Source organism: Chiloscyllium plagiosum, unplaced genomic scaffold (genome assembly GCF_037043375.1).
Source record: "Chiloscyllium plagiosum isolate Xiang-an unplaced genomic scaffold, Cpla_swu_hap1 HiC_scaffold_5, whole genome shotgun sequence".
In the NCBI taxonomy this organism is placed as follows: domain Eukaryota; kingdom Metazoa; phylum Chordata; class Chondrichthyes; order Orectolobiformes; family Hemiscylliidae; genus Chiloscyllium; species Chiloscyllium plagiosum.
The window spans coordinates 40,086,582-40,230,760 of record NW_028270143.1 but is presented as its reverse complement, the minus strand read 5'-3'; the positions used below and the strand labels follow the sequence as shown (position 1 = coordinate 40,230,760).

The following is a 144,179-nucleotide window of genomic DNA, read 5'->3' as shown; positions in this document are numbered from 1 at the left end:
TCCCCATTTTTACAGCCAAGATAAACATTTCATATTGCTGTACATGAAATCTCATAAGTCATGTGCCTGAAAATGTGTTGCTGGAAAAGCGCAGCAGGTCAGGCAGCATCCAAGGAGTAGGAGAATCGACGTTTCGGGCATGCGCCCTTCTTCAGGAAATCATGTGCCTGCCTATTCCACCAATCCGTACACATCCTTATGAAGTTTATATCCAACCATCTGATTGTTCACAATGTTTTCCAAGTTTGTGTCAACTGCAAATTTTGATATTATGTGTTTTACACTCAGGTATCCTGGTTATTAATATTGTGCCCTAATACTAATCGTTGGGAAATCATTATGCAGATTTCTCCATTTGGGAGAACAGTATTCGCTATTTCCCAGGCTTTTCTATCACTCTACTCAATTTACATCCATGCAACCTTTGACCCTTTTATTTTATGGTCATTAAGTTTGCTGACACTTTATAAAATATCTTTTGGAAAGTTCATGCATACACCCACATTAACCACATTATTCTAAACAAACATTTATGTTACCTCACCAAATGACTGAAGTAAGTTAGTTAAATGTAGCTTCCCTTTAGTAAATCCATATTGGCTTTTTAAATTAATTCACATTTATCCAAGTGACTGTTAATTTTTTTCCAAAGTACCACATTAAAATACTTCAGTCCAGCAAGGTTAAACTGACTTGCATGTTGTTGCTCAGTTTACCTTCAGGCCGTCTTTGTGAACAATTATATAATGTTTGCCATTCTTCAGTCTTCTGGCACTACCCTGTTTCGAAAGACAATTAGAACATTATGGCCAGTGTCTCCACTGATTTAATGTTTAACTTTCTCAGTGCTGTATCCTGTTCTGGCAAATTATGTACATTAAGTTCAGCAATCTTACTCGAACCTTCTCTTTATCATGTTTAACCCATCCAACGACTCAACTGCCTTTTCTTTCATGGTGACTTTGGACAGCATCTTCTCTTCTGGGAAAGACACGTAAGACGTAGTCATTTATGAGCTGGAAATGTGTTGCTGGAAAAGCGCAGCAGGTCAGGCAGCATCCAGGGAACAGGAGAATCGACGTTTCGGGCATAAGCCCTTCTTCAGGAATGAGGAAAGTTTGTCCAGCAGGCTAAGATAAAAGGTAGGGAGGAGGGACTTGGGGGAGGGGCGTCGGAAATGTGATAGGTGGAAAGAGGTCAAGGTGAGGGTGATAGGTCAGACTGGGGTGGGGGCGGAGAGGTCGGGAAGAAGATTGCAGGTTAGGAAGGCGGTGCTGAATTTGATGGATTTGACTGAGACAGGGTGGGGGGAGGGGAAATGAGGAAACTGGTGAAATCCGAGTTCATCCCATGTGGTTGGAGGGTTCCTAGGCGGAAGATGAGGCGTTCTTCCTCCAACCGTCGTTTTGTTGTGGTCTGACGATGGAGGAGTCCAAAGACCTGCATATCCTTGGTGGAGTGGGAGGGGGAATTGAAATGTTGAGCTACAGGGTGGTTGGGTTGGTTGGTCCGGGTGTCCCAGAGGTGTTCTCTGAAACGCTCCGCAAGTAGCCGGCCTGTCTCCCCAATATAGAGGAGGCCACATCGGGTGCAGAGGATGCAATAGATGATATGTGTGGAGGTGCAGGTGAATTTGTGGGGGATATGGAAGTTTCCTTTGGGGCCTTGGAGGGAGGTGAGGGGGGAGGTGTGGGCACAAGTCTTGCACCTCCTGCGGTTGCAGGGGAAGGTGCCGGGAGTGGAGGTTGGGTTGGTGGGGTGTGTGGATCTGACGAGGGAGTCACGGAGGGAGTGGTCTTTACGGAATGCTGATAGGGGAGGGGAGGGAAATATATCCTTGGTGGTGGGGTCCGTTTGGAGGTAGCGGAAATGACGGCGGATGATGTGCTGTACATGGAGATTGGTGGGGTGGTAAGTGAGGACCAGTGGGGTTCTGTCCTGGTGGCGGTTGGAGGGGCGGGGTTCAAGGGCGGAGGAGCGGGAAGTGGAAGTGGGCACCCACATGGGCCCCAGGTATGCCTGCCTCTTCGTAGGATATGTGGAACAATCCATCTTCCGCAACTACACTGGCCCCACCCCCCACCTTTTCCTCCGCTACATCGATGACTGTATCGGTGCCGCCTCATGCTCCCACGAGGAGGTTGAACAGTTCATCCACTTCACCAACACCTTCCACCCCGACCTCAAATTCACCTGGACAGTCTCAGATTCCTCCCTCCCCTTCCTCGACCTTTCTATTTCTATCTCAGGCGACCGAATCAACACGGACATCTACTACAAACCGACCGACTCCCACAGCTACCTGGACTACACCTCCTCCCATCCTGCCCCCTGTAAAAACGCCATCCCATTCTCCCAATTCCTTCGACTCCGCCGCATCTGCTCCCAGGAGGACCAGTTACAAAAACGCACAACCCAGATGGCCTCCTTCTTCAAGGATTGCAATTTCCCCCCCGACGTGGTCGACGATGCCCTCCACCGCATCTCTTCCACTTCCCGCTCCTCCGCCCTTGAACCCCACCCCTCCAACCGCCACCAGGACAGAACCCCACTGGTCCTCACCTACCACCCCACCAATCTCCATGTACAGCACATCATCCGCCGTCATTTCCGCTACCTCCAAACGGACCCCACCACCAAGGATATATTTCCCTCCCCTCCCCTATCAGCATTCCGTAAAGACCACTCCCTCCGTGACTCCCTCGTCAGATCCACACCCCCCACCAACCCAACCTCCACTCCCGGCACCTTCCCCTGCAACCGCAGGAGGTGCAAGACTTGCGCCCGCACCTCCCCCCTCACCTCCCTCCAAGGCCCCAAAGGAAACTTCAATATCCGCCACAGATTCACCTGCACCTCCACACATATCATCTATTGCATCCTCTGCACCTGATGTGGCCTCCTCTATATTGGGGAGACAGGCCGGCTACTTGCGGAGCGTTTCAGAGAACACCTCTGGGACACCCGGACCAACCAACCCAACCACCCTGTAGCTCAACATTTCAATTCCCCCTCCCACTCCACCAAGGATATGCAGGTCTTTGGACTCCTCCATCGTCAGACCACAACAAAACGACGGTTGGAGGAAGAACGCCTCATCTTCCGCCTAGGAACCCTCCAACCACATGGGATGAACTCGGATTTCACCAGTTTCCTCATTTCCCCTCCCCCCACCCTGTCTCAGTCAAATCCATCAAATTCAGCACCGCCTTCCTAACCTGCAATCTTCTTCCCGACCTCTCCGCCCCCACCCCAGTCTGACCTATCACCCTCACCTTGACCTCTTTCCACCTATCACATTTCCGAAGCCCCTCCCCCAAGTCCCTCCTCCCTACCTTTTATCTTAGCCTGCTGGACAAACTTTCCTCATTCCTGAAGAAGGGCTTATGCCCGAAACGTCGATTCTCCTGTTCCCTGGATGCTGCCTGACCTGCTGCGCTTTTCCAGCAACACATTTCCAGCTCTGATCTCCAGCATCTGCAGACCTCACTTTCTCCTCAAAGTTGTCATTTATGACCTGAGTTTCTGCATCCCTGGATAAATGTCCTTTTCAGGTCATTATTGGCCCAACTCCCCCTTCCAAGATCAAAAGATCATAAGAAATATTGACAGGAGTGAGCCACTTGGTCTCTCTCGAGCTTGGCGCACCATTTAATAGCATCATGGCTGACCTGACCATCCTCACATTCACTTTCCTGCTTTTCCCCTGTAAACCTTGATTCCCCTACTGATCAAAAATCTATCTATCTATCTATCTATCTATCTATCTATCTATCTATCTATCTATATCTATCTATCTATCTATCTATCTATCTATCTATCTATCTATCTATCTGTCTATCCCCGTCTTAAATAGACACAAGGACCATGTCCCCACAGCTGTCTGTGCTGCATAACAGCTCCAGGGACCAGGTTTGATTCCAGCCTTGGGTGGCTGTGTGGTGTTTGTATGTTTCCCTGCGTCTGTGTGTGTTTCTGTCGGGTGCTCCGGTTGCCTCCCTCAAGATGTGTAGGCTAGATGGATTGGCCATGCTAAAGGGCCCCATAGTGTCCAGAGGATGTGTATGCCAGGTTGATTGCCCATGGAAAATGCAGGGCAGATTGGGTTAAAATATAAAGTAGGGGCTGGCTCTGGTGAGACACTCTTCAGAAGGTCGGTGCAGACTCGATGGGCCAAATGGCCTCTTTCTGCCCTGGAGGAATTCTGTGATTCTATATTCCATTCACTTTCCTGATTACCAGTTTCACCGGTGTGCTTTCATAAGCTTTGATTATTTATGTGCCTGTGGAAAACCTTTTAATGTATTTGTACTTTAGTTTATAGTCTCTTCCTATCCTTCCCATTTGCTTCTCTTCTTCTAAAACCCCCCTTTGAACCTTCCATATGCAGTTTGGGTCACAATTGTACAATCTGTCTGAAATCTATCCTATGTACATTTTCTGTTTCTTATCTTACTTTTTTTTATCATCCAGGGAGTTCTAGATCAGCTTGTCCCATCGTTTCTTTGTGGGAATGCACCTAAACTGTACCCAAACCATCTTCTCTTTAAAGTCAGCACATCTTGAGATACTGCTTCTAAAAACTGCTCAAAATGAACAAAAGTATGCTTTTTGATCACTCCTGGTAAATTCCCTTTGCTTGCTGCTGGATGTCCAGGGTACACTTTCATTATGTTTTGGTATATTTAATTGCTTATGTAATTGTCAGTTTTTATTATTGAAATTGTTTGCAAATTGCTTCAGTTCAGTAATGCTCATGCAGTGTGACTGTTAAACGACAGGAAATAGGTCCACAGATGGAATTGCACACGAAAAAAAAGGAAATTAAGAATACAGAATGCAATAACAAATTTAGCAAATGAATATCCTGGTTTCAATTAACAATAGGATTTTAATGATCTGATCTGGATGTAAAATGCTGCAAAATTACAATATAACAGATTTTCCTATCCAAGAAAATGCACACCTACAATTGGTTCCATCAGTATGCAATTTTCATCCAATTTGCTTTTAAAATGAAATCGAGATGGGGAAGTTATTACAAGTACTAAATATGTCTTCTTGTTGTTTCTAAATTCTGGAAATAAATGAGAATATGATCGAAATTTCTGTGCTGTACTATGTAAACTTTGGCAAGAATGATTCACTCAGCAGTGTGTGCAGTCTTCTGATGATTCGTAACTATATGTTTGATTAACCAAATAGCCTTAATTAAGAAAAGCAAGGAGCTAAGGAAAAGTGCTCTGTTGGTGTACTGGTAGCCTCCTTAGCTTGAGGCTGGAAATCTTGGGTTCAAGTTCTGACAGTTTCAGACATATTACCATAATATATCTGAACACGTTGATTAAAAAAAAATCTACCATTTGTCAAAAACAAACTGACTTTGGCAAGTGATAATTTAATGCAAAAAATTAACTATTGGATAATGTAAATTAAGAACTTTGAGCTGATAATTATGAAAATAATTAATTATAAGACCTTACACAACTAAAGATCAGTTTGTTTGTTGTGACTGTGCTAATGCTTTAAAAGAACTGTCTCATTTAGTCACTGTTTCTCTCCACAACTCTGAAGTCAGTCATTTTCAAATTAATCTATTCACTGAAAGTTCCAAAGGTGGATGATTTCACCACCCTTTCAGGCATTGTGTTCCAAATCTTAGTAAGATTTGTTGAAAATGTATCTGCTCATTTCCACATAGGTGGGAAGGCCTTGAATATTGAGGACATGAGTAAATGCCGCTTTTCATCTTGAAAGGACAACGTGAAGAAACTTATGGAGAGGCGGCATAGAGTGTGGAATCTATTGCACTAAAGGTGAAATGAGAACAGAGGGGCAAAGGATGGCTGGGCAAAAAGGAATCTCTCCCGAGCCTGCAGGCAAGCCACCAGAAAGTGGTCATCCCTCTCTCCTGCCACTTTTGTTGTGGATAAAACACCAATGACAGTGGAAAGAGGCCCTTAGTTGATCACTAAGCTCAACAGATCTAAGGTAAGCTATCTACCCACCATGTGTCCTGTTGCTGGCAAAATACCAGCAGAGGCGATTAGTTGATGTGCATGGCACCGTCTGCCATTCTACCCAATTTTATGCCTTCTCAACTATGTCTCAGCCCACTGCAAAATTGAGCAGTCAGGAGGGGTGAATACATTTTAGGTCAGATGTCTCTGAGTTATCAGATTCTTAATTGACGTCTTGGTCTGGATAAACAGAAATTTCCTCCAAGCAAATACTGGGACTATCAAATCTATTGTCTATGGTTCCTGCTACAAACTGAGCTCCCCAGCCACAATGCTTTGTCCAGCTTCAGGTCTGGTCAGACCATTCTTGAACCTTGGTCTTATGTTCAAACCTTAGTCGAGTCTCTGACCACATGTTTGCTCTATCACTCATGTCTCCTTTTTTCTCCATAATGTTAGCCAACCTGCCTGCTTTAATGCAATTGCTGCTGCAATTGCATTAACGTCTTTGCTCCCCCTAAGTCTGACTGTTCCAAATGGTGTAAAGTTGGAGTCAGCCAAAATTCTGCTGTGAATATCTGTACTCAGTTCCACTCACACATTATCCTTGTGTTCACCGATACAATTTAAAAGGGGCAATTCTTTTCACACAGAGCGTGATGCGCATTTGGAATGAGCTGCCAGAGAAAGTGGTAGAGTACAATTAAACATTTAAAAGACATTTGGACAGATACATTACTAGGAGAGGTTTAGAAGGATATGGGCCAAATGCAGAAAAATGGGACCAGTTCAGTTTAGGAAACTCAGTCTGCATGGACAGGTTAGGCCAGAGGGTCGGTTTCTCTTTGTGCTGTGTGACTCTTTGACACTATGACTCCCAGTAAAACAAAATCCCCATTTTCAAATCCGTCCAATACCCTCCTATTTTCTCTATTGCTGCTCTGATTTTGTTCAACAAAAATATTTGCAGCCAGCAAGGCCCAGGACAAAACAAATAATTTGCATAGTCTCATTTCTAACTGTTCTTTCCTATCCTCTTCTACACCAATATTCTCATATTAAACATTATTTTTAAAACCTGGTGCCAGACATTGTTAAATATTTACTTACCATGTCAGCCATGCCATCATTCCTCACAGTCCATAACTAATCTTAGCCACTCTTTGACCATTCTTATATGTTTTATATTTTGTCATAGCCTTATTCTTATTTTATATTGTCACACTCAGTACAGTCATAATATGCACTTGCAGTCAATACATTTTCAAAAAATGGCTATTAAGATGGCTGCTGCAAATCATGTGACTTTTGGCATTTGCATTACAGATGATATCAAGTCTCAGACAATCCTTTAATTTACTACAGGCATAGGTGATTGTACCTTGTATTCATTTTGGAACACCTCATTAAGGATAAATCAACGTCTAAAGACAGTGAAGCTTCCAGACTAACTTTAACACCTCTTGTCATTTTAATTCCTGGACACAGGGAAGGTTGAAACTCAAAGGCATCTATTGTATTGCGATGGCCTTTAATATCTAAACTAGACTCCGTAAGGCCCAGAAGTTAAATCACCGTGGTTATGTCGATGACACTGTTTCAGGGACACTTGCCTGCACTACCTCCAATATCATTAATCATTAGAAAAAATATTAATTTATGCCTTGAACATGCTTAATGATTAAGCTACCACAGCTCTCTGAAGTACAAAATTCCAAAGAGTCATTACCTTCTAAGTGAAGGAATTCCCCCTCATCTCAGTCTTAATTGGCCTACATGTGACCTAGGCTGATGGTAATACTGGAAAAGCCAATTTGCAGAATGAAACCTGCTTTGATAACTATAATTGCATTTTTGCAATTTGGTTACCAATGTACCTTTAACAAAAGACAAAGTGTGCCACATAAAGTTTGGGGGAAGCAAAGCTATATATCTCAGACCTTTGGGAAAGATCTTATCATGGTGGGCGGCACGGTGGCACAGTGGTGGAGTTTGCACGTTCTCCCCGTGTCTGCGTGGGTTTCCTCCGGGTGCTCCGGTTTCCTCCCACAGTCCACAGATGTGCAGGTCAGGTGAATTGGCCATGCTAAATTGCCCGTAGTGTTAGGTAAGGGGTAAATGTAGGGGTATGGGTGGGTTGCGCTTCGGCGGGGCGGTGTGGACTTGTTGGGCCAAAGGGCCTGTTTCCACACTGTAAGTAATCTAATCTAATCTAATCTAATAAACTACAAAAAGAATGATTCAGCTATCTTACCCAACAATATCTTTTATAGACACTCAACCCCAGTAAAGTATTACTCTTACCCTCACTTTAAAGTTTCTTACTCAACTTCCAAATGCAAATGTTTACTGTTCGTAATTTCTACATATTCACCAGATGTCATTTTTCCTGTTATTGTCTTTCCCTGAGACACCCAGACACCGATTAACTCATTGACTTTATCCACATTGATAGCCAAGTAAAGCTCAGGGTTATTTTCACCCATATATCATTGGAGACATGAAACATTTTAAGACTTCTATCCAGCTCTAAAGGACAGCAGACTGCCAAAACCAAGCTTCCCTTCTACTGGCATGATTTTTTTTTCTTCTGAACTGAGGCCTGCTTCTAACCTCAGGTAACTTGCACAGTTATTTACTTCAAGCGTCATGATTTCTTGTTTTACTTGACATAAACAAAACGTTCCTAAATCTTTAAGAAAAAAACACCTTCACAGAATTAAAACACAGAAACCACATGTCTCTTCTTCAATATGTTATAAACCTTCTGTACACAATTCCATATTTGCAATTATCCTCTGATTCTACAGGCACCAGGCAGGGGCTACATCCCATCTACTTCCATGGGGACAAAGTAAAATAAATCCGTTCATCACTTCTGAAGAAAGGTCACTGGACCCAAAACGTAAACTCTGCTTTATTTCTACAGATGCTGCCAGACTTCTGAGACTTCCCAGAATTTTTTTTTGTGTGTTTCTGATTTCTGGCATCCATAGTTCTTTTTTTTCCCCTATCTACATCCACTTTGTCACCCAATGTACAAATTTTAACAGTTTCATTTAGATCACCTCTCATTCTTTGAAATTTTAGGCAGTTTCTTCAACCTCTCCTTATAAAACAATCCCAGGGATTAATCTGGTGAATTTCAGTTGAAATCCTCCTATGGCAAGTATATTCTTTCCTAGTTCAGGCAACCAATACTGTGAACAACCTTCAAGGGGAGGTCTATAGGCTCTATACACTTACAGCAAGATATCTTTACTTCATATTAGGGCAGCACAGTGGCTCAGTGGTTAGCGCTGCTGCCTCACAGCACCAAGGTCCCAGGTTCAATTCCAGCCTCGGGCAACTGTCTGTGTGGAGTTTGCACATTCTCCCCATGTCTGTGTGGGTTTGCTCCGGTTTCCTCCCACAGTCCAAATATGTGCAGGTCAGGTGAATTGGCCATGCTACATTGCCCATAGTGTTAGGTGCATTAGGGAAATGGGTCTGGGTGGGTTACTCGTCGGTGTGGACTGGTTGGGCTGAACGGCCTGTTTCCACACTGTACGGAATCTAATCTAATTCCCTCAGCATGAAAGCTAACACATCATTAACCTTCCTAATTGCTTGCTGCACCTGCATATTAACGTTTAGTGACTCATGGTCAAGGCCATCTGGATCTCTTCCCAACCTCTCACCATGTAAGAAAATATTGAGTGGAAAGTAGGCAGGAAGGAAACATTTGCATCAGTACCATTTCAACCTTATAGATGAGCAATCAGCCTGTAAGCAAAATCTCAACATTTCACTAAATACAATAAAATATCATGTTTGTTTTCTACCTGCCCTCCTGCACCTTACACCTCAGCGTTCATAGATTCAGATGCATTACTTTGAATATTTCTTACAGCACAAGTTGTAATACCAATAATTTATTGTGTGCACACAATAAACCCAGATATCATCCCCTCTTTAAGGAACAACAGCTGCCTTTTAAGAGCTGCTGGCTGGATGGACTTTGTGGCTGGTGTCCAGCAGCATCTCTGCTCATTTTTTCATGTATCCAGGGACTTTATTCAAATGAAGGGAGTGATTTTCTAAGTTCTGGCATGATGAACCAATCTGACTGCTGTATACTGCCAATTCTTTCAAGGTATGGAGACTGGGGATTGATTTTATCCATCTTGGAAACCTAGGACTTATCTGTTGCAATGCAAATATGCTTGAACTCTGAAAAGAAAGGCAGAAGTGAATGTTTTTTTTTAAATGCCTTTGCCAACCTCTTTAAAAGGCCAAATTGGCTATTAGTTGTGTTGTATTACAGGAAGATTCTACACAGTCCAGCAGAAATATTTTAGAAGTTACTCACATCTCTTATTTTGAGCTGACCTTAAAGACACTAACTGAATATTCATGAGAGGAAATGAATTCTGGGCAATTGTTACGATCAGGCAGTAGGCTAAGGAGAGCTGAGTTGGCACCACTACAGAGAAACAATATAACATGAACAGACAGAACAATAAGGATACTGACGCTACTTGCATGGTTTGTCTTTCAGCCCACTAAAGCAAGAAAGTAACTATGTGTAAAGGGCTCCTCAGGAAGCCTGAATCATAGATTGATCACTCAGATTTCAGGAAATCTGGCAGCTAAAAGAAGGCAAGGACTGTTGCACAGAACAGGTACATGCTTTATCAACTGTGCCGTCCTAATATGAAGTAAAGATGTCTTGCTGTAAGTGCATAGAGCCTATAGGCCTCTCCTTGAAGGTTGTTCACAGTTTTGGTTGCCTGGACTAGGAAAATTGCTTCCTCCTTTACCCACTAAGCAATTCCATTAATCCCTCCAGAAATCCCAGGTTCCAACTACATGGGAACCAGTGTCTTTCATGATTTGGAGATGCCGGTGTTGGACTGGGATGTACAAAGTTAAAAATCACACAACACCAGGTTATAGTCCAACAGGTTTAATTGGAAGCAAACTAGCCTTCAGAGCGCAACAATCACCTAATGAAGAAGCGATGCTCTGAAAGCTAGTGTGCTTCCAATTAAACCTGTTGGACTATAACCTGGTGTTGTGTGATTTTTAACAATGTCCTCCACAGCCATCCTGCAATTAGCACCAGCCTTCACCTCCATCTCTCTGGTTTCCTGTGATCATCTTCCATAATGTCTAGAACCTTCAGGGACATTTGTCTTTAACCTTTCATTAAATCACCCGTATTTTTGATTCAATGACCAATTTTCATACAAAGCCCATCGGGAGCAGTGGAATGGTAACAAAAGATTTTTAAAAAGTAGGGGAAGACGGAGGGGGCCAGAAACTTGCCTTTAGTTGATTTTGTTAATGCCGTTCCAGTGAAACAAGCCAGTGAGACCCTTATGTTCAGACTCCTGACTTAATAATATACTCAACAGTAAGTACTTGAAGTATTCAGAAAGCAAACTTCTGTGAAATGTTCCTATGGTGAGTCAGATAAATTAGGATTAAAGTGTATTAGCAAGGGGTGTAGCCCCCCAAAACTATTATGTCAGCAAAAGTTGGGGCTGGAGCAAAGGCACAGGTTTGTGTGTGCGCGTGTGTGTGTGTATAGCTTTAAGGAGACTTGGTGGGGCAGGGAAGAGATATTCAGTAATGCTTAAAAGTATCTCTCGATATGAAGCAAAAAAACCCCAAAAAAATGTAAAAAAGGCAAGTATCTGAAGTACATTTCATGGGTGAATAGAAATTTTCTGATGTACGATGAGAACAGTGTTAGAAGAAATGAAAGGTTTGAGTTTTTAATTTGTTTGCTACCTGTGTTTGAAAATATCTTCACAAGTGTACTTCAGATACTTGTCTTTTTTACCTTTTTGGGGTTTTTCTTGCTTTACATCGAGAGATGCTTTTACGTATCACTGAACATTTTTTGCCATCACCAAATCAATCATGTTACATTTGCAAGATGGACTTGTGAAGATATTTTCAAACACAGATAGTAAGCAGGAAAAATTGAAGAATTGCTGAACCACAGTGAATGAAGCTTTATTGTTCAATAAGTAAATGTGATCAATGGACCAACAGGTTTATTTTGAAGCACTAGCTTTCAGAGCGCTGTTCCTTCATCAGGTGTTTGTGGAGATACACTCCCACACAAACCCTCACACAGACTTAAACTCCTTTACACTCACACTCACACACGTACACACACCCTCTCACAGGCACTCATAACCCACCGAAACCGCCCCCTCCTCAATCCCGCCTCCCCCGACCCCCACCCCCCCACACACACACACACACACACACACACACAAGTTTGTGGGGTGAATTTGTATTTGCAGAATTTTACATTTTACTTTGCTCAAAAAGTGCATGAATCCAGGTAAGATTCTGTAAATCCGTGTTTTAGATTAGAATCAGTCTGACCATTGTGGCACAGACAGCCTCACAGGGAGTTAACACCTACAGTACCTTATCTGGGCCAACATGACACTAATTGTTAAAGTGCACTTGAGAATGTAACTTTTAAAGAAGGTTTTGCGATTTGCATATGAAAGAACTGACACCAACATGGTCATTCTAAAAGATGAGAGACTTAATAAGCAATCCAGGTCTTTTTCAATATATAATTTCAGTTACATCACACTGGAAACTTTTGCTATAAATTTTGTGTCTTATAATCTTATTCTCCACAATCACCTGACGAAGGAGCAGAGCTCCAAAAGCTAGTGCTTCCAAATAAACCTGTTGGACTATAACCTGGTGTTGTGTGATTTTTAACTTTGTACACCCCAGTCCAACACCGGCATCTCCAAATCATGATCAATGAAGATTAACTTCAAGTACCAAAGCGAAAAGCTAAATGTTATTGTTTTCTTACTTACCCTCATTTAATCAATTCTCTTTATTCAGAGCTGATCTACTGTCCTGGAGGTGACGCATTTCACATATGGCCACAACCCCTCTGGAGAGATTTCCAGCAAAGCAGCAGGAACTCTCCCTTCAGGCAGATTTCTTAACAGGGCTATCTATAAATCCACGTCTGAAAACCACTTCTGTCATCACTTTTCCAATTCCCTCACTGTGATCCAGTACGTGTGATGTGGAAGCCTTGAGAAGCCTCCGTGGAAATCTTCAGCAAGAAATTGCCCCTTAATCTTTTTGTAATATTCTCAGCTAAGGCTAGTTCAGCAATAAATTATTAAGAGAGGCATATTGTACCAAAGAAAGAACTGCAATTATGCAGTGCTTTTCACAACCACCTGATCTTAAAAAAACATCACAGAGCATTACATAATACAAAGTGCTCTTTAAGTATAACCACTGTTGTAATGTACAAAATGCAGCAACTATAAGACCATAAGACCATACGATATAGGAGCAGAATCACTTCATTTGGCCTATTGAGTTTACACTACCATTCAATCATGGCTGATATGTTTCTCCATGCCATTCTACTGCCTTATCTGCAAAACCCTTATTCCCCTTACTAACTAAGAACCTATCTATCTCCGTCATGAATACATTCAATAACTTGGCCTCCACAGCCTTCTGTGGCAATGAGCTCCACAGATTAACCAGCCTCTGGCTGAAGAAATTCCTCTTCATTTCAGTTCTAAAGGGCTGTCTCTTCACTATGAGACTTTAACTCAGGTCCTAGTTTCTCCTATTACTGGAAACATCTTTTCCATGCCCAGGCCTCTCAGTATCCTGTAAGTTGCAATCAGATTTCCCTTCAACCTTCTAAAATCCATTGGGTACAGATCCAGAGTCCTCAACCATTCCGCATATGACAAGACCCTCATGCCCAGATCATTCCTGTAAACTTCCTCTTGACCCACTCTCATACCAGCACATCCTTCCTTAGATACAGGGCCTAAAACTGCTCACAATACTCCAGCGGTAGTCTGAGCAGAGCCTTATACAGCCTCAGCAGCATCTTTGATCTTGTATTCTAGCCTCCTTGAAATCAATACTGACATTGATTTCCTAACTGCTAACTGAGACTGCATAATGATGTTAAATGTATCCTGAACTAGGATTCCTAAGTCAGTTTGTGTTTCAGATTTCTGAAGCTCTTCCCCATTTAGAAAATAGTCTAAGCCTTTATTCTACGAACCAAAGTGCACAATCTCACACTTTCCCACATTCTATCCCATCTGCTATTCCTTTGCCCACTCTCCTAGCCTGTTCAAATCCTTCTGTAGCCTCCCCTCTTCTCAATATTGGCTGTCCCTCCACCTATCTTTGTGTCATCTACAAATTTAGCAGAAATACTCTCTGTTCCTTCATCCAGATGGTTAATGTATGACATGAATAGTTGTGGACCCAACATTGATTCCCGTGGAACTCCACTATTCACCAGCTACCATCCTGAAAAAGTCCCCCATATCCCCACTCTCTATCTTCTGCCAATCAGCTAATCTCTAACCATGCCAGTGCCTTGACCCAACATGATGGGTTAATATCTTATTCAGCAGCCTCCTATGTGGCATTTTGTCAAAAGCCTTCTAATTTCTGCAAGTCAAACTCACACAAGTGGAAATGTGAAAAAATGATCATGTATCCCGATGATTACGATGCAAATTGAGGGATAAATATTAGACAGTAATCCAGGACACAGTGTTCTTATTCAAATGATGCCATGGGAATGTTTATGCCACTTGAAAGGGCACATAAGGTTTCTGTTTATTGTTTGATTTGAAATATGGCACTTCCAACAGTGCAGCCCACTTTCAATATTGAACTACAGCATCAGTCTAAATTTTTTTGTGCTCAAGTCTTGGAGGAATCTTAAACCCACAACTTTGTGACTCAAAGGCAAGTTTACCATCAGAGCTGCAGCCATCAAAAGCAGATCTTTCCAAACCTTTATAAGGTTTAATTGATCATTGACTTCAGAAAGAAAGGAGGATAACACACCTCCCCATCCACATCAATGGAGCAGAGGTTGACAGGGTTGAGAGCACCAAGTTCTTAGGAGTGATTATAACAGACAACCTGTCCTGAATTTCCCACATAGATGTGACAGTCAAGAAGGCACAACAATGCCTCTTCTTGCTCAGGCAGCTCAGGAAATTTGGCATGTTCATAAGGACCCACACCAACTTTTACAGATGTACCACTGAAAGCATATCGTCTAGGTACATAATGGCCTGGTATGGAATTGTAAGAAACTACAGAAGGTTGTGTGCATAGCCCAGACCATCGCGGAAGCCAACCTCACATCCACAGACTCCATTTATATGGATCGTTGCCATGGAAAGGCTGCCAACATCATCAAAAACCCATCAGACCTTGGTAATGCTTTACAACAACCTCTTCCACTATGCAGAAGGTGCAGAAGCATAAACGCACACAGGTTCAAGAACAGCTGCTTCCCTACCATTAATAAACAGATGAATAGATTCTCTAAATTCATATAATGCTGATGTTGCTAATGTTAATCGTGCCTAGTGTAGGCGATGTAACCTGAATGCCTTTGTCCAAGATTGTTTCACCCCCTATGATCTCTATGTCCTTGTTGACTATGATCTGCCTGTATTGCTTGCAAACAAAGCCTTTCACTATACTTAAGTACATGTGAAAATAAATTAAATCTAAATCTAATCTAATTTGTTACGACACTTTAGGAAAGATTTCAAGACCTTAGAGAGGGTGAAAAAGAGATTTACTTGAATGTACCATTCATTCAGGATTTCAGTGATGTGAAGAAGCTGGAAAAGCGGGGATTCTTCCCACTTGAAAAGAGAATGTTGAAACAAATTTGATAGTTATCAAAGATATGAAGAACTTTAATAATGTAGTTGAGGAATAGTCTACAGGTGATCTTGTGACACAGTGGTAGTGTCCAAAGCCAGAAGCCTAGATTCAAGTCCCATCCCTCCATAGACATGTCTGAACAGGTTGACCTTTAGTGAATGGCTGGCAACTCAAGATGATAGATTTAAGATGGTTGAGAAAAGAACTTTAGGCAAACTGAGTTGTTACCATTTTGAATGCATTGCTCAAAAGGGTCGTGGAAGCAGATTCAATAACTAATCCAAAAGGAATTGATAAATTTGGAGAAGAAGAAAAGAAATACCCCAAGACCAGCAATAGAAGAAACTGGATAGTTCTTCCTAAGTGTAAGTATAGATATATTTGGCCAAATGGCCTCCTTCAATGTTGCATTATTTTATGATTCAATATTTTTATAAAGAATGAAGATGGATTATTCAATGCTCAATCTAACTGAAAAACAGACAATGCAAGGATTAAAGTAATGTCTAAAGAAGAAGTTTATAACAAATGTCAGGGACAGACTATATTAGAAAACAAGGCAGAGAACAGAGTACTGGGTAAAATTAAAGAAAGGATCTAAGATGGACAAAAGTAGAGCATGAGAGGAAATTCTGGAAAACATAGAAGAGATCCAAAAATCTTTCAGGATGTAAGGTTAGTTAGAGGAATCGCTGGACAATTTAGGGCCCTAAAACATAATTTTGTGAAGGTAGGGGGCATGATTGAGGCAATGCACTTGCTTTCACAATGGAAGGTGAGGCAAACTTTACAATGAAGGAAAAGTAGTAAAGGTACCGGACAGGAGGATAAAAATAGATGCGGGGGGGCATAATAAATCTATTCATATCACTCAAAGGCAATGAATTACCCAGTACACATTGGATTTATCTTCGATTGATCAAGCTAAGCTAGAAATAGAAAAACCCTGAATCTAACTATTCCACTTCCTTTGGATGGAGATTGATGTCAGAAAAGCTGGAGTTTTGTGAATATTAAATCCATGTTTAAAAATCTGGTAACAACACACTAATGAGTTGAAAGTTTGGGATGAGAAAAGTTCTGTCAGGGCCAGAAGGAATTCTCACTGGTGGAAACATTGATTAATACGAGCCAACTAGTGTAGATTTCTTAAAGATAAATCAAGCCTGATTGAACTGATTGGATGCCTTGATAATGTAACAGAGAGGAATTAAGAAAGTTAGTGAAGTAGCTGCTATATGTATTGACCTTCAACAGACTTTTCATAAAACAAATGTATGTGAAATTAATGAGGAATGAGACATGTAATTGGCTTACGGAAGCAATGCAGCATGTAATGATGAATAGATGTTTTACTTACAGGATAGAAGTATGTAGTTGAATGTCTGAGTGTTAGTAAGTAAGTACTAAGACCATTTTGAGTTTTTGAAAAGACTTGTAGCTTGGATTGTGGATGAGGTAGTGGATTCATTTGCATAGCTGGCATGTTTTTCTGCAAACATTTCGTCACCTCACTAGGTGACATCATCAGTGCATCTTCAATAAGGTATTGGTGGTCTGTCCTTCCTGGCATTTATGTGTCTCTGTTTTATTTAAAACTTCTGGTTCTGTATCTGAGTGGTTTGTATGTGGGATCCAGTTCAATGTGTTTATTGACTGAGTTCCAGTTGGAGTGCCAGGCTTCAAAAGCACATCCAACAGCATGAATGTTATCTACAAGATACTTTGCAAAGACTGTGAAAAACATCACATAGGACAAACACGAAGAAAACTGACCATATGAGTGCACAAACATCAGTTCGCCACTGCTACACATGACCAGCACTCTCTCACTTCCAACCACACAGACAATGAAGGACACAAATTCAACTGGGACAATGTAACCATCCAAGCACAGGTGAAACAGAGACACGTAAGAGAATTCCTTGAAGCCTGGCACTCCAAGCGGAACTCAATCAATAAACACATTGAACTGGACGCCATATACAAGTCACTCAGACGCAGAACCGGAAGTACCCCAAAACAGAGACACATAAATACCAGGTGGGACAGACCACCAACACCTTATCGAAGACACGCTGATGGTGTCACCTAGCGAGGCAATGAAACATTTGCAGAAAAACACACCAGCCCGGTGAACAAATCTACAACCTCATTACAACCATTGTTTTTCGTGTTATACATACACAAGCTGAATGATGATCAGGGGATTATGGTTTTATCACCTACAACTGTTTCAATGTAGTAAACAGCAGCCATAGGGGGATGTAGGAAGGCTGGTGAAATAGACAGATAATTTCATGTGTATTAGTGTGAAATTATGCAGTTGAGAGGAACAACATGGGGAGGCAATAGAATTGAAACAGTGCCAATGATTCAGGTTAATAACCTTTCAACAGCTGATGAAAAGTTAACTCTACTTTCCTCCCTCCACCAGATATGCTGGCCTGCATTTACTCTATTTGGTGCAGGTGCCCCAACATCTAGTATATTCCATGCATATAAGGTTGGGGGTGGGGGTGCAGGTACACAGCAGTAGGACCTGTGGCTGCGTTTTCCAAATCTTTGAAAGCAGTAAATATGTTGATAAGATGATTAAGAGATGTTTGGAAGAGTCGATTTTGTAAATATTGAATACAAAACCAAGGAAATCGTGGAAAATCTTTCTAAACCATTGATTCAGCCTCAGTTGGAATATTGCATATTCTTCAGAGTGCCACAATTTAGAAGAGATTTCAACCATTTAGCAAGGGTGCACAGGTGTTTTATCACAATGTCACATGAAATGTGGAAGTATTTTTTGAGATTGGGTTGGAGAAAACTTCAGCTGAAAGATTCAAGGTAAATTGGATTATTATCTGAAGATAAAACAAAAATATAAAGGCTTCTCAGAAAAGGTCGCTGAGTGGGACTAGCTGAAATGCACTTCCAGAGAGTGAGCAAGGACATGACAAGGCAATTAACCCCTCTCCTGTAATTATTTCATGATTCTATGTTCCTGTGTTTTCATACATTTATGCAATTAATATGTCTTATTATATTAAAACAAATTGGTTTCACTTCTATTAATGATACAAAGCACAAATTGACGTCTGAAGATCTTTGGTGAATTTCTATAGTGCATCTTGTAGATGGTACACACTGCTGCTACTGAGCGTGATAGAAGGAGGGGCTTGCTTGTGGATGTTGTGCCAATCAAGCGGGTTGCTTTGTCCTGGATAGTGTCAATGTGAAAGAGGAAATGGTGTTGAAATTTCTTAATCCCACCTATTTACAGGTATGACCATATTGATGTATTATAATCCTGTGTTTTTCTAAATTATAATATATTGAGGTGGATCTTTCATAATTTCCATAACAGTAATGAGACAGTAAGGGGGACTAATTATACTTTTCTGTTACTGATATGCATTGGCTTTTCTTCCTCATTCTCATGACAAAGAGGGAGCACTTTCTTTTCTGTACTCCAATTAGCCAAACCAATTCCTTTATCAATGTGAGCTTGTCTCAAGTTGATGTTGAAGAACTAACATTAACCTACCATTATTTTCATTGGTTTATCATTAATCTTAGATCCCGGCACCTCGGTATCATCTAGGTCTATAACTGGAGCCATTTAATTTTCACCCGCTCAAATGCCAACTCCCTGAGCTAACATTCATTTGTTCTGGTCAAATCTCCACACCTCATGCCAATTAGAACAACTGGTCATATCACTGTTCAAAATTTGTGGTTTTCATGTTCATTGTTTGAATTGTGGATCCTCATCTGCATACTCAATAGGGTTCCTGACTTGTGGCTCAAATCAAAATACTTAAATCAATTTACTCAATTGTGGGATGTAGGCGTCGCTAGCTAGCCAGTATTGATTGGCTTTCCCCAGCTGCCCATGAGAAGGTGGTGGTGAGCTGCCATCTTCAACTGCTGCAGTCCATCTGCTGTGGGTTAATTCACAACACCATTAGAGAGGGAATTCCAGGATTTTGACCCACTGACAGTGAAGGAACAACGATAGATTTCCAAGGCAGGATGGTGACTATTTTGGAGGGGAACTTGAAGGTGGTGGTGTTCCCAAAAATCTGCTGGTCCTTGTCCTTCTAGATGGAAGAGGTCACAGGTTTAGAAGGTGCTGTCTGAAGCTCTTTGGTGAATTTCTACAGTGCTTCTTGTAGATGGTGCACACTGCTGCTACTAAGCGTCAGTGATATAGGGAGGGGATGCTTGTGGATGTTGTGCCAATCAAGCGGGCTGCTTTGTCCTGGATAGTGTCAAGCTTCTTGAGTGTTGTTGGGGCTGCATTCATCCAGGGGAGTGGGGGAGGGGGGCAGCACACTCGCCTCTAACATAGTTTGTAAGGTTTGAAATGCAGAATTTTGTGCATGGAGCAGAAAGATTTTGTTTTACTTTATATCATATAATGTAATTTATGTGTGATATTACCAATATCAAACTTGGGCAAATGATAAGGCATCAACTTTACATAAAGTTGTCTTTCCACTTGTTTGACCTTTCCACTGAAAATGAGAAGATTGAGAAGTCTGCAAGAATAGATAAATTTGCTAAATTAATTAAAAAAAGCTTCTGTCATCTTCTCACAAATGTTCCTTTATACATTTCTAAGAATTATGAAGCATATAAGGTGACTGAGCATAACAGATTCTGCTCTGTCTGCATAATGCAAAATTCACCATCTACAAATATAGTCAGGCTGCTGAAATAGATTAGATTTCCTACATTGTGGAAACAGGCCTTTCGGCCCAGCCAGTCCACAGTGACCCTCCGAAGAGCAACTCACCCAGATCCATTTCCCTCTGCCTAATGCACCTAAAACTGTGGGCAATTTAGCATGGCCAATTCACCTGACCAATTCATCTTTGGACTGTGGGAGGAAACCCACGCAGACACAGGAAGAATGTGCAAACTTCACACAGATAGTCGCTTAAGGCTGGAATCAAACCTATGACCCTGCTGCTGTGAGGCAGTAGTGCTAACCACTGAGTCACCGCACCACCCCAGACATGCTAATGATTATTTATCGAGGAAGCCAGGTCTCAGCTTAACTTTTTATCAAAGATTTACCATCAGTTTAGGCCAAGATGTGACTCATGCACAAATTTGACACAGCAAAGCTGTTTTACATTAATAAACTATGTATTTGCACTTACCTTAACAACCTCAAAATAGCATGCATGCAAACTGCTGAATGAATGAACTAATCTTTTCTTGCCAAGTCAACAAACAAGTCTCAAAACAAGTCATGCACAAATGATTGTTTGCTAATTTCAAAACAGGATCAGCATCAACTAAATTTATTTTTTTACCAAGTACATACAATAAGTTACATACCGGATTGGCGAGCAAGTCTATAAAGGCAGTGGTAACACAGCAATTCAGCAATAAGCAGGTTTACGTTTATGAATATTGAGTCAAATTTGGTTTTTGAGATGAAATCAGTGACATTAATTTGCATTAAAACTCCTTCAACCGCTGACAACAGTGCAATCAAATATAAATATAATCCCTGCAATGATTTTGTGGCACATGACTGTCAAGATAGTAACTTTCTTTGATGGCTTTACTCTGTACCTAGTTAAATGCAGTACAATAGTATTCAAATCAACTGGCCTTAAACCTATCGCCCACCAGAGCCGGCTGTCTTGGTAAATGGTATGAAGTTAAATCTAGATGGCATGAAGTTACATACAATGGATTTGAGGATTCAGGTGTGACCAGGTGCAGAAAATCATCAATAAAGCTAATGGACTGCTGGCTTTTATATCTAGAGGTCTGGAGTGTAAGGATACAAATGTTAGGCTGCAGTTATACAAAACCTTGGTTAGCCCCCATTTAGGGGACTGTGAGCAGATCTGGGCACCGAACCTTAGGAAGGGTATATTGACCTTGGACAGATTATAACATGTTTCCAAGAATGATACCTGGACTAGAAGGGGTAAATTATGAGGAGAGATTATACAAATTAAAACTGTTTTCGCTAGAGTTTAGAAGGTTAAGGAATGATCTGATCAAAGTCTTCAAGATATTAACAGGAAAAGTCAGAATATATAAAGATGAGCTATTTCCACTGGTTGGAGATTCTATAAGTTAGAAGAAGTAACCTAAACATTAGGGCCAGGCCATTCAGCAGAAATATTAGGAAGCACTTCTACACACAAAGTGTGGTAGATGTTTCAAACTCTCTTCCACAAATGGAAGTTAATGCAAAATCTGTTGTAAATTTTAAATCTGAGATAGGTAAACTTTTGTTTAGCAAGGGTATTAAGAGATCTGGGCAAAGGGAGCATATATGGAGTTAGGCTACCTATCAGCCATGATCTCACTGAATGGGAGAGAACATTTGAGGGGCTGAATAGCTTATTCCTGCTCCTATTTGCACCACATCCACAAACATTCACTCCCTTCACCACCAACACTCAGTCAGAGCAGTGTGTATGGTTTGCAAGAGGTACTGCTCCTTAGACAATACGTTCCAACCCAGGACCACAATCATGTCTGGAAAGTCAATGCAAATTACACAAGAACACCTCCAACTTCCTGTTACTTTCCAAGCCACTTGCCATCTTGTCTTAGAATACATTGGTGTTCCTTCAGTGTTGCTACGTCACATTCCTGGAACTCCCTCACTAGTGACATTGTGGAGATATCTGAACTAAACAGACTGCAACAATTCAAGAAGGCAGCATACCATCACCTTCTTCAGGGCAGTTACGGATGGGCAATAAATGCTGGTCCAGCCAGCAAAAAAGCTACATCCTCTGAATGGAAGAAAAGGGTGTTTGTAAAGTACCCATCAGCACTATTCCAGCAAGGCAGACACAATTAAAAGCTGACAGAGAGAAAGAAAGAGATTTTTTTAAAAAAGCTAAAGAGTTATCTTTTAATATCTGTCCCTCAGAGAAAAACTCAAAATCATGGATACATCCTACTAGCTGAAGGTTCTCTTTCTGTAGCATGCTACAGGTTGTGTTTTCTGGGATGTGGTCACATCCATTCAAGCCTGGGCCTGGTGGGAGGAAGGTGTAAAGCTTGCCAACTGTGGTTGGAAATATCGCAAGAGGTTTCATCATATGACCTCTGAGTCCAAACTGAGTCAAGCAGGCTTCTTTTTTTCTCGGCCCATTTAAAAGAATAGAACTAATAGATGCAATAGTCAATAAAGGTAACAAATAAAACATTTTTATGTGATTCTGTGGCTACTCACACATATCATTAACTTGTTAATCAGACCTGAGTTGGGGAGTTGGCAAGGTGGGGAGTATTCTGCCATGGATTCTCTGCACTTGGTTACATCGGCTTACATTCTGTAGGACAGTATCTGAAGCAGCCATCCACTCTTTTCTATTTCGCCCAGAAATCGAGTGGAATATTGTACTTATACTGCCTTCATGCCCACTGCAAAGCTCTGCTCCAGGTTGTTTAGTGTTTTGAAAGTGCAAGTGGCATTTATCTGTTTTGTCAAAACATTAAGATAGATATGGTGCACTTTGGACAACATTGTTAATCTGACTTGATGTTACCCTGGGGCCACCAGTTGTGTACCCCTTGGGATTAAGGCAGACCCTCCCAGGGGACCTGCCACAGCTGCCAGCCTTGAAGTTACATGGGAGCTGACTCTGGAGTTATGAGCATCTTTTCAGCTGAATACCCAGAGGAAAGGTCTTGGTGCAACAGTGTCCTAAAATAGAGTTTATGTAGAACATACTGCACACAAACAAGTCATTCCGCCCAATTCATCTGTGTCCTTGTTTGTTTTGCACACGAACCTGAATCCCCTCATTGTCACCCTGACTGCATATTCTCAGATCTGGGAAAAAAAAGCCACAGAATTCGGGAGGAAAGTTGTTTCAGAAAAGTTTGTCAAACTTGACTCCAACGCTGGTGACTCGGACTGTGTGACAGTTTCCCGAGGAGGTGAAGGTGCTAACTGGGGGCGATGGCTCCCAGTGAAGGTTCCTCAAATAATTACAGACACTCTTTATTCCTCAGCAATCCAGTTCCGTATTCCACAAACCCTGACATCACTGTAGCTCTCACACGCCCCCTCGTTGCTTTTTTAAAAGTCAGCCTGCCGAGTCGCCGAGGGTTTGGCAGCAAAGTTTTTCGTTTGGTTTTGCTCAGTCTGAGAGAGATTTCAATCGTTGCCGGCTCCCCGCCTCAGCAGCCCCCCCGGAGAGAGAAGCATGGTGCTGTACCACAAAGAGTTTGAAAATGCTGGGAAGAAGGAAGGGGTCCAGGTCTGGAGAGTGGAGCATATGGAGCTAGTGCCAGTTTTACCAAGTTTGCACGGCAGTTTCTATGTCGGAGACGCTTACCTAGTGATGCAAACCAGAACGAGGGGAAATAACTTCACTTACAATCTACATTACTGGTTAGGTGAGACTGAGTTGCACTGTATGGGGTGTGTGTGTGTGTGGGGCGGGGGGGGGGTGTTAGCGGGGATCTCATATTTTGTTCTGAAATTCGGCGCTATTAATGTGCTTGATCTTCCCTTTAGGCAAGGAATGCTCTCAGGATGAAAGTGGCGCCGCTGCGATTTTTGCAGTGCAGATGGATGACTATCTGGGAGGGAATCCCGTTCAATTCCGAGAGCAGCAAGGTTACGAGTCGAATACTTTTGTTAGTTATTTCAAGGGCGGACTTAAGTACCAGGTAAATAAAACTAAAGGCGACTGCTCCCAACTACACCGGGCATGAGTACAGCACATTCATTTGTTTTGTCGTTCATTTTTCAACCTTTAACCACTTTGTGCTAAAACTACAGGGAGTGAGGTTTTTTTTTATTTGTCGTGCGCCATAAAATCACTTAAACAAAACATACAAGTCATGATAAGACAAGTTAAGGGTGGACAGCTAGAAATTGTTGTCAGTTCCATAAGGTTAGCTCAGCAGCGTAAAGTGTTCATGTCCATTTCCTCCCACTGCACCTACATCTCCTTCCGATGTGTGGTCAATTTTCATATCTCTTGGACAGTTACTTGATTGGCTATTTGTCCGGACAGCAAACCTAAGCATCTATCTCTCTCATATCCAAAGGCATTGTGATTTTTATATAAGTTAGAGTAATAAGTAGTAAGAACAACCGGAATCACAAACATTTGAATCAATTTGTCTTTTAATATTGGAATATAAACATTTAACAGATAGCAATAGTTATAACCCCAATTAGTACTGCAACTCAAAAATCAGAATTGACCAGTTTATCTGAATGGTGAGGCTGATAGGTTAATAACACGTCAACATCTTTGAGCTGTGCTTCAAGAAATTTCTCATTAGTCTTGTGGACAGCCTCCAGTCAATCTGCTGGACAGTCTGCGAGTGAGTCAGTCTCTTTGACAGTGTCAACTCAGTCTTCTGCTCTCTAATTTTAACTGTTGTTCCAATCTCATTCAACTCCCTCGATAGGTGACTTATTCAGGATTCCAACCAATCCTTCAGTTTTCATAAAGCTGGAATTTTCATAATCCTCTCAGTATCTCCAAACTAACATGACTGGATAATGAACGATAAAAAGATGGATGCCCGTCTGATTAATTCCACTCCGCACTCTAGGAACGAGATGAGCAAATGCAGAGCCCACACTGATTCCTGACTGTTGATGAACTAGCTCGGCGTAGAGTAGGGCATGTAGAGCCTGCTTTGTGCAGCTACTTCTAACCAGCTTTGTACATTAATTTAGCATTTCTTTTCATTTATTTTTAATAAGATAAACTTTTATTTCAGAAGCATTGACATTGTATTTGGCAACCTTTGCCATGGATGAATACAATTTGCATCAAAATGCATCAGCATCAATGTCACAATATTGCCAATATATAATTGCTTAGAGGCAAAAGAAAATTACAGATGCTGGAATCCAAAATAGACAGACAGGAGGCTGGAAGAACACAGCAGGCCAGGCAGCATCAGGAGATGGAGAAGTTGACGTTTCGGGTGTAACCCTTCCTCTGGACTGGGGGACCATGTAATTGCTTAACATATATGGGGAGAAGCTGGCGTACTGGTCATGTCATTGGACTAGTAATTTAAAGGCATTAAACTAATTCCCCAGAGAATTCTGATTTTTGAGTTGCAATACTAATTCCAATGACCTGACAACAATGGTGGAGTTTAAATGCAATCAAGTTACAAATCTGAAATTGTCCCAATAATGGTGGCCACGACAACTATCATCAGTCACTGTAAAAACCCATGAGGTTTACAAATGTCCTTTATGTGAGGAAACCTAACATTCCAGATGGCCTACATGTGACTCCAGGCACGCAGCAACATTGTTATTTCTTATCTATCCTCAGATTATACAGTTCAATTAGTAACAAATGCGCATGTCCCATTAAAGAATAAAGAACATGTGTTGAAGCTATTGGTTGCTCTTCCTCCATTTACTTCAATTTACAATTGAGTCAGAATGGCTATTTTGACCTCAAAATATTGAACAGAAAGTATTAGTCACTAATTTGTATGCAGCAAGCAATTTAGAAAGCAATGATATGTTAGCCTTTATCACAAGAGGATTTGAGTACAAGAGCAAAGAAGTGTTGCCTCAATTGTATTGAACACTTATGAGATGGTACCTGGAATATTGTGCACAGTTCTGGTTCCTTGTCTAAGGAAAGATATACTTTCTGGAGAAGGAGCATAGTGAATGTCCACCATACTGATTCCTGGAAAGGAGGGACTGCCCTATGAAGGGAAATTGAATACTGGGCCAGTATTCTCTGGGGGTTTAGAAGAATGAGAGGTGATTTCAAGAAATTTACAAATTTCCTAAAGGATTATGCAAAGTAGATGCAAAGAATCTTTCTTGGGTGGGGGTGGAGGTGTCCAGAACCAAAGGATAAAGTCTCAAAATAAAAATCAAACCATTTTGGACTGAGATGAGGAGGACCGTTTTCATTCAAAGCCTTGAATTTTGTAGTCATAAAATCAATAATTACTCATTTCAAGAAAGACGTTGATAACTTTCTAGATTTTTTTTATATTCACAAGAGGGAGGTGGGCATCACTGGCTAGCCAGTGACACTGAAGGAAAAGCTATATATTTCCAAATCAGGATGGTCAGTAACTTGGAGGGGAACTAGCCGGGGGGTGGTATTCACATGTATCTGCTGTCCTTGTCCTTCCAGATAGAAGTGGCCATAGGTTTGGAAGGTGCTGTCAAAGGATCTTTGGTGAATTTCTGCGATGCATCTTGTAGATAGCATACGCAGCTGCTACTGAGCATTAGTGGTGGAGTGAGTGGATGATTGTGGATGTGCTGCCATCAATTAGGCAGCTTTTTCCTGGATGGTGCCAAGCTCCTTGAGTTTTGTTGGAGATGCAACCATCCAGGCAAGTGGGGAGTATTCCATCACATACCTGACTTATGCCTTGTAGTTGATGGACAGGCTTTTGGGAGTCAGGAGGTGAGTTACTCACCACAATATTCCTAGCCTCTGACCAGCTCTTGTAGCCATTGTCTTTAGGTGGTGAGTCCAGTTGAGTTTCTGGTCAATTGTAACCACCAAGATGTTGATAATACAGAACTCAGTGATGGTATCACCATTGAATGTCAAGGGGTGGTGGTTAGATTGTCTGTTATTGGAAATGGTCTTGCCTGGCATATGTACTTGCCACTTGTCAGCCAAGCCTGGATATAGTCCAGGTCTTGTTGCGTTTGGACACGGACTGCTTCGGTATCTGAGGAGACACGAATGGTGCTGAACGTTGCACAATTGTCAGTGAACATCCCCACTTCTGACTTTATGATGGAGGGAAGATTATCGATGAATTAGCTGAAGATGGCTAGGGTGAAGATGCTACCCTGAGAAACTCCTGCAGAGATGTCCTGGAGCTGAGATGACTGACCTCCAACCAACCACAACCATCTTCCTATGTGCCAGGTATGACTCCAACCAGTGGTTGGTGTGATAATGACAACAAGGATTATGCAGTCATTTGGGAATGAAGCATTGAGGTAGATGAATAGTCATAATCAAGAATGGTGGAACAGGGCTGAATGGCCTGTTGCTGTTTCATGTCATCCCCATTACTCACCTTTTAAGTTAATGCTTGTTATGTTTTTTGACACTTCAGATTTCTTGAAACCCCCTGGCCTTGATAATCAGAGTGATGTGTATTTGGAGTGAGGAGTCTGTGGTTCACAATTGATTTTCAGTTTTTAACTGCAGAATAAGCTTTAAGATTTGTTTCCTCTAGGTTCCCAATTTGGCAATCTGTCAGGCAGGAAAACCTTCAGAACAAGGATGCAACAAAGGAACAGCTAAGGAGAGTTCAAGGGTCCTATCTGCAGGACAAAGTGGGAGATGTCTTGCTGGGTATAGGTGCTAGTTTGGGGAAGAGAGGATGCAAAAGATAGTCAGGGAGCGCGTGGACTGACCTCCTGACTGATCTCAGTTAAAACTAGAAGTTGGTGGGTACAGAACTGCAGAAACCTTTATACCCAGGCTACTGAAACCACCATTCAGTGAGAAACAATGTATATCTGTGTTGGGTTAGGAGAGCAGTATAAGTATAATTATAGTTCCTCATGAGTGGTACTGGTCAGGGAGCTAGTTAGCTTAACTGTAGACCACCCAACATAAGCTCCCTGCTGTGTGCTGATAATGGTTGGGAGGTCATTAAAAGGTGACCTGCAAAAGACTGACAGAAACCTCAAATGGTAGGCAAGGACTGAATAATGAACATTGCTGTCTGTCATCGAACACCAAGATGGTGTCTTTGGAAGGTTTTCACTCAGTTCTTCCTCAGCTTTCAGGATGCATGTGTCATATTACATGATATTTTCCTTTTCTGATACATCTTCCATCCCTGACAGCACTAAAGTCACTATAGTTGATGGGAATAATATTTCTGATAATGAAACATAGCTTCAAGTCATTGCAGCATCAAGCTAATAGATATAGACAACTCTGGAATCCTGGTGGTGAATCCACCGAGTGGAATAATTATGCCAAACAAACCTAAACAGGGTAGTGGTGACATTATTTGTGTGCCAGAAACCTTGGTCAGCTGCCCCAATAAAATTTGCAACAGGCTTAAATTTTTTTGCAGTCAGTTGAAAGCATACCATCTATTGTTATAATCTGCAATGATCCAGAATTTCCTCCAACCGTAGCTGTTTTTCTAACTGCTGGGGTTATACTGTAGTTGAAAAATCTATTTCTAATACATAGAGATCAAAACATGCTACCAAACAATGCATTTATTGAATATTGCTCAGATAAATTTGGTTGTAAATACCGATAAGTTTGCATACTATTGAAGACTAAAGCAAAGGACAAAATCCGAAGTGACACTTTCACTATATGACACATTACTTGGCTAGTAATCATTTACAATATCTTCAATGTGGACATCTTTCTACCCTACATCTGGCCCTGTCAGGATATTCACCAGCAAACCATTGCCATAAGGTATAGAACAAATTGAGACTCAACACCAAAGTGCCCTTCAACAGCATAGGTCTGACTGTTGACATAGCATAACTCTGAGCATTGAACAGTAACATTTGGAAGGATATGAATATGCCCCTAGATCTTGATGGAGGGCATAATAGTGGTGGAGTTTGAAACATGCTGATCACATTGCCTTGTTAATTGTACCTGAGTGGTATAAGTTTGTCCTTTTAACAAAAATGAAGTTTCAAAGACATAAATTTCAATGTTAAGCTTTATATCACTATTGAGATAGTGTCTGGCTGCAGTGTAAACTTGTTTTAGTGATAAATACTGCAAGGTTGTGGGATAACAGAGCATTCAAAGTAGTTTGCTTGTGTGGTTACAGACTATAAGCCAATGATTATTTTTAACTGGAGCAATACTTTATAATCAATGTATTTGTAAAGTAATTGTGTGACCAGTAAATGCAAATGAATATGTTATAGATTATGAACTGTTCTGTTAACAATAAACAATAATGCATGCTTATTTTATTACTTAATGATCCAAAGTATATCAAATAATCTCATAACAGAATCAAATAATATTTATGACTCAAGCAGCAATTTGACCCATCATAGTTTTGGTGACCAGCGAAGAGAAATGCTGCCTAATAATCCCATTCACATTGTCAATTACAACATAGAACTGTGTATCCAAGTTTTTAAGCTCCAGACTCCTATCACCCCAGGTGAAAATTTCACCTTAATACGCCTCCAAACCTTCTATGATTAATTTAAATTTGGATCTATTGATCTCCCTGTTAAAGGTAATTTTAGCGATATACTTGATCTAGATCCCTCATAATTTTGTACAACTCAGTTTAATTTGCCGTCATCTTCATCTGTTACATAGAAAAGAAAACTTTTGTTTATCTACTCTTTCCTCTAAACTGAAGTTTTCTTGCTGTTCAACATAATTTTAATCTCTTCTGTAATCTTTCAAAACCGGTCGCATCCTTCCTGTGTTGCGGTGACCAGAATGGCAGACAGAACTCTAGCTTTCAGCATTCTCCTTTTTATTCCCTTGTTTATCTTCCCCAAGGCATTACCTCGCACTTCTCTGATTGTACTCCATTTCCCAGTTCCTGCTCACTTGAACAGTCCATTGATATTTTCCTGGACTCTACAATTTCTTTGTTACAGTCAATGACAGCCATTTCATCAGGAAATGTTTTGCTCCTGTTTCTTGTGTTTAGACATAAGTCATTGATAAATGCCACAGACAGCAAGAGCCCTAGCACATGGCTTCAAGGAGTGCACTGAAGACAGCCATCCAAACATGAGGCAACTGTTATCTGTCACTTGCTGCCACAAGTCAGATTTGGATTCAAGGTACCAGTTGGCCTTGGATCCTATTGGCGCTTACTTTTCTGACTGGACAGCCCTGTGGAAGCGTGTCAAAAAAGCCTTGTTGAAATCCATGTGGACTGCATCAAAAATATAATCTCTCATTGATCTTCCTTTTATCTTTCCTCAAAATCCCAACAAGTTACTCAGGCATTGCTTTCCCTTCTCAAATCCATGCCGACTTTCCGAATGAATCCAGGTCATTAATAAATAATGACTAAAACTTTTGAATAGCTTGGCTAGCATCAAGATGAAACAGAATGGCCTCAATTGTCATTTTACCACTTCTCAGTCAAGAATATAACATTAATAGTTCTCCAACAGCACACCTATAGTTTTGGATGACTGGAAAATGATAATTAGGGTTTCTGCAATTTCCTTCCTTCCTTCCCTCCCTTTATACTTTAGGATATGGGGGAGGCATTCCCTGAGTTGTATTATGCTGATAATAATGTGTAGTGTTGGAAAAAGCACAGCAGATCAGGATCTACAAAAGCTGCAGTTTTTGCATTTTTCTGTGAAAAAAGATGCATGAGAAATGGATAGGGAACTGAAGGCTGTGGGTACATAGTGGCTAAGCCATTCCTTCCTCCTGAGGAACTTTCTAGTGGTGGCTGGTTAAGAAAGTTGACAGCCTGCTCCAATAAGATGAGCAACCTACTTTAAAGCCCAATTGGGGTGGATTTTCTGAGGGAGCTTGGAACTTCACACAGCGTGCAGAACCCACCAACTGTCTGCACCCTCCTAGTGGCAGGGTGTCCCCGGGAAGGAGTTGGCAACATGGAGACAAAATAGTCAGAAAAATAAACCGGTGGAGACATGTCTCCACCACACTGATGGCCCTGCATGCTGTAGGCCACTTCAGTCTAATATCTGCAGAGTGCAAGATTATATCCATGTTAATGTTGTTATGGACTAGGCCAGACCGCTCAAAACATTCTTAAGAAGGCAGCCCAGACTGTAACTTTGCTATTTGTTTCAGTAAGTGTACAGTGAAAATTACCCAGAGTAAGTTAGCTCGGTTGACAAAAAATTATTCACAGAATTATGGAATTAAACACAAAGAACGGAATATAGAATACCCACAGAACTCAGTCTGCCCAAACTAGACTTAATTATGCTGTTCTGAAAATATACAACAGTCCCAATAAGCAAACTCCTTTAAGACAGAGTAAAAATGAAACAGAGGCTTACAAGTCGAGATTAGAAGGGCAGAAGGAGAAAGAGTGAGAGAGAGAGAGAGGCTTCCAGCTTTCTTCCATACACACCATTGCTGAACTGACCCAAAACTTCAGCTGCCAGACTGGCCACACCCCTTTCAGTATACAGCCTACTTCTAAAACATGTGGCCTGAAGTCTCTTTTGTTTACATATAAACAAAAGGCCTCTCAGTAAACACTTTCATTTCTGTACCAAACCAGCCAAATCGGAGCCTGGGCTGTTTTATGACCTCTCTGAAAAAAAACAAACACACAGTATCCCCGAGGAAAAGGAACAGCTTTCTATCAGTGTTCTGAGATGACTTCCTACCTACCCCAGCAGCAGCCACCTCTGCTGGTGGAGCCATCATCTATCCAGAGCTGCAGATTCTCCTATTGGACCTTCCACGTAAGGAGCCCATCAGTCAGCCATATTGGATAACTCCTGGAAGATTCCTTCTGCCAGCACACAACTGACTCATGTTGGTTGGGACCCAGAATGGTGCTAACATTGGAACCATTCAGGAAAACACAACCCAAATTGTTAATTAAGAGCCATTCACGTGTCTTTTACTATTGCATATAGGTTACCTCTTAATCCACAATGGCCCTTTTCTTCCCTCACCTTGTTTCTTGCGCTTTATTTATTTGTAAAGGGTCTTTGGGTGTTTGGGTTTTCTTTGATTCTACTTGCTAGTATTTTCTCATGTATTTGCTTTCATTTCCTAGTTTCCTTTTTAATTTCGACTCTGCACTTCCAAAATTCCATTAGGTTTTATCCTCGTTTTTGGTATCTGATACAAGCTGGCCTTTTTGTCTCATCCTACTCTGTGTGTTCTTTGATAACCACTGGTCTAGATTCAGAAGTCTCCCTCCTTCTCTTGTGCTATCATATTTATTATGAAGCCTATTTCTCTTTTCCATGAATGTTTCTCACTGTTTTGACAATGGTTTTCCCTCAAGTAGCCTTTTCCCGTTTAGTTTCCATTGAGTCACATATCCACTTAGCATAATGGGCCTTTCCCGAATTAAGAATTTTTCTACAGGTCTATTTTTGTCACTTTTCATAACTATATTAAATCTAACTCGATGATGAAAAATGCAAACAAATTGCTTCCCTCCTGAAACTTTTATCATTCCTTCAAAGTTTGTAGAAATGTTTTTGTTTTCTTGTTGGACATTTAAATATACTTTAAAACTCTGCACTCCACAAATTTTACAGTTAATGGTAAAGTAGTTGAAAACCATCCAAGTACTATAAAAGCAAAATATTGCAGATGTTGGAAATCTGGAATAAAAATAGAAAGTGCTGGAGAACCTTTGCAGCACTGGCAACATCTGTAGACAGAGAACTAGTGTTAATGTTTGGAGTCCAAAATTACACTTCGTCAGAACTAAAAGGCTCTGAAAGTGGTGGTTTTAAGCTTTTGACAGAGGTATAAAAGAGCCAGTGAAATGGATTGTGCAAGTGTTTACAGCAAAGACAAAGCAGTAGGGAGTGATAGCGATGTAAAATATGTGTAAATGTTAGCGGTGAGAAGAAGATAATATATCTGCTGTGCTGAGAGCAAAGCGAGCAAGTCACAAATAAGACATGGTCGGGGCTGGTGGGGGGTGAGGTGGGGTGTGTAAGAAAAAAGGAGGACAGAAATCAAAGGCTGAAATTGTGGAACTCAACATTGATTCCTAGAGGTTGTAAAGTACCTAAGTGCAAAATAATGTTCCTCCAGCTTGCATTGAGCTTCATTGGAAAAATATAGCAGGCGCAGAATGAAAATGTTACCGTGGGATCAAGGTGGTTTATTAAAAGGACAAGCACCTGGAAGGTTGGAGTAACTCTTGATAGACAGACAATGGTATTCTGCAAAACAGTTAGCCTCTGCATTTGGTCATGTCAGTGTAGATTCTAGTTGATTGGATGGAAGTACAAGTAAAACACTACTTTATTAGAAGGATTGTTTGGGGCCTTGGGTGGAGAAGAAGGAAGAAGTGAAAGAGCAAGAGTTACACCTTCTGCATCAGTATGGGAACATGCCACAGGAGAGTGAGGAAGTATTTGGAGTGGTGGAGGCATGGAGCAGGGTGACAGGAGGGAACAGTCCTTGCAGAATGCTGAAAATGAAGGTGAAGGGAAGATGTACTCATCCTAATGAGGTGTCAGAATTGGCAGAGGATGCTCCTTTGGATGCAGAGACTGATGGCGTGGAAAGTGAGGACAGAAGGAACACTATCATTGCTCTGGAAGGGTGAGGGCAGAAGTGTTGAGGGATAGGTTAGGCACAGTTGAGGACTGTGTCAATGGGGAGGATCTTTGATTGTAGAGAAAGAAAGACATGTCAGAAACACGACTGTGGAAGATGCAACAGATGGAAAAAATGGTCAAATTGAATGGAATCCTTGCAGGAACTGGGGCTGAGGAAGTGCAGTAGAGGGAACTGTGGCAATTGGGTCAGTTTGTAATGAATATTAGTTGACAGTCTATTCTCAGAAAAGGAAATTGTGAAATCAAGAAATAGAAGAGAAGTCAGAAATGGACCAAATGATAGTGAGAGGATGGAAATTGGAAGCAAAACTGATTAATGTTTCTAAGTCCAGACAAGAGCAGGAAGCCACATTGATTACATCATTGATGTATTGAAGAGTTTTGTGTGAAGGATCAAAATAGAATTGGAATAAGGAATGTTCCACTACCCCACTAAGAGACAGGTCTAAGTGGGACCCATGTGACTACCCATAGCTATACCTTTGACTTGGAGACAGACGAATGAAAGGAGAAATTGTTCAAAGTGACACAGTACAAAGACACAATTGAGAAGATACTCCATGAAAGCCAGAGGAGAAGGCTTTCACTCTTAACTTATTTGGATCCTTCAGGCATTCCAAATTGAAGAGCAAGGAACTCTATTCAGTCCTTTCAGGCATCCTGCACTGGCTGCTATTCTGGCCATGTGTGTTCATTGATCTTATTAAAATATTTTGTATCTGCAGTCAGTTTGTTCCACCATAACCTTCAGATGTTGTCATTGTCTGATGAACGATATGTGAAAGTACTACATTGAAGATGTAAGTTTCAGCAAAAGCAGAAGATTTTGTAACAACTGGCAAATTAGGCATAAATGAAACATATATGCCTGAAGTACCTTTTCAGTAACATTGTGTCTTATTGGAATGCAAACTTCCACCAAGGACAAACATGCAAGTCTAGGAGTTCTGTTCTCACTGTTCTGTGAGCAAAGCTTAGCTGATACATAAACCGGGCAAAAATGTGTTGACGTTTACAGACAAGCATTAAAAATGATCATTTTTACTAATGCTTGTAGTTTTTAATACATTTATTTCCTAAATAGGTTTCTTTTTAATATCTCCTCATATTTGCATAGCCAATGGAAAATAAAAAATGCATGATTGTTTATTTCTTTTGCTACCTTAGGCCGGTGGTGTCGCTTCTGGTTTTACACACGTCATTACAAATGACCTCTCTGCAAAGAGATTGCTGCATATTAAAGGCAGGAGGATTATCAGAGCAACAGAAGTTCCTCTCAGCTGGGCCAGCTTTAATAAAGGAGATTGTTTCATCATAGATCTGGGAAAGGTAAGTTGAAAGGAAATTTTATTTTATAAATACAATTCACAATGATGATCTCTTCTGGTCTACCTGATGTCTTTCACCTCCTCTGTGTCTTTCACTGTTTACTGTTGCTTACTGGAGGATTAAACATACAACAGTGCTTGAGATTGAATACTTATAATATCTGAACATTAGATCCTGAGTGTGACTTTTTGACATTGCTTAATGCCACTATTTTACTCAGGATAAACTATATAACGTAATTTTGTAGTGAAACGCATTCCAAAGAAAGTTGAATGCAATTTCTTTTTAAAAATACAAGGGTAGTTGACAATGTAGCAACATTAGAAGGTCTGCTCATTATGAAAGTGCATTTGCACAAATCAATATAAATGTAGAATTATACCTAAGAAACAAAGCTGGCATGTCAAATTTCATGCATGGTGCATTCTGATGTGATTTGCTATTGTGTGATTTTTAATTTTGCAAACAGCCCTTTTATTGTAAATATAATCTCATCATCTCCCTACAAAAACTATGTCTTTTGACTTTTAACTGATTGAATTCCCAAGAAGAAATTTTAGGATGCAATGAATAAGGTGAGAGTATTTCTGTCAGCAAGACATGCAAAGGAAACACGATGTTACTAATGTTATTTTGCTTTGGGCCTTTGGCAAAGGCCAATCTGATCTCAAGTTGTCAATTGTGCTATTGATCTCCATTCACTTTGCTGTAAGTTGTTAGGAAGACAGTTTTGTATTTGTCATTGAATGTTAGGTGTGTTATAGTAGCAAACAGTATCATACTTACAGATCTAATCATTAGATTTTATGTCTTATTCCCACACTAAAGCAATAGCTGCTCCTTTTTTTGAGGTATTGTAGGTGTTGGAGGTGATTTCCTCAAATTCCAGGAGCAGCAATTACTGTTTTATATGCTGTTGCATTGTTTTGGAACTTTGGAGAAAAAGAAGGTCAAAACAACAACAGTTTTAAAAGGGAGAAGAACAGACAAAGGAAGCAGATGGTGAGGTAAGTGCAGGAGAGAGAGAGAGAGAGAGAAAGAACCCACAGAGCTAACTGACAGAGTTAGCAGTTACTGCCTTTACTGTTCAATTCATGTATCGCTGGATATCGGAGTGTGTCTGGGAAAATCAAAAAACAGTGGAATTCACAACTGACCTTGGAGGAACCTGTTTGGAAAAGGTCACAGCACAGAAGCAGAGAAGTGGATTTAAGGCGTGGCCTTAAAATAAGGCTGCAGTAGTGAGTTGAGTGCATTCTTTCTTGATTATATATTTTATTGAGCCATGTCTCTTGATTAAAGTTAAAATATAAGCCATAAGTATTAATTTAAACTGGAGAAGTGTTTTGTAGAGGAATAAGACAGTGCTATTTTCTGGGTCTGTAGATTGAAAGAAGCAAAAATGGCCCTTAGTAGAGTGATATGCTCTTCTTGTCGGATGTGGATGTTTAGGGAGGGTTTATGGGTTACTGAGGATTATATCTGCAATAAATGCCATTGGTTGCGAATCCTATCAGATCAAGTGGATCAATTGGAGAGGCAGGTAGAGGCAATAAGGAATTTACAAGAGCAAGGGGATGTAATAGATGGCAATTATAGGAAGGGGGGAAAGTCTCAGATACAGTCTCAGATACAGTGCTACGAGCTAATGAGGCCAGGATTAGGAGAATAGAGCAGATGAATGCATGGCTGAGGAGCTGGTGTATGGGAGAAGGATTCACATTTTTAGATAATTGGAAGCTGTTTTGGGGTAGAAGTGACCTGGAGAAGAAGGTTGGATTGCACCTAAATTGGAAGGGGACTAATATACCGGCAGAGAGATTTGCTAGAGTTGCTCGGGTAGATTTAAACTAGTAAGGTGGTAGGAGATACAGTCACACAGATGGGTTAACTCCAGGAAAGGTAAGAGAGGTAGGCAGGGAGTGCAGCAGTCTTCTGTGGCTATCCCCATTAAATACAAGTATTCTGTTTTGGAAAATGTAGGGGATGATGGACACTCAGGGGTATGTAGCACGAACGTCGAAGTTTCTGGTATTGAGACTGGCTGTAATGTAATGAAAGGTACATCGGGTTCCAAGCAATCGATTGTGTTAGGGGATTCTCTAGTCCGAGGTATAGACAGATGTTTCTGTGGCCAGCAGCGAAAAAGCAGAATGGTGTTTTACTTCCCTGGTGTCAGGATCAAGGATGTCTCAGAGAGGGTGCAGAATGTTCTCAAAGGGGAGAGGGACTAGCTGGAGGTCATTGTCCACATTGGAACCAACAATATAGGAAGGGAAAAGGTTGAGATTCTGAAGGTAGGTTACAGAGAGTTAGGCAGGAATGTAAAAAGGAGGTCCTCGAGAGTAGTAATATCTGGATTACTCCCAGTGCTATGAGCTAATGAGGCCAGGATTAGGAGAATAGAGCAGATGAATGCATGGCTGAGGAGCTGGTGCATGGGAGAAGGATTCACATTTTTAGATCATTGGAAGCTGTTTTGGGGTAGAAGTGACCTGGAGAAGAAGGTTGGATTGCACCTAAATTGGAAGGGGACTAATATACCGGCAGAGAGATTTGCTAGAGCTGCTCGGGTAGATTTAAACTGGTAAGGTGGGGGCTGGGACCCAGGGAGATAGTGAGGAAAGATTTCAATCTGAGACTGGTACAGTTGAGAACAAAGGCGAGTCAAACAGTCAGGGCACGCAGCGGCAAAGCAGAGAACAAGGTAGGACTGATAAACTGCATTTATTTCAATGCAAGAGGCCTAACAGGGAAGGCAGATTGAACTCAAGGCATGGTTAGGAACATGGGACTGGAATATCATAGCAATTACAGAAACGTGGCTCAGCGATGGACAGGACTGGCAGCTTAATGCTCCAAGATACAAATGCTGCAGGAAGGAGAGAAGGGGAGGCAAAAGAGGAGGGGAAGTGGCGTTTTTGATAAGGGATAGCATGACAGCTGTACTAAAGGAGGATATTCCCGGAAATACGTGCAGGAAAGTTATTTATATGGAACTGAGAAATAAGAAAGGGATGATCACCTTAAAGGGATTTTATTATAGACCCCCTAACAATCAGAGGGAAATTGAGAAACAGATTTTCAAGGAGAGCTCAGCTATCTGTAAGAATAATAGGGTGGTTACGGTAGGGGATTTTAACTTTCCAAACATAGACTGGGACTGCCATAGTGTTAAGGGTTTAGATGGAGAGGAATTTGTTAAGTGTATAGAAGAAAAATTTCTGATTCAGTATGTGGATGTACCTACGAGAGAAGGTGCGAAACTTGACCTACTCTTGGGAAATAAGGCAGGGTAGGTGACTGAGTTGTCAGTGGCGGAGCACTTTGGGGCCAGCAACCATAATTTATCAGTTTTAAAATATTGGTGGAAAAGGATAGACCAGATCTAAAAGTTGAAGTTCTAAATTGGAGGAAGGCCAATTTTGACAGTATTAGGCAAGAACTTTCAAAAGCTGATTGGGTGCAGATGTTCGCAGGTAAAGGGACGGCTGGAAAATGGGAAGCCTTCAGTAATGAGATAACGAGAGTCCAAAGACAGTATATTCCTGTCAGGGTAAAAGGGAAGGCTGGTAGGCATAGGGAATGCTGGATGACAGAAGAAATTGAGGTTTTGGTTATGAAAAAGAAGGAAGCGTATGTCAGGTATAGAGAGGATAGATCAAGTGAATCCTTAGAAGAGTATAGAGGCAGTAGGAGTATACTTAAGAAAGAAATCAGGAGGGCATAAAGGGGACATGAGATAGCTTTGGAAAATAGAGTTAAGGAGAATCCAAATGGATTTTACAAATACATTGGGCAAAAGGGTAACTAGGAAGAGAATAGGGCCCCTCAAAGACCAGCAAGGCGGCCTTTGTGTGGAGCCACAGAAAATGGGGGAGATACTAAATGAATATTTTGCATCAGTATTTACTGAGGAAAAGGAAATGGAAGATATAGAATGTAGGGAAAAAATTGTGACATCTTGAAAAATGTCAGTATTACAGAGGAGGAAGTGCTGGATGTCTTGAAACGCATAAACATGGATAAATTCCGAGGACCTGATCAGATGTACCCTAGAACTCTGTGGGAAGCTAGAGAAGTGATTGCTGGGCCTCTTGCTGAGATATTTGTATCATTGATAGTCACAGATGAGGTGCCAGAAGACTAGAGGTTGGTTAACGTGGTGCCACTGTTTAAGAAAGGTGGTAAGGACAAGCCAGGGAACTATAGACCAGTGAGCCTGATGTCGGTGGTGGGCAAGTTGTTGGAGAGAATCCTGAAGGACAGGATGTACATGCATTTGGAAAGGCAAGGACTGATTCGGGATATCGACGTTTCGGGCATGAGCCCTTCTTCAGTGCAGAACTAGAGGGCATAGGTTTCGGGTGAGAGGGGATAGATATAGAAGAGACCTAAGAGGCAACGTTTTCGCTCAGAGGGTGGTATGAGTTTGGAATGAGCTGCCAGAGGAAGTGGTGGAGGCTGGTACAATTGCAACATTTAAAAGGCATCTGGATGGGTACATGAATAGGAAGTGTTTGGAGGGATATTGTCCAAGTGCTGGCAGGTGGGACTAGATTGGATTGGGATATCTGGTCGGCATGGACAAGTTGGACCGAAGGGTCTGTTTCCATACTGTACATCTCTGTGACTGTATGACTCAAACCTAAAATCAATATGTAAACAATTTAAAGGTTGACCATCTGCTAGCTCAACAAGTAATTGACTATGCAAATGCGCCATCCAGATTGTAAAAGAAAAACCCAGACTTTGGTTGATTCATGAAGGAGAATTTTGATTCAAACAATTCTGGTAATTTCATGAATCAGAAAGGCCAATTTCAGACTCACATTGGAATCATGCTCTTGATGTTTTCACTCACATATTAATTTTGTAGCAGACATTGAATTTTTGGGGTAGTGGCAATCTCGCCCAAACTACCACCCTGGCCGTGTTTTTTTTGACAAGGGAAAGGAACTCTGTATTCCTGAGAGAAGATTGTGCTCAGGCCTTCCTCAGTAATGTGGAGCTGTACTTGCATGCTGACAGTTCAATTCACACGAGTCAGCTGTGGCGAACAATCAAAGACCCAGCCACATAAGGAAATATGATGTTAGTGTGCTGGGAGGGTAATGTGTCAGACCAGTAGAGGGGACAGGTAAGTAATGTGGAGAAAAGTAGGACATGTCCTCAGAATGTCTGCTGGTAATGCCAACTTTGGGAGAGGGGGTAGTGTGCCAAGGGTAGTATGCAAGATGGGTATGGCATGGGTGAGTAGGTTGCCAGCTGGGTCAAGTGCTAGGCAGGTAGGTCAAGTGGCTGGGGTGCTAAGGTGCCAAGGTACAAAGTGGCACGATAATTGATGTCGCATTTAGGCTATGCCAGGCTGAGTAGGCAGAGGGGAAGGGGATGTTGTGTCCAGTACAGTTCAATGGTAGGGGTTACATCCAGGAGTTTGGGTTTGGTCAAGTCCAGCAGAGGCATTAGTGCCAGATCAGGTCATATCCAGAAGGGGGTGGGTTTCAGGTCCAGTCCAGGGGAGGGTCAGGTCCCTGAATAGTGTTGGGTCCAGTTCTGCGAGGTGTAAGAGGTGTAGGGAATGTAGTTGGAGTTGTATAAGGTATGTATGAATTAGTACTGTTGAATTGTTACTCAGGTGTTAAATCGTACATTAGTTGTCTAAGTTTTCCTGTGTAATTGTTTTACTTAATTTCTTCAGAACCCTCCACAGTTTCAAACTTAAATGGAAAATTTCAGAGAGATCCAGGCATAGAATAGGTTATTTAAATTCCCAGGCGACTTCCATGGAGTCTGTTATGATGGGGATACAGACCATTATGTATACTGCATGTGTGTCCAATATCAATGATCATCTGCTCTATTAGAGCACAGTGTAAATTCCTTCTGCTAAAAGTATTGTGTAATGCCATTATGCTGCTCCAGAGACTGCACTCTGATGATGTGAACACTGAAAAAAAATTATAGCATGACATAATTGCAACTAAGTATTAATTTGATTCAGTTGATAACATATTACATCGGAGTCAGAAAATTACAGTTGTGTTACACACTCCCTAAATTAAGTAGATAATTCAAGTTGATGTTTTAATACCAAAAGCTACATTTACATTGGTTTCATACTTCAAATGATATGTTGAATTCAGGTCTTGTCTATCTATTCAGTTAGACATAACAGATCCCATGGCATATTTCAAAGAAAATGTAGACTTCTTCTGTTGTCCTGTCAACAATACCACCCAAAATCACTACTACCGAAAACAGACTAATTGGCTCTGTGCCTCATTTACTGAGAAATGCCTGCCTTACTTTCCTAAATTACAGGAATTATAACTTTGGAAGCAATTATTTGGATGTGTGATCTTGGGGACATGACAAGTAACTAAGGCTGGTCTATAAACTGCAGTTTCATAGGAAATGAAAATCTAACCAGGTGGGAAACTAACTATTATTACCCATTTTACACTTCCATCCTAGTCATAAGTTGTAGTCCCTTATAAAATGATGACCCCTTTCTTTAGTTTATCAGCTGGTAATGTTTTGATTAGCAGATACACAAGGGCTTTTTATTTTCACCAAAGTTACACTCCCAGCACAAACCTTTATCTACTAAGACTGCATGTGACAAATCAGAGGGCAGGATGCTCAACAGGTTTCATCTAATGGAAATTTCTCCTAATTTAGGTTGGAACTAAAATCTGCCTCCAGTTCAGTGTCACTAATTTTAAACTGAGGTTGCCAGGTTATTTCACATATTTCAACAAGTAAGGAAATCCAACACTTTAAAATATCATGGTTGTGCGAGGCCTAATGTATATTGGCTACGTGAGGCCTTTTCAAGATTTTAGGGAGATGAAATGGATGGCTATTTTTGTAGTGAATATCCCAGTCATTACTGAAATAGTTCATTTAGCATTCAAGCACACTGTACCAGACATAATCTAACACAATCCATTAGAGGGCATATTTGGTTATATGTGCAGGTAATATCGAACACAATCATTAACATGTGACATTTCTTTCAAACTATCTTCATAGTTCTCACTTGGGTGGTCAAAAAAATCTATTTTTAAAACTTTTATGCTTGTCACAATGGTGAATCAGTCATTTACAGGAGTAAAACCAGAATGATTATAGCTTGAATGCAAACCACAACCATGCAAAGTGTAAGCTGTGCATGAAAACTTTGCAGCGAAAACAAAATTGACGTGTAGAATTTAATTCAGTCTGGGAGTCATGAAGGTTGGAGCTCAGGCAGATGGAATAAACTTCAGACTGTAGTGATTGCATTGAGGGCAGCCAGGTGGACCTCATAGAATATGAGTTCTCTGATTGTAGCTGTAAATCTGGTCCAATCAAGGAGTTCTGGCTGACAGATATAAACCTCCTGTTCACTCTGAGAGCCTGCTCTGAGCAAACTGGATTAATGTCAAGGACTCTCCACATGTGAAAAAAGGTGACTTGGTGACAGGATACCAGCCTCTGTGGAATTACTTCAGTAGCAACAAGAGTGGGATTAATGATGTAACCATGCAAAAGCACCTAATAGTTGAAGTGCAGCTGGACTTCAAACAGTCACTACAACTGACTTTGTCATGGGAAGAATGTGCTAAGTGGAGCATATGAGTTGCAGAGTATTTTGATGAAAGTGGACACCCTCACCAGTCCAACTGAGCTTGAGAATACCACTGCTAATTCTGCCTGATCATTGAATGATGAATGGTATGGAGCTGCAGTCCAAACTTTGAAGGCAAGCTTAAAGAAACAGCCTAAAGCTTCACTAGCTACCACACTGTCCTATTTCCTATTTGTTTATAAGACCACCTTTAATGCAATTACAAGGATAACTCCAGCAGAGTTCCTAATAGGGAGAAGACTCCTCATCAGGTTAAGTCTGATTTTCCCAAACCAAGGCGGGGAGGCTGAATGGTATCAGGAATACCAGTGCCAGACACAAGACTTCACTAAGTGAGAGAGACTATTTACTTCAGGGGACAAAGTTTGGGGTAGGAACCATGGGAATGGCCCTGCATGGGTAAGAGGCACATTCGATGCAAAGTCAGCTCCAGTGATGTATAAGGTTTGGGTAGGTGTGACTGACTTGGACAAGCACATGGACCGTATAAATATTGCAAATGGTGTGGGAGCAAAATGTGCCCAGCTCCTTCATTGCTTTGCTGGCTGGAACAGAACCTGTGAATTCTCCCTTCTTCGTCAAGCGTTGAAGCTGCCTCACATTTTGCGATGGACACGGCTGATGTCGCCTTTGTTGCCTGAAGAGGAGAATGAATTTTGTTCTGTGTTACTTTGGGTGCAAGAGGCAAGTTACTGTGTATTACATGCAACCAATATCAAAGGTGGAGTTAGAGGAACCTGACCTGTTGCTAAAACAATCCAGGAGGAGCTACAAAAATAACAACCAGTTTATGCCCTTGGACTCAGAGGGGGAGAGAGGTAGTGATTGTGACAAAGTCAGCTAGTTGGACCTTATAGAATCTGGTCCAGTCAGGGAGTCCTGGCTGACAGATAGAAGCAGGAGTGTCAGAGATTCAGTTCACTGTGAGAGCTGGCTGTCAGGAAGCAGGATCAGTGTCAAGAGCTCTCCACGTGTAAATAAAAGGTGACTCGGTGATGGGATACCATCCTCTGTGGAGCTGTTTCACAGACCTCAGAAACAAACTTCAGATGCACAGGCTCCAATGGTCTTCTGCTTGAACACAACTGGAAGAGGCAGCATGTTAGTGTGGGCAAGTGCAAGGAGTTCATTCAACCAAGGACAGAAAGGAATGGCCCAGTGGTTCACAGTGATTTGACAGTGGAGGCATGGGGAGGGATACTGTGGACAGCCTTATACAGGGAAGAGATTGGAAAATGTGGGCCAGGGGCTGGAAGGTCTAAACAGCCTTTGTAAGCCCATTCCTGTTGAAGAAAATTGAGATGGTGTTTAATATAGGAGAACGTGAGGACTGCAGATGGTGGAGATCAGAGTCGAAACGTGTGGTGCTGGAAAAGCACAACTGGTCAGACAGCATCAAAGGAGCAGGAGAGTCGACATTTCGAGCATAAAGTCTTCATGAGGAATTGAGTATTTAACTAACCTTTTGTACTTTCTTTTCCCTTTCCCTTTTCCTTTTTCCCTCAATTCTGTTCATATCCCTCCCAATTACAGGCTGCTTAGTAGATGAATACTCAGCCCGCAGCTGAGTACTGGATTATATAAACCTGAAAGTTTCAATATCTCATAATTCTTATGACAGTCCAGATGCCCAAAGCAGTCATAATCCTTATAATTTTCATCAACCATAAAGGTAAACTGACTTCATAAATGTCAGCAGCCTAAGCAGGGACTTATAATCTTTATTAAAAACATGTTGTCATCTTCTGAGTAAAACCCGATAGAGTTGTAACTGTTATCTTTTTTATGCTTGATGTTGCCATTGGCTCAGGAGTCTTAAATTGAAGCATTCAGAAACTAATTGGTTTCACATAGCAACAAACTTTGTGCCAACTTTCCTAAACTGCAAAAAAAAACGGGGATAACAACATTTGTGAAAAAGGAAGAAAGAATGTAATCAAAAAATGTTTTCTCACTTTCTGGTTGAATGGGCTGTTTGATAGTGTTTGATTTTGTGCAATAGTTTAAAACCAGCAACAATGAATGAGTAAGCAATTTTACATCACTCTCAATTGTCTATTTGCATTGAAGTCTTCATTGAACTTACTGAACTTCATTAAGTTAAATGGTGAAGAGTAATGTTAAACAAGTAGATCACTCATCACTACCAACTTACCAACTTCCACTACCACACAAAGTCAAAATCTAACCCATTGGCTGAGAAAAATAGAGGTTCATTCCACAACTTTTAATGCACAATTCTTCGACACAAGGAATTCTACCTAGTTACTTCAGTCTTGAAGCTGTGCAAATTGTTCTTGTATTTGTCAAATGTATTTGTTGTAATTTTATTTGGTGGATACTTTTGAGCATAAATCATCAACATCCATGCCTCATGGCAGGACAGATTGAACAGAGATGATGTCACAGTGCTATATAGTCGGGAGGGAGTTGCTCTCAGAGTCCTCAAAATTGACATTGGATCTCATAAAGTCTCATGATGTCAGGTCAAAAATGGGTAAGGAAACCTTCTGCTGATTGCCATCTTCTGCCTCCTGATCAGCTGATGAATCTATGATGGACTGAACACCACTTGAAGGAAGCACTGAGGGCAGAAAAGACATAGAATGTACTCTGGGTAGGGGATTTCAGTGTCCACAACCAAGAGTAGGTTGGCAGCGCCTCTACTGGCTGATCTGGCTAAGGTCTAAAGATCATAGCTGCTGTACTGAATCTGCAGTAGATAGTGATGGAACCAATGATAGGGAAAAATATATTTGACCTTATTGTCATCAATCTGCCTGCTATAGACGCATCTGTCCATGATTGTATCTGAGATTGTCCACTGCACAGTCATTGTGGAGACAAAGTCCTATCTTTACATTGAGAATACTCTCCATAGAGTTGTTTAGCATTACCACTGTGCTGCAAGAGATAGACTTTCAAACAGATTGAAGAACTCATATTGGGCATCCATGAGGCACTGTGAGCTATCAGCAGCAGCAGCAGAACTGTACTCAAACACAACCTGCAGCCTGAAAGCCTAAAATATCCCGTAATCAATCGTTACTATCAAGCCAAGGGATCAGTTCAATGAAAAATGGAGACGGCATACCAAGAGCAGTAGCAGACATACCTAAAAATTAGGTGTCATCCTGGAGAAACTACAAAACATGATTCCCCAAACAGCCTAAGCAGCAAATGCTAGACGGGGCTAAGTGATTCCATAACCGAAGGATCAGATCTAAGTTCTGTAGTTAGCTGCAGATAAACAACACGTTGAAGGAAGAGGCTGCACAAACACCCCATCCTCAATGGGGGAGCCAAGCACATCCGTTCAAAATATAATACTGAAGCGTTCACAAATGTCTTCAACAAGAGGTGCTTAGTGGATGATCCATCTCAATTACCTCTGAAGGCCCCAACATCCAGATATCAGTCTGCAGCCAATTTGTTTCAATCCACATGTTATCAAGAAACAGACGAGGACTATGGGTACTGACAATGTTCTGGCATAGTATTAAAGACTCGTGTTTCAGAATTAGCTATGCCCCTAGCAAAACTGTTCTGTTAAGTACAACACTGGCATCTACCTGACAAAGCTGAAATTAAGCCCAGGTATATCCCTTTTGCAAAAGCAGGATAAATCCAATCCAACCAGGCTACTGTTGATCATCAGTAATGCAATAGAAAAGGTCACAACCAGTGCTATCAAGTAACACTTGCTTCACAGTAACCTGCTCACTAATGCTGAGTTTAGTCCACTAAGAACACTCAGCTCTTTATATCATTATAGCTTTAGTCCAAACATGGGGGTGGGGGGGGGGGGAATGACTATCTTTGACATCAAGGCACATTTGACCAAATGTGCCATCAAGGAATTCTTGCAAAATTACGGTCAATGGGAATCAAGAAAAAAAACTGTCTGCTGTTTGGACCTGGCACAAATAAAGATGGTCGAAGCTGCTGAAGGTCAATTATCTCAGCTCCAGGACATCTCTGCAGGAGTTCCTTAGGATAGTGTCCTTGGCCCAGCCATCTTCAGCTACTTAATTAGTATCCTTCCCTCAATCATAAAATCAGAAGTAGGGATGCTAGCTGATGATTGCACAATTTTCAGTACCCTTTGTAATTCTGCATATACTGAAACAGCCCATGTCCAAATACAGCACGATCTAGATTATATTAAGACTTGGACTGACATGTGTGACAGATAATTGCTAGACAATGACCATCTCCAATAAAAAGAATCAAAGTATTGCTTCTTCACATTCAATAATATTGCCATAGTTGAATCTTGTATTTTTAACATGCTGAAGGTTAACATTAACCAGAAACTAGACATATAAATACTGTAGCTCCAAGAGCAGGTCACAGGATAGGAGTCTTGCAGTGTGTAATTCACCTATTGACTCCCAAACCCTGTTCACCATCTACAAGGCACAAGTCTGGGGTATGATGGAATTCTGTCCACTTGGATGACTGCAGCAGCAACAACATTCCAAAAGCTTGACATCATGCAGTACAAAGTAGCCGCTTGATTGGCATCACATCCTCAAATATCCACTCTGTCTACCATTGATGCACAGTAGCAGCAGTGCTTGCCATCTGCATGTTGCACTGCAGAAATTCACCAAGGCTCTTTAGACAGCATCTTCCAAACTCTTGACCTCTACCATCTAGAAGGACAAGGACAGCAGATACATGGGAACACCACCACATGTACGTTCCCCTCCAAGCCTCTCACCATCCTGACTTGGAACTATATTGCAATTCCTTCACTGCCACTGGGTCAAAGTCCTGGAATTTCCACCCTACGGGGACAGTGATGGCAGTGGATCAAAGAGGAAGTTCACTTTTTTAAGAGCAACTACATATGCCCACATCCCCTGGATGAATAATAAAAATAAATCTTCTGTGCCTGAAGCCAGGCTTGACCCATTGCCCTGAGACCTCCACCATGGATAAGGCAAGGGTACAAGTCCGAATCTACTCCAGCTAGAAAAATTGAAACACGTTATCGTCATCAATCTGATCCCCAATGGATTCTGAATTGTTGTGATAGCATACAATTTTACATGCATGTTGCATCCTGAAGTTATGAATCTGAGTCTTAAAGTTTCCAATTCTGTTTCCATCATATGGCTGGCTGTTTGAGAAGCTGCCTTATTTTTACTGAGCCCCATTTAAACGATTTGCACATTAATATTTACCCTCTTTGGCCATATTATGAACCGCCTTACTTGGTCATCAAATTCTGGAATGGAACTGGAGCACGGAGCTTCCAGTTCAGAGACATGGGCACTACCCATTGCCCCATAAGACTTCCTAGAAATATTCTTACCATCCAAAAATACTAAGAAGCCATTGAAGGCAAGTATATCCAAGTTCAGTGCAACTAGTGGAATGTATTTCCCCTTTGGAAAGCAATGAAAATGTTTTTAGAATACTCTGTCTCAAAAGCATGGATTTGGAGATAAGATTGAGAATAGATGTGCATTGTTGCATTTCTAGACTGAAATTCGGAGTACTCTACCTCAGACTCTCACAGATTATTTACAGTACAGCAGTAGTTGTAGTTTCAAAGCCTTTGTACAACTTTTGGGCACATGCCTGAGAAATGATGATCATGTTCCTTGCAAAGTAAATTTATTTTATAGCTTCAAATGGTTTGCAACCTTTGAGCTGAACTCTTCTTAACAGCAGTCATTGCAGCTTCAGACAAACTTTGCATACTCGCCGAAAGTTGTTTATTAATGTAGGAAGTGAATACAGCTATGCGTTAATCATTATCACATTCAAAACTACATTACTGGAAGATACACTAAATTATGACAGTCTCAGGGCATAACCTTTGAAACTTAAGCACAATTATTAACTCCATATCTGATGTCTCAGTTGTGAAGTTCACAGCCATGTTATGCACTTGTCTTGTGATAAACAACAAAGCTAAGTAACAGCCTCTAATATTCTCAGGTCAAAGGGAATCACCTCATCATCCAGCTCTGACTTATTCTCTGCAAATAAAAACTGGTTTATTGTATCAAGGTTACTCTGAAAAAAACCCCATTAAAACTGCCCAAATTCTAAAAGAATATGTTCTGTCATTTTGACACATCTAATCACACATTCCTTACCATATGCAGTGCAATATTGCATGCTTAGCTCAAAGATTAGGTAAATAGGATTTTGATTTCTGGATTTCCTTCTTCATTGCCATTACAAGGATTTGCATAACTTGACACATCAGAGTCAACAACTGCATCATTGACCTCAAAGCATTACAGCACTACCTGCATGCATTGAATTAAGCAATTTATTTTCTCATAATATGACTATCACACAACAATGTTAGAACACTAAACAAACGTTATTCAGCCCAAACAAAAAAAGCCATTTCTTGAAAGTTAATTCAAAATGAAAATGAATAGGATTATATTTGATGAAACACATGAAATACATTTTCTGAGACAGGAACACTAATTTTAAAGATATATGCACATTTCATTTTCCAACATACACAGAATAAGTCAATGACTCAAAGCTAAAATTTAAATGCTGTTGACCCAATTTTATTAGTAATGTTTATATGTAGACACAAACTTGTATTCTCTTAAATTTGTTTGGGAAGATTAGCTCTTTCTCCAAGATTTCTGATATAGATTTATAGATCTCCACTGGCAATGCTTATAATTGGTCAGAGGATTTGCTGTGTGAGAATGATAGCAGCATTATACATTGTTAGAATTAACTCCTTCAGTCTCAAAAGTAACATTTGTGTTACTCGAATTGATTGACTTTCAGGCCTAGAAATTAGTCACAGTCTGCTGAAAAACATGGCAGTGGTGTGCAGAATAGTATCATCATCCAAATCCCTTGAAAATCAGAAGTCCCAATACCCATCAGTTTTGGACATTATTTACACTATTTGGGATGAGTTGCTTGTGCCTTTTGCTAATTGTGATGTTGATTTTTGCCTTCAGTCAGGTATATTACCTGATGTGACAATGATAATTTTATCACTCATAAAAGAAAAAATTAAGTGATTAACAAATTTGACATGTTTCTTCCAGATCATTATTATGTGCGCAAGCATAGAAGTGCCTGGCCTAGTAGTAAGTGACAAGGAGCTACAAGGATCAGCACACTTTTGACATTTTTATGCTTCAGTGACCTGTGATAAGATGGAATCTGAAACATTTATATCATCAGTTCACATGTTATGATGTAGTGAAGATACCATGAGCATATCTTTTACAGGTATACTCATCATGAGATATGCAACATTCCATTGTTTCCAGAGATAAAAATGTCTCTGACAGATGTGCTGTGCATAGGCACAAGTTGTTGATTCAATAATTGTATAAACAGGCAAAATAGATTTTATAAGTTTAATATTTCAAATTTCAACTAATCTTTGGAGATTTGATAACTTATCTATTGCTTCAAAGTTGTGCTACAGAAATAACGGAAGACACTTAAAAGAATTGACTCTACATTTCATAAAGAAAGAAAGATTTGCATTTAAATAGCCCTTTTCATTGTATCCCAAAATGCATTGCTGCCAATTAAATACATTTGATACATACAGTCAAGGTTAAGATGTAGGAAATGCAGCAATCAATTTGTGGACAACAAGGTGGTCGTAATCAGATTTTCTTTTCGTCACGCTTTTTGAGAGATTAGTACAAATTATGGAGAAATCCCAAGCTTTATTCTGTGTATGTTGGCATTCCAAACTTCACTCAATCAATTGCCAATTCAGAACCGTAACTGTTTAATAAGGACCTGTCCTATCTCCATTAGGATTTTAACACAACATCAGATGGGTTTGTCAACAGGCAACAAGCACAAGTAGAAAATGTTAGCAGGTTGCTTTCAGTTGCAAAAGGTGGTGGGGCACTCAATGTCAGACATCCAGCAACTGATCAAGGAGCTCCAATAACAGAAAGGGGCCAAGGAGGAGTTGCAGCTTTCGATCAAACCCCTCCTCAACCTTGTCTTATTGTCCTGTGTCACTTACCTGTTGGCGTGGGATTCAGCGCTGATCCCAGAACCATCAGCAGCCACTACACCACCTCCTTAGCACTGTTGCTGTGCCTCTTCTTGACACCACATGAGATAGTGGGCTTTCTCCAAGAGACAATGTAGGACTTTCATTAGCTCAGCAGCCCCCAGATGAGACCTCCATTAAATACCACCTGTGGTATTACATTACCAGATATATCACTATTCAGGTGGAATTTGAAACTGCAACTGTGCCTGCCTTCTCAGGTGGACATAAAAATCCCATGCATCAATTCTGAAGAATAGACAATAGACAATAGGTGAAGGAGTAGGCCATTCTGCCATCTGATGTTGCATTAAAATCCTAATGGAGATAGGACAGGTTCTTATTAAACAGTTACGGTTCTGAATTGGCAATTGATTGAGTGAAGTTTGGAATGCCAGATTTGAGAGTAGAGTTCTTGTGACATAATGTTAGTGTCCCTACCTTTGTCAGCCAGAAGGCTTTGGTTCAAGTCCTAGCTGCTCTGGAATACCAAATCTGAGCAGTTTGATTCAAAAATATTATTTAAATCTTGGAAGTGACACAGTGCTCACCTGCTACCTTCCTGTCTGAGTTAATTCACTCACTGTCACCCAACTGACCCGAGGGAGGGAGGTCAGTGCTATGCCACATTATTGTAGTGTCAGCTTGGATTTCGTGCTCAGACTTTGAGGTTTGAACCCACAAGCTTCTGACTCAGAAATGTTAGTGAACCACAACTCACGCCAAATGTGAATGCAAGTGTGGCATGTGATTGTTAAGTGGAAGTTCCACTTCTGGGCACAGCGTGGTCATGTTAGGGCTCTATGCATATTTGGAGTCATTATATTGCTGCTGCACAGTGTCTTCACATCTGAAAAATTAAGAGCATACTTCACAATTAAATGTGTGTTGGATGAATGAAATTCAAACTGATACTTGCACTTGACTGTGTTTTCTTTAGAAACTAAACATCAGTTAATTTTGTAGGCAATGAAATGTCGTGCCAGTCTGTTACTTTTCCTGGCACTGCTGTTCAAGGTTGGAATACTTTAAATAATGCTGCAGTCTCTGAGTTTAAACCATGGGGCTGATTGTACCAAAAAGACTGAGTTACATACCCAACCTGATTGATGTCCATAAAAGTCCATAGAAAGGGAGCTGGAATGGAATTTACTGAATGACTGATCTGCAAGGTTCACTTTACTGCCAGTTTGTAGAAGTTAAAATTAGTCCATGATAATCTAAAACTTCATTTTTATGAAGTAGGAACAAATTTAGCAATTTTAAAACAAGGTAGCTTATATTAGAGACCATGATAACAAAAGAAGCTTTCATAGTGGCCTCATTGGACGTGGATTGTGGTTTTGACACACATCAGAGACATTTTGTGCATGTTTTTATTTCTGTGCTGCAAGGAAGTAAAACGCAGCTGCCTATGAATAGCTGTATTGGTGATAAATAACCACAATGTTTTGCAATTATCACATGGTCCATTTAAGAAGGTTAGTGTATTTTTGTGATATAATCTGTATTTCTTAGTTTTATACAGCAGCTATTTTCTCCACAACTGAATGTTAATCGTATGCATTTTTGGATCATGCATTCAATAGTGTCACCAATCCGGCAGTAGAAAATATAAAAAGATGGCTGCGACTCAGTACTTTGAGCTGTGAAAGTCCTGGCCAAAGAGTCTGCAACAAGACATAGATGGGTTAAGTGAGTGAGTAAAATATTGGCAGATACAGCAAGATGATAATGTAAAGTTCTTGTGGAAGAAATAATAGAAAGGTGGGGTCATTATTTGATTGCAGAGAGACTGCAGAAACCTGTTGCACAGAGATTTGAGTGTCCCAGTACATGATTCTCAAAAAGCTTTCATGCAGGTATAGGAAGTGATTGGGAAAGCAAATGGAATGTTAGACTTTATTGCAAAGAGAACAGAAAGTAAAAGTATTGACATAATGACACCTATAGAGTGTTCAAGTTTCATGTCAGCCGTTTGAACCTTATTTCAATTGTTTGATTAAATTACTCTGTTATCATTTCCTCTATTATCTATTCCAAATGTTTTAGCTTACCAATTTTATTAGAGTAATAAAGATCAAAGAGTAACATTAATTTATAGATTAAACCATCAATTTGCCTTGCAAAAAACTGAATGTAACTCACGGTAAGTTACTAAATGATGTATTTTCAACAGTTCTGCAGCTCCATGCTGAATTCAATAGCTGTAGCCATTAAGTTAGACCCTTCTCACCTATTTATAAAGCTCCTACAATCACCTTTGCAACTTTTTGCAATGTATTTGCTTTTTCCTCACTCTGATCTTTGTTTGGTATCATCCTCTGCTTCTTCTTATCCTTGTAACTGAAATTGAAGTGTTTTTTTAGATTTAAAATTTTACTTTTGGAAAAACTGCTTTGTATTCAGCTGGAGAGACAAATATGTAATCACTTCATCCTCTTCAGGTTGTATAATTTGAACCTGTAACTTGCCTTTTATGTTGGAATAAAGTTGTATTTTAGGAACTTCCTGACACCTGTGAAATACTATTTAGTGTTGATAATAATTATAGTAAGAATATGTTAGTTTCCCTTGGTGTCACTGCCAGCATTGCTTAAGGAAGAAACAGATGAAAGAATATTCACTCATTAGCTGACATATCATAGAAAAACAGAGACTCTTTACATTGTGAAAGATCATTTAACTAACAGAGCCAATGGAACATGCTTCATCTTGTGCAGAAACATTGCAGAAGCTGCATACTTTTGAAATCATCAAGTTCCTAATTACAACTTTTTCATTTCTGTATTCTTGCCACAGATTTAATCCTTTTGTTCAGCAGCTTTAAGGCAAGTTAAAAGTTAACAATTATTCTATTCCTCCTAAAATATTAACATATGATATTCATTACACCAGCCGGTAGCTTAAAGATCTTTAAAAAAATGTTCTTCCAAATTGCTATGTCAGAAATGACCTCTTAACTTCGAAAATAGTCTTTTTGATCTTTCATATGTGACCTAAATGAACAAAGTTAAGAACTTGGGTATAATACTGAAGTATTTATTTGCAGTAGCAAATTTGTAACTTTCCTCTTCTTGATATATATATTAAATTGGTAAACCATCAAAGCTATCGGATCCACCAGTCTCCTGGATTTGATATCCTGCACTGAAGTGTGTAAAAAGAAGTAGAACCAAATTGATTGTCATGTTTTAAAACTCTCTGGATTCTGAAAATATCCAAGCAGATTGGAAAATTGCAATTGTAGCGTGCATATTCAAAACCAGATGGAGGATTGGTTAGATAACTGAAGGTGAAAAGCCACAACAGCTTATTTTATGGTGAGCAAATTATACCCAGTACCACCAGGATTAGTGCTGGAGCTGTAACTAATTACAATCTATATTAATGATTTGGATAAACTTACTGAGATTATGATAACAAAATTTGCTGATAACATAAAAATAAGTAGAAAATCAAGTTGCGATGTGGATGCAAAGTGGTGAACTTGCAGGTCAGGAGAGCAGAATTAGAGTGCATCCCATCTTTATGAAACTGACCTGAGAGAGAGTACTTCAGAATTTTCAGTGCATGGTGGCTTGGTTTTCTGGAAGTCAGGCGTGGTGACCCTGGAATGAGTAGAGAGTCTGCCAGGTGCAGAGGCAACCTAAGAAGAAGACCTGTCTCAGTAGTCCAGAACAGTATTGATGCTTAATTGAAAAATAGAATGAAATATAAACTGCCCTTACCGCTCTTCATCCCCACCTCTCCTCATGCCCCATCCATGCCAACCCATAAAATTCCATCATTTCCCATATCCTTATGTGCTCTCTCATCCTATTCAACCCATGACACTTCATAACACCAATGTCAAAATTATTTTGCAACTCAGTCCATGTCTCTTTTTTGCCTTTGTACTAACCCAGGCCTCCACATATCACCGCTTAGTTTATACCTACCATTACAATTCAAATCTCAGAATAATGCTGAAATGAAATAATGTGAAGTTCTGTGTTTATTGGAGATGTGATTTTTACCACTAATAGAAAAGGTCACTACATTAAACTTTCTTCAACTTAATAATCTATTATAGTTGTAAATATTTAATTCAAGTCCATAATATTTTATAAAACAAATATTTGAATTCATGGAATTCATAGAACCTGAACACCTTCTTCCATGTCCGTTACCCACCCCACACCCTAGGCTTTGTCATAACCTGGGCTGCTTTCAGCACACCAACCCATTTTCACCTGTTTATGGTTCTCGCCAACAGTTTTCTTTCTTCCTGGCATATTATCATCCATCTCTTTGTCTCCCTAACTATCACTTTCAATCTCTCTCTCTCTCTGGGTTCTATTATCGATCATCCATGCACCCCCTTCTCCCGCTTTCTTCAGGATATTTGCCATTTTTTCCTAGCTACTATCAGTTCTGTAGAAGGGTCACTGGATGCAAAACGTTAATTCTGCTTTCGCTCCAGATACTGCCAGGCCAGCTGAGTTTCTCCAGCAATTTTCATTTTTAATATTGGGATTCATGACCCCAATTCAATGTATCTAGTAGCATTTTGAGTTGTGAAAATCTTAGTCAGAGTCTGCAGCAAGATGTAGAGAAGAGACATGAGTGGGTAAACCCTTGGCAGATTAGATTAGATTTCATATAGTGTGGAAACAGGCCCTTCGGCCCAACCAGTCCACACTGACCCTCTGAAGAGTACCCGACCCAGATCTATTTCCCTCTGACTAATGCACCTAACACTGTGGACAATTTAGCACAGCCAATTCACCTGACTTTCACAACTTTGGATTGTGGGTGGAAACCAGAACACCCAGAGGAAACCCACACAGACACAGAGAGAACTTGCAAACTCCACACAGACAGTCGCCCGAGGCTGGAATTGAACCTGGGTCCCTGGCTCTGTGAGGCAACAGTGCTAACCACTGAGCCGCTGTGCCACCCTCAAGGGTGGGGTGAGTGTGAGGCAAGTGTGAGATTGTCTATTTTAGAAGGAAGAATAGGAAACCAAGTTATTATTTAAATAGAGAGAGATTATAAAACTCTGTTGAACAAAGAAATTTGAGTGTCCCAGTTTATGAATCAGAAAAAGGCTATTATTCAGGTCTAGCAAGTGATTGGGAAAGCAAATAGAGTGTTAGCCTTTATTGCAAAGAGAATGAAAAGAGAAAGTCGTACCCATTACAATGTTAGTGGCTGATTAGAATCTGCTCAGAGAAAGCTCACTCAGCTGAGTCTCAGGATGAAGAGATTGTCATAGCAGGAAGGGTTGAGCAGGTTAGACCTGTACTAACTGAGGTTACCATTTAAGAATTTTGGAGACCTGACAGGGTGGATGCAAGGAGGATGTTTCTCCTTGCAGGGGAAGCTAGAACTACAGGAGCACAGTTTCAAAATAAGGGGTCTTCTATTTAAGATGGAGATGAAATGGATTTTTTTCCTCTTACAGGATTGTTAAGCTTTGAAATTCTCTTCCCCAGTGGAGGCATGCTGTGCTGAGTTGGATCCATTTTTGAGCAATGGGAAAGTCAAGGATTGTGGGAACTGGCAATAAAATGGAATTAAGGCCATAATGGGGTCAGCCATGATCTTATTGAATGGTGGTGCCTGGCTGGAGGGACTAACGACCAACCCCTTTTTGTATTTCTTAAAATATTTCAATAGTTTAAATTCCAGTATTTTAATAGTAAAAATTATTCTTCCAGACTCTTTAGTTTGCAATGAGTAAAAGAATATTGCAAAATATTTTATAAACAATGGCAGTTTTCCTTGGCCCTGAGTAAATGTTGTAAAGTAGGAAGCGTGACAGTTACAATATCTTGCAAATGACATGACAATAATGAGATTATTTACTTCTGTTTGTGATGTTGACCAGAGGATAAATATCAGTCAGGACAATGGGGAGACCTTTGCTGCTCTTCCTCAAATTGTACAATGGGACCTTTTACTCCTGCCTTAGTAACTAGCTGCATGAGAGACCGCAAATACTCTGCTGAGGAAGTTCTGATGTCTCTTTTTTGCAGAGTTGGTGGAACTATTCTGTACTGTTACGAAGGAGCTGACAGGAGTGTGAGTCAGAAGGGAAACTTTGGAATGGGTTGTGTGGTAAATAGTTGCAGATCCCCTTATCCTGCAGCATGACATGGACATAGAAACAGGTGCCTCTGAAGAAAGAAGACAAATGCAGAGAAAAGAGAATCAGCTGAATGTCTTTTATTTTCCAGCTGGAGATTTTTTGACCTGAGGTCTCTTGACAGTGCTTCTCTTACTAGCACTGTAATGTCTATACTTTATCTAGGAAGTGTTTACAGAACTGTATCACCTCCTTAAACTGGACCTGCAGGCATTGAGCAGGGTGAGGATGCCATTACCAATGTCCATCACACGCTACCTAAGGATTGTTCCAGGCTACAACTGTTGACGTTGCCATCCTGTCTCAGTTTGTGACCATCATTGCATTGAGTAGAGTACAAAGACCTGTTATGTTTTGTGAGGGGTTTCATAGTCTTGTAGCTAAGAAGGGAAGAGCAAGAGGAATGGGCATGTCACTTCGCCAATATAATGGCCTTCCCAATGGTTCGTGGAGTCATTGGCTGTAAACACATGGCTGTGGAAATGGGTAAATGTAACGCAACCTTAAAGAGTTCCATTCAATGAAATATATTGGTGATAGTCCAATAGGTTTAATTGGAAGCACTAGTTTTCAGAGCACCGCTCCTTCTTCAGGTGGTTGTGAACCATCAGAAGAAGAAGGAGCAGCTCTCCGAAAGCTAGTGCTTCCAATTAAACCTGTTGGATTATAACCTGGTGTTGTGTGATTTTTAACTTTGTACACCCCAGTCCAACACCGGCATCTCCAAATCATGACTACATTGGTGATGTTTTTCTCCTGCTTGTCAGCTGTTCCTGCTATATTTGGACGAGAGGTGGCCACTCAGCAATAAAGGCTACCTGCTGCACACGTGGCTAATGGTTCCTCTGGATGGACCACTCAGACCACTTATGTTGTCTACTGTGTCTTCCACACTCTCCCAGCAAGATTATATACTGGGAGATCTTACAATTATTTACATTAGCATTGTATTTACAGTTTAAATACACAGCAGGTTTCTGTGAACTGTGTATAATAGGACGTTGGGCACCTTATGCTTCACAACTCAATTTATCCAGAGGCGATTCGGAGTAAATATTTACTTTCTGCAGGATTGCACTTCACTGTAACTTCACAAGAAATGAGTAATTACAGAAGAGGCATCAGAGGTTAGGTTTGATAGCAACAACAAACAAGTACACAATGTTTTTATCATCACATGCTCATTGACTATATTACAAACAGCTTACCAACTTTGTGCTGTCCACTCATTTCAGTGTTTTCAATTTACTGCTAGGTGTGCTAGATGTTGTAAGAGGCTTGCTGCACTTCGTGCCTGAACTTCTTAAAGCTGACCCACATCTTTAAAAGGTGAGGGGCATTGCAGCTAGAACAGTTGTTTTCAGGAACTGAATCTGGCCTTGGAAACAAGGAAGTTCAGTAACATATGGGTGGGATAAAGCTCTCAATCTTGGAAACTACAGATTTTGAGACATTGTACAGTAAACTTTGTTGGTGAAGGTGAAATGCAGAGAAATGTCCTGTGCCTGGAGAGGGCCAGGAGGCTTTCCACACACATGTTCAGAAGTGAATGAGAAAAAAATAAACATTGCTGTTAGAATCAATGTCAAGGGTCAAATGCTGACAAACTGAATGCAGTATTGGAAGATGTTTAGTGACCCCACATCAGTAGTCAAGATCACGGAATACATCTTCAAATACCAAAATGCTATGAATTACTATAAACCTAAGACATTGTTACACAACATCCTCCAATCACTCCCTTACCCATTCTCTCTACTAATGACGATTTATGCTCTCATGCGTCAGGGAGGAGAAAGTGAAGGATTCAAAAGTTCCTGATGAAAGGCTTATGCCCGAAACATTGATTCTCCTGCTCCTCGCATGTTGCCTGACCTGCTGTGTTTTTCCAGCATCAGACTCTCGACACTGCTGTCATGCGTCATGTCATTTTACTTGTACATTTAGAACCACTGCAAGCCTCACAGCTATAGTTCAAGCTGGCATTCACTGTCAAACACCTGGTCACATAGTTCCCAATTGATGCAGTGCAAGTTAGTGCATAATTGGAGAACTCTTAAACATGTACTTGACCAGGGCTGGGATTTAAGCCCAATTTGGTAGTTGCAACACCTGTCAGATCTGAAGGGTATTTGAATTTATTACACAGGGGATGGACTCCCATTGATCCAGGTAGTCACTGACTACCCAAATGAGGTAAGTAAATGGCTTTGAATGTTCATTAATTAGAAAAGATTTAAGTCATTTAATATTCAAAGAATATGTCACCATCAGAAGATTATTATGCAAAATACCTGCCATGGTGCCTTCTTCGACACCAAACTTATCTCCGACAGGCCTTCATACCTCGAGGCAGAATCAGTGGATGACCTGTTGGAGGTAAGGAACATCCTGTAAGGAAGTGGCAAATTAAATATGTGAGGCACTCAACTGTTAGAATACTGACAAGGTACAATTGGAGCCACAGAAGAATGAAGTCATTCATTGAATAAATTAATCAGCTTGCTGAAGATGTCCTTTGTTTGCCTGGACATATCTGATGATATCCTTCAGTTTTTAACCAGCAAGACTTTACTCCTGCCCCTAATTTGGATATTCATGTATTCAGAAGGAACAAGGAAGTGCAGTTGAGGCTGTAATGAAATCAGCCATATTTCAAATGGTAAAGTAAGGTCAAAGGGCTTATACAGAAAATGTCTAATCATTCATGGTTAACTAAAGGGGTTAAGGAAAACAACAAATGTAAAGAAAAAAAGCTTACAACTTCACAAAGATGAGTGGAAAGCCAAATAATTGGTCAAAATATAAAGAACATCAGAGAAAAAAAAATGACTGAAAGGTTAATCAGGAGGGAGAATTTAGTCCATGAGAGGAAGCATAACTAGGAATATGAAACCATATTTTAAGAATTTCTACAGATATTTGCAAAAGATAAGATTAAGTAAAGTGAGTATTGTTCCTTTGGAGAATGAGTTGTTGGTTAATAGGAGAGAATAAAGAAATAATGGATCAAGTGAACAAATATTTTGATTCTGGCTTCACTATGAAAAAACAAACAAACATTCAATTAATACAACTAATAGCTGTCTGTAACAGGAGATAGAAGAGAGAGAGGAACTTGGTGAAATTACAATCATGTGGCAAGTGAAACTAAGTAAACTGAAGGACCTGTGGATTGACAAGACTGTGTGTCTAGACAGATTTCATCATGGGATCTTATAAGAAGTTGCTAATGATGTATAAGTGTGTTGTTAGTGTGTTAAAACTTCCAAGATTCAGAAAAGCTTTCATTGGATTGCCACACAACGATGTGTGTGTGAGAAATAGGCTATATGAAGAGGAGAGAAGGGCAGCATTTGTAGAAGATGAATGTGTGGTAATAATATGAGATGGAACGAGATGAGGGTGAATATAAGTTTTGGCTGTATAGATGGGGATGGGAGAAATACCAGTGGAGAAAGGAATGAGTGAAGCTGCAATGTTTGTTAGTTTGAGGAGTGTTATATGGAAGACTGGTAGGAAGATTAGATTGCAGGGATTGGTTCATTTTAATGGCTTCCCAGTTGTGCAAGTTTCCCTCAGTTCTGTGTTAATATTATATGGTTAAGTCATGGGAGTGGGCCTTGAAGCCGTGACCTTTTCTAAAAAAAACTAGTCAGAAAGAAAAATGATGCCCAACTTCTTGAAATACGTGTTGCTGTTAAATTATACAAAATCCATTGAACTCTGCTGTTTGTGTTTTTGTTTAGTTGGTTCCCTTGTGTTGGATAAATATGTTTCAGAGTTTTCACAACATGCTACCTGTTTGTGTTGGAGGTATAGAAAAAAACATAAATGAGAAACTCTTTGAACCAAGAATAGCTTGGTAAATAGTGATAACTGTGGCACTAATTCACATGTTAAAGTAATATGATGTGCAGTAACAGCCAATATTAGAGAAGATGGGTTGATTCTCCTGTTTTATTCCCATGCTTTGGACGCTACATTGGCACTTTTCCCTCGAGTGCTGCTCCTTTGGGTACCAAATCATGCTGTACAAAGCCCACCACTTTGTCTAGATGTAACTGTAGAATTGTATGTTCCGACTTGTTCTGCTGCAACAGGAGAACGGTCATCATAATGCCATAATCATGGTTCAGGAATTGAACCCACATTGTTGGCATTACCCTGCATTCAAACCAGTTGACCAGCCAACTGAGCTAACCAAACTCCTGTCCTAGTGTAATACTTTAAGAGTACAAATGAAAGAAAAATAACTGTCAAGATTAAGTATTCATGTTTTTGTTTGCTTTCCTTGTGAGTGCAAACTAATTGTAGAAATCATTTCGTAAATGTATTATCCCATGCAGTTTATTCATATAAACACACTCTTGTAAAATTTCATCTTAATATCTCTATTTCATTCTGTCATATGAATCTCATAGAATAATATTGTCTTAATGACGGCGCTGACTTATATTTATTTAGACCTCTAACTTATCCTTTGGCCCATTGTCATAATGTGACTCATAGGTTTGCATGATTGTACATAATGCCACAGATTTTATAGATAAGGAAGCTGTGTGCACAACTTTGTCAAACAGGTTGTGTATCAGCTTATAAATCCTCCCAACAAATGCCAAAGGCAAGCAGCAAGAGTGGGAATGAATCCTGGTCAGCCAGGTGATGGAAAGAAATTGGAGATTCAATCCCCATCCATAGCTCTAATCTACAATATGTTTCTCCAGGTCAAAACTATGTGACTGCATAAATTCAAATAACCAGGAGCCTGCATGAATACTTGTCACCTGAATTACCTGCTGAGTACAGCAAACTGGATGGAAATTTCAATAGTTTGAACAATTCTGATAGCAAGTGCAGCATTTATTGAACTAACTGAGCAGACAGCGATAGCAAATATTAACCTGATACCTTTACGATCTGCTCAACAGGCTATTTATCAGTGGTGTGGCTCCAACTGCAATAAATACGAGCGTATAAAAGCTGCCCAGGTTGCTGCCAATATTCGGGATAATGAAAGGAATGGAAGAGCACAACTTACTGTGGTTGATGAAGGTCAGGAACCACCCGATATTATTGAGGTAAGGGCTTTATTGCTGCTCATATAAATTGGCTTATTAGCTAAATAACAATACAATGTATGCTGGGCGTTGTCATTGGAACCCAAATACCTACATGCTTCATTTCAGGGTGGCAACTACAGGTTTAGCAACATGTTTCAATCATGAACACTTGCTGTTAACTTTGTGGAACCTGAACACATGGGGGAATAGCCTACCAACCTAATAGCCCAGGTCTTCCAGTCACTGGATAGTTGGAGACTGGATATACCTCCTTTTATGTCCCAATTCTGTGTAAATTGCCTGGAAAGTTTAACTTATGATGCTCAATCCCGTGATTAAACTTATTGTTCTCAGAGTCCAGGACAATCTAGAAATGTCTCCAATTTTGATTTAAAGACACACACTTCCCAGGGTTCCTACTTACTTACCTTGGTAGTTATCTAGAAAATGTTAGACTGATTAAAACCAACGGTGGTTCCTATGTTCTCCAAGACAACTGCATCTATCCCCATTAGTGACCCTGCTCCCACTGATCCTCTGACAATTTCTCAACCCTCCGCCAACCCTGCTGACTCGAGATTCTAACCCAAATGAATTGTCACTACTCTACCCACCCTCACCCTTCAACCGGTCACTCTGTCCAGCTGGTGTGTTGCCAGCCTTCAATCCAGCTATCCTTGTCAGCTAGCACCCTACTCCTTCCCATTTGCCGAGAGGTGCGAGGGAGGAGCGAAGGACTTCTGGGAAGGTGAGTCTAACTGTTTAAAAACCTTACTTCAGGCGCGGGGCCTCCATTTGCCGAGAGGTGCAAGGGAGGAGCGAAGGAATTCTGGGAAGTCACATATTTGGTTGCGTTACCCGAAACACTACTCGGGTAGTGTCTCCCACCCATCCTCCTCCTCTAACCAAAAAAAAAGTTCTGTGCGCCAGATTGGTAAGGTAACGAGTTTATTTTTTATTCCTTATATTTCAACAGTCTCTTTGGGAATTTAGAATAGTGAGAATGGAGGTTAGGGCAGTTGAATGTTCCTCCTGAAGAATGTGGGAGGTAAGGGTCACCACTAGTGTCCCTGCTGACTACATCTGCGGGAAGTGCACCCAATTCCAGCTCCTCGAAAACCACGTTAGGGAACTAGAGCTAGAGCTGGATGAACTTCGGATCATTCGGGAGGCAGAGGGGGTTATCGAGAGGAGTTACAGCGAAGTAGTCACTCCTAAGGTACAAGAGAAAGGCAGATGGGTTACAGTCAGGGGACGGAATGGGAACTGGCAGACAGTGCAGGGATCCCCTGTGGCCATTCCCCTCAACAATAAGTATACTGTTTTGGATACTGTTGGGGGGGGACTTACCAGGAGAAAGAAGTGGGGCACAGGATTCTGGCACAGAGTCTGTCCCTGCTGCTCAGAAGGGAAAGGGGAATAGGAGCAGAGCAGTAGTCATGGGGGACTCCATAGTTAGGGGGAGAGATAGGAGGTTCTGTGGGGACGAGAGAGACTCATGGTTGGTGTGTTGCCTCCCAGGTGCCAGGGTTTGTGGTGTCTCTGATCATGTTTTTGGGATCTTTAAGGGGGAGGGGGAGCAGCCCAAGTCATGGTCCACATAGGCATCAAAGACATAGGTAGGAAGAGAGATGGGGATTTAAGGCAGGAATTCAGGGAGCTGGGATGGAAGCTTAGAGCTAGGACGAACAGAGTAGTTGTCTCTGGTTTGTTGCCCATGCCACGTGCTAGTGAGGCGAGGAACATGTGCCTACAGGAATGGTGCAGAAAGGAGGGTTTTGGATTCTTGGATAATTGGGGCTCTTTCTGGGGTAGGTGGGACCTCTACAAGCAGGATGGTCTTCATCTGAACCAGAAGGATACCAATATCCTGGGGGGGGGGAGATTCGCTAAGGCTATTGGGGTGGGTTTAAACTAATCCAGCAGGGGGATAGGAACCAAAATTGTAGTTCGAGTATAGAAAAGGTTGAGAGTAGGGAGTTCCAAAATCAAGTTTCAGGGAAGAAAGATGACACCGGCAAGGAAGAAGTTGGTTTGAAGTGTGTCTACTTCAATGCCACCTTAAAAGGTGGGTGAACTTGCAGCATGGGTTGGTACCTGGGACTTCGATGTTGTGGCCATTTCAGAGACATGGATAGAGCAGGATCAGGAATGGTTGTTGCAGGTTCTAGGATTTAGATGCTTCAGTAAGAACAGAGAAGATGGTAAAAGAGGGGGAGGTGTGGCATTGTTGGTCAGGGACATTATAACAGTTGCAGAAAAGATGTTTGGGGACTCGTCAACTGAGGTAGTATGGGCTGAGGATAGAAACAGGAAAGGAGAGGTCACCCTGTTGGGAGTTTTCTATCGGCCTCCGAATAGTTCCAGAGATGTAGAGGAAAGGATAGCAAAGATAATTCTGGATAGGAGCAAGAGTAACAGGGTAGTTGCTATTGGGGGACTTTAACTTTACAAATATAGACTGGGAATACTATAGTATGAGTACTATAGATGGGTCTGTTTTTGTCCAGTGTGTGCAGGAGGGCTTCCTGACACAGTATGTAGACAGAGCTGAAAATGTGTTGCTGGAACAGCGCAGCAGGTCAGGCAGCATGCAGGGAACAGGAGAATTGACGTTTCGGGCATAAGCCCTTCTTCAGGAATGAGGAAAGTGTGTCCAGCAGGCTAAGATAAAAGGTAGGAAGGAGGGACTTGGGGGAGGGGCGTTGGAAATGCGATAGGTGGAAAGAGGTCGAAGTGAGGGTGATAGGTCAGACTGGGGTGGGGGCGGAGAGGTCAGGAAGAAGATTGCAGGTTAGGAAGGCGGTGCTGAGTTCGATGGATTTGACTGAGACAAGGTGGGGAGAGAGGAAATGAGGAAACTGGTGAAATCCGAGTTCATCCCTTGTGGTTGGAGGGTTCCTAGGCGGAAGATGAGGCGCTCTTCCTCCAACCGTCGTGTTGTTGTGGTCTGGCGATGGAGGAGTCCAAAGACCTGCATATCCTTGGTGGAGTGGGAGGGGGAGTTGAAGTGTTGAGCCACAGGGTGGCAGAGGAAAAGGTCGATGTAGCGGAGGAAAAGGTGGGGGATGGGGCCAATGTAGTTGCGGAAGATGGACTGTTCCACATATCCTGCGAAGAGGCAGGCATAGCTGGGGCCCGTGCGGGTGAAGTGTTGAGCCACAGGGTGGTTGGGTTGGTTGGTCCGGGTGTCCCAGAGGTGTTCTCTGAAATGCTCCGCAAGTAGCCGGCCTGTCTCCCCAATATAGAGGAGGCCACATCGGGTGCAGAGGATGCAATAGATGATGTGTGTGGAGGTGCAGGTGAATCTGTGGCGGATATGGAAGTTTTCTTTGGGGCCTTGGAGGGAGGTGAGGGGGGAGGTGTGGGCACAAGTCTTGCACCTCCTGCGGTTGCAGGGGAAGGTGCCGGCAGTGGAGGTTGGGTTGGTGGGGGGTGTGGATCTGACGAGGGAGTCACGGAGGGAGTGGTCTTTACGGAATGCTGATGGGGGAGGGGAGGGAAATATATCCTTGATGGTGGGGTCCGTTTGGAGGTGGCGGAAATGACGGCGGATGATATGCTGTACATGGAGATTGGTGGGGTGGGTAGGTGAGGACCAGTGCGGTTCTGTCCTGGTGGCGGTTGGAGGGGCGGGGCTCAAGGGCGGAGGAGCAGGAAGTGGAAGAGATGCGGTGGAGAGCATCGTCAACCACTTCGGGGGGGAAATTGCGGTTCTTGAAAAAGGAGGCCATCTGGGTTGTACGTTTTTGTAACTGGTCCTCCTGGGAGCAGATGCGGCGGAGACGAAGGAATTGGGAGAATGGGATGGCGTTTTTACAGGGGGCAGGGTGGGAGGAGGTGTAGTCCAGGTAGCTGTGGGTGTCGGTCGGTTTGTAGTAGATGTCCGTGTTGATTCGGTCGCCTGAGATAGAAATAGAAAGGTCGAGGAAGGGGAGGGAGGAATCTGAGACTGTCCAGGTGAATTTGAGGTCAGGGTGGAAGGTGTTGGTGAAGTGGATGAACTGTTCAACCTCCTCGTGGGAGCATGAGGCGGCGTCGATACAGTCATCGATGTAGCGGAGGAAAAGGTCGATGTAGCGGAGGAAAAGGTGGGGGATGGGGCCAATGTAGTTGCGGAAGATGGACTGTTCCATATATCCTACGAAGAGGCAGGCATAGCTGGGGCCCGTGCGGGTGCACGTGGCTACCCTGCCCTTGACCTCTTCATAGCCAACTGCCGCCGCGATATTAACCGCCAACTGAACTCCCCCATCCCTCTCACCCACTCCAACCTCTCACTCTCGGAACGTGCAGCCCTCCACTCCCTCCGTTGCAACCCCAACCTCACTATCAAACCAGCAGACAAGGGAGGCGCGGTAGTAGTTTGGCGCACTAACCTTTACACCGCTGAGGCCAAACGCCAGCTAGCAGTTACCTCCTCCTACTGCCCCCTTGACCATGACCCCACACCCCACCACCAAACCATCATCTCCCAGACCATCCATAACCTCATCACCTCGGGGGATCTCCCATCCACCGCCTCCAACCTCATAGTCCAACAACCCCGCACCGCCCGCTTCTACTTCCTGCCCAAAATCCACCTTTTCCTTCGCTACATCGATGACTGTATCGGCGCCGCCTCGTGCTCCCACGAGGAGGTTGAACAGTTCATCCACTTCACCAACACCTTCCACCCCGACCTCAATTCACCTGGACAGTCTCAGATTCCTCCCTCCCCTTCCTCAACCTTTCTATTTCTATCTCAGGCGACCGAATCAACACGGACATCTACTACAAACCGACCGACTCCCACAGCTACCTGGACTACACCTCCTCTCACCCTGCCCCCTGTAAAAACGCCATCCCATTCTCCCAATTCCTTTGTCTCCGCCGCATCTGCTCCCAGGAGGACCAGTTCCAAAAACGTACAACCCAGATGGCCTCCTTTTTCAAGGACCGCAATTTCCCCCCCGACGTGGTCGACGATGCCCTCCACCGCATCTCTTCCACTTCCCGCTCCTCCGCCCTTGAGCCCCGCCCCTCCAATCGCCACCAGGACAGAACCGCACTGGTCCTCACCTACCACCCCACCAATCTCCATGTACAGTGTATCATCCGCCGTCATTTCCGCCACCTCCAAACGGACCCCACCACCAAGGATATATTTCCCTCCCCTCCCCTATCAGCATTCCATAAAGACCACTCCCTCTGTGACTCCCTCGTCAGATCCACACCCCCCACCAACCCAACCTCCACTGCCGGCACCTTCCCCTGCAACCGCAGGAGGTGCAAGACTTGCGCCCACACCTCCCCCCTCACCTCCCTCCAAGGCCCCAAAGGAAACTTCCATATCCGCCACAAATTCACCTGCAACTCCACACACATCATCTATTGCATCCTCTGCACCCGATGTGGCCTCCTCTATATTGGGGAGACAGGCCGCCTACTTGCGGAGCGTTTCAGAGAACACCTCTGGGACACCCGGACCAACCAACCCAACCACCCCGTGGCTCAACACTTCAACTCCCCCTCCCACTGCACCAAGGATATGCAGGTCTTTGGACTCCTCCATCGCCAGACCACAACGACATGACGGTTGGAGGAAGAGCGCCTCATCTTCCGCCTAGGAACCCTCCAACCACAAGGGATGAACTCGGATTTCACCAGTTTCCTCATTTCCCCTCTCCCCACCTTGTCTCAGTCAAATCCATCGAACTCAGCACCGCCTTCCTAACCTGCAATCTTCTTCTTGACCTCTCTGCCCCCACCCCAGTCTGACCTATCACCCTCACCTTGACCTCTTTCCACCTATCGCATTTCCAACACCCCTCCCCCAAGTCCCTCCTCCCTACCTTTTATCTTAGCCTACTGGACACACTTTCCTCATTCCTGAAGAGCTTATGCCCGAAACGTCGATTCTCCTGTTCCCTGGATGCTGCCTGACCTGCTGCGCTGTTCCAGCAACACATTTTCAGCTCTGATCTCCAGCATCTGCAGACCTCACTTTCTCCTCACAGTATGTAGACAGGCCAACAAGGGGCGAAGCCACATTAGATTTGGTACTGGGTAATGAGCCCAGCCAGGTGTTAGACTTGGAAGTAGGTGAGCACTTTGGTGATAGCGATCACAATTCTGTTATGTTTACTTTAGTGATAGAAAGGAATAGGTGTATACCACTGGGCAAGGAAGGTATTTGATACACTTGCCTTTATTGGTCAGCAGGTTGAGTATAGGATTGAGATGTCATGCTGCGGCTGTGTAGGATATTGGTGAGGCCACTTTTGAAAGACTGCATTCAATTCTGGTCTCCCTCCTCTAAGAAAGCTGATGTTAAACTTGAAAGCGTTCAGAAAAGATTTACAAGGATATTGCAAGGCTTGAAGGATTTGAGCTTTAGGGAGAGATTCAATAGGCTGGGGCTATTTTCCCTGGAGCATTGGATGCTGAAGCATTACGTTAAAGAGGTTTATAAACTCAAGAGGAGTTTAGATAGGGTGAATAGACAAGGGGTCTTTTTCCCAGGGTAAGGGAGTCCAAAACTGGAGAGCCTATCTTTGAGGTGAGAGAGGCAAGATTTAAAAGGCACCCAAGGGGCAACCTTGCCATGCAGAGGGAATGCATATAGGGAATGAGCTACCAGAGAAAGTGGTGGAGGCTGGTACAATTACAACGTTCTAAAGTCATCTGGATGGGTACATGCATCAGAAAGGTTTACAGGGTTATGGAACAAATGCTGGCAAATGGGACTAGATTAATTAAGGATATCTGGTTGGCATGGACATATTGGACCAAAGGTCATTTTTCCGTGTTGTATAACTCTATGACTCTATAAACCTGCTCCATCACTATAGAGTTGCATTTTTCCATTTGTGCATGTACATAGTGTTTCGCCATTTGCAATAGTGAGAGAGAGAGAGAGATAGATGCATTCATCAGAAAAACACTAAATGACCTGAGTAACCTTGCCTTGCCAATTTACAGTTTTAAAAAATGTCTTACTCTTTTGTGGCCTTCACCCATGGACACAAGCAATTTTATTGACGCAAATTAGATACCTCATCCTTAGCATTTTAAACTGCACAACAGAAAATGCTCAAAAAAATCAACTAACATCTGTAGATATAACTTAACATTCCAACTTTGGATTTGCCATCAGAACTACACCCAAAAATAACAAATTGCTAGTCAACTTAAAATACTATCTCCCAAAGCATGCCCAGAGCTTCACCTTAGTTGACATTAGATATTAATGGCCTCTTGCATATGCTCTCCTCAGCCATTTGGGGAGGCTGGAAAGAGTTGCTTACCACACAAAGTAGCTGTTAAAGGGTTTGGTTTTGTTAGTTTTCATTTATAACTTGTTTTCATGCTTTATTTTGATAAAGAAAAGGAATATTTCTCTGGAAATGAAATTAAGCAAATGTCAACATAAAAATCATTAGCAGGTGAACTGTCCTTGAAGGATTTTGAAGAGTTAATTGGAACAGAAGGGTTTATTAAAGATAAGCAGATTGAAAGAACTCTTGAGGTGCAAACTGACACTCTTCCCTTGGTCATGAGGTGGCCTTTCACTGCTGTTTCTTCAATCCAACGTTTGTACCACTCCAATTTTCTCCTCACCAGCTGGTACTCCTTCATCAGATACCATCTTCTGAAGCTCGCTAATACCATTCTTAGGGTTGTGTAGGGTTGTGCTGATGTTTGCAAATATTACTAAGGGCAGAGTTACTTGTGACGCTTATCTTCTGGAAGATAGGTGGTAGTGGCAGGTTACACAATAAAAGGCGGGTTGACATCTGTTCAGGTTGTTGAAATAGATGCACCAACTAGTATCTTAACCAGTGTGTCTTGTGCTTCACTTCCAGCTCTTAACATATTGCTCCTGCCCCAGTTGTTTTTTGCCTGGCAACTAAAAGGCAGGATACTGCCAAATGTCTGGGCTATAGTTCCATGTGTGATCGGACGCAGGAAGAGTGAGAGGCCATTCAGCCTGTCAAGTCTATTCAACCATTCAGTTAGATACAATTACATTAAAAAGATTAGATAATTGATGTGTATATCAACTCTCTTTAAAAACATTGTTAATCGTCCTTTGAAAAGTCTGTCTCCATTTTAAAATTTACAACTGATTTAAAATCGGAAGTGTCTGGGGGAAGAAAGTTCCACGTTTACACTGCTTGCTGAAATCAGTTCGGGATAGTGTAGCCTTAATTTGATTATGCTCATTTGTTCTGAACTTTCTCACCAGAGAAAATAGTTTCTCTCCTTCACTGCTGTCATATTTGTTAATTATTTCAAACTCCTCAGTTCATGCACCACTCTGTTTTCTGAGTAAAGAATGGTCAAGTGAGTGCAAACCGTCACCGTGCAATAACTTTAGATTAGATTACTTTTTTTTAGATTAAATTACTTACTTACAGTGTGGAAACAGTCCCTTCGGCCCAACAGGTCCACACCGACGCGCAACCCACCCAGACCCATTCCCCTACATTTACCCCTTCACCTAACCTGGACATCTTTTGGACTTGTGGGAGGAAACCGGAGCACCCGGAGGAAACCCACGCAGGCACGGGGAGAATGTGCAAAATCCATACAGTCAGTCACCTGAGACGGGCATTGAACCTGGGTCTTTGGCGTTGTGAGGCAGCAGTGCTAACCACTGTGCCACCCATGTTAAATAACTACAGCCCATTAAATTCAGACTGCATTAGTGCTGCTAATTTGTAGGATGTTTGGCCTTGTTCTCCATCCTTACTTTAGGTGCTTACTGTAAGAGCTGATCATGAAGACAAGCTCAATTTCGAGCACATTGGTTTATGCAACGTGAACAGCAGGATCGATAACAACTAAAAGTTTTTCTTGTTTTACTCACTCAGCCTTTTCCATGATATTGAATAATCGGGACAAAGTTAGTTTGAGAAATAATGCAAAGTTTTTGTTGCCAAATTATAGACTTCAAAAAGGGCCTCATGTAAATACAATTGCAAAAAAAATTTAAAAACATAAATTAAAAGGCAAACAAAACTAACGTGCCCTCCAAATTCTAGATGAAGGCTGCAGTTTCAGCTCTAACTTTGGGTTTCCAGTAAACCAGCAACTCTGGTTCTCAGCAGGTTTATAAATAAAAACCTTCAATGAAAGGTGTACCCAATGTTGACAGCTGGCTAATTCCATATAAGTCATTCCTGATGAAGGGCTTATGGCCAAAACTTTGATTCTCCTGTTCCTTGGATGCTGCCTGACCTGCTGTGTTTTTCCAGCACCACATTCTTGACTCTGATCTCCATCATTTGCATTCCTCACTTTCTCCTAATTCCAAATAACGCCTGTTTGACAATTTAAAATTCTACTATATATTTAATTCAGGACTCTCACCCAAACATATGCCAAAATATACTGAACCAGGCATCAGTTTGGAACGAATCACCCTTGGGCCAGAGAAACAGCCCTGCCTTAAAGCATTTCTTAACAGGGTGAGACAATAAGAGGCACACTTAAACAAACTATGTTTCCATGGGAGCTTGTGTCTAGATCTGTTAAAATCAAGTAACTTATTCAACACTCAATTTTGGGATGTGCAAAAACCTAATTTGCAGTTTATCTGTCTCAGAAAAAAAACTCAACATAATAATTAGCAATTTACATTTTATGGTGTGCCTTATAAGGAGTTGGAAAAAGCAAAGCAAAAGAGAGAGGGATTAAGAGAGAGATAAAGCAAAAGCACAGACTATGGCCTGGATTTTTACCTGTGAGTTGGGTGTGGAGATGGGAGAATTCCCAGCTCTGTGAATGCTGTGAAATTTAAAATGGCCACCAGGCCGACAGATTTCTATGCTGAGTGGGCTGACTCCATGAGAGCGATGATCCTGCATTAAGTGGACATGGAGGTGGGTTGTGCAGAAGGCCTGCCTTTGTGTATCAGCACTGTATTTCAATTTATAAACCAAAAGATTAGAACATAACATACTTCTCCAGCTCTCACCCTTCATTTCCCCTTTCACCTGTCAAACTCCCTGTAGCAATCCCATTACCTGACAAACACCCATGCCAACTCATGCTCTGCATCAACTGTCCCAATTGCCTGTGGTCCTTCATATCCACATGCCGAGATATGTCTCTCCACCTCTTAAGGCTGTCTATGGCCCTTATGCCAACTTAGTGTGAATTCATATCAACCAATGTTACCCCACACACCATCCTTTGCCCATATATCTACTATGCTGACTCACCTGAATTCCATTATATACAAGATCAGAGATAGATCTTTCATTTATAAAATGTTATTTAATTCTCTGTTGCAAAATTCACTATATTCAAAATGTAATTCATGAAAACCAGTTTATTGCATTTATATTCTTTCAATAACGTAATTCATCAGAACAACAAACATTCTATTCAAGTGCACAGTACCCAATTTGAGCAAGAATTGGAATGTATTTATATTCCTACTTCAAAAAGGAGTAAATATCACCAATGATTTATCCTGTCCATTCGAGTCAAGAATGCTATAGTCAAGAAAGCACACCAATGCTTCTACTTGCTCAGAAGGCTAAGGAAATTCAGCATGTCCACAGTGACTCTCACCAATTTATATAGATGCACCATAGAAAGCATTCTATCCAGGTGAATCACAGCTTGGTATGGAAATGCTCTGCGCAAGATTGCAAGAAATTACAGAGAGTTGTGAATGCAGTCCAGTCTATCACAAAACCCAGCTTTTCTTCCATTGACTCTGTCTACATGTCCCACTGCCTCAGGAAAGCAGCCAACATAATCAAAGACCTTCTCTGAAACTGTAACACTATATTCTGCATTCTGTTCTATTGCTCTGATCTACTTAAGTAAGCTATGATTTATCTGGTTAGAATGTAATGCAACATTTTTCGTTGTATTTCTCAGTTCATGTGACAATAATAAATCAAATCAAATCAAATCAAAGGTCTATAACCACTTGGAGCTGTCAATCAAAGTGGGAAGTGGTAGGCACTCCATTGTGATGATGGATAGTTATGAAATTATTCATACAGCAATAACCACTAATGGAAACCCTAAAGCTTAAATGAAGTGAAATGACAAGAAATTGGTTTTTTTTAAAACACTGCATGGGTGAATCACAACTCAGTACCATTCCTACCCTTACAAAAATGAGAAATGTCCAGTTCTGTGATAGGACATATATTTTCTGGACAGTGTCTCCATTATGATTGTGTAGAACACACTGCAGAATCTAGGATCTTTGTTGTCAGAATAGGTCAGTGATGCACAGACTGAGGTATTCAGCTAGTAATACATTAATTTGGAATTCAAAGGATAATGTATACCATTAAAGAACTACTTTTAGGATTGTGGATCCAAACATATTGAATAATTATTTGTCGGTTTTTATTAAACCTTTACAGTAACTATAAATTGTAAATGGACCCGGCTTTAATACCACAAAAAGACTATCAATTCTTGCTTATCATATTTTTTCTCCAAAGTGCTTGCATCCTGTTAAATTGTATACAGGAGTAATACTATGATGACTAAAATACATAGGACATGATTACAACAATTAGTTTTGAAGCTTCTTTAGACAACTTATAAATAAATGCCAAAAAGCAGCTTTAATTCCACTTTATTAATTGCCAACAGCTAAAAAGATACTGGGAATGCCTGGAAATGCAAATAAACCTGTGTTTTATTATCTATTGACTTTCAGAATATGATGTGGGGACTGACAAACCCATTTTTGTTCATTTTAACCCCAAAGACATGAATAAGAGTGCTGCTGTATTGCCCAAAAGGAGATGTGGATAGAGTGCAGTGGATTGTGAAATTCTGTAAAGAAACTTTTGTGAAGCTTTGACTGTCATGAGCTGCAGTGGTGTGTTTTTTCCTCTTCAAAAATAAACAACTTTCAATGAAATACAGAAATAGCAATAGAGAACATTTCCTAGAATTACCCATCTGGTAACCAGGCAACCAGATTCACTGGGGACTATGAATTTGGCAGCAGTTCACTTATTAACTATACTAATACAAAGATAAGTATACTTGGAGATATTTTTTGATTACGTTTTGACATTTGAGTAGTCTTAAGTCTCCATGCCAATTATTTCTATCCTCAGTACTGTCAGTTTCCTAATTATTATCTGAAAGGTATCTGCTACCTGATGTGCTTGGAAGAAGAGGAGGATGTATCAAAAAAAAAGGCAGGTTACAGGCTTATTTTTGACAGACAACAGATGTTGGTGGGCACTCCTCTTCCCATAATGAATATAGGAAAGCTGATAGAAAGATATTATGAAGTTTCGAATAAACTGTGATTGAGGTGCTGTCAGTGATGGTGAATGTAAGGAAGCATGCCAGGGTGAGAAATGCCACCCAATTAGTCTCAATCTTCAGAAAGTATTCAGAGCCTTAAGGTTGTGAAAGTGACACAGGTAAGCTCGGAGTCAGGGTCCTCTATAAGAACAACTGTATCAGTCACTGGACTTGAATATCCAATAATCATCAGGGTCAATTCTATCCTAGAAAGGCACTTACTTCCTTGAAGTCATCTATGCAGCAATATTGTCACTTCTGCAGCTGCTATGAAAGAGGTCAGATAATGTCCATCTTGTTAGATTCATGCCTGTGATCTGGTATTCCTCCTCCTTCATTTGTGTTCACCCACATTTTAATTCCCTGCCTTTTCAGTCCAAGCAAAGGCTGATAATGGAATGTTAATTGGTCTTGCCTCTAAGTTCCTGAAGGTACTGGAAACTGCAAACAGCATTAGTAAAGAAGACTTGTGCTGCAGAACGTGCTGCACCTTTAGCCAAGCTGTTCCAGTACAGCTACAACATTGGCATCTGCCTGACAATGTGGAAGGTTACGCAGATGTGTCAAATGTGTTCACAAAAAGTGGGATAAATCTGACCTGGCAAATTGCCAAACTATCAGTGTGCTCTCAATCATCAGGTTGAGGAATTAATTGACAGTACTAAGAAGCAGCACTTTCCTGACTTCTTTACAGTCTTGGTCCAAACACAAACGAAAGAACTGAACTTCAGAGATGAGGTAAGAGTGACTGCCCTTGACTTTGAAGCCACACTTGATGGAATATGACCTCAAGGAGCTCAAGCAAAACTGGAATCGGGGAGGGAGCTCTTTGCTGATTGAAGCGACTGAGTACAAAGGGAGATGGTTGTGATTGATGAAGGTCAGTCATCTCAGGTGAAAGACATCCCTGCAGGGTACTATTCTAGGGCCATTCACCTTCAGCTACTTCATCAATGACCTTCTCTCCATCATAAGGTCAGGAGTGGTGATGTTCACCAATGATTGTACGATGTTCAGCTCCATTCATGATGCCTCAGGTACCGAAGCAGCCCATGCCCAAAACAGCAAGATCTGGACAACATCTAGGATTGGATAGATAAGTGGAAAGTAACATGCATACTACACAAGTATCAGACAATGTCCATGTGCCAAAAGTGAAAGACTTTCCTTGATGTCCAGCAATTATAATTGCTGAAATCCCTACACCCTAACTACTAATGTTCTGGTAGTCATCATTGGTCCACTCCAATTTTTGGTCAATCATACAAATATTTTCACTGCAAAAGTAGGTCAGAGGTTAGGAATTCTAAAGCAAATAATTCACCACTGGTCTCGCCAAAGCCTCCCGACTATCTACAAGGTACAAGTCAGGAGTGTGATGGAATACTCCCCTCTGTTTCACCTGTGCTCGGATGGCTACATCGTCCCAATTGAACTTGTGCCCTTCGTTGTCTTTGTGGTTGGAAATGAGAGAGTGCTGGTCGTGTCTAGCAGTGGCGAGCTGATGTTCATAACTCATATGGTCAGTTTTCTTCCTGTTTGCCCTATGTGGTATTTTTCACAGTCTTCGCAGGGTATCTTGTAGATATGTTGGATGTGGGTATTGGGTCTTTAACATTTGTGAGGAGTTGATGGAAGGTGTTTACTGGTTTGTGGGCCACTAAGATTCCCAGGGGTCTGAGTAATTAGATGGTTATCTCTGCTATGTCTTTGATGCATGGTATGGTTCCTATCGTGTCTGGTCGTGTAGTGTTTGCTTCTTTGAGTTTGTCCCATAAATATCGGAGGGTAGTCCTCTAGGAGTACCTGTTTTGTTTAAATCCTTTGAATAGGTGTTGCTGTTTTGCCTCCAGAACTCCTGAAGACAGAACAGGGACGCCTATTCTCTCATTTCCAACCACACAGACAACAATGGAGACGAATTCAACTGGGACAATGTAACCATCCTAGCGCAGGCAACACAGAGACACTCCAGAGCATTTCTTGAAGCCTGGTACTCCAACAGGAACTCAATCAATAGATACATTGGACTGGACCCCATATACAAATCACTCAGACACAGAACCGGAAGTACCAACAAACAGAGACACATAAATACCAGACAGGACAGAGCACCAACACCTTATCAAAGACGTATTAATGATGTCACCTAGCAAGGCAACAAAGTGTTTGCAGAATAACTCATTGGCTCGACAAACGAACCCATGATTTCACAGTATAACATATTCAGCTCTTCTTCTGTCCTGGCCTGCTATCTATCATCTCCTTGTTTACCGACCCCTTTTCTATCTCTGTCTTTCTCTCTGGGCTCCGTTTCCACCTATCAGCTCACCTCTCCCCGTCTTCCCCCTTACTTCAGCTTCAGCATAGAAAACTTTTTTTCCCAACTGCTAACGTTTCTGATAAAGAGTCACCAGACTTGAAACATTAACTCTGCTTTCTTCCCACAAATGCTACCACAGCTATAGAGTTTCAAATGCAATTTCTTTTTTTGTGCATTAGTAATGGTAAATTGTTACTTTTCTTAAGATGGGTTTTGTATTTTGAATATTTCCCTACTGAAGGTGTATATGTGCCTTATTATGTGTCACCTCTCTCCCTTATCCCGCCAGTAAGTAGTATTGGTGGGTACTACAAGACGCTTTAGATGTTAAAGAAAATCTGATGCATTATTTGTCATGAACTGTGCTTGGACCTTGTATGTAAAAAGTCTCTGTTTATTCAATTGCTACAGACTCCCCTTGGGGCACATGATGGGACAGAAATGTCACTGCTATCTGTATCAATCAGTTGTTCCCATATAGTTCCTATTGATAACATTTATCTCATTATCATGTGTGGATTGCCTACCAATATCTGCCTGCTTAAGGTAGTGTCTGTGCTTGTGTGTTTAGGGGTATTGGTTCTTTATTAGGTCCTGGTTCTATAACTCTCCCATGTGTACCTCTCCCCAATAGATCTGAAACTAGCCATGATTGCAACTTGTAATTTAGAACTAAAACCTCCTTAACAGTGAGGTCATTAGATTAGACAGATTCCCTACAGTGTGGAAACAGGTCAATTGGCCCAATAAGTGCACACTGACCTTCCAAAAAGTGATCCACCCAGACCCATTTCCCTCTGACTAATGCACCCAACATTATGCACAATTTAGCATGGCCAATCCGCCTGGCCTGCTCATCTTTGGATGGAAACAGGAGCACCTTGATAAAACCCCCGCACAAACGGGGAGGATGTGCAAACTCCACACAGTCGCCAGAGGCTGGAATCGAACCCGGGTCCCTGGCGCTGTGAGGCTGATGCCCTTCCTGATGAAGGGCTTTTGCCCAAAACATCGATTATCCTGCACCTCGGATGCTGCCTGACTTGCTGTGCTTTTCAGGCACCACTCTAATCTTGACTCTGATCTCTAGCATCTGCAGTCCTCACTTTCTGTAGTGCTACCCACTGAGCCACCATGCTGTTACTTCTACTGTGCCTAAGACATCCACACTGAAATCTCCAGTGTAGATGTTAAAACAGATCTTGATATTATAGTGCAGGTAATACTTAGAATCATTCACATAGGAGATAATGGCAGGTATGACTGTTAGATATTTCAAACTTACTCAGACTACAAAATTACCAACTAAATTACCTTGCAAAATATAAATTCTTGCTTCCTTATTTGGAATAAGTTGCCGAAATGTCTCATTTTTTCATCATTGCCACTTGCCATTGCTTACTGTTATGTTCCAAATCTAATTTAAAATTGAGAAACGTGGAAATGCTGATGTGGTGTAACTAGTGTAGCTTGCGAGGTTCCAGTCTGCTCAGTTGTCATGAATTACTTTCAAAGCACTTGTGAGCGTTTCTATATCCATATGCCAGTTTTTGGTCATATCTTTAACCAAAAAGGACTTTGCTTAGTTTGTTAAAATTTCAGTGGTTAATTAGCAAGCATACTGCTCTCTACAGTCATATTTATAACTTCATTTTGTGCTGTTTGTTCAATCTCATGCTTTTTGGCAGACCCTTAGCCAGATCTTCTGCAAGCGAGGCCTAATGAGTATAGATCTACCTAATGAAAATCTATCAACCAGCATTTGCGCTCCTGATGAAGGGCTAATGCCCAAAACATCAACTCTCCTTCTCCTTGGATGTTGGCTGACCTGCTGTGCTTTTCCAGTGCTACACATTTTGACTGTCATTTGCGTGGTGTTAGTTGTTTTTATTTTAAGAAAATCATAGCTAGAAACAGCTAAGATAGAAAATGGAAACATTAAACGGAAAAAATCTGGAAATGTACAGCACATCCGTGAAGGATAAAGAAAGGTCAATGTTTCAGGTGTCACCTATTATCGGGGTAGGGGAATAAATAAATGATGAGAAAACTTTTAGAAATATATGGGAAAGGACCTGTTAGTATTTGGTCCAAATAAAGACTATGCAGCTTCAAAACTTTAAAAATCAAATGTGAATTGAACCGACCCTTTAATACCAATGAGGAATCATTCTTGTTAGTATTCCCAAGACACTGTTTACCCATGCAGGCCTACCTGAATGTTTGTTTAAATGCTAGACTATAGGAACCTTAGAAAAAAATAAACACTTCATTTCTAGCAACGGAGAAGTGTTGCAAAATAAAATTGTGATCTAATTTATTTTCATAAAGAATAATTCGCAATTGAAGAACCATTCACATGGAACATTTTGTTGAATTTTAGTTGAAGGGAAAAATAATCACCACACAATGTTATCATCTCATTGAAAATGTCTGACGAATGAGGTGTTCCATCAGAACATTGGCAAGAAGCTGCACATGCAGTTTCTGGTAACATGGGGAGACTGTTGTGCTGCAGCAATCATGTGGTGCTGGCTGTCCCAGAGACCATTTTGCTCTCATCTCCTGACACTGGCACAACAGAGGAATTTTCAGACCCACAATCAACTTACTTGGTTACTTGTGGCACACATTCATTGGCCATCAGGTCCTAAGGAGAAAATGAGGATTGCGGATGTTGGAGATTGGAGTCAAAAAGTATGGCTCTGGAAAAGTACAGCAGGTCAGGCAGTATCTGAGGAGCAGGAGAATCAACGGTTCAGGCACAAGCCCTTCATCAGAAATTAGTTTGGTCTTGAACTTGGATATTCCAGTGGGAATACTCTCACTGTCCCATAAAATACCGTATCTCACTGAAAATGATGGAGCAGAAGATTGTACATAGACGTATTAACATCTGGAGCAATATATTTTTTCTCTTTGTCCTCCCATTGTTAAAAATCAATATGACAGTTCTTGAACTTAAAAAAGAGACATCTGTACCAGACATCCCTTGATGTACTTCCATGTGCACGTGTCTTTTAAATCTCTGAGCCAATAATCATATAAAACTCCCATGGAATAAAGATGGTGTTAGGCTTCTATTTAATTTACATAATAAAGGTGTAACTACTGTTATCTCCCTTGTAAAATATGTTGCTGAACAGCTTACATTGAAACCAGATGCTGTGCAGAATGTTAGCACTATGTTAACTCTTTCACATTATGGATGGAATGTACTCATGTTCACATTCCCGCTGTAAAGAAATACCAACAAGATCCATATCATTGGCAGGAGATCATGGAAGAAATTCAGATCTTTTTAATTGAGAAAGAATAGTGCTGCCACAGCTCCCAGATAAGAAAAAAGAATAACTAATGCACCATGGATCCCGGAAATGTTGATGTGTTGATCATTTAGATTTGTGTTTAACGGCCAACAGATTTTAGGAAAACATAAATATCAAGGATGGAGAACCATTTCACAGCTTAATGCTGATTCAGAGGTGTACAAACTTCGGTGAACTGGGGAAGTGGATTGATATGTAGGTGCTTTTCTTATCAGTTTGGAAGGAGCGAAGAAGAAAGTTCTCGAGGTCCTTTACCAAGCAAAAAGGTAGATAGCTGGCCCTGACTTGTTGTGCAAATGAAGAGGTTGTCCATTTTTGTGGAAATAACAACAGAGGCCTGAACCTGGCAGTTCCACTCAGGGGCATCAACCATTTTCACAGGGTGAAGGTGGGAAGGGGCAGGTTCTAATTTGTACATCCATGATTCATGGAGGATAGCTGTCCACGTTAATGTGCACTGCCCAAAGGACATCTGATTTCTGCAAGTTAGATGTGAAAAATACAACCTTGTGCACTTTAAATCTAGCAGGGCAAAGTCCAAAGCTGCAGGAATAATTTGGAGGTCAGGCATTCTTTTAGATTTGGTCTTGGGACAACTTGGGGAGAGGTAAGGTATCCTTACAGAGGGGCCAGGCAGCATCCGAGGAGCAGGAGAAACGACGTTTCGGGTATAAGCCCTTCAGAAGAAGGGCTTATGCCCGAAACGTCGATTCTCCTGCTCCTCGGATGCTGCCTGGCCTGCTGTGTTTTTCCAGCACCACATTTTTCAACTCTGGTACTCCAGCATCTGCAGTCCTCACTATCTCCTAGTTTATCCTTATAGAGAGGTAATTTACCCTTTAGCAAGAAGTTGTACATGTGTGTAAAAGGTGCATTGAAGCTACCAACCACATTGGTACTGTCAAGAGAACTGATAAGATAGCTTTTAAAGGGAAGTGTCATGCTATCAAAACAATTAAGACTCTCATTATTGCTGGACTCTAGACTATTGCAGTGTGTCTGTTGACATATGTCTGAGGGTTATCATTACAAGATTAGTGTTGCATGACAAATTTTATAACCATCATTATATGGGGTCTCCAGCAGATCGCAGTTTACTTGACAGCTCTAAGGGGAAATGAATTCCTGAAGTAGGACTTCAACACCTTCAACGTATTGTCTAGCTAACACCAATTGTTACAGTTAACCTGAGAATGCAACTTTTAGAAAAAGCTTTGTCATTTACACATGAAAGAAGTGAATCTATTAGGGTATTCGAACAGATGAAAGACTCTATAGACGATCAGGGTATTTTTCAATGTATAATTTCAGTTACATCACACTGTAACCTTTTGCTATAAATTCTGTGCCTTACAATTGTGTTCTCCACAACCACCTGATGAAGGAGTGTCGCTCCGAAAGCTAGTGTGCTTCCAGTTAAACCTGTTGGACTATAACCTGGTGTTGTGTGATTTTTAACTTTGTACACCCCAGTCCAATACCGGTACCTCCAAATCATGAAGTAGGACTGTTGTGGATCCAGTGCTCCACCTAGTTTTAACGAACTGTACCACACCCCCAACCCTTCAATTTCATCCCTCAAGTGTTCAGTTTCATTCCCCTCCTTTTCCAGGCACCAGCTGCAACTGCTAACTTGTATTGGTACGTTCTTCACTATCTCCCAGACTGACCACTTGCGAGTTGTTGGCAGCCAGATGTTATTTTATTTTTAACTAGCATTCCACCTCTGCTCTGTAAGTAATACTTCAGAAACAAACCACATCCTGTGGTTAACTGTCTTGGAACAGTTATTCTACAGATAGTCGGTACCGTTTTAATTTTAGAAATATCTTGATAAAAACAGTGTTTCTTTCTCTTTTGTAGGTTCTTGGTCACAAGCCAGCACTGAGTGTAGGAGATGACAATGAGGATCATGTTGCAGACATATCGAACAGGAAAATGGCAAAGCTTTATATGGTATTCTACATTTACTGTAGTGTTTACTCTTACCTGTGCAATATTTCGTCAAAATGTTCTCAATAGCTATTTTGGCGAACAGCAATTTTCAAAACCATATTTCAAATGTTTGCAGTTAGCAGCAGAGATCATACAATTATAACATTCAGCATGTTTATATCAGAAATTTCAGTCTGCTTGCATGAGTGAGTAGAGAGGAATGATTATGTAAACAGCTTAGAAAGAACTGTCAACACTGTCACTTGTAGATATGCCAGACTATTTGACTCCACCCCTTCTTCCCCACCCGAGAATCCTGTGACAGTATTTCAGAATGAAATACATATTCTACATAATTGCTGAACCAATGATAGCGTACTGCCAAACCATTCAACTCTTCAGTTTTCTTTTCCATGAAAGTCAGTGGATGTGAAACTGCCGAATCACTATCATCTGTTTACATCGTCACTGAAAAGTAATTTCACCCCCACATTGAAAGTTTATTTACATCTTAGTGATAACAAAACATAAATGTCATTCATTAGATGGACATACAGACACCTACAACTAATTATAATTAATTTAGTTAAATTTTAATTAATGGTAGATAAAAGTGTATTTTGAATTTAAATTTCAGTATCTGTGTGAGCAAACATTAGCCACTGGCCATTACAGTTCAGCATGAACAGCTCTATTGAAAGGTATTTCATAGCAAGCTCGTTCCTGCCTTTTTATTGGGATATGTTGCAATAGAAAGAATGGGTATTGTAGTATTATAGTAATAAGCCTTTGTTAAATAGTCTTACTGAAAAATAGTGTACAATGTTTAACAGCAGTATGGGGAGGTGTTACATCTCATGATTAAAACAAGAAATTTCCTTGATAAATAGACTATCAGCAAAACCACCTTTCTCTCTTCTGCTATAATTGGAGTTACCACCACTTGTTTAATGAGGAAATGCGTATAATTTGTGATCATAAGTTACACAACTGTGAAGATTCAGAAGTAGCTCGAAGATTTGTGCTAAATTCAGTGACTTTCTCTACAATGGCAATCAGAGTTTGGAAAATTCAGATGACAAGGTTCAAAACTATCAGGATTCCTCCTCCTGATCACAGTCTAGCGACTCTGACTAGAAAGGTCATAAATAGTCGCAATATTGCTATGAAAGGGACCAATTACTGCATGGATTTCCTTCACAGTTATAGAACTTTAGGACTCCCAATGGTTAAGGCCAAATTGGCCAACTCATTGGAGTGTCCATGCCATAGAGACAGAATCGTAGCTAGAAAATTAGTGGAGTGCACTTTTCTCTGTGCCAATAGTTATAACTTTTTTACCATTTCTTCCTTCAGGTCTCAGATGCCAGTGGCTCAATGAAGGTGTCATTGGTGTCGGCTGAAAACCCATTCTCATGTGACTTGCTCTTGACTGAAGAGTGTTTTATACTGGACAATGGCGCAGACAGAAAGATATTTGTTTGGAAGGGTAAGATTATTACTAAAGTAGGATTCACCTGCTCTTTTGTCTTTGCGGATTCCTGAGTACTTGTGTATTCCCAGTTTTATTTTAGAACCATTCGGCTGAACCTTACGTTAATTCTGCCAAAGTCCAAGTTGCACCATGTCTTATGGAGGAATGTCTGCTGTGAAGCCGAGTGAGGATTCTCCCTGTATATTAGCAAACTCACTGCATTGACTACCTACTGCTTCCCTATGGCATCTGTCATATCCAATTCCAACTCCATTTTACCAGGCACCATACCTGGAACAACTTAACACTCAGTGGTTATTCACCAAAAGATTGGCACCCTCGGTACCCACACTGTCTTTGAAAGGCTGAGGTGCACCTGAACACAGTGTTGGCCATCCAGCAATGTCCCTCATTGGCATCATCCTGGCACAGAAGCCATGCTGCCCACAGCACATAGCTGGCTGGGCCTCCAATCCTCACACATATGACCCTAGTCTCTTACCCTCACTGCTGTTTAGCCATCACACCGCGCACTTTGCTCATCTGTGGCTACCACCCTGGAAGCCAGTGTGGCTCTGTTCCCAGTGCCAACCGTAGACCCACATCTTGTCATTGTCCAGATGGGCAATATCACATACAGACAGACAATTAGTCAGAAATCAAACATGGAGCTTTTATGTACAGACAGCAAAAGTGAACACAAACAAAACTAATAGAGGTTGAAATTCATTCCCATAGTGCGAATCAGATTTCAACATCATGACCATTTGACAGGCCACAGTGATCTGCTGTAGCCAGTTCTCATCTATTGGAAGTGGGTGCCAATGAGGTTGTGTCTGGTTTGTGACGCCCCAGGCAGCTGAGCTTTATCACGGCCAGTGTAATTTCTCCCCAGTGTCCTTGTACTCCTCACAGTGGTGTTTTATAATATTCAGTTTTACCAAACTGAAACTGACTGCACACACCTCAGGCACTGTCGCAGCCATCTTTTAGGGCTCTGAGGTGTGACTGCTCTGTGCGATGGCAGGAAGTACAGATCATGGCGGACACTATCAGCATCAAACTCTATCTGATCACCAGGTACCTCCCTCAAACCCTCCGTGCCTGCTACTACCTCGCACTATGCCAACAACACACTTCCACCCACCTCCCACCATGTGGAGAGCCATCACATTGAGTTTCGCCTCCAACTTTCCTCCATGCCCCAAGGACCCTGGCATTACCCCGTTAATGATGCCCAGCCTGTTCCTACGTGCTCTCCCTGTTACAGCCGCGGTGGTGGTCACAGCCACTAACACCCCCCCAACCATTACCTGCCATGCTCTCCAGTGCTGTTCCCATACCCCCTCCCCTATTCAACTGCAAGTGGTCAACACCTCTGCCAGTGCCATTACCCATCACCCCCAAATCCCTCCCCCAGCCAACCACACTCTTCCTCCCAGCCCTGACGTCCACTCCTTGTGGCAGTCATTCCCCACCGTCCCACTTGCATTTTTTTTGAAAGTTTGAATGTGAGCCCTAAGGACTGTATTTGTCCCAGACCTGAGCAGCTGTGAGACAAGACTGAGCAAAGCCCTGGCCATTTTCAGCTCCCCACTGGAGGGTATGTGATTCCTCCAATTGTTCATGCTGCCCCAAATGCTGGGCTGCTGGTAGTCCCGGACTGTGGTTGGACAGATCTCCTGACTGTGAGCAACCCAAGCGGATGAGGAACCATAACAAAGATCCTTGACTGTGTGTAGTCTGCGTTTATGACTGACAGAATTGGAACACCCCTCCTCGATTGGACTGAGGACCAGCCCCACTGTTTTCCGACAGCGCTGTCTGGTATGCCACTCATCAACATGTTCCCCCCTTCCACGGGACAGATCCCAGCATGCCTCTGGGAATGTGCTAAGCAGCACCTCACTATGGCGGGCAAGTTAGCTTTTTGGCTCTGTCTGAAGCACTGACATGTTAACAGGTTCAGCATAGCAAGGCAATACAAGGTATAAAAGTTGTGAGCATGCAGGTTGGCACAAAGATGACAAGCCACCCTGAGATGCAGCCTGCTGTAACCCTTGATCTGGTTGCTTGTTCAGATGCACAAAGTCTCTCGGCTGCAGCCTGTGTACTCCAGTTGCTGATGTATGCTGCAATGCCAATCTGCCTGGGTGGCCTGCGAGTGAAACGGAGAGGTGACAGGATGGTCACAAGATGGGCACCTGGCAGATGCCAATGTCCCTGGAATTGGAAGTGGCTGATGCCCATGGCTCTTACCCTGAGCTGCACTTTGGTCACATACAAGGTGGAGGTTGTTAGGTTTAACCGGCAAGCGGAGTCTGCCAGAGACCTGCTGTGAATTCTCGCCATCCAGCTTGTTTGGCAAGTTAGTAACATTGCAAGGTGAATATTAATGAGGCCGGGAAGGCTATCAGAAAAGTATTTGAGAAGCAATTATTCTGCTTAATTAGCAACTTGAGGCTACCGAGTGAGAACTCAGTGCTTTGTGAGAACTCCCTGCTGCTAGTGAGAACTCCCCGCTGCCAGATGAGAACTCAGTGCTAGTGAGAGCTCCCCACTACCTAATGAGAACTCTGTTCTTAGTGAGAACTCCCCGCTGCCTATTGAGAACTCAATGCTTAGTGAGAACTCCTCGTTGCCTTGTGAGAGCTCAGTGCTTAGTGAGAACTCAGTTCTTAGTGAGAACTCCCCGCTGCCTAGTGAGAACTCAGTGCTTAGTGAGAACTCCCTGCTGCTGAATGAGAACTCAGTGCTTAATGAGAACTCCCTGCTGTTAGTGAGAACTCACCGCTGCCTACTGAGAACTCAATTCTTAGTGAGAACTCAGTGTCTAGTGAGAACTCAGTACTTTGTGAGAACTCCCTGCTGCTAGTGAGGACGTACTGCTGCCTGGTGAGAACTCAGTGCTTAGTGAGAACTCCCCGCTGCCTAGTGAGAACTCAGTGCTTAATGAGAACTCCCCGCTGCTAAGTGAGAACTCAGTGCTTAGTGAGAACTCCCCGCTACCTAGTGAGAACTCAGTGCTTAGTGAGAACTCCCCGCTGCCGAGTGAGAACTCCGAGTGAAGGCATAAAAGTTAGAGTAAGCAACTCCCAATGCCACAAAGCTCTCCACAGACCACCACTTCACTCAGTTTTTACCCTGTGTTGCACAAGGCAACTGGTGTGTGCAGATCAGAGGGATAGAATTTTTGTCCAGCAGGTTCTATGACTAATGATCTCTTTTAATATTTACATGACAAAGAATTGTTGGCTATATGAAGATAGACAAAAGTGTTTAGGTGTTAGCTAACGATGTGCAGTTTCCGCAACTTTGTGAAAATAATTGATATGAAATTCCATCAATCAGGATGACCACTAGGCCAGCTTTGTTGCAGATTCCCTGTTTATCGGTATAAATTGAGAGCAAGTTTCCCAGTGTATAAACAAGCCATCTCCCATCAGTATGGTTGAGACATGTTTTGAAATTGTATAATTGAATTGTGTTGGAGAGATATAAACCTTTTCCTTCAACGCCCAGCCTATTTTTGGCTGAAGAGAAAAGTAGACTCCACCAAACTTCCATCCACTTTGCAAATTGTAAATCACTGAGTATTACCCATTTGTGCCAAAACATTATTAGGAAAAGCTTTTGTAGGCAACACCACCACCAACAGGGTATTAGCGGTACTACAGTTCCTTTGTTTTCCATTTAGAACACTATTGTTAAAAAAATGAAAAATATCAAACTGTGAGACCAAAAGATATGATTCGTTAATATAAACTTAACTTGACTTTAAGTTAACAAACAAGAAATAAAAATCTTCCAAATGCATAGAGCTTTACTACATTCTCAGTATGCCCCAAAATATTTTACATCTAATGAACTGCTTTTCACAGTGTTATTTCCGAGTTTGTGCAGAAAAGTTAATACAAATTTGAGCCGAGTGCATGAGATCAATCGCAAACACGTCAGACAAATTGCCTTTTTTGGTGTTGTTGGTTTGGAAACTTTTTCATGAAATGTCATTGATCCTTTAATCTTTAGCTAATCCTCTCATTCCTGGATCATGCTTACTTCACCTTTAGCCACCCAAACCTGTACTGCCTGGCATCAGATCATTACTTATAATCAATGTTACTTTCTACAAGTGGAGTAGTAACTGATGAGCTAGTTGTGATGTTGAAAACAATTGTTGCTGCTTTATGTCAGTGGGAGCAGCAGGAGTTGGAATATTCATCAATGAAACGTGGATGTTCCTGGGTGGTTGGCATCTATTGACCATCCTCAGTTACCTTGAGAAAGTGCTGGTAGACCTTCATCTTGAAGTGTCCTAAAGGAAATAAAGTTCACCGATCAACTCTTAGACAAACAGCTCCACCATCCATAAGGCACAATTCAGGAATACTCCCCACCGGCCTAGATGAGGGCAAGAAATGTGACACCATCCAGGACAAAGCAGCATGCTTGATTGACACACCATCCAAAACCTTCAATATTCACTCCCTTCAACACTGATGCGCATTGGCAACAGTGTGTACCATACACAAGGTGCACTGCCACATTTCACCAAGACTCCTCTGAGAGATACTCTGATGGAAACTCTACAGCCTGCAAGGTTCATTCCAAGCCATTCAGCATCTGACTCAAATATATTGCCATTCTTTGTCGCTGGGTCAAAATCTTGAAACTCCCCAGCACTATGAGTATTCCTATACCATACCGACTGCATCAGTTTCAAAAGACAGCTCACCACCTTATGTTTACATTGCAGTTTGGTCTCCAGTGTAATTACACAAGGGCAATAAATGGGAGCCTAGCTAGCAATGTTTAAGGTCTACCTCCCTTGAATGATTATTAAAAAAAAAACCTCTGAATAACATTGCCCTCAAAATAAATGCTTCAGCAGTTCTGATTTTGGACTGCAAGGCAGGTCTTTACATTTATATTGCTCAAGACATTTTTATAGAGGCAAAAAAACTGCAGATGCTGGTATCCAAAGTAGACAAGCAGGGTTCTGGGAGAAACCAGGCAGCATCTGGAGGTGGAGAAGTCAATGTTTTGGGTGTCACCCTTCTTCTGGAATAGGGTGAGGGGAGCTGGAGACAAAGAGAGGGGGGAAGGGTTGTGGGTTGGGGGGGCAAAGTGCTGAAGCTCTGATAGGTGAATACAGGTGGTGGGTACGACCTGGTTGGTCAATGGGAGGAATGAGTACAGTTGGTAGTTGGAAGGAGGGGTCAGTCGGAGGGGTGGAAGGGAAGGAGAGGGGCTGGAAAGGGAGTTGGGGGAAGGAAAGTGAGGTTATTTGAAATCGGAGAACTCAATATTGAGTCCTGTGGGCTGCAGGCTGCTCAGGTGGAAGATAAAGGTGTTGTTCCTTCAATTTGTGGTCTGATTCATTGTGATTATGGAGGAGGCCAGGGATGGACATGTCAGAGAGAGAATGGGGAGAGGAATTGAAATGAGCGGTAACTGGGAGGTCAGCCTGGCCCCACGGGCCTGGATAAGATTCTCGACAAAATGTGCCCTTAATTTACCTTTGGTCTCACCGACATTTTTATACCAATGCAATGTAAACATAAGGTGCCGATGCATGGATATTGTTCTCTCCATTTTCTGAAATACAGGCACGCTGAATGTAAACTGAGAGCTTAAACTGGTGATGAGAACTGTTGCTTCCTAGAATGAGTGCGTCTGACAATGTGCATCCAGAGTTTGGTTCTTAATTTGCTTGGATTTTAAGGGAGGGATGGCTGTTACTGAAACTTCCAGTCTCCAGTAGGTGGAGCTACTCTACAACAAATGATGGTGTTTGCTCTTCGGCCATGAAAGCTGGTTTTTAACACTTGCTAGTCTTAATGTACTGCTCATTATGGTGCTTCAGAGGGGCAACTAGTAGGAAATAGAGAGTTGTTAGCTCTTTAATAACCAGCTTCTCACTGTCCACTGGAGGGAGGAGAGGGAAAACATTCAAGGCCACTGGGATTGAACTGAATTTTTTTAAAAAACTGGCTCGTTGATGAGTGATAACTGTCAAGTGGGTTGATCCTTTGTGCCGAGTCAGCCAACTGTTAACAGAGCCATACAAATCTGCAGTAAGTCAGGTCAATGTTGGTATTGCCTCTCTCCTGTGGCTCAGGGATTAAAGAGAGAGGGGTGGATGCTCCCTTTGAAGTGGGGAGTGAGCATGGAACAGGGCAGTGCCTGTAGCTTTGCTGAGATTCTTTTCTCCAAGATAACATCACAACAATCTTTGACCAACTGACCAACAGCCCCACCTGCTGGTGAGTGCGTGCAACAATAGTGAGTTGCACTATTGCAGTGACCACATGCACAGCTGATAATTCAACAAACCTTGACTTCTGCCAAAGACTGCTAATGTCCTCTAGCTTTAGATGGATGGATAGTATCCCTGTGGTAAACACGTGCATTACATTTCAGACAACTAGGTTTGGTTTCTCAGTCAATATTTTTGAAGGCTTATTATGTGTTATAGTCATAGAGACCTTGGGAAAAAAAATTCTTCAAAGTGACAATTCTATTCAGTTAAGAGAATTTAGAATTATGTCAGTCCTTAACCAGTTAGTGGTGTCACATTTATGTGAATGGTAATTGTCTAATAATTAGTCATTCATCAGCAATGATTAACTTTGGGTTACTATATTTAAAACCATAAGATGACAAGTTATGAAGCAGATATTACAGCAAGCCAACGGAGGCATGTATTTATAAATGCAAAGCAAATTGGCGAACAGAGTCACAATATTGTGTACATACGTTACATGATGACCTTAAGCACAAGGTATACGTACAACATTCCCCTCCTTTCCAGAAGAAAATGTAATTATTTTTACGATGATGAATGAACCTATGATTCTATATAATGTATAGGTAATTTACTGAAACATCCAGATTTCATGATGATGCTTTTGCCTGGAGATGACTCTGATTTCCCATAGTCATCAGTGATATTGTCTGTTGTTCCTGTTTGTGTTTGGGATCTTGGAGCTGATGCAACAGGACCAGGAAGCAGTTAGAAAACTGGAACAAACCTACATTGTTTTCCATTCATCTAACTGTTGTGCCAACAAGAAAGAAAGAGGAGAGCACAATGTTCTCATCTTTGACCTGGGAGTTGGCACGTTTGATATATCTATTTTTTTCATTCACCATGGTATCATTGAAGTGAAATGGATGATGGATAATACCCACAGAGTTTTCGAAGCTAATGCAATGAGTTTGCCTTTTTTTAGAGTATGAGCTCCTAGACCTTTCTTTGAGACATCTATCTCCAGGGTAATTGACTCTATAGGGTTACAAAATTGCAATGGTTGATGCTTCTGATGGTGACTGTTTCACTGCTTGCTTCCTGTAGTCTTGTCCAATGTGAAATGCATATCCCTTCTCAATAATTCCCTTTGAGATAAAGAATGTTAAGCAAAATCTGAAATATTTAGCAACAAGAAAGAAATAAACTAGATATCTTGTTCATTTCGACAATATACCTTTGACTTCCTCTTACTTGCTATGAATCCAGTGCACACCCTGATCATTTGACTCTCATTAAGGATTTGTTGCTGACCAGCAACCTGTGTTTTCAACATTCCCTGATGTTTTAACAAATAAAGACATAAAGAGTTATATCCTATAATTGTGCATGATTTAAGACTGTGGATCAGGTTTTACACACAATACTGACTTGCTTGCTGGCTGTTTGAGAATAGGCCTCAACAACACAATGTTTTCCATCATTGATATGTTACTGATAATGGTCTAATAATTGCTCTTTGAGGATTAATTAGGTCCTATCCTAAGTTACCCTGAGAAAGTGCTGGTGGACCTTCATGTTGAAATGTCCCAAAGGAAATAAAAGTTGACTGATCAACCAGTTGACATACAGCTCCTCCATCCACAAGACACAAGTCAGGAATGTGATGGGATACTTCCCACTGGCCTGGATGAGTACAGCTCCAACAACATGTAAGAAATGTGACAGTTTCCAGAGCAAAGCAGAATGCTTTATTGGCACACCATCCACCACCTTCAACATTCATCTCTTCACCACCGACACACAGTGGCAACAGTGTATACTGTATACAACTCATCAAGGCTTCTCTGACACCATCTTCCAAACTGGTGACTGCTCCCTCCTAAAAGGACAAGGACAACAGATACATGGAACACAACAAACAGCAAGTTTCATTCCATGTCTTTCAGCATCTTTCACTGTTGCTAGGTCAAAACTATGAAACACATTTCCTAAGCACGATGAATATTCCTATATTGATGGGACTGCAGTGGATTAAAAAGACAGTTTATTGATCAACAATATGTTACAATTTATCGAGCAGACATTACAGCTATTTAATTTCAAAGTATGGCTTATAAACCAAAGCAGACCAGGAGCTGAGCAGAGTCTCAACATTGTACATACATACCACAAGGAGTTCTGAAAAATAAATTATCTTAAAGATAATGTACATATACAATATGTAGGACTACCTTATTTCAAAAGACTAGCATAAGTCATTCATCCTTTAGGCATGTGATTGATACAAATCAAACTGAGGTCTTCACATTTAAGATGCTTGTGCATTGAATATATTTGATTTCCCTTGGTCTGAAAAGTTCTTTAGACTGGCAAAAGACCCAGAGCTGCTCAATCAGGAAAATACAATCTGTATAAAAATGATTGAAACAATAAATGTGACTCAATCTAATACTGAAATGCTAAAGAAAACAAGTGAAAACTTATATGAACTCTACTAATCATAACTTTCCACTTTACTGATTTGAAAATGCAATATTTTGGTGTTTAGGTAAAAATGCAAACCCAAATGAGAGAAAGACAGCTATGAAGACTGCCGAGGACTTTATAAAACAAATGAAGTACCCACCCAATAGCCAGGTAAGAAATTTTAAAATGAAGCTACAGTATTTCATGAAATAACAGACAATATATACTGGTGTCACATACCAATGCAATGTAAACATAAGGTGCCGATGCATGGATATGTTCATTGGAATGTGATTGGAATGTGTTCATTGTTCATTTGAAAATAATAAATGATATTAGATGCATAGGATTTAGAAACAGGAATAAGCCAAATTGCTCAAATCAAGTTGGACCTTATCAGTGGCTTTTAGAAATATCCTATCATTGCTTACCTTGTACTGAAGATGACTATTTCACCCCTAGTCCTAGCCTTGAAAAATTTGCTGTTTAATATGGTTTCAGTTAAAATAAAATAGAAGTCACCTCTGAAGTTATAAAAGGACAACCAAAAAGTCAATACTAAAATGGCTAATTGAAAATTGGGAATATTGAGAAGCTGCAAAGATATTGGGGTCAGCACAACTTTTGCTACTACTATACAGTACGATATTTTAATCTGCCTTGAATTGACTTTAAAGCTTCGCTTTCCACTATAGATTCAAGTTCTTCCTGAAGGAGGAGAAACCCCAACCTTCAAGCAGTTCTTTAAGAATTGGAAAGACAAATGTCAAAGCGAGGGATTTGGGAAAGTATACGTCACTGAGAGAATTGCAAAAATCAAGCAAATTAAATTTGATGCTTCAAAACTGCACACCTCTCCTCAGATGGCTGCAAAACATAACATGGTGGATGATGGTTCAGGAAAAACGGAGGTAACACACTCCTCATGTGGAACAGAGAAAATGAAAATGTGTGTGAATGCATGTATGTATGTATGTGCAGTGATTTTTTAAAAAAAGGCTGCTCATAAGAAACTTGGATAATAATGGCCTGAGGAGCTACATTATAATACCATTTAGCTGCTGGGATTCTGATCGGATTTGGTCCTAAGGTTCAGTTCTCCCTCACATCATAGAGGATCTGGATCAGCGCAGGCTTGGAGGGCCAAAGGACCTGTTCCTGTGCTGTAATGTTCGTCATTCTTTGTTACCTTCAGTCCTTTCCTGAAAGTGCTGGCTCATACTGCATTTCAACTCCAAGGGAATGCTCCATGATCACAATCTTCATAATCAACCTTGAGTCATTTCAGCTTAGTTTATCGTCATTTCAGCCAGATCTGATGTTGTGTTTATCTTGAGTCCACATAACAGTATTTCCAACAGGACAGTTGGATTGTGCTCAAGAGTGAAAATACTGGGTGATTTGTCCTTTCCCTTGCCAGGGTATAATGAGGTTGTCCGCAATTAACCCTGTCTTAGCCTATAGCATTGATCACAGGGTCCACTCCACAATTTCATGGTCTATATACTTTTTCAGAAGACAGTTTTGCTGCCAGCAAATACCATTTCATTGGCCTTTCCTTGTTTGTATTGGATCAGTCCATCATGCAGACCACATTCAACATGAACTGCTGGGCAGTTTCGACCATATTTTTGATTCAAGAAAATAAATATTCAGTTAATTGACCATACACTCCCACCCCCTCCAGTCCCTTCTCTCTTTGCTATAACTTCAGTTTTGATAGAATTCCCTTTATAAGCACAAATTGTTGTTATATGAGGTCTATTATGTATAAAAGGGTTTCTCCTTGCTTGCCATACTAATGTATTGAAAGAATACTTGAGCTGGATATTCCAATGCCCAGTGCATCATGTGAGCATTGGAGTCTGGAGTCCCAGATGCAGCTGCCTTTCTGGGAATTACCATGAAAGCAGACAAATTTCTTGGGCAATTCCCCTCCGTGTGGAGCTCTCTGGGAAAGTCCTTTGAAATCAGGGATTTAAGAGAGTTATGGCTTGCTTAAGAATAATATTAACCTAGGGAATGTTTGAGACTTTAAAACATACTCTAACCATTGGGTAACTATTAAACTGAACCCCTGACTCACCACTGAAATCCTCCAACTACAGGGGAGCCACCACCTCCACCGCTGATCGTCACAGACCTCCAACCCCTCACTACGACCGATACCCATCTCCCCAGCTGTCCTGACACAATTCCTTGACAGGGTCCACAACCACTACCTATCATTCCTCACTGCCTGCCAACCCAATTTAACACTCACCCTCCCCAACTTGACCCACACACCTTCCTGGACTGACAGCCCACCACACCAATCCTGTACCCCATTGGACCCAATCCCAACCCATTGCCAGACCTGACAACCCTAGGGCAGTCCTGACACACGTACCCAAACCTCACCCATCCTCTCATTCTCAATTCCACTTTTCCCACCCATCAATCCCTTCTCTCTGAGCTAGTCTGTGCATGCATTTCTAGCACCCTGCCCCCTCATTTACCTGCTCCCTGTCCGCTCCTAACTCCGCCTTACTTACACACACCTCCCATCCACATCTCTCATGTACCTGGCATATTTAGCCTTTCAGAGATGCTGTCAGAGTGGCTCACCTTGCTGCTGGACATTTAAACTTCAGAATACTGCACACAAACTGATGTGAAATGGGACATGGTTTCTAAGAACATCACTGCTGTGTTTGTGGATTCCTGGATGAGTCTGTAATGAGGGGCCCCTCTCCATGAATTGGTTTGGATCAGAAATAGGATTCTCAAAGCTATTTGGAAGGCCTGCATTTAAAAAATGGCTCCATATAAAAACACAGTCTTGTGTAAAGGTAAAATCACTTAATCCTACTGGGCCATAGAGTTGCTGTCTCATTAGAGCGAGAGAGAGAAATACCTGTGATATTTTAATCTGAGGGTCATACAAAATGCATTATTATGATCTAAGCTTGCTTTTTTTGTGATTGAAGTGTTTTGATCCTTTTTAGATTATCGAACCTATTGTATGAGACAATCTATAACATTGGAAGTGGCATTTTCTTTATTCACAGGAAGAGGGCGCCGCTGGCTAGGCCAGCATTTATTGCCTCATTCCTAATTGTCCAGAGGGCAGTTTAACACAGCCACATGTAGGCAAATTTCCCTCCGTAAAGGACATCAGTAAACCAAATGGATTTTTTTTCCAAACGACCAGCAATGGATACATGGTCAACATTAAAGTGCTAATTCCAGATTTTACTTGAATTCAATTTTGACTATCTGCCGTGGCAGGACTTGAACTCAGTTCCCTGGAACATTACTTGGGCCTCTGGATTAACATCCAGTGATAATACAACCGGGCCATAACTTCCCCCAGGTTGGTGCTGAATATATAATTCAATAGCAGTGAATTGTGAAAAGCAATCATAATTTTTATTAAAAATATGTCCCATCCTTTGTAGTTTGACGATTTGACAGGAAGCTTGGTTACTCCTGTCCTTGGGTTCTGAAAATGTCACTTTGTACATTTTGCCAAAGAACGCATGATAATAACTAAATTTGATGCTCATTCCGATTATCCCTTCTGTTTTAAGGGCAAGCAGTTTTTGGGTTTCGTGAAAATATGACTATACAGCACCAGAAGACACCATTGAAGTCTAACTGGTTAATACCGTGACAATCACATAATAACTGTGAGGAAAATTGGACAGCTCATTACTAACCATTTCCTGCCCAGTGGTAGTAGCCTTATACTATCAAGGTTGTAGGCATTGCTGGCACGGCCAGGATTTGATGCTCATCACTTGTAGCCCTTGAGAGCAGTTAAGACTCAGCCACATTGCAGTGAGTCTGTGTTCACTGTAGGCCAGGTCGTTAAGAATGCTGGATTTTCTCCCCTAAAGAACATTAGTGAGCCAGACAGTTTTTGCAACAACTGATGATCGTTTCATGGTCACTCTTATTAATACTAGCTTTTCAATTCCAGACTTTTAAAAATTAACAGAACATATTAATTAATTGAATTTAAATTCCACTAAATGTCATGGTGGAATTTGAACTCATGCCCATAGTATTAGCCTGGGCATCTGGATTGCTATTGCCATAACTGCCACACCATAATTGTTCTGCAATTATTAAAATATATGTATCAGTAATTGCAGCTCAAAGTTAATACGTTATTTGTGAAGTATTTTGGAACATATTTTTGCAAATGCGAATTTTCATAATTTCTTATTCCATATGTCAATATCAGAACTTACTGAGCAGAGTATCGATCGTTCACAAACATTCTTCATCAACTATGTAGTAAGCTGAGACAGTTTGGAGTTGCATGATGCTTTTTATTGAGAATGTGCATTTGAATACGAGTATTAACAAACCTCTCCTGTTCTAGATTTGGCGAGTTGAGAGCAATGGTCGGATTCCTGTCGACCCCAGTACTTATGGACAATTCTTTGGTGGAGACTGTTACATCATTCTTTACACCTACAGATTGGGACAAATCATTTATACTTGGTGTGTATTATCAACTCTTATATCTATGTTATCTCCTATTTTGGTAAGCTTAATATAATTATAAGATTTACAGATGTTCCTTAGCCTCAGAAAAAGAGACTGAGTTGGTTTGGATGATTCCAACGATGCGCTTAACTTAAACACAACCCGATTTCCACCCGCTATCAATTTGAGCTCATCCGAAGTTCTGCTGCCCACATTCTAAATTGTACAAATGAATCTTCCTGACCCTACTTTGGCTCCCAGTCTGTCGACATCAATTTTAAAATTCTTATAGGCATTTTCAAACCCTTCCATAGCCTCACCACTCTCTATTTCTGTAATCTCCTTCACCTCCACAATTCTCTAACATTATAATGCTCCTCCAATTCCGCATTCTTGCGTATCTTCTATTTTAATCCCTCCAGCACTGGTGCCTGTGTTTTCCCTTGTCCTGGCTCTATATTCCAGATTTCCCTTATTAACACTTTTTTCTTTACTGACTTTCTTTCCTTGGATATGCTTTTTAAGACCAACATTGTTGTCTAGGTCTTGGGTATCTGTGCTGATCAGTCCTAAAGAGGTGCAAGATCAAATTTTATTTGATATGTTCTGACGAATAGAGAATACCAACTAGATACCCAATGCTGCTCATTGACCACCAATCATAGTGTAGTTAGGTGGCAGAGTTGATGCCAACCAGTATCAAGATAGGTACATAATGTCAGAGAGGTGAGGGAAAAGGACATTCCTGGAGGGAGAAGATGAACATTAATTTTATGAAACACAGAGGATCACTCCTGATTCTTGCAGTTTCTCAAAATAAGAGAGACGACCTAATGAACCAGAAAATCTTGATAGGTGTCCAGTGGTAGATCCTTCCAGAATAATACACCATGGGTTCTTTGACAGCACCTTCCAAATATGTAGCCATCTAAAAGGACAAGAGTGGCTGGTACATGAAAATACTGCCAAATACAAGTTCTTCTCAAGCCACACACCATTCCCATTTGGAACTATATTGATATTCCTTCATTGTTGCTAGGTCAAAATCCCAGTATTTCTTACCTATCAACACTGTAATTCAGAAATATAGCTCCATACCACCCTTTCTAGGCCCAGTGAGGATAAGTCACAAATGCTGACCTTGTCACATCCCAAGAATGCTATGGGCTCAGTTGGAAGAGAGTACAAATTGTTTAGCTTTCTCTGCAGTTTTCATGTCAAGACGGTAATGTTTTCACTCAATGGTGACAGTAAAATCCTCCCCCAAATGTTTACTTGTACAATATCGAGAAGGCGAAGGGAATCCTTTGCTTATTAGCATATCCTGATTTAAGAGAATATTGATTGAATTGTTTCACTCAATTACAGTTCAAATGTATTATATAAATGAGACAAACTGAAAACCATATTGCTGGAAAATAAAGTTACCACAAGTCATAGTGCATAAGCATCAATAAACTAATACTTCCAGTAAACTATTATATTAAAGTGTATGAAAGCATTGGCTCTCAGGTTCTGCTGTTATACAGCTGGGTTTTGATGTTTAATTTAAGCAGGACTGCAGTATTTTTCTCTTGCAAAGTGGAGCAGCGTTGCATGCTGGAGGCTGGGTCCTCTGGGAATGCTTTTGAAGAGGTTCTTACAGCAAAATACAGATGATAAGCACATGACTAACAAAGACAGAAGATAATTTTAGTGTGTAACTTGACACAAGAATAGCAAGCTTAAGCATAAAGAAAATTGAAAAAAACAGCAGCATACTCTGTGATTCAACGGTCAGTCAAGGAAAAGAGAACGATTATTTGAAAGTTTAAATTTAACAGAAAAAAAACTTGAAAAGGCCAGCACATTATTGACACCCGAAAGGAAAGAGCAGAATACTAACAGAGCTCATTTGGCTTAATGATGTTTAAAAAAGAGAAATTGATTATATCAGCAAATTATTTAATTCACAGAAAATCACTGTTACAGAAAATAATTTGTAGATAATCATAATATCTATTTAAACTGTTATTTTTCTTATTCATTTGTACTGACAGCATGTATTTGGCTCAACACATTTGGAAAATACATAATCCGGTACAGGACTGTATTGGATAGACTCATAAACAATTGATTTCCGGGTGTGCTGATAAGCTGAGTTTAGCCAGGCTGAGGGTGGAGGTGATATATTGTTTTATTTACTGTTGCTGGGTTAAAATCCTGAAATTTGCTTCCTTAAGGGCACTGTGGGTCAACTCACAGCATGCGGACAGCAGTGGTTCAAGAAGGCAGCTCACCATCACTTTCTCAAGGGCAATTAGGGATGGACAATAAATGTTGGCCAGCCAGTGGCACCCATGTCCCACAAGAGAATGAAAATATTTCATTCAGTGTTCCAAGGGAGAGCAAAATCCTTACAGGATTTTCACTGTAGATATTGAAGCTGAAAAATGTGTGTATCATGTGAAGACTAGATCAGCCTCAGATTTGACAGCTTGAAGATTGAAAAGCGCCCTTATGCTCAGAATTGGAAAAAATGCTTGAGTGAAGTCTGAGTGAATACTCAACACCTGTGGAACTGCACATTAAATCAAATCAGTGCCTTCAGGCATGGAGAGAAAATTGGAGGAAATGAAAAATGTAAAGGAAAATTTTAATTCCTTGGTGGGTTCTTATTGACCAGGCCTCATTTACATCACTGGCCAGTTGTTGCAAACTGCAGGATATTAATGATTGTGATTGAACATAGGTTGTCAGCTAACAGGTGAAGCAAATAATGGGGGAGGAAATGAATTTGCAAAACCTCACAGTAGGAAGCTTGGGACCAAAGAGGTCCAAACTTAATTTGTGTGATTTAAAGAAACAATTCTGAATTCATAAAGGAGTACTTACCACTGACCTAATGGGATCCCTGTTACTTTCAAACCAGATTTCATTGAGCTACTGTGTTGGCAGTTGGAATGCCAATGCATGGTCTTTTCATCATAGGACCCCATACGACAAGGTGTGCATCTCAGCCTCGTGATAACACATTTTAAAATTGCCGTATAAGGAAATCAAGCACAGAAACTGAAAGTGTCCTTCTAAGTGTTAATTCTGTGGAGTGTTCTATATAGTATATTCATACAGGATGTCAACATGATGTAATGCAATACTGATTTATAACCAGTAAATGAGAATTCAATGAATGAATCATCCAGATTTAAATCGCTACATTTCATACAACCACAGAAAAGTTAGCATAAACTGAACAATTATTATGTGGGTTTGTAAAAGTCAGTGGCAGAAGGTTGCAGCTTCCATCTTTGGCACTGTAAAGTGCAACAGCCTGATTATAATGGGTTCTGTCAGTTCCAAGTGAGCCTACCAGATGGAATGCTTCTTCCTTGGGGCAAGAAGACTTTGACATTGTCTGTCATGTCCAATACAAGTGATCTTGTGACAGAAAGTGAAGAAATGAGCAGTGGGCACCACTTTGACATCGACCTCCATCATGCCCTCGAGCACTTAACTGAAGAAAGCACTTGGAACGGAGACAAAAGCAAACGCTTAGCAAAATAATAGAAGTAACATTCGGCGCAGAATTTATTATTCTTTCACAGATGTGGGATTTACAGACTAGGCCAAGTCGTCCACCCCTAATTGCCATTATAAAGGTGGTAATAAGCTGCCTTCTTGAACCTTTGCAGTCTGTGGGCTGCAGGTGCATCTGCTGTTAGGAAGGAAGTTTCCAAAACAGTGAAGGAACAGCAGTATAGTTCCAAATCCAGATGGTGTGTGACTTTGAAGGGAACTTGCAGGTGATGGTATTCCAATCTGCCTGCTTTCCTTATCCATCTAAATTTGTGCAAATTACATGTTTAGAAGGTGCTGTCAATGAACGTAAGAACATATGAACAGTCTGTGTGTCATTCTATGAGACCATGATAGATCTGTGACCTAACTCCACATATCTGCCTTTGGCTCATATGCCTTAAAACTTCAGCTTAAATAAAATTTATCCTTCTCAATTTTAAAATTAACAACTGATCTCGCATTTGTGGAGCAAAGTTCCAAATCTCTACCACCGTTTAGGTCCAGAAGTGCTTCCAAGATCTCCCTTGAATAGCCTGGCCCTAATTTCTAGATAATTCCCCCTACTTCTAGGATCTCCAAACAGTGGAAATAATTTATTCTTATCTGCCCTGTCTTTTCCTGTTATTATCTTAAAGACTTCAGTCAGATCCCCCCCCTTAACCTTCTAAAATCTGGGGAAAACAGGCCTAATTTGTATAATAAGGTGAACAAGTTGGCAGCAGAGGAGGGCTCTTGAGCCATGGTTATTTGCTCCGACTGCTTTTCCTTTGTCTTTTCTTTCTTTCTTTCTTTCTCTTTTCCTCTAATTACCTCCTGTTCTGAGCTCAGAAAGTATTGACAGCAGCAAGTAGGCCCAGCGTGGACCTTATAGCAGCAGCAAGTGAGCCCACAGCGGACTCGAGTGAGCCCTTCCTTCCTTTTCTGGGCTGAGCACGGAACCTGGCACCAGAATTGTCGGCTGCTACATCAGCAGAGGCGAGATCAGTGAGGTAGGCCCCGCAGCAAAAGTTGGTACCTAAAGATCAGTGACTTCATCGTGGGTTGGCTCCCACATTGGCATCGGCGAAGTGGTGGCAGAAGGGCATCACAGCGGCATGGACAAGGTAAGCCCATGATGAGAGACGCGACATCAATGTTGGTTGGTCTGGTGGAGGCGACGGCGGGGCAGTAGCGGAGAAGAATTAGCCCAGCAGCGAAAGATGGCACTTGAAGAGTGGCAATGTCAACATTGATTGGGCTCAGCAAGCAGGAGGAGGAATAGCAGTACAGGCGTCATTAATGATCTGCTGATTCAGAACTGATAGACTCTCTTTAAGCTTTATGTTGCTCCTTCTTATTCTTAAACTATTCAAAATGTTGGAATATAGTGACAGTGGAAAAGCTTTTCATTGTACTTTACAGTTTTTCTCACTGTTTTACCCATTCACCCAATGTCCCTTGATTATTTTATGCTATTATCTTCACTGCCTCACTGCTCTCTGACTCTGTGTGTTATTAACACATTTGAATATATGACTTCCGATATCATTATCCAAGTTGTTAATAAATAACCTGGATAATTGAGGCCTTAAAACACATGCTTGTAGGACACCACTGGTCACATCCTGCCAATTTGAGTACCTGCCCATTATCCCTACTTTCTGTCGCCTGCCACTCAACCAATTTCCCAGCCATGTTAATAATATTCACTCAATTCCAAGAGCTTCTACCTTCAATAACATTCCCCTTATGTTGGACTTTATCAAATGCCTTCTGAAGGTCCATATAAACAATATCCATAGACATTTTCCTGTCCACTACCTTCAAAAAATTCATCAAGACTTGTCAGTCATAAACTACCTTCATGAATCAATGCTGAATCTCGCAATGCACCAGTGCTTTTCGGTGTATTCAGTTAATGATAGTCTTCCACGGTTTCCCCAACACACGTTCAGCTCGCAGATCTGTAATTCTTTGGTTTTCGTCTTTTGCCCTTCTTAAAAAGCAGAGTAATGTGCAATTTTCCAATCTGGAGGGACAACTCTTGCATCTAGGGAACTCTGAAAGATTATACTTTGGGTATGTACAATGTAATCCCTTACTTCCTTTAAAACTCAATGGAAACCAATATGTCCTGAGAAATTGTCACTCTTTAAGCCCTCTTTATTGATATTTTACTCCTACTAATTTTACCTAGTACTTCTCTTCAATCCACTATTAATTTATTCAAGACTTCCGAGCCTTTCTCCTTTTCTACTGTAAATACTGAGGCAGGGTAATTATTTAACATGCCTGTCTTTCCGCAATAGTCATTGACAATATTCCCACTTTCTTTAGTGGGTCTTTAGTCGGTCAAATTTTCTCCCGACCACCAACTTTCGCTTTATGTAACTATAAAATTTATTCTTATTGATTTTGAAGTCCCTTGCAAGTTCCTTTCATAATGCCGTTTAATAGCTCTCATTAGATGCTTTTTAACCCTTTGCTGGTCTTTGCATTTTTCCCATTGTCAGGATCATGTCTTTTTTTGCATTTTTGTGTGTCCTTCCTTTTAGTTGGTGGGCCATAGTGCCTGTTCCTGTGTTGTATTGAATTGTACTGAGTATAGTTTTATACTGTCCCTTAGCTCCTTAGTTGTCCATGTCTGTTTGTTCCTCTGTTATGTAGCTCTTTTGACTGTCAGAAGTATAAACTGGTTCTGTGATTTCAAACCCTTGACTGACTAGCGATATCCACAGGCTTAAGCAGTCAGGCACTATAACAAGGATCCATGAACAGCCCAATAGAATCAAATACAGATCAACACCATTAAGCACTACAAGGAGCAAAGGAATGGTTTAATGGAATGCAAACTGAGCATTAGTGCGCAGCTTTTGTTGTGTAACTGGCACTTAATAACACTGTGAATAATATTTATTGTCACTTTGATGATTGAGAATAGACTGACTGGACAATAGTTGGGTAGACTGTTTTTGCTCTTATTTTTCTGGAGTGGATTACCCAAGTAATTTTTATACTATCGGGTAAGCACTGGATATAGTAAAACATCTTGGCTTGGGGCATGACTACTTCTGAAACAGGAGTCTTCAAAATTACTGTCAGGATGTTTTCAGGACTCATTGCCTTTACAGTATCCAGTGACTCCAGCCATTTCTTGATACAGTGTAAAGTAAAATGGATCAGCAGAAGTTCGACATCTGTGAAGCTGGGGTCCTTGAGAGGAAGCCAAGCTGGATCAATTCACTTGGCATTTCTGGCTTAAATTGATGGGTATACTTCATTTTCACCTTTTGCAATGTTGTGTTTTATTGCCCAGTATTGAAGATTGGGATATTTGAGGTGGTGCCTCCTCTGCTTCGTTGCTGAATTGTGTACTACCATTCATGGCTGCATGTGGCAGAATTGCAGAGTTTTGATTTGATCAGTGCTGTTTGTAGAATCGCTAAAGTCCTGTAGCCTGATTCCACTGTTTTGGCTTCTGTTCTAAATTTCCCCACTTGGAAAGGCACTGGTGCCATACAACATGTTGCAGAGTATCTTTGACGTGAAGGCTGGATTTCATTTCGACAAGGGCGATGTAACAGTTACTCCTACTACTTCTGTTATGGACAGATGCATCTATGTAGATATGTCACTGACAGATCGGTGAAGATTTCTCTGTTGATTCGCTCATTACTTTATCCAGTTTTGGTCTAGCAGTTGTATCCTTCAGGAATTGGCCACCTCACTCAGTAGTGGATATACTGTTGGTGACATTTAAGTTTCTGACCTAGACTATGTCCTATCCTATTATCATTCCCAATGCTACTTCCGTGGTGGGCGGAACGGTGGCACAGTGGTTAGCACTGATACCTCACAGCGCCAATCGACCCGGATTCAGTTCCCACCTCAAGCATCTGTCTGAGTGGAGTTTGCACATTCTCCCTGTGTCTATGTGGATTTTCTCCGGGTGCTCCGGTTTCCTCCCACAGTCCACAAACATGCAGGTTAGGTGAATTGGCCATGCTAAATTGTAGTGTTAGGTGAAGGGGTAAATGAAAGGGGAGTAAGTCTGGGTGGGTTGCTGTTCGGAGGGTCGGTGTGGACTTGTTAGGCCGAAGGGCCTGTTTCCACACTGTAAGTAATCTAATCAAATTGGAGTTGCTACTTGTCATAAAATATTGTAAGATTTCCACAAATGAAAGAGTGGAAATCCATGATAAGAATGCATTTATGTGAATTAATGTTTCAAAAATGTTCAGTCTATTTCTGTCAATCTTCTTTTACTGGGAAGAAAAGTAACATTCAGCAGACATCCTGAAACCCTTACCAACCTTTGAACACATATTGAGCCCAGTCTTCGACAGCAGGATCGAACGAGTCAAGTTTCCCAAATAATGTCATGATGCCAGAAATGCTTATCCCAATGTAAAGAGAACTGCTGCGAACAAGTTCTTCAGGGAAGTCCTTTTCATTGTCATATTAAAATACCTCCACAGAGGCTGCTTTCCCTTCACAAAGTCACCCTGTCCTTACACATGGAGAATCTATGACAGTAATCCAGCTTCTCCCAGAGCCAGCTCCTAAAGTCAACAGGACGTCTGACACTCCTGTTCTTACCTATCAGCCAGGGCTCCCAGATTGGACCAGATTAACAGCCCCAATCAGGGAACTCATATTCTATAAATTTCCCCCCCCTCACCCCCAGTTGACCTCGTTATCACTGCACAGGCCATCCACATCATCAACAGCCAAAGTCGAAATGTCCCCACTGTAGTAAGCAGCAGTTTGCATGTGACTGCAAGTTTGGTCTCTCATGGACAATAAATACCATGTGGCCATCCCCTCCAAACTTTTGAAAAAATTATATTCAACCCCCCCATTTATAAAGAAAAGGAAAATTAATTATGTCAGTTTGATTTATTTCAGGCAAGGAGCCCATGCAACTAAAGATGAACTCACTATGTCAGCATTCCTCACGGTCAATCTTGATCAGTCACTTGGTGGGCGAGCTGTTCAAGTAAGTGCTTCTGTTTTTAAGCAGATGTCAGTGTTGTATCAGTGAAGACTCCTGTCAATATAAAGAAATGATATAATTACAAGAGGTTGGTTCTCATGCTTGTAAAGATGTCAGGATGAAATTTCAGAAAATAATTTGATTTAATTAGACTATAAAGCTCTAAATGAAAGCGTACAGAGATGAATTGAGTGTTATGGTTGGCAAAATGCCAAAGTAAAATATAGAAAAAAGCCCAAAAGAACTGCAGTTGCTGGAAATCAGAAACAAAATCAGAAATTGCTAGAATAGCTCAGCAGGTCTGGCAGCATCTTTGGAGAGAAAACAGAGTTAATGTTCAGGTCCAGTCACCCTTCCTCAGAACTGTTCTGAAATTGGGTTGCTGGACCCGAAACGTTCACTCTGATTTCTCTCCCAGATGCAGCTAGATCTGATGAGATTTTCCAGAAATTTATTTTCTTGTTTCTGTAAAAGGTAGGTCAGTCTGTTTTAATGCGAAAGGTTACTAGCCGACATCACTTGTCATCATACAAACATCAAATAAAATACAATTACCAGAAAAGTAAAACATGATAAAACATATTAAGATGAATTTGTTGCTTTATAAAGAAGGTAACAGATCATATAACAGCTACAGCTGGGATTGCAGTCAAGTCTAAAGTGGACCATGTTCTAAGTATGTATTTTCAAAGTCATCACTTCCACCAAGAGCAGAAATTAGAAATTGAAGTGTTTAGATTTTCTTGATTTTCTGTTTTAAAACATGCTGTAATAAACTATCAAAGCAGCCTCATTGTAAGCTGCGAGTACAATTTTATAAAATTGCTCCAGTTGTATATCAGATATGATCTGTAATTTATAGACACAAATGACCACAGCCTGTGCTGTGCACACACTCTCAATTTGAACTGGGAAGTGAATGGACGAGACAGCAGTCCTTCAATCAACCACTAGAGGCCAGTCACAATACAGGCTCGGAATTAGGGAAATGGGAAATACAGCATATACCAAGTTTTTTCTCAGTATAATCAGTTCTGAAGAAGGGGCAGAGGATCCAAACCATTAACTTTGCTTTCTCTCCACAGATGCTGCTTACCTGATGAGTTTCCCCAGTAATTTCTGTTAGTTTCTTTCCTGTTTTGTTGTATCCACAGTTTTTTTTTGTTTATTGGGAAAGAGCCACTCACGTTTGGTGAGGCCAGGAGCAGCTGAAGCTGGAATGCTCCTCCTTGACTGACAAAATACTCAAAAATATTTATTTGCACCCTATTTATGACTCTTGCACTCACACCTTTGTGATCATCTTGCATATGTCCAGCTGTAAATGTTAGCTGACTCAGGGTGGAATTGACATTGGGAACATTAGCTAGGATTAGGTTTAGAATTAAGGTGGGTTCTTAAATGTTGAGGTGAAGCAGGTTGGTGGAGTGTCCATTGCTTCTTTTATGCTGTTGAATTGTATCATAGGTGGGAGGAGGACCCGTTCATCCAGGGGCTAATTGAGGCTCTTAAGGTGGCAAATACAAGCCATTTAGTTTCTATGCTTATACCAGTGATGGGGGAGGGCACTAGTGGTGCAGTGGTAATGTCCCTACCTGTAGGTGAAGGGCCTAGGTTCAAGTCTCACCTTATCCAGTGGTGTGTAATAAGATCTGTGAACAGGTTGTTCAGAAAATATCTATACCAGTGATAGTATATTGTCACATGGGGGGATTTCTTGGAAAACCTGGACTGTTCTCAACAGGCTTGGGATGAATTCTTCTGATTGGTGAACACTGGCCCACAAAGAGCTCTTTTAGCATCAAAGGACACCGCAGTGAAAACGTGGCATGACCTCAACACTGTTGGGCCTGCTGTTTGGCTCAAGTGATCTGACCTCGCTTAATTTCCTCTAGGACCAGTAATCCATACTGCTTTTCCTGGCTGGCTGCTATCAAAGCAGTGGCTACCATTCCTCATGGCAGTCCTGGTCCTTCAATTGCTCAGAAGCTCCTGTATGTAGGATTTTTTTCCCTGACAGAGAGAGAGAGACAGAGAGGAGCCTTGCAGCACCTCATTTACCATTAGCAGGCTACAGATACCAGTTGGGATTCCCCAGAATGGCTGAAGCATGTTTGTTACCCAACACTCCAGCCTAATACTGGTGTTCATACTGCCCATTAAAATTCATTTGTTAATGTGAGAGCAGGACTATTTCCAGCTTCAGAGAACTGGTGAGCTGCAGCAGAGTGTCTGCAATACTCCAGAATGAGGACCTGCAGTAAAGGACTCAGATTTCACACCAGCTAAACAATTTGTGCATTTTACCTGCTATCTCACCAATCTCTGCTGATACTTAACATAAATCCATTAAATTATCACTTTCAATAAAAAATGTTGATTCCAAACACTTGACAGATCATGCATAATATTTTCCTGTTAATCATCTCTCCAACCCTGAGTTGTAAATGTATGATACACTTGATAACTATCCAGGCTAATTGGTAACAGTATTGTAAATTAAATATTACCGTTGGATAAAAGCATCCGGACTATTATTATTTTAAGAAAGCAAAAATTACGAGTATAACATTATATATTATTAATGATAAAAATATATTGTAGACTGAATATTCCTGATTATAACTTCCTTAATAGATTATCCCTGTGAATGTTTCTCACTTAGTGTTCTGGTTATGACAGTCCTCAATTCATTACTTTCCATTAATGGGATTTAATTTTCAAATCTTCTCTGACCACAGGAAAGATGCTAGATGACTGGACGACAACTAATGTCGTATGATTATTCAAGAAGGGTAGTAAAGATAAACCAGGAGACTACAGGCCAGTGAGTCTAACATCAGTTGTAGCAAAACTATTGGGAAAAGTTCTGAGGACAGAATTGATGTCCATTTGGAGAGGCAAGGATTAATCAATGACAGTCAACATCACTTTGGAAGGGGAAGATCATTTCTAACAAGTTTGAATTTTTCCATGAGATATAGATGTAGATAGGTATGTCGATAAGTGTAGTGCAGTTGATGTGGTCTACATGGACTTCAGGAAAGCCTTTGACAACATCGCAAATGGCAGTGTAGTTAAAAAGCTGTGAGCCCATGGAAGCCAGAATAAATTGGATCAAAAGTTGAATTAGTGGCAGGAAGCAGAGCTTGTATGACTGGAATTCTGTTTGCAGTGGTGTACCACAGAGCCTAATGCTGGGTCTCTTGTTGTTTCAGTGTGATTTAATAATTCAGACACAAGTGTAGGAGGTATGATGAGTAAATTTGTAGATTACTTGAAAATTGGTGCTGTAGTAAGTAAGAAAACCTTAGATTACAGAATGATACAGAGGGGCTGAAAAGTGGAAAATATAATTTAATCCTGAAAATTGTGAGGCACAAGAGGACTATTAAGGACTAGCACATTGAAGTACAGAGGTTCAAAAGGATCTTGGGTATACATAGATCCTTTAAGGCAATAAGACAGGTGGATATGGTAATTAAAAGTGCATTTCAGATACTTGCCTTTAATTAGTTGAGACATTGAATACAAGAGCAAGGAGGTTATGATGGAGATGTTGGTTAATCCACAACTGAAGTACTGTGTATAGGAGGGATGTGACTGAACCAAAGAAGGTGCAGAAAAAATTGACCAGGATGTTGCCTGGGCTGGAGTGATTCAGCTTTGGAGAGAGACTAGATAAGCTGGGGTGTTTTACTGAGAGCAGAGAAGGTTGTGGGAAGGGTCTAATTGAGGTTTTCAAAGTTCTGAGGGGTCTTGATAGGGTAGGAGAAACGTTTCCCCTTTTCAGGAGGGTCATTAACCAATAGGCAGAGTTTTAAGATAAGGAGCAGAAGGTTTAGAGAGGTTTTGAGGAGATTGTTTTTCACCCAAAGAGTAGTGGGTAACTAGAATTCAATTCCTGAAAGGTTGGTAGAGGTCAGGGTTCTCAAGTCTTTTAAAAATTACTTAGAAGAACATTTGAAAGGCCATAGAGTAAACATGATATTTCTAATGCTGAAACCCCTACTATTGACATTCTGGGGTCTCACCATTAACTAGAAATATAACTGGAATAACCACATATATACCCTGGGGACAAGGCCATGTGGGAAGCAAGGAATTCTACAATGAATAGCTCACCTTCTGACTTGCCAAAGCCTATCCCACGCCTGTAAGGCACAAGTAATGAGTTAAATAGAATACTCACGATTTGACTGAATGAGTGCAGCTTCAACAATATTCTATACACGACAAAGCAATCCACTTGACTGGTACCCCATCCATTATCTTCAGCAATTACTTCCTTCACCACCAATTCATAGGAGCAACATTGGGTAACTACCTCCCAAGATGCATAGCAGTAACTCACCAAATGTCCTCTGACTGCACCTTCCAAACCTGTGACTTTTGCCACCCAGGTAGAAAGGGGCAGCAGATGAATGGAATCAGCATTACATCCAAGTTCCTCAAAAAGCCACAACCATTCTGACTTGGAACTGCATCATTTCCTCATTATAATTGCATCAAAATCCTACAGCTTCCTCTTTAACAACATCACGGGTGCTCTTACATCCAAAGGAATGCAGCAGTTCAAGATGACAGTTCACCATCACCTTCTGCAGGGCTATTAGAGATGGGTCATAAAAGGTGGTCCTGCCACATCCGATAAACAAAAAGAAAAGGGTTCGGATTGCCTGGCGCTATTAAGTTACTCATTAACACTACAACACTGCAGCCAGAGTCGAGGCTGTGTGAGTACGATAGCAAACCTCACGTGAGGGATCAAATGTAACAACAATCAAATAACGCTGCTCAATCTTTTGACAATGATTTCACTGCATGTAAACTGTTAGCCTATGAGATATGATTCAAACCAAAGAACCTTTTTTATCAAAGTAATAAATTCTATTTAGACCTGCTTGAAATTCCAAAACATTGATTTGTTTTATAACTATGTTTTGATATGCATTTGACTGATGCAAGTATTCATTGCTTAAAAAAAAGGGATTGCACATGTCCGTGCTGAAACGATCAGTAATTTTGTCTGAAAAGTGAAATCTAAGTATAATGGAAAGAATGCTAGGTGGCTATTTGTGACTGCACAGTAACTTAAACAAATGATTGATGAGAAAGACAATAATTGCACTTGTGCAGAAATTAATATTAATGTGACTGCTTCAGTATTTTAGAGCATGGCATTTATCACTTTGGATTAGTTTACTATTGTTCTTCTTTCTTCTAAAGGTTCGGGTGACACAAGGGAAGGAACCTTCTCATCTGCTAAGCTTATTTAAAGACAAGCCACTTATTATTTATAAGAATGGAACATCGCGGAAAGGAGGTCAAGCCCCTGTCTCTCCAAAGCGGCTTTTTCAAATCAGAAGGAATCTGGCCACTATTACCAGAATTGTGGAGGTAGGAAGGTCATTCCGAAATATACAGACATTAATGGGAGTCTTTATTTTATTTACTCAGTTGTCAATGGGACCTTCATTCTATTAGTTTGAAAAATGTAGCATACTTGTTGGAAGAAATAACTAATTGGATAAATAAATAGAATTCAATAGATATTGTGTATGGATTTTCAGAAAGCATTTGATAAAGCAAATGAAACAAGGAAAATTCAGACACATTGCAAAAGGGGAAATGTATCAGCACAGATAGCAAGTAATTGGTATATTAAAAAGACAACACAGTATTACTCAGATCAGCACTGTGTTGGAAGTATGCCTAGTGTTACTGCTGGGTACTTTTTTTCCTTGATGCACTGACAGATCATAATCATGGAATATTACATGGCCTTGCTAGGTAGGTTTTCAGTGAGAGTAAGTAAAATATGTAGCCTGGATAGCCCACCATCTTTCTATCCACTGTTGATCTCACTCCCATGTTACGGGGCGAAGTGGGCAGTGCTGAATTCAGAATTACATCTGCCATATTTAAATAAATAAATATTGATTGCTAAAAGCATAATTCACCAACTATTACCCTGCCCAGGCCATAACAAGGTTGGCCTCCGCAGACAGTATGGCATCAAGGAGGTCTAGAAAAACTGAAGCCATTTGGGATCAGGTGAAAAACTCCCCATGAGTTGCAGTCATACCTAGCACACAGAAAGATGTGGTTGTTGGACATTAATCATCTCAGCCCCAGGACATCTTTGCAGGAGTTCCTCAGGATAGTGTCCTAGGACCAACCATCTTCAGCTACTTTAACAATGACCTTTCCTCTATCATAAGGTCAAAAGTGGGGATGGTTGCTGATAGATGTACAATGTTCAACACCATTCATGATTCCTCAGTGTTATGGACCAGGCCAGACCACTTCAAAATATTTCAAGAAAGTAGTCCAGACCCTAACTTTGCTCGTTGTTTTAAGCAGGTGTAACGTGGATGCACAGCTGGTCAAACGTTTTAGCTTTGAACAAAACAGAATTTATTTACAAGATTGCCAAATGAAACATAAAATAGAACAGAATACAGAGTAATTTAACCTATCTGAAAACCCAACAGATCATCCCAATTTAATGATGCTGTTCCCAATACTTGCAACAATCCCCATAAGCACCCCTTGACACAAAATGTAAAATAAAACACAGGGTCTTACAGGAGAGAGAGAGATTGTAGCATGGGACACTCTCTTCCATGCAGCTGTTTCTTTGATCAGCAGCCTCAAAATGCCTGACTACTTTCAGTGAATAGCCAGACTGCCAAAAAACCAAATCGAACCAGAGAAAAGCTGAGCTGGGAGAACTGGCCACATCCCTGTCATTATATAAGTTTTTTAACTTAGAAGCCTTTTGTCTGAGGCAGTATCTGTTAGCTATAATCAAATTGGCTCTAAAATCTTTCAAACATAGACTTTTCGGAGTCTGTGTCTTTTATGATCTCTCTGTAAAAGAATCAAGGACAACATAACCTTGTTAAAGGAGCAGTTTCATCGCATCAGATACTGAAGCTGTCCTTGTCCAAAAGTAGCATGATCCAGCATGGTTTGACAATTCATGCTCCAGAAATGTAAGGCAAAGACCATCTCCAAAAAGAGAGAATCTAACATTGCCCCTTGATATTCAATGATATCGTCATCACAGAATACTAGCAACATTCTGGGTGTTAATATTGACCAAAAACTCAACTGGACTCACCACATTAACATAATGGTGATAAAAGCAGTCAGAGGTTAGGAATAATGTCCCACATTTAACTCACCTCCTGACTCTCCAAAGCCTGTCCACTATCTGTACGGAACTAATCAGGACTGTGATGAAACACTTGACTGGCATCTCATCCACATGCATTCACTCGTTCCACTACTGACACTCAGTAGCATCAGAGTGCACCATCTTAAAAATGCACATTCCATTAGCCTTCTGTTAACTGCTGCATCTTTGTTCTAGCTTTCTGTTTTTCAAGTACACAAGTACAAGCACAGGTCCACCCAAGTGCCTTCATGTTGCAGCTTTCGGCAATTTTTCTCTGTTTAAATAATATTCTGTTCTTTTGTTCTCCCTTCCAAAATGAATAACTTTGCATTTTCCCAATTGTACTCCATTTGCCAACTTTTTGCCCAGTTACTTTATCTAGCAATACCTCTCTGTAAACAGTTTTCCTCTCACAACCTGCCTTTCCACCTTCTCTTGTGTTATCTGCATATCTGGCTACACTTCCTACCTCCAAATCATTAAGGTATGTGGTAAGTAGTTGCAGTCCTTGCATTGATCCCTGTGGAATTCCGCTGGTCATGTGTTGCAAACCTGAAAAAGAACCTCTTATCCCCATTGGCTGTTCCCTGCCCATCGGCCAATTCTCAGACCATGCCAACATACCACTTCCAACACTACGGGCTTTTTTCTTATAACTTAACCTATTGTGAGGTATCTTGTCAAACACCTTCTGAAAGTCCATCTACTGGTTCTTCTGTATCCACTTTAATTGAGACGTCCTCAAAAATACTCTAATAAATCAGTCACACATGATTTCCTTTTCACAAAGCCATGCTGATTCTGCTTGATTAGATTGTGATTTTCCAAATATTGCTTCCTTAATAATTGGTTGCAATACCTTTTCAACAGTAGATGATCAACTAATCGGACTATAATCGCTTGCTTTTTACCTCTCTTTTTGAATAGGGGTGTCACAGTAGCAGTTTTCCAATCCTCTCATACTTCTCCAGAATCCAATGATTTTTGGGAAACTGTAACCAATGCATCCATTATCCCTGTAGCAAGGATGCAAGCCATCAGGACCAGGGGATGTATGATACTTTAGGCCTGTTAGTTTGTCTGATACTATTTCTTGCCCAATGCTTCCAACTCACCTGGATCTGGGATCCATTGAATCTTCTCTATGGATCAGCCTGCAGTCTCAACATTGCCCACTAGGGACCTTTGCCACTTCAGCAGGGTATCTTCTAACAATTCTTCTGTTGTACGTCACAACATAAGGAAATAGACTTGGATGATATATCAGCTGAGACTGCACTGACCCGAGTGACAACCTCAGACCAGGCTGGCAAGGTCTGGTGCTGAAGGCCTCCTGTGGGAAGAGGATGTCGGCCCTCTCACCAAACCATCCAACAGGTCTCCAGATCCCTGTTTGCAAAGCAAGTCACTGATAGCACCTTATCTGCCATGTCCAGAGCAAATATCATGCGTTATCCAGGGCAGATCCAGACTGAGAGTGCTTGACTGATTTGGAGATGCCTGTATTGGACTGGGGTGTACAAAGTTAAAAATCACACAACGCCGAGTTATAGTCCAACAGGTTTAATTGGAAGCACTAGCTTTCAGAGCTATGCTCACAGAACTTACAGCCAAATGAGTCCAGTGTCATGGAGATGTGATACAGTAAACAATCTTAGATTAAAATTTTCATCTTTTATAACGGAATATGCTGGTTTCTGTTCTTTGTTATGTAAATCCCAGAACTTCTTTTAAATTACATTCTCAAGATAGCTCAGCTTTTTAAACAATAGGTCGGAAGTCTGTCTGTGTCTCAAAGCTATGTCAGACTGACAAACCTTTTGTATAGTTTTACAGAGTTTTACATGGATTCATGCAGTTTTTGAGCAAAATAAATGTAATTCTGCAAAATCAAATTCACCCCATAAGCTTATATGTGTGCGCATGTAGGTTGAGTCTGCATGTGAGTGTGTGCATGTGGGTGTGAGTGCATGTGATAGGGTATGTGTGCATATGTGTGTGTATGTAAACTTGGTTAAGTGTGTGAGTGAGCGTGATGGGATATGTGTGAGAGGGTGTGTGTGTTGCTGTGAGTGGGGGAGGTGTATGTGTACATATGAGAAAAAGCTTGTGTATGAGGGAAGGTCTGCGTGGGTGTGTAATGGTACTTATGCCATGGATCATGGGATATTCCGGAAGTACAGTGTACTTCCAGCTGTGGCATGTGGCGAAACTGGATTGGCATCAAAGAGAGGGGTGTATTTGGTATGACAGATAATTAATGAGACAGCTTTGGGATGATTGATCAGGAAACCTGTAGGTCTGGAGAGAAACCCTTCATGTAACGCAATGAAAATGACAGTTTTTTACATATGTTATGATTCAGCTCTGTCCTTTTCCCTACTGATATTATGATGATGGGCCAATGCCAGAGTTTATGCCTCTCCCTTTTTGTAAAAGGGACATTTATTTACATTGGCCCAGGTCCTCTGAAATCTTTCCTCTATTTAAAAAGAATAGGAATATCACCATTACTTCTATTCGGATTTTTTTTAAGTTCTTCTTCCAGACGCATCCATAGTACATAAAATTTGACACAGTTTATTCTCATAATTAGACATCCAAGATAATGCTGCTAACTCAATGGTTAAAATGTGCATTTTTGTCTTGTAGCCGCTTTGTTTATGTTTATTAATGGCAAACTCTCTACTTAAAGTTATCTCTCAGTGATAGATCACAGGTACCAACCTGTATGCAAACTTGTGAAAGATGACTGTGCAGAATTCAATGGCTTCTTTTGTCTGTTCTGCTATCAGGTTGATGCGGTTGCTTTGTCTCTGAACTCTAATGATGTTTTTGTGCTAAAACTACCACAAACCACGTATGTTTGGATTGGAAAAGGAGCCAGTGGTGAGGAAGAGAATGGAGCTAAATATCTTACATCTGTCCTGCAATACAAGCCAACCAGGATTGTTGAAGGGGAAGAACCTGGTAAGATTGTCATCTGTGAATAAACATGTATTTTTAAAAAATTATCAGAGGGTGAAATCTTACAGGGATCTGAACAACTTGTGAGGTATGTCACAGAATTAGTCTGGCAAAGTCCGGGGATGATACAAGAGGCAGCTTTGTTGATGCCTCCTCTGAGGGCTCAATACCCTCATCCACAGAGGATGAGAATGTTGCTTCTGGGGGATCCAGGGGCCTGTCCACTGAGGTCGTGGAGACGACAGCGGAACCTGCAAGAGAGAAGAGGCAAGAAGGCATTCTGGCCTGTGGTTAGAAGTGGTGCATACAGACTGAGAGTGACAATAGGGTTAAATAGACCATTTCTTTGGGATGGAGAGTAGTATTTGTTTAGTTGGATATTTCTGCATCTAGTCAGAAGTGGTTCTTTCACCCATTCTGGTAAGGACCAGGATTTTCACCTTATAGGGGTAAGGACACAATTATTGGGTACCTCTCCATTTGAATGGGCTCTCTCTGCTCTGTTATGGCCTGTCTTCTCCTATAATGAGTAAAAGGGGGCCAGTGAGTGAGAGTACAGTGGGTGGCACTGAGGTACGCAGGGTTAATCATATGGGAGATTGTGGGGAGGGGGAAACACGACTGTGTTTGGGAAGATGTTTGCACACAATAGTGAGAGCGGCAAAGCCCGAACCTTAGTGGGAAATGGATGCAGGAGCAGTGAAAGAGTGAGCAGGAGGTATGAAAAAACAAGTGTAGCTTTCATCTTGGTGCAGGTCATTGGCCTTCTCTCTGCATTGCTGTCCATTCTCCACATCGTACAGATGGCACTGACCCGAATGGTGACCTCAGAATGGGCTGGCAGGATGTGGTGGCATGGCCTCCTCTGGCGTGAGCTTAAGGAAGAGGACACCTCTCCTCTGGACTATTCTATCCACCTCAATCTCCATGTCCCTGTTGAAGAACCACTGTGCCATCTTCCCTTTCTCTGACAAGCTGGGCAGCGTCAGTGCTCATCCAGGTGCATAACACGCTTTTAATGAAAAACAGAATGTGTTGGAGAAACCCAGCAGGTCTGGCCTCGTCTGTGGAGGGAGAAACAGGTAACATTGTGAGTCTGATATGACTCATCTTTAGAACTGTGCAGGGCTTTTAAAAGTGAAACAGGTGCAAGTGATGTTGCTGTTACAACAGACAGCCACTGAGTAGTAAGATGGAGGGGAAATCGGACATGGGAGACGTCGTATGGGCAGGTAAGTAATTAATGAGGCAAGTTTGGTGCGATATGAGAAGCAAACTTGCTACATTTTACAGCAAAAAACCTCTCCAAATAATTCAACACTGCTCAGACTTTGCCAATAAAAGTAAGATTTGCTTATCAGAAATCCCATTGGGTGTAAAGCACATTCATTTCCATTTTTCCACTTAAATTATTTGTGAATTTTTATGAAATATTTCCCTCACCAGATGACTTTTGGACTGGACTTGGAGGCAAGCAGGTTTACCAAACCTCAGCTCTGTTGCAAAGCAACGCAGATGACTTTCAGCCCCGTTTATTTGCTTGTTCAAATAAGACTGGACGCTTCATTGTAAGTTATTTTTTTGAATAAATTGGGTTTAGCATTCATTTTAATTTTCAGTGAAAGCGCCCTTATCTAATCATACATTTTTACCTATTTCATTTTACCTTCTCAAATTTCTGTGTTTATGAAATTATAGCATGTTGATGTCTGAAATATAAGTGTTTTATTTCTCATTGCAGTCAAAACAAATGACTCGCGAATGGTAGTTTAGTCAGCTGCTTATTGTACCAGTGAATATATAATATTAAACTGAAAGAAGTAGGAGTAAGTTAATGTGAGGCCTGTAATAATAGGAGAGTGAGAAACCTTGCTCAAGAACAGTAGGTAGAATTTTAGTAAAAATGTTTGAGTCCTGGCAGTGATTGGAAATGTATGTCCACAACACACTGGGCTGGCCGGCAGGATAGCCCCTTGGTGTTATGGATGGCAGATCGTGAATGATTTGTGGCAGAGAGTTGTCATCCTGTGCAAAATGGTGACTCACCCACTAGAGCCGACAGTCCAATCAGGGCCTGGAAGCATCAACAGGCCTAAAACAAAATGGTGACCACTGCTCAGGAAGACTACACTCAGAAGGCTGAAGAAATGCTTTAAAATCCTTAAAAATTCTAATTATGGAGAGAAAACTTGCCAAAATAATTGCTGGGGCCCCAGAAGTTGCCATATCTTTTCATACAGGGGAGGCAAAGGCATGGTGGTATTATCTCTGGACTGTTAATCTCGAGACCCAGATAATATTCTGGTATCGGCGAAAGTGAGGACTGCAGATGCTGGAGATTAGAGTCAAGATTAGAGTGGTGCTGGAAAAGCACAACAGGTCATGCAGCATCCGAGGAGCAGGAAGATCAACATTTCAGGCAGGAGCCCTTCATCAGGAATGATGGTGGAAGCTGCCAGGTTTGGGGGGGTGGGGGAGGTGGTTGGTGCAGAGATAAATGGGGGGGGGGTACTGTGGAGAAGGTGGATGGGGGAAGGGGTAAAGGTGATTAGTCGGAGAGGAGGGTGGAGCGGATAGGTGGAAAGGAAGATTGACAAATGGGACAGGTCATGAGAATGGGTGCTGAGCTGAATGTTTGGAACAGGGGTAAGATGGGAGGAGGGGAAATGAGGAAACTGGTGAAGTCCAGTTGATGCCCTGGCGTTGAAGTGTTCCGAGGTGGAAGATGAGGCGTTCTTCCTCCAGGCTTCAGGTGGTGAGGGAGTGGCGGTGGAGGAGGCCCAGGACCTGCATGTCCTCAGCAGAGTGGGAGGGGGAGTTGAAATGTTCACCCATGGGGCAGTGGGGTTGATTGGTGCGGGTGTCCCAGAGATGTTCCCTGAAGGGCTTTGCAAAAAGGCTCCAATCTCCCCAATGTAGAGGAGACCGCATCGGGAGCAACGAATACAATAAATGATGTGTGGAAGTGCAGGTGAAACTTTGATGGATCTGGAAAGCTCCTTTGGGGCCTTGGATGGAGGTGAGGGGGGCACGTGTGTGCGCAGATTTTGCAATTCCTGCGGTGGCAGGGGCAGGTGCCAGGAGGGGAGGGTGGGTTGTTGGGGGACATGGACCTGACTAGGTAGTCACAGACGGAATGGTCTTTGCGAAAAGCGGATAGGGAAATATACCCTTGGTGGTGGGGTCCGTTTGTAGGTGGCGGGAATGTCGGCAGATGACACGATTTATGCGGAGATTTGTGGGGTGGAAGGTCAGAACGGTTGGAGGGGTGGGGTTTGAGGGCAGAGGTGCGGGATGTAGATGAGATACTTTGGAGGGATGATGTGGTTTATGCAGAGGCTTCCAGCCTCATTCCTGATGAAGGATACCTGCTTGAAATGTCGATTTTCCTGCTCCTCTAATATTCTGGGATCCCTGGTTTAAATTTCACCACACCAGATGATGGAATTTGAATTCAAAATCCAGAATTGAGAGTCTAATGATAATCCATTGTTGACTGTCAGGGAAAATCCAGCTGGTTCATTAACGTCTTTTAGGGAAGGATATTCCCATCCTTACCTGGGTCTGGTCTAAATGTGACTCCAAATCCACAGCAATGTGATTAATTCCTAAGTGCCCTCTGGCCAACTAGGAATGGGCATTAAATAATGACCTGGCCAGTGATGCCCTCATCCCATGAATGAATTTTAAAAATCGAGGCTACTGCTGGGCGATGAACTGGATTTACCTGGTAATCTTCCAAACAGCTATGGATCAAATCACCAATGACAAAATAGGAATGTGCCTGAGAAATTGCTATTAAGGATCCATTTGTGTATACATTTATTTCCCGTCTTCTAGTGGAGAGAAGACTGTCTGAAGCTGGTCTTGCCACTGGTACATTTCTTGGCTGCAGGACATGATCATGGATACAATCTGTCCTGACTGCTTTGATTCTTGCCTTACATAAACAGGCAAAAGTGATGCCCTGTAAGTCTGCCTGTAGCATATGAACTGCATGTTTCAACCAGCTACCTTATTACAGATTAATATCCAACTTGTGAGTTGTTGACTTGTATGGCTATATAATGTACCATGCAGCAAATGTACCATTGCATTGTCAAAGGAATTTCCCACTGCAGATTTTTCTGTCATTTTGCACATACATAAAAATCTTCAATTGCAATTTCCACTTGAAATCATCTTTACAAAGCAATACTAAACAGATGTATGTTATTGTTTCGATAGTTTACATCATTTTGTTTACCACATTTAACAATGTCCATGCAGGAACTGGAAAGTTACCCATTTCCAAAATTTGCATGCTCTCAGTCTTTCATGTAACAATGATACCCTGTTGGAAAACCCACCACATAGAGGTAAAAGACAAGATGCCAACTAAATGTCAACGTGGTTTCTGCAAATGAAATGCATTTTTAAAGATTTTACTCTGTAGCATTGCTCATTATAGCATTTCCCCACATTTCCTTCTGTAGTGTTAATGTGAAACTTATGTTTATCCCAAAGCCTATCCTCAATGATTCTGGAGTAAATGCATAAGGAGTGGCATTGAGTTCCAGCTTACTTTTTGCTGAGTTACCTTGTTCAGCCAGAATGCTACCTATGACTTTGGTATCCTCAGGCTAGCAGAGCATCAAAATAAATTATCCAACTGCCAGAAGTACATGTAGGTAAGGATGGAAAGCCTGATTCACTGATACAGTTTCTCTTTGAGGAATTACCATTTGAGTGAGAAAGACTGCCTGTGCCTTTGGGATGATGCTGAAATACAAATCTACTTAGTATAGAAAAAATTAAGATGCAGATCTTCTTGAAGATGGCATGATGGCATGAGGGGGAGGCTGGTATCTTCCTGAATTGGCAGACCCATCTCCTTTAAAGTGACCCTGCTCACTATATTATTGTTCTGGGAAAGCAGAATGATGTTGAATCAGGTTCATCACCTGTTGAGGCTGGCAGGTTGGTACACTTGCCTCTTCATACTAGGATATTGACCTGGTTTGATGGAACATTTTCTATAAAATGTGGAATGGATTGCTGAAAATTGACAGCAACACATACTTGCTGCCCGCAAGCTATGGCAAAACACAAGGATGTCATCCACACAAACTGCAGAAACTATTTGTTTCCAAGACATGGTATCAACAATCTTTCTTCCAAAGGACAATCCCTCAGTGGAACGCCTACCAAAGTAAATAGTTACAGATTCATCACTTGAAATCTTCTACATTTATCTTTTAAATTGTTTCTATCTAATAGTTTTCATTGTCAGTACTGCCATTGCAGCTGATCGTTCATAATTTAACCAGTGTTATTGTTATAAATGTTGGCTGAGTATGAATATTTGTCTGATGCAAAGCAGAAGGACCAGTTTTAAGTGGGACTATCATGCCCTTAAAGTTTCAGCGATCAATCCCTAACCCCCACCCCACATGCCCCCTAATGTCCCAGGTACCAACAAGCCATTTTCATGTTGCCTCCATCCCGCAGAAAATGACCTCCCACTCCACCAAGGACATGCAGGTCCTTGGACTCCTCCATCACCAGACCGTAACAACATGACGGCTGGAGGAAGAGCGCCTCATCTTCTGCCTAGGAACCCTCCAACCACAAGGGATGAACTCAGACTTCTCCAGTTTCCTCATTTCCCCTCCCCCCACCTTATATCAGTCTCAACCTTCGAACTCAGCACCGCCTTCCTAACCTGCAATCTTCTTCCTGACCTCTCCCCCCCCCACCCCCTCTCTGGCCTATCACCCTCACCTTGACCTCCTTCCACCTATCGCATTTCCAACGCCCCTCCCCCAAGTTCCTCCTCCCAGACCTTTTATCTTAGCCTGTTTGGCACACTTTCCTCATTCCTGAAGAAGGGCTCATGCTCGAAACGTCGATTCCCCTGCTCCTTGGATGCTGCCTGACCTGCTGCGCTTTTCCAGCAACACATTTTCAGCTCTGATCTCCAGCATCTGCAGTCCTCACTTTCTTCATAATCACTTATCCTAGTGCTGACTCAGAACGGACCTCCAGATATCTTTGAGATGCACATAAAAAATAGACTTTAACAATTCAAGAGAACCTGTATATTCACAAACAGAAACTCTTCCAAGAAACTACTTCAAAAAAAAGTAAAACTCCCAATGTGATAGAATCATAGACTTTACTGTACAGAAAGTGGCTGTTCATCCCATCGTGTCTGTATCAGCTCCTGAACGAGTTAACAGAAATTACTGGAAAAACTCAGCAGATCTGGCAGCATCTGTGGAGAGAAAGCAAAATTAATGTTTCGGATCCAGTGACAAGTCATCCCGCTTTGCAGCCCTATTCTACATAAACCACCAAATTCATCATTTTCAATGAGAGTCATAGAGTTATACAGCACGGAGACAGATCCTTTGGTCCAATCAGTCCATGCCAAACATAATCCCAAACAACACTAGTCCCATCTGCCTGCTCCTGGATCATATACCTCCAAACCTTTCTTATTCAAACATTTAGCCAAATGTATTTTAAATGGTGTAATAGTACCCACATCCACCAGTTCCTCAGGAAATTCATTCTACACGTGAACCATCCTCTGTATAAAACGTTTGCCCCACATGTCTTTTTCAAATCACTCTCCTCTCACTTAAAATGTGTGGTGCCTACTCTTGAAATCCCTCATCCTAGGGAAAAAAACAATTCCCATTAACTCTATCTATACTTCTCATTATTTTATAAACTTCCATCAGGTCACCTCTGAACCTCCTACTGTCCAGTGAAGAGAGTCTCAGCCTATCCAGCCTTTCTTTATAATCAAACCTGACATACTTGGCAATATCCTGGTAAATCTCTTCTGAACTCTCTCCAGCTTAATAATATCCTCCCTATAACTGGGTAACCTGAACTGGACACAGTATTCCAGAAGAGGCCTCACCAATGTCCTGTACAACTACAACATGACTTCCCATACTATACTCAAAGGACTAAGCAATGAAGGCAAGCATGCAACATGCCTTTTTAACCACCTATCTATATAAGTAGCAAATTTCAAAGAACTATGCACCTGAACCCCTAGGTACCTTTGTTCTACAACACTACCTAATATGATCAATCTGTGAAAACAACAAACACCTATCCACTTTCAACGCAACAACAGACATTCCTTAATAACGTTTTAAAACTATCTAACTATACTAACCATTCCAAATGTGAAAACAACCCCATATCCCTTCCCGTTTTGAGATAACTGTTTTCGCACTCTGGGAAATCAACCAACCATTCATAAGAGCATTAGCTATCAAAACAAATGCTGGGAAATGTTAATAATGGAGTCTAATGAAACTGAAACCCTGTACGACCTATTTTATAAGGTACAGACGATACCTTATTTCCATTGCATGCAGATTGTCAATTAAGTACACGCTCCTGTTTGTTTAATGTTCAACGCCAAGACAATTATTTTCAAAGCTAAAGATCATTGGATATTTAAATCTTAGTTCAAAATATGACAGGAGAGTTTCCCCAATGGAATTTCCCATAGTTTTGAATGCACTATGGCACTTCCTCATTTGGAATAAGTATGCTATTGCATGCCAACTCTGACATAACGGTCATTAATCTGATGGTTGACTTACCTTTGCTGGAAAAGCTTTCGAATCAATCATTGCTGTTAAAGTATGTACAAATTTAAATACAGCTATTCAATGATCAAGGATATGTGTTTTATGATTTTCAAAGGTTGTTAATAAAAGAATTCCACAACCAGGTGACTATTTTTTGGTTCCCTGCTTAAGACTGGGGATTCCCCATAATTTTCTTCTCCTCCAAGGTGACAGGAAGCCCACCTGCCAAAACAGGCCTGACTCCATCAAATTAGCAGACAATCTGAAATAATCCCCTGCACAATTCTATACACAAGGGCTCACTCCCTGCACCCTTATTCCATGACCATAAAAATCCTAAACAATAAGAAAGGGGTCAGAATCCTGAATTCAGATCTCATCCACTATTTCTAATATCGATCATTCCAATATTGGTTGAGACATGAAACTCTGCGATAAGGTATTTGTGCCTCATTACTTTAAATTAAATTTGAAGAATTCCACATGGACCTGTGTGTTTATGAATTTTCTGAGCTACACTGAATGTAATACAGCTGTGATTCTCTGAAAGTGTGTGTTCTGTTTTTGTTTAATATCTTTTGGGAGTCATCTGTTTATTATCCAGGCATAAAGATCGCATTTACCTCAGATGTTGCAACTGTAAACTTCAACTTGATTATTATCTGTACAAAGACTAGAACTGACTTAGCTTCTGCAACAACTCATACAAACAAATCTGCAATAACCGTACAGTTTAAAATATAATAAATCCAGTTTGTTGTATTATAGTTCTGGCTTCTCATGCTGGCATTATTGTCATTTTGCAAAACTTGTTTGTCAGTAATATTTTTCATGTGGTGTGATAAGCAATGTGACAATATTTTCCTCCTTTCAGATTGAGGAAGTTCCCGGGGAGTTTACACAAGATGACTTAGCTGAAGATGATGTCATGTTATTGGATGTTTGGGATCAGGTCTGTTTAGAAAGTCTTTTAAACCCCTACAGTAGAATTAATATATGCAATGAATGTGATGCAGGCATAAAATTCAGCCAAGATCCCATCCCACTCCCACATAATTTATGGGTTTTGCTGGTTTTCTCTGATATGTTTGTAGTCAGGCATTAATTCCTGACAACAACAAAAAAAAAGACAGCACTATTTGCTAAGCAACCTATTTGCTAACTTTGCTCCTTAGATTCATTTCTTCTGAGCCTCTTTATGTGTTTCATGTGCTGGAACCAGTTCAATTAAATTGAATTAAAAGCCTAAACTAAACTGAATTAGTTCAACCCTAAGATTATCTCAGAGGGTTACATCTGTGATTCCTTATTGAGTAAGTTCCTGATCTTGACTGCGGTTTTGCAAAGGGCACCAAGATTAGTATCATTCTATGAGGCTTCACCATAGAAGATAAAACGCACACAATGAATGCAAGAAAGAGATATGCATTTCCTGATTCACTGGGTGGTAGCATAAAGTGGAGCTGAGATCCCCTTTTATTTGCGAACTGATAGACATGGCATGGAAGAAATATTGCTTCTGCTCTCTCCTCATTTACTGAGATGTTATACTCATTGGTCAGTGGACTAGCATGGATGTGAGCGGTACCAGATAATGCAGAACAGGCGTATTGTGAGCAGCTGAGCAGGAAGCAGAGGAAAAAGGTGAATGAGGTTGAGTGGAGATAAGAAAATGCATCCCTTTTGCAGCTGGACTATCTAGTATCAGCTAATCTGACTACAATACCAGTGAGCCCAAGCATAATCACCCATTGTACGACATTCAGTAGGGGCATAGAATACAAGACAAGGAGATTGTGTTAAATGTTTATACAGCACTTGTATGGCCTCAGCTGATGTGTTGCATTGAGTTCTGGGTGCCATACTTTAGAAAAGATAAGATGACATTGAAGAGGGTGCAAAAGTTTACATGAATGGTTCCAGTGATGAGGAATTTCAGTAACCATGACATAACTGAAAATTTGGCACTGTTTTCATTGAAGTGAATGCCGACAGGAGATTTAAATCCAATATTCAATATCATGAGAAGTCTGGACACAATAACTAGGGTGAAAATATTCAGACTCATGAAAGGACCGAGCACAAGAGGGCACAGATTTGCAGTAATTAGTAAATGAAGCAAAAGTATGAGGACTGAATGAGATGCTCATTGGGAGAAGCACCACAGACACAGTCGGTCAAATGCCCTCCATCTGTGCTGCAACGATTTTATGATTCTATGATTTCCACCTCTTGTTGAAATGTTGAATAAAATCTCATCACAAACAACTATTTAAAACCAGCTTTATAAATCCATGCATTCAATATTCCTTGCAAAGGTCAGCGAATTGTCCTGTGTATTCCAATAGTTCCTGCCTTGCAATTCTCTTTGCGTGTCCTATTGCTCCTATGCAATGCTACACCAGTGGTTAAAGTATGGCTACCAGAAGACAATTGACTTTCAGTGAAGAAGAAGACTACAAATAATCTTACAGGAATTTTGGTTCTAGAAGCATGGCTTTGAGCATCACTTTATCAGCAAGGGTGGGCTACTGGTTGACAGATAACTGGAATAGTATTGGTCAAATGATACTGTACCAAGGTCAAAGGTTATCAGATTCATTTTCTATGTAACCACTACCATTTCACTGAAGTCACACATCTGTAATCTATTGAAGGAAAACACTTTGGACTGTCATGGGATCCTGAAAACTGCTAAGAACAGTATTTTTTGCAGTCATGATGGTAGCAGTTTGACCTTTCATGGTGCCAAACTGATGTTGCACCATCTCTGTCTCAGCTTGCACTACAACACTCAAACATTGGGAATTTCTGCCCAAGTTCCATTGGAAGTTGAGACATCAGTCATCAGACTATATCATGTTTGGGGTTTGCATACTTTTTCATGGAATTTACAACCACTTAAATACTGGAAAGGATGGGCTCCAAGCTCTGGGCAAAGCCCTGTGCCAAGTTGCTCCTTAACAACTTGTAGAGCAAGCTTTACAACAGGCTGGTTAATGTATCTAGCATTTCATTTTGTATGCCCATCAACTTTTTCATATATGCTATCCATCAGAGCCCTCTGCAGCAGGATCTGTGTGTGTCCACAGCTTCAGGAAAGCTGGCACCCAGGTTACCCTTTTTCTATTCACTAGCTGCAGGCCACTCACGTCCAATGACCTATCACAGGCAGATCCCATTTCTATGTCACCCTGAATGTTGCACACTGTGCCACATCACCTGTGACTGAAAATATGAGGTCAAGTTACTGTGTTCTTTAGCATCTGTTTCTTGTTCCTTTTGGACTCCAGATTTCCCTACCATAACTAGGCCAGGTGATAATTTTTAGATATCTGAAAGAAAAAGAGCACAAAGATGGGGCTGAGGGGAGAGAAGGGAGAAAGCAGAAGGTGAATATTAACACTATTTTCAGTTTTATGTAAAGAGATGGTAATATGAAGATGATATACAGTGTCAGAACGATGACTAGATATGAAAATACCACAATAGCCTGGTTTCAAGTCTGCCACTGGCCAGCATGATCTCTTCTATCACATCCAAGCGTTTCCACCTGTTAATTGGGTGCTAAATTACATTGTCCTGTAAGAGAAAAAGAAGTCTGTGAGTGAATGTGGTGCCATGTGTTGAGGTGATATAGCTGACATGGTTGAACAGCTGGCATTGTGCGATAATGGAGGCTTGATGAATGGAGCAGTACTTTAGGCTTTGGTACATTTAATGGGATTAAACATTTGAAACCACATTCAATGACCTTGACCGCTTTCTGAGCCATATACAATGCTGTACTGAGATCCTTAAAGCTACAATGCTGGCATCAATCGCTGGCAGAAAAGCCTTGATCCTTCACTTTTCCACCTACCTGCTCCCATTACTTTCTCAGTGTTTGTCTAGAGGGTCTCCTGGTCCCATTTGGTTAAGGAAGCTCTCCACCTCCTGCACCAAACCACTGACCTTGCATTGAGTCTTGGAGTATTCACTTAGTCTTTTTGTGTTATCTTCAGTCTTCTTGTATGTTGGAGATTCTTTTCCCTAACTATTCCCACTACCTACTGCAATCAGAATGTCTAAGAGGTAGTGTCTGGCTTTATGGTCCCAACTTATAAGAACTTGGGAGTTTTTTTCCCCTATTAAAGCATGCAGCAGCATGGTGAGAATCAGGATGCATTCCACTATCATTTAAGTTAGCAGGCAGAGCAAATTTCATGCAACCTATATCACAATAAACAAGAGTGTGTTAATTGTGCTCAGTGATGACCGTGCTTAGTTTTGGGCATTTTCCATCATTTTCCTCATGTTGTTTTCCTTTGTAACATTGTCACTTAATGTGTATTTCAAATGAGATTCCATCCACACAGAGTTAAAGATCTAATTCAAATTAAAACAAATCAAAACAATTGTTTTTAAATGGCATCTGGTAAATGCATTTCTATTAAATGTTATATAGTGTAACCATACCCAATCCATATTTCTGATTGTCTGGTGAAGCAGCTGATGAAATATTAGAGCAGGTGTTTTTGATATATATAGCTGCCAACATGCAAAGTAACTACTTAAATAATTTTGAAAGAATGAATGCAGTGCATAAAATATTTCCACTACAATCTGAGGTCAGTAAAGCAATTGTCTGTTAATAATTAGGTGTTTGTCTGGATTGGGAATGATGCCAATGAAATGGAAAAAACTGAATCAGTGAAATCAGGTAAGTGTGAATTCTCCTTATGTCTCCTACTGCAATTTTCGAAAGATAAGGATTAATAGAGAATCATTTCGTGCAGCTACAATAGGAGTGATCAATAGAAAAGGGTTCACCTGACCCAGAGATGTAAACATCACTATTCCCCTAATTCCCTTCACCCTGATCTGTCTTTCAATATTGCCTCTGATCCAACTGCAATTTCAGGCTTGTGTTTGGATACAATTTCACAAGAACTGGGCATTATCCTGAGGCCATTACTGCTATCCCAGCTGAGTTCAGCCAAATCAGCACAGGCCAGGGATTGAACTGGGATTATTCACTTTCATAATGCTTTACCAGTGAAGCCATGGGAAGCTCACAAATATTCATTTGTACACATGTTCCTTTTCAGCCTTGATGAATAGCATCAGACAACTTGGCATAAATCTAAACTGGTAAAAATCTACATTGGCACTGTCTTTCAGTTTCAGTATCAAGAACGTATTTAATAATGCCATTTATACTGCTGTGTGCAATATTAATACACCATTTCCCTAATGAAATCTGTCTATTCCAATCAATTCCTATAGAGATGCAAGCAATTCTTCCCAATGGAACAGCAGTGTTTGCTGTGGTTATTTCTCCTACTGTAGCATGCACAGATTTAATTTTTAATTCTGCACCTGTTTTTAGTTATCTTAAATTAACAACTATAATATTATGTGATCTGGTGACACACGTACAATTACTTTGTTTGATGTTTAAAAATTAAAAGATAAAAGTAATTCAGTTCCCTTCAAGTGGCGTTTTTATGATGTTACATAAGCATAGTTCTGAAATTTATGATTACATCCTTTCAGTGTTATTTCCTGCATGTGAACTATTATTATTTCATCAGTACCATTGAACTACAAGAAGGTACATTGTGCACAGCCGTATCATTTTTACTATTAGGGGCCCTCAGATCTTCAACAACCTTTTGCAACAACCGTAAGCAATCCAAATAGCAACATAAAATTCATATTTATTGTTTAAGAACCACTTTAAATCTTCTACTCTGAGCCTGTAAAAATGACATGCTAAAATTCCTGGGAGGAACTTTTAAAATAGGTGAACTTGTGGGTTTGGGCTTGGTGGGAAATTAAGTCCTAGAAAAATGCAAGCCCATTAGGACTTCAACCCGCTAACTTCCTCACTTAACTTCAGTGCATTAGGTTGATAAGTCTTAAATTAACAACTATAATTTTATGTGGTCAGGTGACACACATACAACTACTTTGTTTGATGTTTAAAAATTAAAAGATAAAAGTCATTCATTTAAGAACCACTTTAAATCCTCTAATCTGAACCTTTAAAAATGACACTAAAATTCCTGGGAGGAACTTTAACAAAGGTGAACTTGTGGGTGTGGGTTTGGGCTTGGTGAAAAATTAAGCCCTAGAAAAATGCAAGCCCATTAGGACTCCAACCCACCAATTCATCACTTAACTTCAGTGCATTAGGCTGATTACATGTAAAATCCTTACGAAAAGTGGGTTGTCAACTTCAATGTGTTAATCTCTCAATTACAGTGATATTAATATTATTTTTTGCAATTTACCATCTGCGGGTGTCCCAAATTGCTTGGCACTTCTGAGTGAAAGCCAGGCAAGAATACCGCAGAAATTGAGAATATTGAAGACATGATAGAGAAATGTGATAATAAATACTGACTCTTCACAGTTGTTGGCTTGTCAGAATGTGTGAAGAGCTTTGTTAACAATATTTGTGTTAAGAAATGACTTCAAAATACCTACACTTTGGAGGATTGTATGTCTGGTCAGCACTTTGAAGCTGTGATCCATCAGAGTATGTGTCCCACTTACACTAGATTGCTTTGGACCTCAGATGAGGACCAAGAGGAGCAGCAATAACAGACGTAACAGCAACTGAAATAGCAACAGCCCACTGTAGAGAAATTTGGCACCATAAAATAGAGGGGATTAGCAGAGAGATACAGCTTGTAGGAGGCCATGCTTGACATACAATGATTACAGGCAGAAAATAAGCTTCCTCAATATGTCAGATCACTAGTGACCCAGGAGATCTTCTGGTAGGTGGCATGATGTATATTTATAAATATGTGTGTGTGTATATATATATATATATATATATTTAATATCATCTATTGTAATTTTTGTTTTTTGGTTAGTAATGTAGGTTTTCTGATTGTCAGAAGTTAATAATTAACTTGTAAGTTTATCTACACCCATGCTGATTTATTTCAGAACATTTTAGAGACCTGGCTTTGAATTAATGGATTCTTGTGCATCACCAATGGATATTTGTCTACATTTGTTGGTCTTGCGACCTATCACTGTTAATATTGAAGCCTCAACATCTGTTAGAGATTTCTGGAATTTTTTTTTTAATTTAACGAAAATACTCTTACCTCAGAGAGAGAGAGAGATGGGGGGAAAGGGGGGCTGGGGGGGTGGGGGTGGGGGGGGAGGGTGGGGTGAGGGGGTTGAGGTTTCTTCACTTGGAGTTTGGAGCAGTCATTGAAATCCTTTGAAGAAGATGGCTGTACAGACTAGTGCTCCTGAGGAGGAAAGGGTGATGTAATAACATGTCCTTAAAGTAAAGCGTCAGTGTTAGTATCAGACCAGAAATGTTGGAATAAACCCTTGAAGAGGTTACTTAAAGCTGAATACATTTGAATTCAATTATGTAGTAGGTCTATGAAGAAGGGCTGTCACTCTTGCCTCATTTCTGAAATTCAGTTGTTTGCTCCATGTTTGATATAAGGCTATACTATAGTTAGGATCTAGTGGCCCCTGACAGAACCCAAACTGGGTGTCACTGAACAGGTTATTGCTGATCAGGTATTGCTCTTAGCATTGTTTGTGACACTTTCCATCGCATTACTGATAATTGTGAGTGGACTGATGGTCAGTAATTGGCCTGGTTGGATTTGTGCTGCTATTTGTGTACAGGATATACCTGAGCAATTTTACAGATTGTTGGATAAGTCCCAGTCTTGTAACTGTACTAGAAGAGTTTGGCCAGGGGAGTGGTAGGTTCTGGAGCACAAGTCTTCAGTCCAATTGCTGGATAGGTGTTAGGGCTGATAGCCTTTGCGCTATCCAGTGCCTCCAATCATTTGTTGATAACATGTGGAATGAATTGAATTGATTGAAGACTGCCATCTGTGATGCTGGGGACCACTGGAGCATGCCGAGATGGATCATCCACATGGCACTTCTGGCTGAAGATTACACTTAATGCCTTATCTTTTGCACTGATATGCTGTGCTGTTCCATCATTGAGGATGGGCATATTTGTGAAGTCTCCTCCTTCAGTGAGCTGTTTAATTGACCACTACCATTCACGACCAGATGTGGAAGGACTACAACACTTAGATCTGATCCGTTAATTGTGTGATTGCTTAGCTCCATAATTTATTCCTTATGCTGTTTGCATGTTAAGTAGTCCTGCTTTTTAGCTTCACCAGCTTGACACCTCATTTTAAGATATGCCTGGTGCTGTTCCTGGCATGCCCTCCTGAATTCTCCTTTGAACCAGGGTTCATCCCCTCATTTGATGGTAATGGTTGAGTGGGGATATGCCAGGCCATGAGGTTGCAGATTGCTGGAGTACAATTCTGCTGCTGTTGGTGGCCCACAGTGCCTCATAGATGTCCAAGTCTTGAGTTGCTAGATCTTGTTGAAGTCTATCCCATTTAGCATGGTGAATGTGCCACATGGTGACATTGTTTGGTTTACTCTATTGTATCTTCTTTTCATTTGTTAATTAACTTTGCTTGGCCCAAGATGCCTGGTTACCTAAAAACAACCCAACCAGTTTTTTATTACCTCTTAAATGGATCTAGTATCTTGACATCACATACCTTGCTGTTGTAGTGAATTGTTTAGATTTTCTCTTTAAAGACCTCTTTTAAAGGTAACCCAGGTACAACATGCAATTAAGAAGTTAAATGAAATTTTAACCTTTGTTAGGAGAGAAACTGAGCATAAAAGTAAGAATGTTCTGCTTCGGTTTTGTAGAGTAATGGGGGTGAGACCACATCACAAATATTGTGTACAGTTTCAGCCTCGTTATTTAAGGAAGGATATAACTGCCTTTGAGGTGCTTCACCGGAGGGTCACTAAATTGACCCTGGAGTCAGTGAGTTTTTTTAAAAACTATAGAGGTGGACAGCCTGGGCTTGTTTCCTCTAGAATTTCAAAGAGTGAGTGGTGACTTGGTTGACAAAAGGTTGTTTCCTCTTGTGGGTAAGTCCAGAACTGGGGTCACTGTTTAAAAATTAAGAGTCTCTGTTTCAACAGAGAGATGAGGAAATCTTTCTCTCTGAGGGTTGTGTGAATTTGGAACTTTCCCTCAGAAGGTGGAGGTGGTGGGGTCATTGAATACTTTTAAAGGCAAGGGAATCAAAAGTGCTCTGGGGGTAGGTGGCAATGTAAAATTGAAAACACAAAATAATCAGCCATGATTTTGTTGACTGGTGGATCAGATTCAAGGGGTTGAATGACCAATTTCTGCTCCTATATTGTATTTTCAGATACACCTGTCCCTCCTTACTCCTTGCACAAAATATCTCTTGTTTGAAGATTGAAGCACTTTTGTAGTATTTCATAGTATGCTTTCCTTTATTTGTCAGAGTATGGAGTACAGGAGTTGGGAGGTCATGTTGCGGCTGTACAGGACATTGGTTAGGCCACTCTTGGAATATTGCATGCAATTCTGGTCTCCTTCCTATCAGAAAGCTGTTGTGAAACTTGAAAGGGTTCAGAAAAGATTTACAAGGATGTTGCCAGGGTTGGAGGATTTGAGCTGTAGGGAGAGGCTGAACAGGCTGGGGCTGTTTTCCCTGGAGCGTCGGAAGATGAGGGCTGACCTTATAAAGGTTTACAAAATTATGAGGGGCATGGACAGGGTAAATAGGCAAAGTCTTTTCCCTGGTGTCGAGGAGTCCAGAACTAGAGGGCATAGGTTTAGGGTGAGAGGGGAAAGATATAAAAGAGCCCGAAGGGGCAATGTTTTCACACAGAGGGTGGTACGTGTATGGAATAAGCTGCCAGAGGAAGTGGTGGAGTCTGGTTCAATTGCAGCATTTAAGAGGCTTTTGGATGGGTATATGAATAGGAAGGGTTTGGAGGGATATGGACCGGGTGCTGGCAGGTAGGACTAGATTGGGTTGGGATATCTGGTCGGCATGGACGGGTTGGACCGAAGGATCTGTTTCCATGCTTTACGTCTCTATGACTCTATATTATGGTTCTTTATATTTTTGAATATGGATCTGTTACCAATGCTCCAAGTATGACTTTGATCAGGAAATCTCCAGATATTTAAATTTATTATTGCAATTTCATAGGTTTTTTGGTTCTTTCATAAAAATATTGGAGGTGACTAAGGCAGTCACTGCAAAGCACTGAAAGTGATCAAATATCCATTCTCAAGAACAAAATCAAACATTTCTGGAAAAGCTCAACAGGTTTGGCAGTATCTGTGAAGAGAAATTGAAGTTAATGTTTCAGGTTCAGTGACCTTTCCAGAACTGAGTTCTGAGGAAGGATCACAGGATCCGAAATATTAATTTGATTTCTCTCCACAGATGCTGCCAGACCTGCTGAGCTTTTCCATGCAAATTCTGTTTTTGTTTCTGATTTACAGCATCCACAGTTCTTGCAGTTTCCATTCTCAAGGAGATGTACAGATCTTTATTAGGAAAATGCACATGAACAAAACATTCATTGTTTACTGCACAATCTATGACATTGATCTGTTTTCTTTCCCATATCAGCAAAACATTACATTGATTCAGATCCATCTGGAAGGGACAAAAGGACTCCAATTGTTATAGTGAAACAAGGGAATGAGCCCCCAACGTTCACAGGTTGGTTCCTCGCCTGGGACTCAAACAAATGGGCAGGAGACAGCATGACAAAAGTTATGGCTTCACTCAAAGTGTCATAGAGTTCCAGCCGCTGATTGTTTGGCACTTGAAGAAAAACTGCAAATGTTCTTCAAAAGTATGTAGCCAAAATAATAATAATAATAATAATAATACAAAATGTCTGCTTAATTCCAAATTTGAAAGTATTTTTGTTGTTTTTCTAATGCTTTTGGTGTGCTTTTGTTAATTTGTAATCTGTTAAATTTTGTCACATGTTATTTCGATTCCATGATTGCATTTAAATAATAAAAGCAGCTGTTGAGAAAGAAAAATGTTTACATCCATATTCAAGGACCTAAATCCTACAGCTATCAACACAGCTAATGAACGAAAATAAGCCAAATAATTTAAAGTGTCACATTTATCATTACACATTCTGCATAAAAGAAAAATCAAGGCATAAAGCCTTCATTTTCATTGTAAATCAGAGCACTAGAGAGGTGAATTTTTACAGTGGTATGCTTCAATGCGCCACAGTTTCCACAGCTCGACCTCTGAAGTTACAATGTAATTTAAAATTCACCCACTTGGTTCCTAACTAGCGTATGCTCATGTTAATGGATTATTTTAAATTGATCCATTCAGTGTGAACCTGGAGTAATTGATTTCCAAGTGACAGCTTATACAATTAGTTTCACTAGAAAATGTTATGATCTCTTGTTCTGTGCAATCTGTAATTTATTTAAGATATAACTCTCCAACTGAAGTGTTATGAAATCAAAAATACATAACACAAAGCATCCTGAGTTACTGTTGCTGTTAAAGTTTCGTTACTGATCACTGGCATTTAATTTTTTTTGTATTTTGCCAATGTTTAACATGGGAATGGGTAATTATTCCTTTTATTAAGATGGGGAATAATGGGGTAAAAAACGGGTAATGCAATTTTCGTTGAGAGGCAGACTCCGCAGTTGATATAATATCATCAGTTTTATGATATTGCACACATATAGGATTCTGGGTAATCCAAGATGGAGGACAGGAAAACTTTCTGGCTGTAACAGCTGCTCCTTTTCTGAGGTATTTTAGGTACTGGAGGTGATTTCCTTGAATTCCAGTAGCAGCAATTATTGTTTTATATGCTATTGCATTGTTTTGGAACTTTGGGGAAGAAAAGTCAAAACAACAGCAGTTTTAAAAGGGATAAGAACAGACAAAGGAAGCACATGGTGAGATCAGTGCAGGAGAAAGAGAGAAAGAAACTGACACAGCAGTAAACCTGCACAGTTACTGCCTTTGCTGTTTGAATTCATGTATCGCTGGACATCGGAGTACGTCTGGGAAAACTAACAAACAATAAAATTCACGATTGATCTTGGAGGAACTTGTCTGGGAGAGGTCACCGCACAGAAGCAGATAAGTGAACAGTTTAAGTGTGGCCTACAGAAAGTCAGCAATAGTAGGTAGGCTGGGTTCATTCTTGATTACATGTTTTTTTGAGATATGTCTCTTGATTAAACTTAACTTATAAGCCATAATTATTAATTTAACCTGGGGAAGTGTTTTGTAGAGGAATAAGACGGAGTTATTTTCTGGGTCTGTAGATTGTGAAGGAGCAGAAATGGGCTTTAGTAGAGTGAAATGTTCTTCCTGTTAGATGTGGGAGTTCAAAGAGAGTTTAAGGGTTACTGAGAATTAATGCTCAGTAATAAATGCTGTTGGTTGCGAATCTTATCAGATCGAATGGATCGGTTGGAGAGACAGAAGCAATGAGGAAATTGCAGCAGCAACAGTATGTGATGGATGGCAGTTATAGGAAGGGGGGAAAGTCTCAGATACAGTCACATAGATGGGATAACTCCAGGAAAGGTAAGAGAGGTAATAAGCTAGTACAGGAGTTTTCTGTGGCTATACCCATTTCAAACAAGCATACTGTTTTGGAAAATGTAGGGTGTGATGGATTATCAGGGGAATGTAGCATGAACAGCCAAGTTTCTGGTATTGATACTGGCTCTAATGCAATGAGGGGTACGTCAGGTTCCAAGAGATCAATTGTGTTAGGGGATTCACTGGTCCGAGGTACAGACAGACGCTTCTGTGGCCAGCAGAGAAAAATCGGAATGGTGTGTTGCTTCCCTGATGCCAGGATCAAGGATGTCTCAGAGAGGGTGCAGAATGTTCTCAAAGGGAAGAGGGGCCAGCAGGAAGTCATTGTCCACATTGGAACCAACGACATAGGAAGGGAAAAGGTTGAGATTCTGAAGGGAAATTACAGAGAGTTAGGCAGGAATTTAAAAAGGAGGTCCTCGAGAGTATTAATATCTGAGTTACTGCTGGTGCTACGAGCTAGTGAGGCCAGGAATAGGAGGATAGAGCAGATGAATGCATAGCTGAGGAGCTGGTGTATGGGAAAAGCATTCACATTTTTGGATCATTGGAATCTCTTTTGGGGTAGAAGTGACCTATACAAGAAGGACGGATTGCACCTAAATTGGAAGGGGACTAATATACTGGCAGGGAAATTTATTAGAGCTACTCAGGAGGATTTAATCTAGTAAGGTAGGGGGGGGTGGGACCCAGGGAGATAGTGAGGAAAGAGATCAATCTGAGACTGGTACAGTTGAGAATAGAAGCGAGTCAAACAGTCAGGGTAGGCAGGAACAAGGTAGGACTAATAAATTAAACTGCATTTATTTCAATGCAAGGGGCCTAACCGGGAAGGCAGATGAACTCAGGGCATGGTTAGGAACATGGGACTGGGATATCATAGCAATTACGGAAACATGGCTCAGGGATGGGCAGGACTGGCAGCTTAATGTTCCAGGATCCAAATGCTACAGGAAAGATAGAAAGGGAGGCAAGAGAGAAGGGGGAGTGGTGTTCTTGATAACGGATAGCATTACAGCTGTGCTGAGGGAGGATATTCCTGGAAATACATCCAGGGATGTTATTTGCGTGGAACTGAGAAATAAGAAAGGGATGATCACCTTATTGGGATTGTATTATAGACCCCCTAATAGTCAGAGGCAAATTGAGGAACAAACTTGTAAGGAGATCTCAGCTATCTGTAAGAATAATTGGGTGGTTATGGTAGGGGATATTAACTTTCCAAACATAGACTGGGACTGCCATAGTGTTAAGGGTTTAGATGGAGAGGAATTTGTTAAGTGTGTAAAAGAAAATTTTCTGATTCAGTATGTGGATGTACCTACTACAGAAGGTGCAAACTTGACCTACTCTTGGGAAATAAGGCAGGGCAGGTGACTGAGTTGTCAGTGGGGGAGCACTTTGGGACCAGCTACCATAATTCTATTAGTTTTAAAATAGTGATGGAAAAGGATAGACCAGATCTAAAAGTTGAAGTTCTAAATTGGGAAAGGCCAATTTTGATGGTATTTGGCAAGAAATTTCAAAAGCTGTTTGGAGGCAGGTGTTCACAGGTAAAGGGACGGCTGGAAAATGGGAAGCCTTCAGAAATGAGTTAACGAGAGTCCAGAGAAAGTATATTCCTGTCAGGGTGAAAGGAAACGCTGGTAGGGATAGGGAATGCTGGATGACTAAAGAAAATGGGAGTTTGGTTAAGGAAAAGAAGGAAGCATATGTCAGATATAGACAGGATAGATCGAGTGAATCCTTAGAAGAATATAAAGGCAGTAGGAGTATACTTAAGAGGGAAATCAGGAAGGCAAAAAGGGGACATTGAGATAGCTTTGGCAAATATTGTTAAAGAGAATCCAAAGGGTTTTTACAAATACATTAAGGACAAAAGGGTAACTAGGGAGAGATTAAGCCCACTGAAAGATCAGCAAGGCGCCCTTTGTGTGGAGCCACAGAAAATGGGGGAGATACTAAATGAATATTTTGCATCAGTATCACGTGCACTCACACCCACACGCACACACTCACATGCACACTCAATCTTGTCACTCTTACATACACACACGTATAAGCTGAGGGGTGAATTTATTTTTGCAGAATTGTATCTTATTTTGCTCAAAAACCGTATGACTCCATGTAAAACTATACAGAGGGTTTGTCAGTCTGACATCGCATTGGGATACAGACAGACTTCAAACCTATTGTTGAAAAAGCTGAACTAACTTGAGAATGTAACTTAAAAGAAGTTCTGGGATTTACATATCACAAACGGAAACCAGCATATCCCGTTATAAAAGATGAAAGTTTTAATCTAAGATTGCTTACTGTATTACATCTCCATGACACTGGACTCCTTTGGCTATAAATTCTGTGAACATGATATTAATTTCCACAACCGCCAATGAAGGAGCAGTGCTCCGAAAGCTAGTGCTTCTAAATAAACCTGTTGGACAATAACCTGGTGTTGTGTGATTTTTAACTAAGTTACCCAAGTAAGAGATTATAAGTGTGGTAAAACTTGCGAATCCTTCTTCCCTCCTCCACCAATGCCACTTTACCCAAGAAAGGCAGGACAGGTACACAATCCTTTATCTAAAATTCCAAAATCCGAAGTTTATCTCGTGAACTTTTTCTCTGTATAACAAGATTGTTTAGTGTGCAAACAGGTGACCCAACTCCACACCCACTCGACCCACTTCACTCACATGTGACGCGATGGCATGGTCCAGTGCTGGCAGGCATCAGTTGTGTCTCAGCGTTCGTACTAGTCAGACATGTATCTGCTGTTCAGTTATTCTTGTTTAATTTCACTGTAAAATGTCATTTATTCTGAAATCCAAAAGTTCTGAATTCCGAAAAAACAACTGGCCCCAATGATTTTGGATAATGGATCACTTACCTGTACTGCATATAAGACCACGCTGTCAAATTGGAGTGAGAGGAAGTCAGCTCTGCACCCTGTGCAAGCATGCCACCTTCAATTGTTTTTGTGAATTGTGGCCCACAGTTTATTTTCCTCATATTTCCTGAGGTTACATCTGCCTCATAGAGATGACTTTCGTACAGTTGTAGTGGCCAGTAGCATTTACTTGTGACCAGGATTTGTATTTCACATAGTTAGTCACTGCATGTATTTCACATGCAGAATTCTGAGACTACAGATGTCCTATACCAGGTACTGTGTAAATGCTTGATTATTGCAATTGACTCCTGCAGGGCCTCCAGTAGTTCGCTAGTTGACCTTGCATGCTCAGACAAAATCAAAAACACTTACTCTGCCCATCTTTCTGACTGATACATGATCAGACCTCTGGTCAATCACTTGCAGTGTCTGACTGACTTCCCAGAGTTGTAATGGACCAATGGTAATGACGTGTTCTACTGCCTGAACTGTACTTTTATAAAAAATTTCAAAAATATACTTTATTTATTTAAAAAAACTTTATATACATAGTCACGAGAGCTGTTTAGTTCTTTGCATATGGAAAACAAACATTGGAGTTTAACTCCCTGACTCTCGGATGCCCTTGGACGAGCATCAGATGTAGCTTTTGACTTTGACTAAAGGCTGTGTCCCTTGAACTGACTGAGCACTAATTCTCCTTAGACTTACAGATATCCCCTTTTGACTGAAGCACATATAGTGGGTTGCCGCATAAGTTGCTGGCACGTGCTGCTGATGTGAGATTGACATAGCATGGTGCCTTACAGTAATAGATATCCCTTTGACGAATCACTGCTGGTAACCATGACAAATTGCATCGCTTTGTGCCTGCGCTAAATGGCAAGGCAAGACAGAAAAACTGTGAGCATTTAACTCTGGTTGAGGGAGCAAACCACAAAAAAAAACAGAGTACTCACCCAGGCACAAAGTAAGTGAGTGCTAAGGAAGCAAGCAGTGGGCTCTGAAATATACTCTGTCCAATCCAAGAGTTGGGTGTTTGTTCCAGAATGTAAAACACTCCCAGAGTGTAAAATTGGTATAATTGTAACATAAGTGGGTCAAAGGTGTGCCTTGAATGTGCAGAGTCTGATTTGTGTCCAAAGCCAATCTTTACATCGGGGGAAACAGAATGCAGGTGTTCGCTTTGCATGAAACATGCACTGAGAAGTTGATAACTATTATCCAAGATGGACATCTGGAGGAACGTGTGGCGAGCTGGAGTCAACAGGTACCTGCTCTGGCTTTCACATCAGGAATTGTTGTCATCTAGATTCTATCTGGCAAGTGGAAAAATGGCAAAAGGAAAGATGAGGTAGGATTAGATTATAATAGCATGCAAATGGATGCAAATAGACAACTGTTCATTGCAGAGTTTGTCATCTTACCATTCAACACTTGGTTAGAGAATTAGACATTGAGAATCTAATTTCTTCCACTCTTGCCGACTTGCCCAAATGATTCGCCAATGGTCACATCGTTCAGGGGCTTGGAAAATTCCACCATGGAATTTACACCATTGCCAAAGTTTATGAACGCGAATATCAAGGAGCAAAGTCATTCAGAATGAAACAGATATTTTTAGGAAATTACTTGTCCTTGAGGTAAATGGTGCTGATTACATTATACAGCAGAAAATGATTAATCAGGTCTTACATTCAGATACTGAGAGAGTTATCAAAATGCATACCTCCTAGTTAATATGAAATTTGCGGTATGCATTTAACAAACTATTAATTTTTGAAAATGAGCCACATTGCAAAAAAAACTCTTTCATGTTTCTCTGTAAATTAAGGTAAGCTTTTATAACTAAAATAATCAAAAGTTTGTTAAATGTATATCTGATGAATGTTAAGTATTATATGACAATTCAAATTGCTCTTCGAGAATTCAATTTCTTTTTTACTAACAAATTAAAAGCTTTTTTTTCCCAAAAAAAACATGATTACACTCATATTGGGAGCACCTCTCTACAGGTTCCTGATACATAAGATGCTTATAGACAAAAAAAAAACTGCAAATGCTGGAATCCCAGGTACACAAGCAGAAGCCTGGAAGAGCACAGCAAGCAAGCAGCATCAGGAGGCTGGGGGAACACAGCAAGCCGGGCAGCATCAGGAGGCTGGGGGAACACAGCAAGCCGGGCAGCATCAGGAGGCTGGAAGAGCACAGCAAGCCGGGCAGCATCAGGAGGCTGGAAGAGCACAGCAAGCCAGGCAGCATCAGGAGGTGGGGAAGTTGACGTTTTGGGTGTAACCCTTCTTCAGGTCCTGAAGAAGGGTTACACCCGAAACGTTGAGCTTTCCACCTCTGGGCGCTGCCTAGCTTGCAGTGTTCTTCCAGCCTCCTGCATATATATATATATAAGATGCTTAAGCAGTCACATGAGAAAAAGGAGAAGAACAGGCTCAAGGGAGACTCTTAGTATGTGCCCTTCTTACCTGAAGGTAGCCTCAATTAAGCACTAAGTGCCTTATCATAAGAAGGCTCATGGTGTTTGAGATTGTCTTTTGGGTTGTCTGGGTGTCAAGTGCCCTGCCCATTACTAGTTGAATAGCAGCAGTACCAGGCTAAGAAAGCTAAGAACACAGCTGTACCAGGTTTAAGCAGGCATTAACTGTCCACTTATGGATTTGCCTTGGTTTCAGAGTAGAAAGGCAGTCCATGAGTCTTCTTTCCAAAACTTAATGCTTTAACCAGAATAAATACCCGCTGCCTCCAAAGGCACTTCAGGGGAGGGCAGTAAAATATCACATGGTCCACAATACAGATCATAAGAGAAACACAAGTTTTAATTCTTTATTATGATCTACACTTATGTATTAAATGTAAATTTTTGAAATTTTAAATATTCCTCCATTCTAAACATTCTAATCTTAAATTGCATTTAAGATTAAGGTAACACAATCAGTGACTGTAGCATCTGGAGATGCAATATTTAAACTGAGGTTGAATGATTAATTAGAAAATATGACTTAAACAGTACTGTGAGTTTGTACGTACATGCATAGAATAAAAGACTATTAATACATTGCTGCATTTTTGCCAGGTTATTCTCTTCTTCTAGGATTCATATAATGCCTAGCACAGCTGTTTCAACAAAAGGATGTACAATACATTAATTCCATAAACACAGCTGGTTTGGATTCAGTTTCTACCTTGCTGATGTTACTGAATTCTTCTGATCAATATTACAGGTTCATGAAATGGCAGCGAACTAGTGACACAATAAAAATGCTAGGTTGCATCTTACAATTTTTTTTGGCTCGGTGCAAACTGCATCGAGGGTTTTGGAGGGTTTAAGCCATGAGGTCTCATAAGTTCTCTTGCTGTATCTTCACAAATTTGCCTCACTAAATATTGACCCCATCCCTGTGATGTCCCTCTTGTCTGATTCTAGCTCAATCGTATTCACTGAAACACTGGCATCAGTTGTATCTGTGCCATCTTTAAAAGACCACTATGTGCCCAAACAAACATTGACAATTTATTGTTGTCCCTCACCAACAACATAATTACCTGGCAGCTACAAAGTCATTCTGCTCAAAGTTTGCATGACTGATATTTCCTTGCACATGCAGTCACATTCTCTTAAACTTGTCACTGTTTAATCATCACACCAGTTTACCTGTCCTTTGTTATGTCCTGCCTAAAGACCCTCTCTATGTTACTGCTACTCTGTCCCCAGAGCCCACTGGAGAACTGCAACTTGTTATTGTCCAGGTGAGGAACATCACTGGCAATTGTTAACCAAACCTTTTGTTTATATTCAGCAACCAAGCGACACAAATGAAAGAAACAGAGCTTGCAGTTGGACCCACAATGGAAAGTGGGTGACTAATGATTATTTTACATTCATGATGGTCTGAGGTACCTAGCTCGTAATTACTGGAAGAAGGTTTTGATCAGGTCCTGTCTGACCTGATGCACCTGAAGCAGCTAAGGTCTGTCATGGACAAGGAGAACTTCCCTCTATCCAATGTCCTCCTTCTTTCCTTTGGAAGACTGTTCCCATTCTCTCAGTTCTCACATCACTCATTGCCTGTTACAGTTGGTGCAGAACACAGCAAGCCACAATGATGCAACACACTCTGTCTGGAATACACAGCATGACCCTACCAGTGCAGATCACAGCATGCCACAATGATGCAACACACTCAGTCCGGAATATGCAGCAGGACCCTACCAGCAGAGCTGGATCTTCAGCAGCCATTTTATTTGCTCCAATACCTTGTCACAGATTGCAGCAACTTGGTGAAGGTGTCACACCTACTCAGTGATTAACACGTTACATCAAAAAAGGTGTGTTTGCTACACTCCAAATTATCTTCAGAATAAATTCAGTATAATAGTTTTGAAAAGGACACCAACATTTTTTTACTTTTGGTACTATTTAAAGTATCACTTCATTTAAGTATTGCAGACAATTTAATGAATTGTATAATTATAATGATTATAAATAATCTTCACCATTAGATTTAGATTGAATACTATAGCATGGTGTTATTCATATTTTGCAATGGATTGGATCATGATTATACATAGTTTAATATTTTAAAATAATTTAATATACAAGGAATGCCATGAGCATTTTGTGGTTTAATTTGTAGAGAAAAAGTAGAATGCCATCTCATAATCAATTGCTAAATAAAAACTTCCTGAATTATTTATAACATGAAGTCCATGTAAATCTTTTAATGGGATGAATGTTTTTTAGACTGGGTGTTTGTGATAAAGGGAAGGCAATAGTCATGAATGACTTTAAACTGTTTAATTCGTACCAAACTAGAAAAGTCAGATTGGCCTGTAATAACCTACATGAAGAATTTATAGAATGGTTTTGAGATTAGATTACTTTACAGTGTGGAAACAGGCCCTTCGGCGCAACAAGCCCACACCGACCCGCCAAAGCGCAAACCACCCATACCCCTACATTTACCCCTTACCTAACACTACGGACAATTTAGCATGGCCAATTCACCTGACCTGCACATCTTTGGACTGTGGGAGGAAACCGGACCACCCGGAGGAAACCCACGCAGACACGGGGAGAATGTGCAAACTCCACACAGTCAGTCGCCTGAGGCGGGAATTGAACCCAGGTCTCTGGCGCTGTGAGGCAGCAGTGCTAACCACTGTGCCACCGTGCCGCCCAAGATAGTTTCTTAGAGCAGTATATTCTGAAACTGAAAGAGAACAGGTTAAATAAAATGTTTTTATTTTGTAATGTGGATTAATTTAAGACCTCAGAGTAGCAACAATCAAAATATTCTTGAATTTTATCTGAAAATGACAATATTGGGTCTGAGACTAGTATTGAAAAACTGAAGGGCAACTATCTGGGCATGAACATTGTGCAGCTAATGTGAATTGGCATACTACACTAGAGGCAAAGTGTCAGACATTTAAGGGGATAATTTTCAGAGTACTGAGAATAAGTACTCTGTGGGCAGCACGGTGGCACAGTGGTTAGCACTGTTGCCTCACAGCGCCAGAGACCCAGGTTCAATTCCCACCTCAGGCGATTGACTGTGTGGAGTTTGCACGTTCTCCCCGTGTCTGCGTGGGTTTCCTCCAGGTGCTCCGGTTTCCTCCCACAGTCCAAAGATGTGCAGGTCAGGTGAATTGGCCATGCTAAATTGCCCGTAGTGTTAGGTATAGGGGTAAATGTAGGGGTATGGGTGGGTTGCGCTTCGGCTGGTCGGTGTGGACTTGTTGGGCTGAAGGGCCTGTTTCCATACTGTAATGTAATATAAAAAAAAGTATGTCCCAACAATAAAGAAAAATTCTAAAGGAAGGAACAATTAT

The 144,179-nt window shown here is 41.1% G+C and overlaps 1 protein-coding gene and 1 long non-coding RNA gene across 2 annotated transcripts; one reads left to right on the top strand and one right to left on the bottom strand.

The window, feature by feature from the left end:
- Nucleotides 1-23,671: 23,671 nt before the first annotated feature.
- Nucleotides 23,672-133,884, top strand: LOC122549799 (scinderin). Its single transcript, XM_043689846.2, has 16 exons — nucleotides 23,672-24,074; nucleotides 24,196-24,350; nucleotides 35,116-35,277; nucleotides 62,010-62,159; nucleotides 81,945-82,037; nucleotides 83,373-83,505; nucleotides 92,292-92,380; nucleotides 92,905-93,120; nucleotides 96,582-96,703; nucleotides 105,134-105,224; nucleotides 110,451-110,621; nucleotides 115,203-115,377; nucleotides 116,821-116,942; nucleotides 123,850-123,927; nucleotides 127,617-127,677; nucleotides 133,460-133,884. The coding sequence occupies exons 1-16, from the start codon at nucleotides 23,882-23,884 to the stop codon at nucleotides 133,630-133,632; spliced, it is 2,184 nt and encodes a 727-aa protein (XP_043545781.2). The 5' UTR covers nucleotides 23,672-23,881; the 3' UTR covers nucleotides 133,633-133,884.
- Nucleotides 52,299-59,431, bottom strand: LOC148149914 (uncharacterized). Its single transcript, XR_015757176.1, has 3 exons — nucleotides 59,373-59,431; nucleotides 54,488-54,594; nucleotides 52,299-52,615 (listed from the first exon to the last, which is right to left on the bottom strand). It is a non-coding gene; the product is annotated as an uncharacterized LOC148149914 (long non-coding RNA).
- Nucleotides 133,885-144,179: the final 10,295 nt, after the last annotated feature.

Coding starts and splice junctions, on each gene's coding strand:
- LOC122549799 (XM_043689846.2), top strand. CDS start 23,882: ATGGTGCTGTACCACAAAGAGTTTGAAAATGCTGGGAAGAAGGAAGGG. Junction 83,506..92,291: donor AAAGATATTTGTTTGGAAGG/GTAAGATTATTA, acceptor TTTGGTGTTTAG/GTAAAAATGCAAACCCAAAT. Junction 93,121..96,581: donor ATGGTTCAGGAAAAACGGAG/GTAACACACTCC, acceptor CTCCTGTTCTAG/ATTTGGCGAGTTGAGAGCAA.